The 144179-nt window shown below is 43.3% G+C and overlaps 1 long non-coding RNA gene across 2 annotated transcripts; it reads left to right on the plus strand.

Annotated features, from left to right (window-relative positions):
• Positions 1-9792: 9792 nt before the first annotated feature.
• Positions 9793-114362, plus strand: LOC141084605 (uncharacterized). Of its 2 annotated transcripts, XR_012231052.1 has the most exons (4): positions 9793-9988; positions 15977-16036; positions 63927-64085; positions 114029-114362. It is a non-coding gene; the product is annotated as an uncharacterized lncRNA (long non-coding RNA). The 2 variants fall into 2 exon arrangements; XR_012231053.1 differs by lacking the exon at positions 15977-16036 and having other exon boundaries at positions 9797-9988.
• Positions 114363-144179: the final 29817 nt, after the last annotated feature.

The following is a 144179-nucleotide window of genomic DNA, read 5'->3' on the forward strand; positions in this document are numbered from 1 at the left end:
GGAGGAATAGGAGTTGTGACCACTCTATTCCCACAAAAGACTCGAAGACACGGTGGCAACCTAAGTGTGAGTCGGGACATGACGGATGGAGTCCCCGAAGCAGGCTACAGTCACTTGTCATACGAGTGGAGTTTGAGTAACAACAAGCAGGAGGAACTTCAGTGTAACTCAGTACTGCAAGTACCTCAGATAAGCGCTAGAAAGGAGACGTTCCGAACAGGCACACGAAAGGGAGTGCTGGAAAGGTTAATTCCATCTGCCTGGGAGTTGGCTGAGCCCCTTGTCTGGAGACCGTGGCATTGAAGCGGACACCTGTCTGTGCCAAGAACGTGAGTAAAAGAACAAGAACTGCACTCAGCTGTCTCCTTGCCTTCTTCCTGCGCCAACCCACTCAGCACTGCTACATCCCTGTGCCTAACACTGCACCCTTTCCCTCAACACCTATTACTACTGCCCTGGGACTACAGCTCCACCTGTGGGGAGCTTCAACATCATTGCTGCACCACACCAGCGCTGGCCAAACTGACCAGAAACCACAGGTTTCATCACGAATCATCTCAACAACTTTATCCCCATCACTCTACCCCTTTTACATTGACTGCCTGAGGCCACGGACCGGGTCCCTGCCACTGTGACATCTCCCATTGAAATCAATGGGCCCGGCACCAAGTACCCCACGGCCTCTGGGGGCGAGTCACATGCCTCCAGAAACACGGGCTGGGAATATCATACTGGTGACTGCAACATACTGGCTACTACAGCATACTGGTCACTACAATGCCAGTTTGCAATTTTCACTCAGCAACATTCATTGCTGCTTGTTTCTGAAAAATATCCATGGAGTCAAAATCATCACTACACCTGTAGATACATTTCTTATGGGGTATAGTTTCCAAAATGGGGTCACTTGAGGGGGGATTCTGCTCTTCTAGCAATAAGGGGCTCTGTATATGGAGTCCACAAACTGTTCTAGGAACATCTGAGCTCCAGGAGGCAAATAGCGCTCTCTTCCTCCTGAGTGTCTCTGTATGGCTAAGTAGTACTGTACAGCCACATATGGGGTACTGCCACATTCAGTACAAATTGTGACACAAATTTTGGTGTAATTTTCACCCACTTCTTGTGTGAAAATGTAAAATCTGGGGCTAAAACAAAATTTTGGTGATAAAAATGTAGTTATTTTGTCTTCATTGTATAATGGTATAAAATTCTGTGACACACCTATGATGGCAAATTGATCACAGCACCCCCTAGATAAATTCATTGCAAGATGTAGTTTGTTACAGTAAATGGGGTCACTTAGGAAGGGTACTGCTGTTCTGGCACCTTATGGGCTCTCCCAGTGGGTCAAACCATAACAGTAAAATTGGGCACTCCTTGCCCTCTGAGCTTTGCACTGAAAAATATTTTCCGATTACATGTCGGATAATGGCGCACTCAGAAAAAAAATGGACCTTAGTTTGTTGTAAAAAAATCCTACTTGCCCTTAGAAAAATTAAAAACTTGGGTCTAAAACAACATTTTACTGGTAAAAATGTAATTTATTATTTCTTCACCGCTCAGTGATATAAAACTCTGAGAGACACATGTGGTGTCAATATCATCGCTGAACCTCAAGATGAATTCATTGGGGAGTGTAGTTTGTAAAATGAGTTCACATAAAGGGGTTTCTGCTGTTCTGGCACCTGAGGGGCTCAGCAAATGTGACATGATACCCTCAAACCATTCCAGCAAAATCTGAACTCCCATATACCGCCTCTTCCCTTCTGAGCTTTCCAATGTGTTAGGGTCGGCGGATTGCACTGAATAAAAATAAATAATAAAGTGCAATCGAAACCCGGAGTACAACATGCAGAGATGAATGACTGCTGCTAGTGTGCAATGGCGGAACAACAACGATTGATCACTCTAAATGCACTGTGTTCAACGTCACACAGTGTGAATAGAACTCAGAGTACCCAGCTCAGTTTCTGCACAGGGTGTTACTGCAAAAAGTAGACAATGCACCAAACCCTGTTAAACGTCACAGGGGAAGAAGCACGTGGGTTGGACTTGCTCTGTGACTCAACAATGCTAACCACACACAAGAAGGAGACAGACACTAAGCCAAGGAAAGAACTCATGTGACACTAGGTGCAAGACCCTGTCATTTTCAAGAGAGATATAGCCTGAGGGTTGGACTTTCTCTGTAAAGGGCCTGTCACACTAAGCGATATCGCTAGCAATATCGCTATAACGTCACTGGTTTTTGTGATGTTATAGCGATATCGCTAGCGATATCGCTATGTCTGATACTTACCTCCGACCACTCCCCCGCTGGTTATCGCTGATCGCGTGAGAACGTCCTGGAACGTTTCTCGTCATCAGCTTCCTGCTGGGCTTCCTGCTGTGGAAACGAGCGATGCGTGGACGCGGGCTGGAGGACGTCAGGATCGCCTCGTCTGACAGGTAAGTAACGACCCCCGACCCCTGCTATGTTGCTGGTGAGATCTGCCTGTTTGGCAGCTCACTAGCCACCACATAGCGATGTACCAGCGATCCTGACCACGTCATATCGCTGGTCAGGATCGCTGGTACATCGCTAAGTGTGACAGTACCTTTACTCAACTGTGCTAACCACACACATGAAGGAGACAGATGCTAAGCCAAGGAGAATTTACCCAGTCCTAACCCTACCTTCCTAGGACAATACTCTCAGTACATGGCACGACACATGCAAACAGAGTGGTAGAGTATCCACTCACATACACTACCATTCAAAAGTTTAGGGTCACTTAGAAATTTCCTTATTTTTGAAAGAAAAGCACAGATTGTTTTTTCTAATGAAACTAACATTAAATGATTCAGAAATACTTTGCTAATGTGGTAAATGACTATTCTAGCTGCAAACATCTGGTTTGTAATGCAATATCTAAATAGATGTATAGAGGCCCATTTCCAATAACCATCACTCCAGTGTCCTTATGGTACTTTGTGCTTGCTAACTGTGTAAGAAGGCTAAAGGATGGTTAGAATACCCTTGAAAACCCATGTGCAAGTATGTTAGCACAGCTGAAAACAGTTTGGCTGATTACAGAAGCTATAAACCTGACCTTCCTATGATTTAGTTGAGAATCTGGAGCATTATATTTGTTGGCTCCATTAAACTCTCAAAATGGCCAGAAAAAAAGAATTTTCATTTGAAACTCGACAGTCTATTCTTGTTCTTAGAAATGAAGGCTGTTCCTTGCGAGAAGTTGCCAAGAAACTTAAGATTTCCTACAACGATGTGTACTACTCCCTTCAGAGGAGGGCACAAACAGGCTCTAACCAGAGTAGAAAGAGAAGTGAGAGGCCCCGATGCACAACAGAGCAACAAGACAAGTACATTAGAGTCTGTAGTTTGAGAAATCGACACCTCACATGTCCTCAACTGGCAGCTTCATTAAATAGTACCTGCAAAACACCAGTGTCAATGTCTACAGTGAAGAGGTGACTCCGGGATGCTGGCCTTCAGAGCAGTGGCAAAGAAAAAGCCATATCTGAGACTGGCTAATAAAAAGAAAAGATTAATAAGGGCAAAAGAACACAGACATTGAACAGAGGAAGATTGGAAAAAAGTGTTATGGACAGACAAATCCAAGTTTGAGGTGTTTGGATCACACAGAAGAACATTTGTGAGACTCAGAACAACTGAAAAGATGCTGGAAGAGTGCCTGACACCATCTGTCAAGCATGGTGGAGGTAATGTGATAGTCTGGGGTTGCTTTGGTGATGGTAAAGTGGGAGACTTGCACAAGGTAGAAGGGATTTTGAGTAAGGAAGTCTATCATTACATTTTGCCACACCATGCCATACCCTGTGGACAGCAATTGATTGGAGCCAATTTCATCCTACAACAGGACAATGACCCAAAGCACACCGTCCAAATTATGCAAGAACTATTTAGGGAAGAAGCAGGCAGCTGGTATTCTATCTATAATGGAGTGGCCGGCGCAGTCACCAGATCTCAACCCCATTGAGCTGTTGTGGAAGCAGCTTGACCGTATGGTATGCAAAAAGTGCCCATCAAGCCAAACCAACTTGTGGGAGGAGCTTCTGGAAGCGTGGGGTGATATTTCTCCAGATTACCTCAGGAAATTAACTGCTAGAATGCCAAAGGTCTGCAATGCTGTAATTGCTGCAAAGGGAGTATTATTTGATGAAAGCAAAGTTTGAAGGAGAAAATTATTATTTATAAAAAATCTTTTTTCGAACCCTGTCAATGACTGGACTAGATTTTAAACTCATTTGATTAATAAAAGTATGAGTTTTCATGGAAAACACAAAATTGTCTGTGTGACCTCAAACTTTTGAATGGAAGTGTACACCACACATAAGTGATACTAGTGCACCGCTGGAAGCCTTTTATACACTAGGCTCCACCTCAAACACTTATGCCCAGTTGACCGAGACATTGCCCATGGGCCAATCCGAAGCTGCCACCTCACCGGAGCAGCCAACGTCTAACCACCAATGAGCAGATGCCAAAAAATTAGTCCTGACAAATTGTAAAATTATGCAGCATTCTTACGCGTTTCTCTCCGTAGCCCTTAGTCGTAGAATATTCATATTCCCTATACCCCCTGAGGGGTAAAGTTTTCAAAATGGTGTCACTTGTAGAGGATTTTCACTGTTTAGGCACATAAGAAGTTCTCCAAACACGACATGGCATCAGCCAATTGTTCCAGTAAATTTTACATTCAAAAAGTCAAATGGCATCCCTTCCCTTCTGAGCTCTGCGTGCTCCAAAACAGTGTTTTTCTCCCTCATATGGGGTATTGGTGCACTCAGGAGACATTGCACAACATATTTTGGGGTCCATTTTTTCCTATTACCCCTTTCAAAATAAAAAATTTGGGATCTGAATTAGTTTTTTGGGAAAGAAAACTTAAATGTTTATTTTTTTCCACATGTCAAAAATTCATGTGAAGCACCTGAAGGGTTAATAAATTTCTTGAATATGGGTTTGAGCACCTTGAGGGGTGCAATTTTTAGAATGGTGTCATTTTGGGTATCTTATATCATATAGACCCCTCAAAGTGACTTCAAATGTGATGTGGTCCCTAAAAAAATGGTGCTGTAAAAATGAGAATTCACTGGTCAACTTTTAACCCTTATAACTTCCTAACAAAAAAAAAGTTGGTTCCAAAATTGTGCTGATGTAAAGAAGATGTGTGGAAAATGTTATGTATTAAGTATTTTGTGTAACATATCTCTGTGATTTAAGGGCGTGAAAATTCAAAGTTGGAAAATTGCAAAATTTTTAAAATTATCACCAAGTTTCCATTTTTCCACAAATTAACGCAAGTAATATCAAATAAATTTTACCACAATCATAAAATACAATATGTCATGAAAAAACAGTCTCAAAATCATCGGTATCCATTGAATCGCTCCATAGTTCATAAAGGCACAGTGGTCAGAATTGTAAAACTACCCTCGGGAGTAAAGGGGATAATCATCATATTCATTTTCAGCACCACAAAATTGGTTCGGTTCAACTTTTTTTTGTCTCAACCTATTTGGCTACAGAACAATGTTATCAGACATGGCTAGAGAGTGGTCTTGTGATATTTCCTTTTGGAAGAATGTGATTACCTTCACTGTACAGTACTCTCACATTATTATTTTTCTTCTCCATATCCCACCTTTGGACAACACTATTAGGAGCTAGAAATGTCTTAGATTCCCATATTCCCTTACTATTCCTGGGATCAGAGATCAACAGATCCCAGAGGAGGGCAGCCATGCACATGAATCACAGTTTATGTAGCGAACTTGAATTCCTTCTCCAGATTCAGGCAAAGTCATTTCAGGAAGTTGATTGTACCCATCTCTCAATATCTTGCTTTTCAGTATTGCGATTCATGACAAATATTATTCAATGACAATTTTTTTGTGGGATAATTTGTCGAACTTGGTGAATTCAAATTTCAATTTCAAAATATTAGTGTCATGCCACCACTGTATACTCACCTGGCCTCCGCTCCCGCGCTGCAGCCCTCCACCGTCCGACATCCACGGCGGTCCCTTCTGACAGGTCTGCGGCCGACGGCGTCTCTACATGCAATGCGCATGCGTCATAGGCCGCAGCCGCGCCTCCCTCCTGTCACTTATGCTCCGGCAATGCCCTGACCCGGAAGCACCACCGGACCAATGGCAGTTCATACAGGGTCATAGCAGGCCGTCCTCCTTTGAGGGAGGTGCCTGATCATTGTGTTTGCTAGCACACTAGGTCCTGCTTCCTCATGTTCCTGCCGCAGTCTCTCAGTCCTGTGCTCCGTGGTTCCTGCTGCAGTCTCACAGTCCTGTACTCCCGTGTTCCTGCTCTGTCCTGCTATCTATGCTCCAGCCCTGCAGTCCTACTCCAGTCCTGCCTCCCGTGTTCCTGCTCCGTCCTGCTATCTAAGCTCCAGCCCTGCAGTCCTACTACAGTCCTGTCTCCAGTTATCCTGCTCCGTCCTGCTGTCTATACTCCAGTCCCGCAACCCCACTCTGGTCCTACCTCCTACAGTCTCGTGCTCCTACTCAAGTCCATTCTGAGCCGCCCCTCTTGGTACCAGCTATCGTGGTACCCGAACCCCTTTGCCTGCTCCTAACGATCCCTGTATAGGGGTCGGCTCCACCTGGCAGCTCGCCCAGGGCCCCTCGGTGCCACGATCCAGAGGGTCCACTGCTGGAGATTATCCTCACCCGACCAGCCGTGGTAACAATTAGCACATGTCTAAGAATGACTAATATACTGTAATATGATAATATATCAAATAATATGAAATATGAATTATATTAGTGTAGGGAAGGTGACCTGACGGACGGACAGACGTGTCAGAACAGAGAAAGGAAGGTTTGCACAGTTTAGACAGGTGTCAGTGAGGAAACAGCTGAGAAAGTGTAGTGGACGTGCAGTACCTGGGGTTGACCATTAGAGGGCAGGGAAGAGTGTGAGCAAAGGACCTGACATCAGCTTAAGGCTTAGGAAACCGTTGGTCATGGGGGGCAGAGTTACAGGGAACCGGGAACGATATAAATTTGACAGGAGGGTTCCAGAAAGTTCCAGTCCCCAGGGGGAGCTCCAGTGACAGGAGGACTATGACAGTTTGTGCACTGTGAGGAAAACCAGACCAGGGGGATTGAGGTGAAAGGAAGTCAGGGGGGCGGTCCTGACAGGAAGAACCGCAGTATAGACGAGGCTCTGGGTGTAGGACACCATATTTGGAATGACGAAACTGACCAGTAAAGTGCTGATGGTGTACAGGCCTAAGGCGGCCACAGTGACTGAGCTGACAGGATCGTCACAGAGTGAAAAAGGGGCGGTACGTATAAATACGTCCCTGGTGTAAAGTTCGGTGTGTGAAGCGGCCCTGGACACGGAGGGCCATGAGAAAGATATTGCGGTGTGCTGTGAGGGCCGTTTGTCGGACGGTGGAAAATAAACTTGGACCTGTTGCACCTGAAACTTGCCTCTATCTTGTGTCTGTACGTCACTGCGCGGTATACAGAGGGACCACCCCCCAGCCCAGCCCACGACCCTACATTAGTAATATATTTCTAGGCTGTAAGTCTTAAATGAAGGAAGCTTTATTTAAGAAAAATGTTTGAAAATTAATTGCCAAACTAAATATTCATTTCAATATGTTCAGAGGTTGTATTTTTATCTTCGTTCTGGATTTCTAATAATACTTTTCATGATTAACAGGAGAAAAAAAAACAAAATTTGCATAATGACTGATTTGACATTTTCAAATTGCTTTAGTTTATATTTTCACAACATGCTTCCTAAAATATATGTTTAAAATATCTAAAAAAGCTAAAAATGTAAAATTAAATATAAATAATGAAATTACGTTATCATTGTTTTCAGTATTTTCAGGCAAACCAAATAGGCTGGCTGGGTTTAATTATGCAACTGGGTTAAAACTTCATGAACAATTTAGCCCCATCCCAACATGTAATCTACTATTACATCACAGGTCGGATCCCCATGTGTGGAGCTAGTCAGACCTGTGGTCTACAGACGTCCGCTCTGCAGAACCTTCACCTTTTATGGAACACAGCTAATGCAGGTGATACACCAATTAGGACTCCCTATCAGAAAACAGCCAAAATTCCTCTATTTTACATTTATTTCTATGATCAAAAAGCATGACTATTGATAAGTCTTAAATTGACTTAACACTAACAATAAACATAACATCCTACAAGCATCCAGTATACAGCTTGCGTGCTCCTTAGCATGACTGATGGCCCCGTGAATTCACTTTCATCACTTTACTGGGCCAAATCATATACAGAGCGCTATTGAGGAGTTTTACCCAACCCCAAAAATCGTTAACATTTTTGAGAGAAATTGGGATTTTTTTTTAAATAAAACTGCAGTTACAAATTCCAAGTATATTTTTTTAGATAAATTGCAACAATTGCACCTTGTGTTCCCTGCCCTGCTAAGGGAGACAATCTTGTATGGGTGCTGCCAGGGAATTGGACCCTAAATGCAGGCACAAAACATTTAATTTCACATAAATTTGAAAGAAGGTGAGACATGTCAAATATTTTATGGATGAATCACAATAAGTTTTGTTTTTTTTTAAAAATAAGTATTTTGAGCCTAAACCTGGCATTGATTACTTTTTCAATAAATAATTGTGCCTGGATAATGTCAGTGCAGGTGGTCTGGCATCGACTGGGTTAAATTTTGACATGTGGGATTTCAGAATCCATACAAATTGAGGAGAAAAAATTGACAACTAAATGCATGTTTTTGGGCACACAAAAGACCAATGATATAATAGTGGCTTTTGACAAAGAGTGCAAAAGGAAGAGATGAGGATGATGATGGTGCTGGTGACAGCAAAAAGGCATAACTTACTTGTGAAAACTGGATACCAAAGACAATCATGAGTAGAATAAGAAAGACACATTGAGCCTTGCTTATCTTGCTATTTAGTTTCTGAGTAAATCCATATCATGAGCTGGTGGAGTGATGTAGTTCCTAGCTGTTGTGTGCCAGGATGTGCATGGCTTAAAGAGAAGGTGCCACAATTTGTCTTTTGTATTAAAAATGATTGTATATATAAATAATTGTTTAATACAAAATAATTTTTTTAACTTTAATTTTTTTTTATTATTTTTGCAGCCGCTGGGTGCTGCCATTTTGCTTTGCAGGAGTATAAGAGTATAAGACACTCTGCAAATATGGCTGCCATGGGCATAGGAGACAGCAGTCACCTGCCAACTCTATAAGGGTGGTTTCACATTAGCGCTTTTTAAGCGCATGCACGGCCAGGGGTAGCTCCGCCCCCGAGCTGGCTCTCTGCCCGGCGTGCCCGCCCCTTGCTTGTAGTGCCGCCTCCTAGCGCACAGCGGCGCCTGCAATCGGCGCACCCTATCTTTAGCATAGGGTGCGCAGATCGTGCGCAGGCCATGCGCTAGTTGCGCTTTGACCTGCGCTGCGCACTTTTGACGGTGCGCCGTGCGCGCCAAAATCAAACTTTTCGGATTTTGGCGTGCACGGCGCACCGTCAAAAGTGCGCAGCGCAGGTCAAAGCGCAACTAGCGCACGGCCTGCGCACGATCTGCGCACCCTATGCTAAAGATAGGGTGCGCCGATCGCAGGCGCCGCTGTGCGCTAGGAGGCGGCGCTACAGGCAAGGGGCGGGCACGCCGGGCAGAGAGCCGGCTCGGGGGCGGAGCTACCCCCGGCCGTGCGTGCGCTTAAAAAGCGCTAATGTGAAACCAGCCTAACTTGCATTGAGCAGCTGCTACCTGCTGTGATCTGGGCATGCCCCCTGGGCTGTCCAGATCCCAGCAAAGAGAGGAGATCGGTGCCGTCTTTCTGGAGCCCACAGTGTATACTGTGAGCTCCACTTTCCCCCTATAACTTCTGGGCTCATTATGAGCCACGCTGTTATAGGAGAAAGAAGAGAGAGACCAGGACTGGAGGCAGGAGAGGAGCAGTGCTGAAGGAAAGGTGAGGTAGTCCTTGTGTTACAATGTATCAGCAGCTCTCTGCATAGTCGAGGTCTCACATTACAGGTGGTGAGATCCTCTGCTCTGACAGCTGCACAGACTGCTGAGCTGTGTATCTAATCCTCTCCTGTATGATACTGACTGCTGAGCTGTGTATCTAATCCTATCCTGTGTGATACTGACTGCTGTGCTGTGTATCTAATCCTCTCCTGTGTGATACTGACTGCTGAGCTGTGTATCTAATCCTCTCCTGTGTGATACTGACTGCTGAGCTGTGTATCTAATCCTTTCCTGTGTGATACTGACTGCTGAGCCGTGTATCTAATGCTATCCTGTGTGATACTGACTGCTGAGCCGTGTATCTAATCCTCTCCTGTGTGATACTGACTGCTGAGCTGTGTATCTAATCCTCTCCTGTGTGATACTGACTGCTGAGCTGTGTATCTAATCCTCTCCTGTGTGATACTGACTGCTGAGCCGTGTATCTAATGCTATCCTGTGTGATACTGACTGCTGAGCTGTGTATCTAATCCTATCCTGTGTGATACTGACTGCTGAGCCGTGTATCTAATCCCATCCTGTGTGATACTGACTGCTGAGCTGTGTATCTAATCCTCTCCTGTGTGATACTGACTGCTGAGCTGTGTATCTAATCCTATCCTGTGTGATACTGACTGCTGAGCTGTGTATCTAATCCTATCCTGTGTGATACTGACTGCTGAGCTGTGTATCTAATCCTTTCCTGTGTGATACTGACTGCTGAGCTGTGTATCTAATCCTCTCCTGTGTGATACTGACTGCTGAGCTGTGTATCTAATCCTCTCCTGTGTGATACTGACTGCTGAGCTGTGTATCTAATCCTCTCCTGTGTGATACTGACTGCTGAGCTGTGTATCTAATCCTCTCCTGTGTGATACTGACTGCTGAGCTGTGTATCTAATCCTATCCTGTGTGATACTGACTGCTGAGCCGTGTATCTAATCCTTTCCTGTGTGATACTGACTGCTGAGCCGTGAATCTAATCCTTTCCTGTGTGATACTGACTGCTGAGCTGTGTATCTAATCCTCTCCTGTGTGATACTGACTGCTGAGCTGTGTATCTAATCCTATCCTGTGATACTGACTGCTGAGCCGTGTATCTAATCCTATCCTGTGTGATACTGACTGCTGAGCCGTGTATCTAATCCTATCCTGTGTGATACTGACTGCTGAGCCGTGAATCTAATACTATCCTGTGTGATACTGACTGCTGAGCCGTGAATCTAATACTATCCTGTGTGATACTGACAGCTGAGCCATGTGTCTAATCCTATCCTGTGAAAAATGAGGATGATTGACCTCATGGAGATCAACATCCAACACTGCGGAGACACCATCACGTGTTTCTCAACGCCGTGATTCTAGAGCACTGCCCCCATTCCTTATGGGAAATATGCAAAACAGAAGCCGCGGAGACACCATCACATGTTTCTCAATGCAAGCAATGACTAGCCAGGTCTTTCACCGGGAAGGAACAACCACGGGAAGGGCAGTCTCCAATGAAGGAAACCACCTATGCCAAAACATGCTATCCATCCACAGACAGCTGTTACGGGGTATTTGCCCCTCATCAGTGTGGAGTAGGAAACTGGCTAGTAGGAGCAGTGAATATTTCCCATAAGGGATGGGGGCAGTGCTCTAGAATCACTGCTTTGAGAAACACATGATGGTGTCTCTGCAGTGTTGGATGTTGATCTCCATGAGGTCACTCATCCTCATTTTTCACAGTCTTCTACTAGGCATTGCTCCTACTAGCCAGTTTCCTACTCCACACTGATGAGGGGCAAATACCCCGAAACAGCTGTCTGTGGATGGATACCATGTTTTGGCATAGGTGGTTTCCTTCATTGGAGACTGCCCTTCCCGTGGTTGTTCCTTCCCGGTGAAAGACCAGGCTTCCCTACATGGCGATTGAATCTCTAAAGACCGCCAAAAATGCAGGGAGGAGACCCGAGTTTCTGCCGAGTATTCTCGGAAATGCTCGGTGCTCGCCGAGTACACAGAGTACAGTGAAAATCAGGCAAGTAACGAGTAGTGGCGAGCACAATCGCTCATCGCTAATAGTAATCCTTTTCTACACAATATTCATTTTTGGGACATTTTATAGACGACCTGATCTTCATTTGGAAGAGTGATACTTTGGAGATTACAAATTTTGTCGAATATCCCAATAATAATGACTTTAATTTATCCTTCACATCTACTTTTTCTAAGGCTAGTTTCACACTAGCGCTTTGGAGCGCAGCAACGGCCTGCGCACGGCCACCGCTAAGCCCCGCCTCCGCCGGTAGCTCCGCCTATACGCTGCATGCGTCCTGGGGGCGCAGGCCATGCGCAATATGCGTTTGGCGGCGCATGCGCCTTTTTGATGGTGCGCCGGCGCAACCAAACTGCAGCAGGTTGCGTATGGCGCAGGTCGGCGCACCGTCAAAAAGGAGCATGTGCCACCAAACGCATACTGCGCACGGCCTGCACCCCCAGTGATAAAGATAGGGGACGAAGGACGCATGCAGCGTCATGCGCCGGTAGGCGGAGCTACCGGCGGAGGTGCGGCAGGGGGCGGGGCTTAGCGGCGGCTGTGCGCAGGCCGTCGCTGCGCTCCAAAGCGCTAGTGTGAAACTAGCCTAAGATGGCAGTCAATTTTCTTGACATCACCTTGTCCGTGAATACTGTTACGACTAAAATATTTTATTTCCCCTTATAGAAAGTCCACAGATAGTAACACCATTCTAGAAGCATATCTGTGTCATCTCAAACATGTCATTAATAATATTCCTTTGCTGGAATTAATCAGACTTAAGAGAAATTGCAGTTCTACTTTATTTCAACTTATCATGTGGAAGCAGAGGCAACCTTATTGAGACTTAAAGAGAGGGGGTTCTCCAAATTGGACATTGATGAAAGCGAAAAATATTGTGGATAGTATTAACAGATTCTTGAAGATTGTTATACAGACTCAGTATCTTCTTTACAGGTGGTTCCCAGAAATAACAATAAAAAAAATAAAACCAGAGCATAGAAATAATGTTAGTTTTTTTGTTAATTTCTCTACTGAATATAGCTCACAGTACCATAAGATTGTTAATATTATGAAAAAATATGTTCCTCTTCTTTATAACGATTAACGACTCTAAACTTGCACACATTTCAAACAACTCTCATATTCGTTACATAGCTTGAAAAGCTCCTTCTTTAAGTGATATTCTGTCACCCAGTCTTTTTTGCAGCAATGTTCACACTGCGAATAATAGAAAGCTGGTTGAAGTACAAGTTTTTTTTTAAATGTGGACATCGTCCCTGCAAGGTGTGCAATTTTGTTCATAAAACCGATAGGCTTGTTTCTAGAGTCACGGGCATTTCTTATCCTATCCAGACCTATATATATTGCATTTCAGAAGGGGTCATTTATTTGGTTGAATGTGTTTCTTGCAAACTACAGTATGTGGGTTGCCATACTGGTCTCCTGAAAAAGAGGATTAGAAAACATTTATTGGAAACCTCTAGTGTGACTAGTCATATCTCAGGCTAGTTTCACACTAGAATTCTCGGGCTCAGGGCCGCCGCTAAGCCCTGGCCACGCCCCCTCCAGTCAGTTCTTCCTCTGATCGCATGACGCTGCATGCGATCAGTGTACCCTATATTTAGCATTGGGTATGCTGACCGTGCTTTGGTCGTGCGCTGTTATGATTTTGCTGGTGCTGCACCCTTTTGGCACTGCGCCCAGTGCACAAAAACACTGTGTTGCATTTTTGTGTGCTGGGTGCAGCACAACCAAAATCATACCAGAGCACGGTCAGTGTACCCAATGCTATATATATGGTACACTGATCGCATGCAGCGTCATGCGATCAGAGGAGGAACTGACTGGAGGGGGCGTGGCCAGGGCTTAGCGGTGGCCCTGCACCCGAGAATTCTAGTGTGAAACCAGCCTGAGATATGACTAGTCGCACTAGAGGTTTCCAATAAATGTTTTCTAATCCTCTTTTTCAGGAGATCAGTATTGCAACTGGGGGGCACAGCCGGGGGCGGGGCTTAGCAGCAGCCCTGCGCTGCGCCCGAGAACGCTAGTGTGAAACTAGCCTCAGCAGTGTCGCATCACTGCAAAATTATCCATGCAGGCAATACAAATACTTTCAAACTTACTGCAATTGAGAGAGTTTTTAAACCTTCTAGGGGAGGGGATTTCAGAAGGAAAATCCTGAATAGAGAGTCCTTTTGGATTTTCAAACTTAATACACGTGTAACGTTATGCCTGAATAAGCAGTTAGACTTAGTCCTGCAATTAAACTAATTTATGCAGTGTTTGTATCTTTGTAAGGCCGGTTTCACATTAGCGCATTTTATGCGCAAGCACGGCCGGGGGTAGCTCCGCCCCTGAGCCGGCTCTCTGCCCGGCGTGCCCGCCCCTTCCTTGTAGCGCCACCTCCTAGCGGACAGCGGCGCCTGCGATCGGCGCACCCTATCTTTAGCATAGGGTGCGCCGATCGTGCGCAGGCCGTGCGCTAGTTGCGCTTTGACCTGCGCTGCGCACTTTTGACGGTGCGCCGTGCGCGCCAAAATCAAACTTTTCGGATTTTGGCGCGCACGGCGCACCGTCAAAAGTGCGCAGCGCAGGTCAAAGCGCAACTAGCGCACGGCCTGCGCACGATCGGCGCACCCTATGCTAAAGATAGGGTGCGCCGATCGCAGGCGCCGCTGTCCGCTAGGAGGCGGCGCTACAAGGAAGGGGCGGGCACGCCGGGCAGAGAGCCGGATCGGGGGCGGAGCTACCCCCGGCCGTGCGCGCGTTGAAAATGCGCTAGTGTGAAACCGGCCTTAGAATTAGTTCCTTATAATTTTTTTTTTTTTTTTTCATCAGTATTATTTTATTCCAGATTTCCTCATGGATTATCATACAAAAAAATTTACCACAGTCATCATGTTATTAAATTGCAATATCTGTGTTTTTGCATTCTGTTTTTTTTTTTGTTTTTTTTGGCACGTCAGTGTGTTCAATGGTATAATCATTGTATCAATCTTGCAGATTCTAGCATTTTTTTTTTATTAATTTTATTCATTTATTATACTAGGAAACTCATTATTAGTGTATTACATACTATGGTGATTGCATTTTTAATATTGTGGGGGTTTTTTTGACCGCATTAATCTGTATAATGTTTTTATTACTATGCATGCCTGAAAAAGAGCTAAAAGGAAAATCCTAAATAGAGAGTACTTACAGATTTTCAAACTAAACGCACGTGTACCATCAAATCTGAATAAGCGGTTGGACTTAGACCTGCAATTTAACTAATTTATGCAGTGATTGTTCCTTTTGTAAGAATCACTTCTTTATTTTATTTTTTTGTCAGTACTAATTAATTCTAGATTTTTCCATTTATTGTCACACGAGAAAATTTATCACAGTCACCATGTTACCTATTACATTATTTGTTGTTTTGTATTTTGTTTTTTTATGATCGCGCTAGTGTGTTCAATGGTATGATCATTGTATCAACCTTGCAGACTCTAGTATTGCTTTATTTTTTTTATCTTTATTTATTTTTTATTATTATGCTGGGAAATTCATTATCAGCACATCACATGCTCGGATTGCGTTTTTTATGGGTTTTTTTACCGCAATCTGTGCCATGGTTCCATCACTGTATGTCTGCGAAAGAGTTAAATGTGGGAGTCTCCTTCCCTTGCTTTTTCCACATGTTTTTAATTAGTGCACCTGTGTATTGTATGTCTTTTTCAATATAAGGTTGACATTCTAGGTCTCTTTTATGCCATGAGTAAGACCCGAAAGGTCGAAATGCGTCGGTTTCAGGCCACCAGAGATCCCATTTATCATCATGTCTTTCCATGTTTGATGCTGGATTTTTAAATGTGTTTTCAATAAAATATTGGAATTTTTTTCTGAAATGGAGTTTCACGTTGAAGATTTCTTTTCCTGCATTTGCTACAGACAACGCCCTTGATCAAGGTGGCTCCGTGCATGCATGAACAGAGGATTATTCAGAGACTGGTGAGCTGAATTTGTTCCCCTTTTTCCCTTTCTCCTCCACATGCAGCAAGAGGCATAGTTGCACCTGCCCCACGTCCTCAGCGGCTGCGTGAACCATCATCAGAACTTCCAGTTCCTAGTCTCTTGCAGCACGACTTATGCATTTAATAACTGCTGGCTCTCTAGAAACTGTTTCCTTTATTAATTTAAACTACATTTTTTAATGAACCCAAAGATGTGGTCAACTGTAGCAGGCTAAGCAGTTTTTAAAAATTAAAAAAAATGTAATTTTACAAAAATCAGTTTGAAATGTATGTAGACAATAGTCAATTTCTTTATCGCCTTATTGGGGGACACAGATGACCATGGGGTGTATGTTGCTGCTGCTGCTAGGAAGCTGACACTATGCAAAACAAGAAACTTAGCTCCTCCCTGGCAGTATACAGTACTATACACCCACCGACAGGCACCAAGCACCTCAGTTTGTGCTTAGTGTCTGTAGGAGGCGGACCGGGATCTCCCCAGATCCGCATATAATCCTTTTCTTTTCAGGTTTTAGTTGTGTTTTTTAATGATTTCCCCTTTCTTTTTCAGATACAGCTCAGGAAACGGGATGTGAGTTCATCCTGCTTTTCCTATTAATGCGGCTGAGCGAGCAATGTGGTATCGCCCACATCGCAACTCTCAGGCCCGCAGGCAGGACCTTTCCCTATCACTTTCAAGTGCTAGGGTCCATGGATAGGTGTCCGGTCCTTGCCGATTCCCCTCCTCATCCCTCTCCCAGGACAGGGCTGAGAGGAAGACGGCGGTCGCCAGCGGTGACGTTTCCCCTGACATGGGGATTGGTGCCGTCTTCTGCACCATACGGCGGTGCGGGTACTGAGGATCACCTCTCCCAGCGGCCTGCGCTCTATCATGGGCCCCTGTGGTCAGCCTCTTCAGGGACATCAGGTAAGCTTGTCTGAATGTTCCCTGCAGCCCTGCGCTCACAGACCAATCTAGGACCACATTCAGCAATCACGCAGCAGAGTACCTCTCCTCCTTTTTGAATTTCCCGCTCTCCACAGTTGCGTTGAGAAACACGTGATGGTGTCTCCGCGGCTTCTGTTTTGCATGTTTTACATATTTCCCATAAGGGATGGGGGCAGTGCTCTAGAATCACTGCGTTGAGAAACATGTGATGGTGTCTCCGCAGTGTCGGATGTTGATCTCCATGAGTTCATTCATCCTCCTCTTCATAGTCTTTTTACTAGACATTGCTCCTACCAGCCAGTTTCCTACTCCACACTGATGAGGGGCAATACCCCGAAACAGCTGTATGTGGATGGATACAATGTTTTGGCATAGGTGGTTTCCTTCATTGGAGACTGCCCTTCCCGTGGTTGTTCCTTCCCGGGCAAAGACCTGGCTGGTCATTGCTTGCGTTGAGAAACACGTGATGGAGTCTCCGCGGCTTCTGTTTTGCATGCTCCACAGGGAGGGAGTGCTTTCGAACCCGGGGCGCCGTCGCTAGTGAAAGCTGAGGGAGCGCTTTCACTTTCATTTTCAAAAGTGGTCCTCCCTCTCCCTGCGCGCGCTTTCCCCGTGCGCTTTTACAGCCTATCTCAGGGCTGCTTTCATTTCAGCCCTGTCAGTGTCTTTAGCCGTCCCCCTCCCCTCTGGGGTCTCAGCCAATCGCGCGGTGCGGTGGCTTAGCCCCGCCCACCGCCAGCGTTCCTTCCTGGATTGCCAAGCTTCTTCCTCCTTCTCTCCGGACCTCGCCTGGGGGACACATCGCTTCTGATCCTCGGTAGGCTAGACGTTGACTATCCCTGACGCCTAACTTAGCTCCCCCCCTGCAGTTTCCTCAGGCTGTGTTTTTTCTGCACTGAGACTTATGCACAACCCTGCAAGGGCCTTCTGCTCCAGACCCACCGCTACTCACTACGCCTGCGCGCGCTGTAAAAATTAGTGGGCTTCGGGTCAGTCGTCTCCCCTCTGCCTGTCCTGCAGCCCTTCCACCATGTCGGCCCCTCAGGAGCACTCCGAACCCCGGGCGGAGACCACCCCACCCCCGGAGTGGGCCGTGGCGATGTTTCTGAGCTGACCAAGGTGTCTCAATCGCTGGTCCAGGTCTTAGAGCGGTTACCTCAGTTATCTGCAGTCACCTGTGCACCGACCGCCTCGCATAGTGAGTCGCCAGCACCGGACCGTGGCCCTCAGACGGATAGACCAAGTAGGGGCTCTAGGAAGCGGGTCCTGTCTGGCTCTTCTTCCGGTTCGCAGGGTCCCTCCGCTTCTCTCAGGCTACGCTCCTCGTCTCCCTCTTCGGCAGACGATCTGGGGTCAGACGACATAGCTAGAACTCGGGAGATGGTAGATAGTCTCATATCGGCTATATACCAAACACTCAAGATAAAGGAGGATAAGGCCCCCCTCAGGAATTCTCTGTTTCCCTTAAGAAGGCGAGGCCTCCATCTCGAACCTTCCCTAATAGGGATTTCGACACTTCCTTAGCCAATCACTGGCAATATCCTGAGAAACGTTTCTCAGGCCGCAAGTACTTAGATGTACTTTATCCCTTTGATGCGAATCTAGTCACGAAATGGACCAAAGCTCCCGAGGTAGATCCACCAGTTTCTCGTATTTCCTCTAAGACGGTCCTTTCCCTTCTGGACGGAGCTTCTCTTAAGGACCCATCAGACAGGCAAATAGAGTTGTTGGCTAAGTCTATCTTTGAGGCATCCGGTGCATCCCTCTGCCCTATCTTCGCATCCGCTTGGGTGGCGAAAGCCATTTCGGCTTGGGCGAAAATTCTGCGCAGGGGCGTTTCAGCGGCAGCTCCTCAGGACGAGCTGGCAGATTTAGCAGACCAAATTAATCACGCAGGCAAGTACCTTCTGGCCGCCTCCTTGGACGCGGCAGGGTGCGTTGCTAGAGCTAACAGCAACATTGTGGCAGTATGCCGCATTCTTTGGTTGAAGTCTTGGAATGCGGACACCACCTCAAAGAAGTCTCTCACCAATCTAGCCTTTCACGGCACTAGGCTCTTTGGCGCCAAGCTGGATCAGTTAATCTCGGATGCCACTGGTGGAAAGAGCACTTCCCTTCCCCAGTCCCGCCCTAAGAGGTTCTTTAACAAGAAGGCTTCTCGGCCTTTTAGGTCCTTTCGCCCCTTCTCTCCCACAGACGGTTCGTCCCAGCAGGACCGTAACACTGCTTCCAATGACCGGAGAAAGCCATCGTATAAGCCGGCCCCTCGCTGGAGATCCAGGGGTCAGCCTTCCAGGTCCTCAGGCTCTCGATCCAGAAGGTTTTCATCTAAGTGACGGGTCACCCCCACCTGGAAAGCTTTCCAGGGTGGGAGGCAGACTTTCCTTTTTGAAGGACGCGTGGCTATCCGTTGTCAACGACACTTGGGTCAGGGAAATCATCACATCCGGATACAAAATCGAGTTTTCTTCCCTCCCAAACAGTCGTTTCTGTCTGTCCCGAACCCCAAAACAGCGATCACAGGTTCCAGGGTTCCTTCAGGCCGTCTCCTCTCTCCTTTCCGCCGGGGTCATCGTTCCCGTTCCTACAAACGAGCGTTTTTTAGGGTTCTACTCGAATCTCTTTGTAGTCCCAAAAAAGGACGGCTCACTTCGCCCAATTTTGGACCTCAAGCTGCTCAATCGCCACGTGAAGATCCGCCACTTCAAGATGGAGTCTCTGCGTTCGGTAATAGCCTCAATGGAGCCCCAGAGTTTCTCTGCTCGGTGGATATACAGGATGCAGATTCAGAACAACCATTATCAGTTCGCGGCCCTTCCCTTCGGCCTAGCCTCCGCCCCTCGTGTCTTCACGAAGGTTATGGCAACAGTCATGGCCATCCTTCGATCCAGAGGGATTCTTATCATCCCTTACCTGGACGATCTCCTGATCAAGGGCTCGTCCCGCCAAGACTGTCTTCACAGCCTTCACATAACCTTGGATGCCCTCAGATGCCTGGGATGGATAGTCAACAAGGACAAGTCCACTCTGTGCCCTACTCAGCGTCTGACCTTTTTGGGCATGGAGTTCGATACGAATCTGGCCCGAGTGTTCTTACCGAGGGACAAGTTTTCAACCCTTCGCAAGGGGATCCAGTCCCTTCGGCGCTCGAGGGTCATGTCCCTTCGGTCCTGCATGAGAGTCCTGGGGAAGATGATAGCCTCTATGGAAGCAGTGCCATTTGCACAATTCCACTCTCGCCCTCTCCAACTGTTCCTCCTTTCAGTCTGGGACAAGACCTCGTTTTCTCTGGATCGCCCCATTCTTCTTCCGCTCAGAGTCAAACAATCACTGACTTGGTGGACGTTGTCGGCGTCAGTTCTCCGCGGAAGATCCTTTCTCCCGCCTCGTTGGCAGGTCATCACCACCGATGCCAGTCTCCCTGGATGGGGGGCGGTCTACTATCAGAGAACGGCCCAAGGACGTTGGAACGCCCAGGAGACTCTTCTGCCCATCAACCTTCTGGAGATCAGGGCAATCTTCCTCGCTCTCCTTCGTTGGCAGCATCTTCTAGTAGGCAAGCCGGTCCGCATTCAGTCAGACAACGCCACGGCCGTGGCGTACATAAACCACCAGGGCGGTACTTGCAGCAGGCAGGTGATGTCAGAAGTGGCAAGGATACTTCGTTGGGCAGAGCGTCACGTGCCAGCGATTTCCGCCGTTCACATTCCAGGGGTGGAAAACTGGGCAGCCGACTTCTTGAGTCGCCAAGGGCTAGCGTCAGGCGAATGGTCCCTTCATCCCACAGTCTTCAGTCAGATATGCCAGCGCTGGGGCACCCCGGACGTCGATCTCATGGCCTCTCGGATGAACAACAAGGTTCCTCACTTTGTAGCCAGGTCCAGGGATCCATTAGCCGTCGGTTACGACGCCCTAGTAATCCCGTGGTCCCAGTTCCACCTACCTTACCTGTTTCCTCTGCTTGCCCTGATCCCAAGAATGGTCAAAAAGATAAAGTCAGAGGGCATCCCGGTCATCTTAGTGGCTCCAGACTGGCCGAGACGCCCTTGGTACGCGGAGCTGGTGAACATGCTCACGGACGTCCCCTGGAGGCTTCCAGACCGTCCAGATCTTCTCTCGCAAGGCCCCCTTTACCACCAGAGTTCTCAGTCTCTGAGTTTAACGGCATGGTCGTTGAGGCCGCGATTCTGAAGGAATCAGGGTTTTCCAACCGGGTCATTCAGACCTTGATTAAGGCTCGGAAGCTTGCTTCTTCCCGCATTTACCATAGGTACTGGAAGGCCTTTTTTCGTTGGTGTGATGAAAACGATGTTTTTCCACTATCGTTCTCAATTTCTCCCATTCTTGGTTTCCTCCAATCCGGCTTGGATGCGGGCCTATCCCTCAGTACTCTCAAAGGCCAGGTATCTGCCCTAGCAATCCTCTTCCAGACGGATCTAGCTTCCTTACTGCAAGTGAAGACTTTTCTCCAAGGAGTCGCCCATGTGACTCCTCCTCATCGTTCTCCGATAGATCCATGGGATGTCAATCTTGTTCTTGGCGCTCTCCAGAAGGCGCTGTTCGAGCCGATTCAGGATATCCCTCTGTCTCTTCTTTCATGGAAGGTGGCTTTTCTAATCGCCATTACATCCATCATGAGAGTTTCTGAGCTGGCGGCCTTATCCTGTCGTTCTCCTTACCTTATCCTCCACCAAGATAAGGTTGTTCTCAGGCCAGTTCCTTCTTTCCTTCCGAAAGTGGTATCCCCCTTTCACATTAACGAAGATATCGTCCTTCCATCATTTTGTCCTGCGCCTGCTCATTCTCTGGAAAAGTCGTTCCACAAACTGGATGTAGTGAGAGCCTTGCGTGTTTACCTTGCCAGGACCGCTTCCTTTCGCCAATCTGATTCCTTGCTGGTCATTTCTGAGGGTCGCCGGAAAGGTCATCCGGCTTACAAGTCCACAATTGCTCGTTGGATTCGGTCTACCATCCTGGAAGCCTACCGTCTTCAGGAGAAACGGCCCCCTCCGGGGGTGAAAGCCCACTCCACCCGAGCTGTAGGGGCTTCTTGGGCTGTGCGACACCAGGCTTCGGCTTTACAACTTTGCAGAGCCACGACCTGGTAATCTTTGCACACCTTTGCGAGGTTCTACAGGGTTCATACCCAGGCCTCGTCTGATGCAGCTCTTGGTAGGAAGGTTCTGCTGTTGGCGGTGGCGCATCGACCGACCTAAGCCCTTCCTTATTTTGTTCCTTTATTGCTGTTCCCACCCTCGGGACTGCTTTGGAACGTCCCATGGTCATCTGTGTCCCCCAATAAGGCGATAAAGAAAGAGGGATTTTGGGTTCTTGCCGTAAAATCTCTTTCTTGGAGCCTTCATTGGGGGACAGAGCACCCTCCCTGTTTAAGTAGTACCGTGTTGGGTCTGAGAGTCCCTTGTTGAGTTGGTACATATGTTTATGGTTTTGGTTGCTTCTCCTACTGCTTTTTCACCAACTGAGGTGCTTGGTGCCTGTCGGTGGGTGTATACTGCCGGGGAGGAGCTAAGTTTCTTGTTTTGCATAGTGTCAGCCTCCTAGCAGCAGCAGCAGCATACACCCCATGGTCATCTGTGTTCCCCAATGAAGGCTCCAAGAAAGAGATTTTACGGTAAGAACTCAAAATCCCTCTTTTTGGAACCTAAAAATGTGGTAAATTGTAGCAAACCAAATTTTAAACCACTGTAATATTGCCCAGAGCGTGTTAAACTGTATAGATGACTAATTGAATCCATAAAACATTTTTGAAACTTTTATTTTAGTTTAATATACCACCGTTATATAACATTAACCATGTTAAACTGCAGTGATTACTTATTAAATCCAGAATAAAAGTGAGTTTTTGGGGGGCAGTTTTATACACCACCGCAGTGTAAGGCCGGGCTCACACTGGGGAGGAATACGGCCGAGTGAGAGGCGCTAAAAGCACGCATTACACACGGGCAAATGATTCTCTATGGGTTAGCTCCCATCAGCCGTATATTTCTCATCCATATTCTACGGTCCGTGCCAATCGCAGCATGCTGCGATTGTCAGCGTACTACGACCGTAGTACGCCAATGCAAGTCTATGGGAGCGCAAAAAATATGTATTACACACGGACCACACATGTGACTTGCGAGAAATACGCACCCGGTGTCTTTTAGCAAAGCCGGCAATTCAGTGCGCTGTACAGTAAACTCACACTGACAGGTTTAATAAAGAAACGAAAGAATAGATATAGACACATAGAATGTGTGTATATATATATATATATATATCTCCTTTCTTTTGTGTTATAAAACCTGTCATAGGGCTCCATTATATGTCCATTTTGCAAGCCTGCGAGAAAATCTCGCCATACGGATGCTTACATGCGCAAAATACGCGACCACATCTTGATTACGGATGACATACGGAGCACTGTTTAGGGGCCATTCATCTGTATTACGCATGTAAAATACTGACCGTATTTTGCGTTGGTTAGTGTGACCCCGGCCTAACAGTAACCACATTTAACTGTATGGATGAGTGATTGAATCCCCCAAAAACTTTTGAACTTTTTTTTAGTTTTATATACCACCTTAATACAACACTAACTTCATTAAACTCTCTGGATAACAAATTCATTCCAGAAAATCATTTTCAACATTTTTTAGAAATTTTACATAGTATTGTAATGTAACAATTAGAGATTGGCAAACCCCTGGATGTTCGGGTCCGGCAGATTTGGCCAAACAGTTAAAAAAAAAAGCTTGGGTTCGAATACCAGAACATTACCTGGATCCGAACTCAAACCCGGATCCCATTCACTTGAATAGGGGGCCCAAACATCCAATGTTTGCCATGCTGTCTTGTGCATGACAGATGTGCCTTTTCTGGGTGGCTGCAGGCTGCTTTTTTTAGGCTGGTGGGTGCCAAGGTCCATGGCCCCTTACCAGCCTGAGAATATCAGCCCCCAGCTGTCTGCTTTAGCTTAGTTGGTTGTCAAAAATGTGGGGGACCCCACCTGATTTTTTTTAAATTATTTATTTAAATAATTATAAAAATCGGAGTGAGGACCTATCTATTTTTGATAGCCTGCCTTGCTGAAGCTGAAAGCTGAGAGTTGCAGCCCCAGCTGTGAGTTTTGCCTAGCTGGTTATCTAAAAACAGGCAAACGCACACCATTTTTTTAAATTATTTATTTAGAATGCAGGCTCTGGCTGATGAATATTCCCATCTGTTGCCGCCTGCTTGCAATGTTAATAGAGGCAGCAGGCGGAGGCTGATGGAAAAACTTGTCCCATTAGCTGATGCAAGTGACCAGGGGAAATCTTTTCACCTCCATTTATAGCTGCAGGTTCACGCTGTCAAGATTTTACTGCCGATCAGAACCATTGTTTGCCATGCGGTCAAGCACATAACAGAGCAACAAACATTCGGTGTTTGGAGTGCTGAACCCAAAGAGTGACATAGATTTTTCTGGTGAAGTCCGTGTTCAGTGTCTTTGCACTAACAGTAGTTGTTCAATATGGACGTCAAACTTTACTGTTTGGGTTCACTCACCTCTAGTAACACTAACCATAATAAACTCTATGAATAAATAATTGAATCCAGAAAAAAAAAATGTTTTTTTTAGTTTTATATACCACAGTAAGGTAACACTAACCACTTTAAACTCATTTGACTAATTCAATCCAGAAAAACATTTAGAACCTTTTTTGGAGTTTCATATATCACTGTAATGCAACACTAACCATAATAAACTGTATGGATGAATAATTGAATCTAGAAAAAATATTTAGAATTTTTTTAAGTTTTATATTTCAGCGTAATGTAAAACTAAGCACGTTAAACTGTATGGATAACAATATAGTCAATATTTTCACCTCCCAAAAAAGTGCTATATATTTAGCAACAGACTATAAAGCCCTAAGATTTGCCTAGAGGCTGTATTCTGCCTCTCTCCCTGCTCCTGCAACTGTCCCTAGGTTAAATGCTGAATGTATCTGATACAAGATGAAAACAAACCGAAAAAAGCAAAAGCCAATAAGGAGGGAAGCCACCCAAAAGTACAATCATAGTGGGAAATCAGTAAAGCTCCCTGAAGGACACTCCCAAATATGATTTATGATTAGAAACCAAGAGAAACACACAGGAGTACAAAGTCCATAATTATAAAAAATTATGAAATTTATTATAATTTAAAATGACAACAATGAGTCCGCAAAAATACAATAGAGTACAAAGATCAGGCAATCCTGGCTGAGGTCAGATAATAAGATTGGTGCAAATTTGCATAAGGTGCAGACAACATATGGGGAAAGATAGGCTCACACCTTCTCACAATAGAGATCATTATATAAGTATACAGACAATAATCTGAGGTGTAAAAAAATGCTCAAGCAAAGTGCTTACCCATAGTAAAGCTGCACGGGACCACAGACCGCCGCAACCTTGGAGGTAGGTATCAGACATAGCAATATCGCTATAACATCACAAAAACCAGTGACGTTATAGCGATATTGCTAGCGATATCGCTTAGTGTGACAGGCCCTTTAGTAAACTCATACATGAGTGGTCTTATGTTTTCTTCTCCAAACAATCTTTTTTTTTTTTTTTTTTTTTTTTCAGTTCTTCCAAAAAGATTGAATGGAACTTCATCAGAAAACCCCCTTAAAGCAATTAGAAGTTACTGCCATGATGTACAATAAAGGTTTCTAGCAATGCAGTCATTTTACACATATAGCTTTAAAGGAAAAATGTTTTTTACAGAGATTATCATACTTTTTTTTTGGCAGCAAAAAAACAACCATAGCACCCAGATGTTTGCTCAAAGTTAATAGGGTAATATAAACTACAATCACACATACAAACGCAATACAATTAGTTTTTTGGACCTTACTTATTACTTTTGTGTGCTTTGCTGTTTAATTTGTTTTATTTTTTCAAGCATGGCATTATTTTCATACCATTTTTCATGTCTTATTCTATATACTTATTTTCATAAGAAAACTATATAAATTAAAATGTGTTCAAAAATCTTCCCTCTGCTCACCTTTTTACAGTTTCAAAATAACAATGAATACAATAAATTGATTAATTCTTTTTAGCTACTGAAAAAACTGTGTGTGAAGGCATCCTAAATAAATAACAGTAGGTAATTAGTCCATAATTCTAGGTACTTGCAGATAAGCAAGGCACGGAATAGTTATAATTATAGTAGTAACTCAAACAACCTTCACCTTTTCATCTCGCTATATCTCAATGATTTTGTCTGTGAATTTGATGATATCATGCTAATCTGATAATTTTTAAGGAACTGTAGGTTTAATTGAATGAAACCAACTCTTTATAAATACTTTTTGTTCATGCTAATAGAAGTAGACATTTTTAGACAAGTACATTTCATGGAGAATTGGATGTATTTTCAACTGTAAAATCCCAATCATCCATGAAATTAAAAAGTATAAAAAAAGTTGCTTATGAAAAAAGTTTGGCAATTACATTATTTATATCTAGCTACTTACTAATATATATACGCACATAAAAGCAGAAATATGTCTAAATCATTAAATTATCATTAAATGCTAAATATACTAATAAAATATTGCAAAATAAAATGATTACAAAACAAGGAAAATCTTAGGAATGCTCGAGTTTGTTTTTTGATAGTATGAATATATGTGTACATGACTGGCCTTGATTTTTTTCTTATCCACAGTCTTTGGTAATCAAAAATTCCAAACTTTCGAATATCAAACTTGACTTATTGTGCTAGCTAGAGCAGTATAAAACAAAAGCATAACTCTTCATAGGGTTGTATGATAACAAAGAATTGACTGACACTAAATAGCAAAATTGATCATCTTATCTGGTACAGAATTTCTTGAAACATACTTTGATAATGCAAAGGACGTATGTGTTCCCGTCAAGTTTGTAAAATTTTTACGCGTTGTTGGGTTCAATCTCTTACTCATATGGAAATATAAGAGAGTAATAAATATTTCTTCTTCACTACAAATATGTTGACATTATGCCTTTTTACTCCTTGAGTGGTTCCCCACTACAAGTAAAATAATTTTTTACCTTTTTAATCCACACTAGGATTTAGTCGTGTGTTCCACAACTAATGTATGTGATTGTCTCTTGTTCGCGCAAATGAAGCCTGTCGGAAAATTATGCAAGCAAGAGGAAAAAATGTGCTGTACGTTTTTGGTATACCGATGGTGCAGCCACAGCAGATGCACATATGCCATCAGCAGAGGGTGTGAACTAGAGTTGAGCGACTTTTGGTTTTTTAGGGTCGCGTTTCGTTTCGTGAAACCAGACTTTTCCAAAAGTCGGGTCGAGCAAGATCGTCCGATTATAGGGAAAAGTCGGGGTCGTCCCGAAACACGAAACCCAATGTAAGTCAATGGGGAATAAAAGTCGGCAGTGAGAGGAGGACAGGAAACACACCTACAGTGCCCATTTGAATGCCAAAAGCATCAATTCTTCTTACTTAAGCTTGTCAACCTTAATTAACTTCATAATACAAGTTACGCACAGAAAAATGGGGGTTATTTGGCTAAATTTGTGGGGGGGGAGGGCTGGCTGCAGGTTTTCATGTGCCCTGGGCGAAAGAGCGCCCCTTTAACACATACCACAACTCATCATGCTCCGATACGGCAGAGAAATAGCGGTATAGTACAATGAAAAATACCTCACTTTTTACATCTCATGACGAGGCCCATCTATTTCTCCATACAAAATCATTGGTCCCATATAATGTTTGAAACAGTATATGATGAGCTCCACATAATGCTACAGTATATGTTGGTCCCCATGGATGAAGCTCCACTGTCTTATGGGCCCAAATAATGCTCCAAACATAATGGGCCCCATTTCTAAAGCTCTAGTGTATAATGGGCCCTGTAAATGCTGCTCCAGTGTCTGATGTCCACCTTTGGAATGTTCCAGTGTATGGTGGGCCCCATCTATCATTCTCCAGAGTATAGTGCTCCCCAAAAATTGCTGTCCCAACATTGAAAACAATCAAATAAGTCTCCTCGCTAGGGAATCCCTGTACTTGTCTGGACAGGTGCTGTAGCTTGCTTAACAGCTCGCCAGCCGTTCTCACGCCCAGTATGGATTGCACGTGATTGCACAAAGGTTAGAAAGGGTACCGTATCCCTGGATAACATGTATGGATAGCGTACACATTCAAAATATATGTCTATACAGCATGAGGCAGGCTCAGACGGTGTTAGGCCCAGTATGGATTGCACGTCATTGCACAAAGGTTAGAAGGGGTACCGTATCCCCGGATAACATGTATGGATAGCGTACACATTCAAAATATATGTCTATACAGCATGAGGCAGGCTCAGACGGTGTTAGGCCCAGTATGGATTGCACGTCATTGCACAAAGGTTAGAAAGGGTACCGTATCCCCGGATAACATGTATGGATAGCGTACACATTCAAAATATATGTCTGTACAGCATGAGGCAGGCTCAGACGGTGTTAGGCCCAGTATGGATTGCACGTCATTGCACAAAGGTTAGAAAGGGTACCGTATCCCCGGATAACATGTATGGATAGCGTACACATTCAAAATATATGTCTATACAGCATGAGGCAGGCTCAGACGGTGTTAGTCCCAGTATGGATTGCACGTCATTGCACAAAGGTTAGAAGGGGTACCGTATCCCCGGATAACATGTATGGATAGCGTACACATTCAAAATATATGTCTATACAGCATGAGGCAGGCTCAGACGGTGTTAGGCCCAGTATGGATTGCACGTCATTGCACAAAGGTTAGAAAGGGTACCGTATCCCCGGATAACATGTGTGGATAGCGTACACATTCAAAATATATGTCTATACAGCATGAGGCAGGCTCAGACGGTGTTAGGCCCAGTATGGATTGCACGTCATTGCACAAAGGTTAGAAAGGGTACCGTATCCCCGGATAACATGTATGGATAGCGTACACATTCAAAATATATGTCTATACAGCATGAGGCAGGCTCAGACGGTGTTAGGCCCAGTATGGATTGCACGTCATTGCACAAAGGTTAGAAAGGGTACCGTATCCCCGGATAACATGTATGGATAGCGTACACATTCAAAATATATGTCTATACAGCATGAGGCAGGCTCAGACGGTGTTAGGCCCAGTATAGATTGCACGTCATTGCACAAAGGTTAGAAAGGGTACCGTATCCCCGGATAACATGTATGGATAGCGTACACATTCAAAATATATGTCTATACAGCATGAGGCAGGCTCAGACGGTGTTAGGCCCAGTATGGATTGCACGTCATTGCACAAAGGTTAGAAAGGGTACCGTATCCCCGGATAACATGTATGGATAGCGTACACATTCAAAATATATGTCTATACAGCATGAGGCAGGCTCAGACGGTGTTAGGCCCAGTATGGATTGCACGTCATTGCACAAAGGTTAGAAAGGGTACCGTATCCCCGGATAACATGTATGGATAGCGTACACATTCAAAATATATGTCTCAGGAGGCAGGCTCAGACGGTGTCAGGCACAGTATGGATTTGACGGCCCAGATTACACAGCGGAGGAGCAGGGAGAGGTAAAGATTGCAAATGCTGGGGCCCTGGCCAAGCAAGGGGGGCCCCACTCGTGGGCGTCAGTACTGGCACTGGGCCCCTCATAGTACAGCGGTGTGTCTGACGGTGGGTGTGCACCACCACCGTCAGAGACACTTGATTGCACTATGAGGGACCCTGTGCCAGTGCCCGCGCCCAAGAGTCGGCCTACCCACCTGTCCAGGGCAATGGCACTCGCATGGTGTCGTGCGGTAGGTGGTGACCCCGGCCATGGGGGGAGGCAGCACAGTTATGGAGTTTTAGAAAGTGGCATATGTTGATGTTGGACATTCAGCTGATGCAAAAGGCGAAATAGGTGAAGTACCAGGAAGAGGTGGACCAAAGCAAGCCATTTTTCTGTCACCCTATGTGTCATCAGGGGAAGGTGGGACAAAATCCTTGGAAACCCATGCGTGGTTCATTTTAATGAAGGTTAGATCATCCACATTTTGGGTTGACAGACGGGTCCTTTTTTCTGTCAGGATTGATCCAGCTGCACTGAAGACTCTTTCCGATAGCACACTTGCAGCTGGGCAAGCGAGCTCCTGTAAGGCATATTGGGCCAATTCAGGCCAGGTGTCCAGTTTAGCGGCCCAATAGTCAAAGGGGAATGACCTGTGTGGGAGAACATCGATATGGGAGGAAAAGTAGTTTGTAACCATAGTTGACAACTGCTGTCTCCTGTCACTTTCCATCGATGCAGTATTACCAGTTGTGTGAGCGGTATTTGAAAAATCAGTCCACAACATTGTCATGAAACCCCTGTCTCCAACGCCACTTCTGCTGTGTGCACCACGAACACCTCTGCCAAGCTGCCCCCGGCCCGTACGGCTCTTGTGAGAACCATCACCGCTGCTGTGTGCTGGGAATGCCTCAAGCAACCGATTTACCGGAGTTGCTTGTTTATTAGCCAATATTAGGTCAAGGTTCTCCTGTGGCATGATGTTTTGTAATTTGCCTTTATAGCGTGGATCCAGGATGCTGGCCAAACAGTAGTCGTCATCGTTCATCATTTTGGCAATGCGGGGGTCCCTTTTTAGGATCCGCAAGGCATAATCTGACATGTGGGCCAATGTTCCCGGTGTCAATGATGCACTGCGAGTGCTGGGTGGAGGAGCACTTTCTGGCAAATCCACATCCCTCCAGTCACGCACAAACCCTGTACCAGACCTTGCCACGCCAACATTTTCACTTGCCCCACGAGATGCATCCTCCTCCCCTAAGTAATCATCCCCATCATCCTCCTCCTCCTCCTCCTCTTCTTCCTCCACCTCGTCCAGGAGAGGTCCCTGAGCAGACAATGGCTGAATGTCATCAAGGATTCCCTCCTCCTCTTCCTCCTCATCAACATTGGCTGCAGACGCCTGCTCCTTAAGGTGCGTCAAAGTTTGCATGAGCAGACGCATAAGTGGGATGCTCATGCTTAGGATGGCGTCGTCTGCGCTTACCAGCCGTGTGCATTCCTCAAAACACTGAAGGACTTTACAGAGGTCTTTCAGCTTCGACCACTGCACGCCTGTCAACTCCATGTCTGCTCTCAAAGTGCCTGGCCGTGTATCCTCCCACAAATGCATTATGGCCTGCCTCTGCTCGCACAGCCGCTCCACCATGTGCAGGGTGGAGTTCCACCTTGTTGCAATGTCGATAATGAGGCGGTGGTTGGGAAGGTGGAGCAATCGCTGCAGCTTCTGCATACGAACGGAGTGTACAGGCGACCGGTGGATGTGCGCGCACAGTCTTCGCATCTTCTGGAGCAGGGCTGTTAACTCCGGATAATTTTTGAGGAAGCACTGCACCACCAGGTTCAAGGTGTGAGCCAAGCAAGGTATGTGGCTGAGTTTTGAAAGGGCTATGGCTGCCACAAAATTACGGCCGTTATCACTAACTACCTTGCCTGCCTCAAGATGTACACTGCCCAGCCATGACTCAGTTTGTCGCTTCAAGTACTCGGCCAGCACCTCGGCGGTGTGTCTGTCGCCCAAACACATCATCTGCAACACAGCCTGCTGACGCTTTCCACTAGCTGCTCGATAGGGGGACACATCGTGTGCAACAGTGGCAGCTGCAGATGGAGTGCTCGTACGACTGCGCTCTGTGGACGAGCTTTCGCTTCTGGAGGAGGAGGAGGAGGAGGAGGAGGGTCGAACGCCTACAGCCAACTGTTTCCTATACCGTGGGCTAGGCAGCACTGTCCCACCACCGCTGTCCCCTGTGGACCCTGCATCCACCACATTAACCCAGTGCGCAGTGATGGACACGTAATGGCCCTGGCCATGCCGACTGGACCATGCATCAGTTGTGAGGTGCACCTTTCCGCTCACTGACTGCTTGAGTGCATGGACAATGCGGTCTTTCACATGATGGTGGAGGGCTGGGATGGCTTTGCGAGAGAAGAAGTGGCGACTGGGTAGGTCATAGCGTGGTACTGCATAGGCCATGAGTTCGCGGAAAGCTGTGCTTTCCACCAACCGAAAGGGCATCATCTCAAACGAGATTAGTTTGGCAATGTGGGCGTTCAAACCCAGTGTACGCGGATGAGAGACTGAGTACTTTCTTGACCTACTCATAGTGTCTGGGAGGGTGAGCTGGACTTGAGAGCTGCATATGGTGGAAGTAGCGGTGGACAGGGCGGACTGAGAGAGGGTTGATGATGGTGATGGAGTTGGTGTTCTTACTGATGGCCTAGAATCAGTATTTCGTTGATATAACAGTGGGATTCCCTGACTGCTGTGGCCTTGCAACGACACCTCAACATTTGCTGCTGTGCTAACCGGTGGGCTTACAGTGGGGGAAACAATGTAGCGTTGCTGACTACCTTCGTTGTGATCAGTTGCACATGTGGCACTTGAGGTTTGGTGTTGTGTCCACGCTTGCAAGTGCATGCTGGTTAAATGTCTAAGCATGCAACTGGTATTCAAATTTTTCAGATTTTTCCCTCGGCTAAAGGTCTTTGCGCACTTCTTACAGATAACCTTGGCCTGATCATGAGGATTTTGTTCAAAAAAGTGCCACACTGCACTCTTCCTACTTTGGCAGACATTTTGCGGCCTAGCACGCTGTGATCTTTTGACCCTCTGGACAAGCTGTCCAGCAACTCTTTTGATGTTTGGAACCTGTCTTTGGAGTGCTCCGGGCCTGCCAGATAACAGCTGTTGCGATGTCGATGTCTGCTGTGGATGCTCCTCATCTGAGCTATTGGAAGCAGCACCCTCTTCCCCCAATGGATGCCAATCTGGGTCAACAACTGGGTCATCCATCACCTCCTCTTCTATGTCATGTGCACCTTCCTCTGTGTCACCGTGTATGGTGGTATAGTGTGCGGGAAGGGGCACCTGAGTCTCATCAGGGTCAGAATCTGGCTCTGTACACTGCGAGGACAATGTAGTGCTCTGAGTGAATGTACCAGCAGAATCATCCATCAGCGGCTGTGCATCAGTGCACTCCATGTCAGATTCATCTTGGCCTGGGTAATTCACCATTTGACTTGATAATCCAGGCATGGTATATGAAAACAGCTCCATGGAGTAATCAGTAGTATGGCCTGCGTCATCCTTCAATCTTGGATGGGGTGAAGGACACAAGGAAAGGTGTGGTTCATGAACATGAGCCTCCAATGACGACTCAGTGCTTTTACTTTTTACAACTGAAGAAGAGGAGGCGATAGAGCTGGAGGCTGAGTCAGCAATGTAAGACAAAACTTTTTCCTGATGCTCTGCCTTTAAAAGCGGTTTGCCAACTCCTAGAAAACTAAGCGTTCGAGGCCTTATGTAGCCAGACGATGACGCAGGGTCAGCACCTCCTGCATTCGGTCCTATTTTGCTCTTGCCACTACCATCAGATCCACCACCAACACCATCATTACCAGCTGCCAACCCCCGCCCAATTCCACGGCCTCTTCCACCAGCCTTCCTCATTTTTGGTAGAAATGTAGACAAAATCCAACAAACTATATAGTAATGTAAAACAAGGTACAAGGTGTCTATAGGACAGGGGAGTTTTAGAATTTCTGCACACACTTGTGGACAGTGGACACTTGTGGATTGTGTGAGGCCCACTGATATCTGAGCGCTATGTGACACGCTCGATGGCACAGCTGCCTGTGACCAAAGTGACGAGAGGATAATGGAGATTTTGAATCTCTGCGTACACTTGTGGATTGTGTGAGGCCCACTGATATCTGAGCGCTATGTGACACGCTCAATGGCACAGCTGCCTGTGACCAAAGTGACGAGAGGATAATGGAGATTTTGAATCTCTGCGTACACTTTTGGACACTGGACACTTGTGGATTGTGTGAGGCCCACTGATATCTGAGCGCTATGTGACATGCTCGATGGCACAGCTGCCTGTGACCAAAGTGACGAGAGGATAATGGAGATTTTGAATCTCTGCGTACACTTTTGGACACTGGACACTTGTGGATGGTGTGAGGCCCACTGATATCTGAGCGCTATGTGACACGCTCGATGGCACAGCTGCCTGTGACCAAAGTGACGAGAGGATAATGGAGATTTTGAATCTCTGCGTACACTTTTGGACACTGGACTCTTGTGGATGGTGTGAGGCCCACTGATATCTGAGCGCTATGTGACACGCTCGATGGCACAGCTGCCTGTGACCAAAGTGACGAGAGGATAATGGAGATTTTGAATCTCTGCGTACACTTTTGGACACTGGACACTTGTGGATGGTGTGAGGCCCACTGATATCTGAGCGCTATGTGACACGCTCGATGGCACAGCTGCCTGTGACCAAAGTGACGAGAGGATAATGGAGATTTTGAATCTCTGCGTACACTTTTGGACACTGGACACTTGTGGATTGTGTGAGGCCCACTGATATCTGAGCGCTATGTGACATGCTCGATGGCACAGCTGCCTGTGACCAAAGTGACGAGAGGATAATGGAGATTTTGAATCTCTGCGTACACTTTTGGACACTGGACACTTGTGGATGGTGTGAGGCCCACTGATATCTGAGCGCTATGTGACACGCTCGATGGCACAGCTGCCTGTGACCAAAGTGACGAGAGGATAAGGGAGATTGGATTGCTTTTAAAAAAGCAGTTTGCGGAGCAGTGGGTAAACAGCAATGCCAGCGTGTCAGGAAGCCTTAAAAGGCAGCCCAACAACCAACACCACTGATACACCACAATATAGCCTCCCCTTGCACTGCACACACAGTGACTTGTGTGTTGTGCAGGCCAAATCGCTAGCAGCAGAAGCAGTTTTTTTGTCTTCTTCCCTGCCTAACGCTCTCCCTACAGAATCAGCAGCAACCTCTCCCTATAATAAGATCGGCAGAAGTAAGATGGATGTCGGCGTGCACGCCCTTTTATACCCCCTGTGACGCCCACCAAAGCAAGCCAATCACTTGCATGCCCTTCTGAAAGATGGTGGTGACCCGTGCTTATGTCATCACGTTGCCCACAGTGTCCGTGGATCCTGATTGGCTGAAAAAGAGCGCAAAACAAACTTTTGAAACGCGACTTTGGCGCGTAAGTCGCCGACCTCGTGGCCGACCTCATCCTAGGGTCGGGTTTCGTTTCATGAAACCCGACTTTGCCAAAAGTCGGCGACTTTTGAATTTTTTCGACCCGTTTCGCTCAACTCTAGTGTGAACTGTTCCATACAGCTGACCCTCTGCTACAATAACTAGGCTTCAAACTAACTTTGTACTAGTAGGATCATTATTTAAAAGCTGTAGTTGATTGCAACAATGCCATCTAAGAAGTTTGCCAGTAACATGCCTTCTGCATCAGTCCCTCAGTGTTCCCACAATACAATAATGGGGTACAGAAGGGTTGCTATGCCCAAACCATAGGCTTGACAAATGTGCTCAAGGATTACTTACTGTATATTTGACTAAAACTATATGAATTTTGTATCTAAATAATGAGACCTCCAAAATTAATGTAACATTATTTACGTTCCAGAGTGAGAAATTTAATGTAAAATGTTTTGAAAACAATGTCAAAAATTTCTCCACCCAAGAAGGAGTCAATAAAGTTAAACAATAAGTTATACAAGTATGTAACTGAGAGTAGTAACATTTGAAATTACATAAAATTAAGTTCTCAAAAAAAATTGAAAACATTTATGATACATTAACCAAGACATGTTTTGATAGCTAAAAATAGTTATTTTGCAATATAATTTAAATATATTATCTACAAAAAGTGGATGTAACTTAAAATGACTATTCAAAATTTCATTGACTAAAGGTACTGTCACACTTAGCGATGCACAAGCGATCCCGACCAGCGATATGACGCGGTCAGGATCGCTGGTGCATCGCTAAGTGGTCGCTAGTGAGCTGCCACACAGGCAGATCTCACCAGCGACATCGTAGCGTTTGGGGGTCGCTACTTACCTGTCACACTAGGCGATCCTGACGTCCTCCCGCCCGGCTCCACGCTTGTTGCTCGTATCTCCATAGGAAGCGCCGTAGGAAGCTGACGACGAGAAACAGTCCTGGACGTTCTCGCGCAATCAGCGATAACCAGCGGGGGGAGCAGGTCGTAGGTAAGTATCACACACAGCGATATCGCTATAACGTCACAAGTTATAGCGATATTGCTAGCGATATCACTAAGTGTGACAGTACCTTAAGAGATGTCAATGCAACATTCATTATTTTACCAAATAAATAACCAAAAATAAAATATAAAAGAGGGCACTAAATATTCAAGTCCTGATCATTAGAGTTGAGCGATACCGTCCGATACTTCAAAGTATCGGATCGGAATGGATCGGCCGATCTTAAAAAAAAAAAGTATCGGTATCGCCGATTCCGATACCGGAAGTCCCATTCAAGTCTATGGGACTTCCGGTATCGGAATAAGAAAAACCCTGTTTTTGCCTTGTACAGCCTCTCTGGGGTCTGTACGGGCCTTTCGGGGGGCTGTGCCGGCCTGCCAGGGGGTCTGTGCAGGCTCCGGTGGTCTGTGCCGGCCTGCCGGGGGGCTGTGCCGGCCTGCCGGTGGTCTGTGCAGGCTCCGGTGGGCTGTGCCGGCCTGCCGGGGGGCTGTGCCGGCCTGCCGGTGGTCTGTGCAGGCTTCGGGGGTCTGTGCAGGCATCGTCCGATGGGACTACAAGTCCCATCAGGCGATGCCTGCTACCATGACAGTGATTGACACATTAGCCAATGATGGGACAGTAGTAGTCCCATCATCCGGCTAATGTGTTGAATGTAAAAAAAAAATAAAATAAAAAAAAATAAATTACATGCTACATACATGCTACATACATACAACATGCATACTACATACATGCTACATTCATACTACATACTACATACATGCTACATTCATACTACATATATACTACATGCAACATACATACTACATATACTACATGCATGCAACATGCATACTACATATATACTACATGCAACATACATACTACATATATACTACATGCATGCAACATGCATACTACATATATACTACATGCTACATACATACTACATATATGCTACATACATACTACATGCATGCTACATACATACTGCATGCTACATACTTACTACATGCTACATACATACCACATATATACTACATGCATGCTACATACTACATACATACTACATGCATGCTACATGCTACATACATAACACATATATACTACATGCATGCTACATACATACTACATGCTACATACATAGCATATACATACTACATACATACTACATACATACTGCATGCTACATACATACTACATGCTACATACATACTACATATATACTACATGCATGCTACATACATACTACATGCTACATACATACTACATACATACTACATGCATGCTACATACATGCTACATACATACTACGTACATACTACATGCTACATGCTACATACATACTACATATATACTACATGCATGCTACATACATACTGCATGCTACATGCATGCTACATACATACTACATACATACTACATGCTACATACATACCACATATATACTACATACAATACATTCATACAATACATACATAGACAAACAGTACATATAACATAGAGTAACATACTTACCAATACTTGTCACATTGTTCCCCGAAGCCATTGTCTTTTACGGAATAAATATTAACATAACAAACCACAAAAATACTCACCCACGATCCGAAGCAGTCCACGAGTGTGTCCCACGACGATCTTGGGTAGAGAACTGCAGCATCAGCTGATGCTGCCGTTCTCTACGGGCTCCAGGAATCCAATGACGGAAGGTAGGTATCCTTCCGCACTGTATTCCTCCACCACTTAAAAAAAAGTCCCTAGTCTCACTTTATGCCATTGCTGCGTGGGAAATTCCCACGCAGCAATGGCATAAAGTGAGACTAGGGACTTTTTTTTTTTTAAGTGGCAGAGGAATACAGTGCGGAAGGATACCTACCTTCCGTCATTGGATTCCTGCAGCCCGTAGAGAACGGCAGCATCAGCTGATGCTGCAGTTCTCTACCCAAGATCGTCGTGGGACACACTCGTGGACTGCTTCGGATCGTGGGTGAGTATTTTTGTGGTTTGTTATGTTAATATTTATTCCGTAAAAGACAATGGCTTCGGGGAACAATGTGACAAGTATTGGTAAGTATGTTACTCTATGTTATATGTACTGTTTGTCTATGTATGTATTGTATGAATGTATTGTATGTAGTATATATGTGGTATGTATGTAGCATGTAGTATGTATGTAGTATGTATGTAGCATGCATGTAGCATGCAGTATGTATGTAGCATGCATGTAGTATATATGTAGTATGTATGTAGCATGTAGTATGTATGTAGTATGTATGTGGCATGTAACATGCATGTAGTATGTATGTAGTATGTATGTAGTATGTATGTAGCATGTAGTATGTATGTAGCATGCATGTAGTATATATGTAGCATGTAGTATGTATGTAGCATGCATGTAGTATGTATGTAGTATGTATGTAGTATGTATGTGGTATGTATGTAGCATGTAGTATGTATGTAACATGCATGTAGTATATATGTGTTATGTATGTAGTATGTATGTAGCATGCATGTAGTATGTATGTAGTATGTATGCAGTATGTATGTAGTATGTATGTGGTATGTATGTAGCATGCATGTAGTATGTATGTGGTATATATGTGGTATGTATGTAGTATGTATGTAGTATGTATGTAGCATGCAGTATGTATGTAGCATGTATGTAGTATGTATGTAGTATGTATGTAGCATGTAGTATGTATGTAGCATGCATGTAGTATATATGTAGTATGTATGTAGCATGTAGTATGTATGTAGCATGTAGTATGTATGTAGCATGCATGTAGTATGTATGTAGTATGTATGTAGCATGTATGTAGCATGTAGTATGTATGTAGCATGCATGTAGTAAGTATGTAGCATGCATGTAGTATGTATGTGGTATATATGTGGTATGTATGTGGTATGTATGTAGTATGTATGTAGTATGTATGTAGTATGTATGTAGCATGCATGTAGTATATATGTGGTATGTAGTATGTAGCATGCAGTATGTATGTAGCATGCATGTAGTATATATGTAGTATGTAGTATGTATGTAGCATGTTGTATGTATGTAGCATGCATGTAGTATATATGTAGTATGTATGTAGCATGTAGTATGCATGTAGCATGCATGTAGTATGTATGTAGTATTTTTTTTTTTTAACATTTAACACATTAGCCGGATGATGGGACTACTACTGTCCCATCATTGGCTAATGTGTCAATCACTGTCATGGTAGCAGGCATCGCCAGATGGGACTTATAGTCCCATCGGACGATGCTTGCACAGACCCCCGGACATCAGCACAGCCCCCCGGCAGGCCGGCACAGCCCCCCGGCAGGCCGGCACAGCCCCCCGGCAGGCCGGTACAGACCACCGGCAGGCCGGCACAGCCCCCCGGCAGGCCGGTACAGACCCCCACAGGGTGCACAGACCACCGGCAGGCCGGTACAGCCCCCCGGCAGGCCGGTACAGATCCCGGGCAGTCCACACAGCCCCCCGGCAGGCCGGCAGAGACCCCCGGAAGGCCCGAAATGACGGCGCATCATGATGCGCACACACCGCGCATCATGATGACGTCATTTCGGCTGTCAATCAACTTTGAACTTCCGATTCCGATGCCGACTTCCGATATTGAAAAAATATCGGAAGTCGGTATCGGAATTCCGATACAGCAAGTATCGGCCGATACCAGATACTTGCGGTATCGGAATGCTCAACACTACTGATCATAGATTAGGAAATGACTAAAATTACAGTAGGGCAACATATACCCTGCGTCTCATTCATTGCTTTTAGGGATATTGTTTGCAGTCTCTTTTAATAAAGGTACAGGTCATTCATCATAGAAGTTTCCTGAAGGGTTATCTATGCATGGGACAGTGAAACGTGTAGAAACAGAAATATATGACCTTTAGGGAGATAGTACTTTTTTACACATAACATACTATTTAAGAGTCGAATGGTATATGTTATCCTATTGTATTTAATTTCCTGGTCTATCATCAGAACGTGAATATTTATGGCATTATGTGGTATTTTATTTTTGGTTATTTATTTACTAATATAAAAAATGTTAGGTTTTTATCCCTTTGTAAGTGAGTTTCCAAATAATACAGATATATCCAATAATATTTTAGTGCTTTTATGCAGAATCTGAAGCATTTTTGAAAGGAAGAGTAGGCAAACACTGTCAATTAGAGATGAGTGACTTTGCCTTTTTTAGGGTCAAGTCGGGTTTCATGAAACAGACTTTCCCAAAAGTGGGGTTGAACGAAATTGGCCGACTATAGCGAAAAGTCGGAGGCCGACTGAAACACGAAACCCAATGCAAGTCAATGGGGAAGCAAAGTCGGCAGTGAGTGGAGGACAGTAAACACACCTACAGTGCCCATTTCAATGCCAAATACATCAATTCTTATTACTGAAGCTTGCCAACCTTAATTTACTTCATAATAATAATTACGCATTGAAAACTAGGGGTTATTTGGCAAAAGTTGTGGGGGGGGTAGGGCTGGCTCCAGGTTTCCGTGTGCCTTGGGCCAAAGAGTGTCAGTGCGCCCCTTTAAAAAATAATTGCTGCCCTGATGAAGTGGCCAGGAGGCCATGAAACGCGTTGGCTTGAATGTGAATAAAGGTTTGCTTGCATCTTCGGTTGGTTTCTTGTGGTCTATTGCGAACAAATCCCGGCTTTTCTCTTCTCTATTGTTTTAGTGCGCCCCTTTAACACATACCACAACTCATGATGCTCCGATACAGCACAGAAATACAGGTATAGTACAATGACAAATACTTCACTGCTTACATGACATGACTGATCCATTTTAAATTGTGCAATAGCTCAAAAACAGTACAGTATATTACTCCAAAGAGTATTATGGCCACTACATTGTGCGCCGTACAGAATAATGAGCCCTTTATATTTCTCCATACCAAATAATTAGTCACATATAATGTTCCATACAGTATATGATGAGCTCCACATAATGCTACAGTATATGATGGACCCCATGGACAATGCTCCAGTGTGTTGTGGGCCCAAATAATTCTCCATATATAATGGGCCCCATTTTTAATGCTACAGTGAATAATGTGCCCCATAGATACTGCTCCAGTGTCTGATTTCCCATTTACAATGCTCCAGTATATGATGGGCCCCATGGATGATGCTCCAGTGTCTTATGGACCCAAATAATGCTCCATATATAGTGGGCCCCATTTCTAATGCTCCAGTGTAACATGTGCCCCATAGATGCTACTCCAGTGTCTGATCTGACCCATTTAGAATGCTCCAGTATATGATGGGCCCCATGGATGATGCTCCAGTGTATAATGAGCCCTGTAAATGCTGCTCCAGTGTCTGATGTCCCCCGATTTGGAATGCTCCAGTATATGATGGGCCCCATTTTTAATTAACCCAGGCATGGTATGTGAAAAGAGCTCCATGGAGAAATCTGAAGTGTGTGCTGCCGCATCCTTCACTTTTGGTGTGGGTGAAGGACACAAGGAAAGGGGTTGCTCCTGACCAGAAGCCTGCACTGATGACTCAGTGCTTGCATTTTATAAACTTCAGTAGAGGAGGCAATAGAGCTGGAGGCTGTTTCAGCAATGTAAGCCAAAAACAGTTCCTGATGCTCCGGCTTTAAAAGCAGTCTACCTACTCCCTGAAAAGGGAGCCTTACAGGCCTTCCAGAACTACACCATGATGCAGACTCAACACCTCCTGCCTTAGCTGCTTTTGTGTTTTTGGCACTACCTGCAGATGCACCAACACCTCCATCAGTACCAGGTGGCCCGCCATGCCCACGTCCACATCCTCTTCCACCATACTTCCTCATGTTTTGGAAAATGGACCCAAAATACCAGCAGATATATGGTACTGTATCAGAAGCATACAGCTCTATACAGTCTAGGGATAACAGTAAATCTGCATATATATTTCATACACAGATGCTCACAGGCTCAGTATGGAGTACACAATAAAATAAAAAGTTAAGGGTACTGTATCACCAGATACAAGGTATACAGTTGTTGCCAAAAGTATTGATACCCCTGCAATTCTGTCAGATAATACTCAGTTTCTTCCTGAAAATGATTGCAAACACAAATTCTTTGGTATTATTATCTTCATTTAATTTGTCTTAAATGAAAAAACACAAAAAGAATTGTCCGAGAGCCAAATTGGATATAATTCCACACCAAACATAAAAAAGAGGGTGGACAAAAGTATTGGCACTGTTCCAAAAATCATGTGATGCTTCTCTAATTTGTGTAATTAACAGCACCTGTAACTTACCTGTGTCACCTAACAGGTGTTGGCAATAACTAAACACACTTGCAGCCAGTTGACATGGATTAAAGTTGACTCAACCTCTGTCCTGTGTCCTTGTGTGTACCACATTGAGCATGGAGAAAAGAAAGGAGACCAAAGAACTGTGTGAGGACTTGAGAAATCTCAAGGCTACAAGTCCATCTCCAAAGACCTGAATGTTCCTGTGTCTACCGTGCGCAGTGTCATCAAGAAGTTTAAAGCCCATGGCACTGTGGCTAACCTCCCTAGATGTGGACGGAAAAGAAAAATTGACAAGAGATTTCAACGCAAGATTGTGCGGATGTTGGATAAAGAACTTCGACTAACATCCAAACAAGTTCAAGCTGCCCTGCAGTCTGAGGGTACAACAGTGTCAACCCGTACTATCCGTCGGGATCTGAATGAAAAGGGACTATGGTAGGAGACCCAGGAAGACCCCACTTCTTACCCCGAGACATAAAAAAGCCAGGCTGGAGTTTGCCAAAACTTACCTGAAAAAGCCTAAAACGTTTTGGAAGAATGTTCTCTGGTCAGATGAGACAAAAGTAGAGCTTTTTGAGCAAAGGCATCAACCTAGAGTTTACAGTAGAAAAAAAGAGGAATTCAAAGAAAAAAAACACGGTCCCTACAGTCAAACATGGCGGAGGTTCCCTGATGTTTTGGGGTTGCTTTGCTGCCTCTGGCACTGGACTGCTTGACCGTATGCATGGCATTATGAAGTCTGAAGACTACCAACACATTTTGCAGCATAATGTAGGGCCCAGTGTGAGAAAGCTGGGTCTCCCTCTGAGGTTATGGGTCTTCCAGCAGGACAATGACCCAAAACATACTTCAAAAAGCACTAGAAAATGGTTTGAGAGAAAGCACTGGAGACTTCTAAGGTGGCCAGCAATGAGTCCAGACCTGAATCCCATAGAACACCTGTGGAGAGATCTAAAAATGGCAGTTTGGAGAAGGCACCCTTCAAATATCAGGGACCTGGAGCAGTTTGCCAAAGAAGAATGGTCTAAAATTCCGCAGAGCATTGTAAGAAACTCATTGATGATTACCGGAAGCGGTTGGTCGCAGTTATTTTGGCTAAAGGTTGTGCAACCAAGTATTAGGCTGAGGGTGCCAATACTTTTGTCTGGCTCATTTTTGGAGTTTTGTGTGAAATGATTAATGTTTTGCTTTTTGCTTCATTCTCTTTTGTGTTTTTTCATTTAAGGCAAATTAAATGAAGATAATAATACTAAAGAATTTGTGTTTGCAATCATTTTCAGAAAGAAACAGTATTATCTGACAGAATTGCAGGGATGTCAATACTTTTGGCCACAACTGTATATAGTATAGTGTAAACATTAGGAATCTTCGTATATCAGGAGGCAGACACAAACGCTCTCAGGCCCAGTATGGATTACACAAGAATATGAAAAGCTGTGAATGGGTAATGTAACACAAGCATACAGCTGTATACAGTGTTAGGGTAATCTTAAATCTCCAAATATATTTCTGGAGTAACGTACAGACGTTCACAGGCTCATTATGGATTACACCAGAATCTAAATAGCAAAAAAGGTTACTGTATCAGAAGCGTACAGCTGTATACAGTGTTGGCCAAATTTGAAATATTGGTATATATTTCCGGAGTCACTCACTCAGTCTGGTTTTGACCATAATAAAAAATGTTGTAAAAAATGTACTGGATAACAAGATAGCAAGTGTATATATATTATAGGGTACAATTGAAATCTCCATATACATAGTCCCGTAGTCACTCTCAGACGCTTACTCAGTATGGATTTGACCTTAATACTAAATGTCGTACAAAGGTACTGTATAACAAGATACAAGCAGTATCGAGTATAAGGAGAAAATTGGTATCTCTGATTCACCGTATATTTAGAAGGCATAAACCACACACGCTCACTCCCAATGGATGATACCATAATAACAAATTTTTAACAAAGGTACTGTATCAGCACATACCAGGAGTATCCAGTCTAGTGTTAATTGTAAATTTCTGTCTATATTTCCAGAGTCAGACACAGACACTCACAGGCTCACTATGTATTACACCAGAATTTAAAAAGTAGAAAAAGGGAAAGCTAAGTGTACAACAGTATACAGTGTTGTGGTACTTTTAAATCTTCGCTTATATTTCAATCTCAGCAAGCCAGTCCAATCTCTCTGCTACTGGAAACTACATGGATACAAGTACAGATGGAAAGTTGAGTGTTAGCAGAAATTTGGGAATTACTCATCGCGGGAAAACCTCCCAGTAGATGTTGCAGAGGCGATGCAGACCCTCAATTACTGTGTCTGTGGAGACAGCGAAAATTGTTCTTTGTGAAAAAAGGATTGCTTTATCATATTAGCATGGATCACATCATCGTTGCTCGTCTCCATCAAATTGTGATCACAGGGAGAGATGTAGACATGGTCCTCACTGCCTATCATGATGTGTCTGGTCATTTTGGAGTGCAAAAGACAGAAGCCACAGGCCGTAGGCGATTCTATTGGATTGGCATGAGAGGAGACATTGAAAAATGCTGGCAGGAATGTCACACGTCTGTGACTATCACAACTGTGAAAGGTGACCATAAAGCACCACTGCATCCGCTTGTAAGTTGACGTCCAATACAAATGGTAGCCATTGATCATCTGAAGGTAGAGGCCAGCAGGACAGGCCATAGCTACATCTTAACCATCATCGATCAATACACCAAATTTCTAGTGGCCATCCCTGTGAAGAATTTAACTGCCCAGACTACACAGCGGTGGATCAGGGAGAAGTAAGTATTGCAATTTGCAAGTGCTGTAGCCATGACCAAGCAGGGGGGCACACTCATGGTCGACGGTAATAATAATAATAATAATTTTTATTTATATAGCGCCAACATATTCCGCAGCACTTTACAATTAAGCGGGGACATGTACAGACAATAAATTCAATACAAGTTAAGACAATTCAAACAGTGATATTAGGAGTGAGGTCCCTGCTCGCAAGCTTACAATCTACAAGGAAATGGGGGGACACAGTAGGTGAGAAATGCTTGTTAATTCAGGTCTGGCAATTATAATAGGGATTTTCATATAAAGCTGCATGATCCGGTCATCAGCCCGTGTGTTTAAGTGCAATAGACAAGTATCAAGTGCAGTTATCATGTGCATGAAGGGTGTAGAGACAGATGAATAGTAGGGTGCAGATTCAGAATAATATTTGGAAGGAGGGAACAGGGCAAAGTTAGCTTGCTGAGTAGTTGATGTGGTAGGCTTGTTTGAAGAGATGGGTTTTCAAAGCGCGCTTGAATAGGTCAGGGCTAGGTATCAGTCTGATCATCTGGGGAAGTGCATTCCAGAGAGCTGGAGCAGCACAAGAGAAGTCTTGGAGATGGAGGTGCGAGGTTCGGATTACGGGGGATGTTAGTCTTAGGTCATTTGTAGAACAGAGGGCACGTGTAGGGCGATAGACCGAGATGAGAGAATAGATATAAGGCGGTGCAGAACAGTGGAGAGCTTTGTGGGTGAGAGAGATGAGTTTAAACTGGACCCTGTAGCGAATAGGTAGCCAGTGTAATGACTGGCACAAGATGGAGGCATCGGTGAAGCGGCTGGACAGAAATATGACCCTGGCTGCCGCATTCAAGATGGATTGGAGAGGAGAAAGTTTGGTAAGAGGGAGACCGATCAGAAGAGAGTTGCAGTAGTCCAGACGAGAATGAATAAGAGCGACAGTAAGAGTCTTAGCAGTTTCAAAGGTGAGAAAAGGTCGGATTCTGGAGATGTTTTTAAGATGCAGGTGACAAGAGCGACTGAGTGATCGGATGTACGGAGTAAAGGAAAGTTCAGTGTCGAATATGACCCCAAGACAGCGGGCATGCTGCTTGGGAGTTATGGTTGAACCCTCCAGGGTTATTTTGATGTTAGGTAGAGTGAGGTTAGTAGAGGGGAGAAACACAAGAAGTTCAGTTTTAGAGAGATTTAGTTTCAGATAGAGGGAGGACATGATGCTAGAGACAGCAGACAGACAATCCTTGGTATTTTGAATTAGGGTAGGGGTGATGTCAGGGGAAGAAGTGTATAATTGGGTGTCATCAGCATAGAGATGATACTGGAACCCAAATCTGCTGATTGTTTGTCCAATAGGGGCAGTGTATAAAGAGAAGAGGAGGGGGCCTAGGACTGAGCCCTGCGGGACCCCGATAGTAAGGGGATGAGAAGAGGAAGAGGAGCCGGAAAAAGATACAGTGAAGGAGCGGTCAGAGAGGTAGAAGGAGAACCAGGAGAGGGCTGTGTCCTTGAGGCCTATAGAGCGGAGCATAGTGAGGAGGAGCTGGTGATCCACAGTGTCAAATGCGGCAGAGAGATCCAGGAGAATCAGCAGGGAGCAATGACCTTTCGATTTAGCTGTTATTAAATCATTAGAGACTTTAGTGAGGGCAGTTTCAGTAGAGTGTAAAGAGCGGAAACCAGATTGTAAGGGGTCGAGAAGAGAGTTATCCGAGAGATAGCGGATTAGACGGGAGTGGACCAGGCGTTCCAGGAGTTTAGAGATGAAGGGAAGGTTAGAGACAGGTCTGTAGTTAGCAGTGCAGTTCTGGTCCAGGGATGGCTTTTTAAGTAAAGGGGTTATGATGGCATGTTTAAATGAGGAGGGAAATATACCTGAAGAAAGAGAGAGGTTAAATATTTTAGTCAGGTGAGTGGTGACCACTGGTGAGAGAGACTGCAGGAGCTGTGAAGGAATAGGGTCACTGTTGCAGGTTGTAGGCCGAGCAGAAGCGAGGAGCTTGGAAACTTCTTCTGAAACAGGCTCAAAGATGTCTAGTGAGCTTGAGGTGCGGCAGGGAAGGGGATCCAGGCACTGAGGAGATAGGGCTGAGATATCCTGATGGATGTGGTTGATTTTTTTCTAGGAAATAAGTGGCCAGATCCTCACCGCTGAGGTTGGTGATGGGGGCCTGTACTTTAGGTTTCAGGAGGGAGTTTAAGGTTTCAAAAAGTCGTCTTGGGTTGTTGGATAGTGAGGTGATGAGGGTGGTGAAGTAGGATTGTTTGGCCAGATGAAGGGCAGAGTTATAGGTTTTGAGCATGAACTTATAGTGGATGAAGTCTTCTGCTAAGAGAGATTTTCTCCACTGCCGCTCTGCACACCTCGAGCAGCGCTGAAGAAAGCGTGTTTGCGTTGTGTGCCAGGGCTGCCGTTGTCTGTGTCAGGTCTTTCTGCGTATAGAAGGTGCTGCTTCATCTAGGGCATTCTTCAGTGTATTATTGAAGTGTGACAATGCTATGTCTGGACAGGAGAGGGTGGAGATGGGGGCTAAAGATGTGTGGAGATTGTCCCTAAGCTGTTGGGTATTAATGGTACGTGTATTCCGATAAGTGTGGTAAGTGGGGGTGTCCCGGGTGAGGAGACAATTCTTGACAGAGAAGGAAAGAAGGTTGTGGTCCGAGAGCGGGAGAGGTGAATTAGTAAAGTCGTGCAGCGAGCCGGGACTGGAGAAAACCAGGTCCAGAGTATTCCCGTCCCCATATGTAGGAGAATTAGTAAACTGTGAGAGGCCGAATGAAGAAGATAGAGAAAGAAGATGAGAGGCAGACTGGGAGAGAGGATCATTGATGGGGATGTTAAAGTCTCCCATGATGAGGGTGGGGATGTCACAGGATAGAAAGTGAGTAAGCCAGGTGGTGAAGTGGTCTAGAAACTGGCGGGAGGAGCCTGGAGGGCGATAAACGACCGCCACTCGTAAGGAGAAGGGCTTAAAGAGTCTGACGGCATGGACTTCAAAGGAAGGAAATGTAAGTGAGGGAACCGGGGGGGGATGACCTGGAAAGCACATTGTGATGAAAGGAGCAAACCAACACCTCCACCCTGTCTGTTCTCAGGTCTGGGGGTATGTGAAAATTTCAGCCCACCAAACGAGAGAGTGGCAGCAGCGGTGGTGTCTGAATGCTGGATCCAGGTTTCTGTAATAGCCAGAAGGTTAAGGGAATTAGAGAGAAAAAGATCGTGAATGTAAGTCAGTTTGTTACACACAGACCATGCATTCCAGAGAGCACATTGGAAAGTGAGAGGAGAAGGCATGCACTGAATGTTAATAAGATTAGCAGGGTTTCTATATGCAGATGGAGGAGAGTAACGTATGCTGGTGGAGGGAGGCCCAGGGTTGGGGGAGATGTCACCTGCAACTATTAAAAGGAGAAAAAACAGAAAAAGCAGGTGGTGGGATGATTTGTATGAACGTTTTGAGTGCTGCATGGAGGTTTTGGATGGTTTGGTGTGGGTAAGAAATGTCAATAGAGCCTCAGAGTTAAACATGGGAGAGGGGAAAAGGGAGGGGTGGATATGCAGAGAGTGCACAGAATGTGTAAAAGGGCAGGCGAGTTGTTAAAAAGCAGAAGTGAAGACAAATAAGCAGCAGGTTGATATGATCAATGCATATGTAGTACGACTGACCAAGAAGCAAGCGTGCATGAAAAACTTATGCACCTTACCTGTCTCCTGCCCTGTCCAACTGCATTGTCTAACTGCAAAACACTTGATCCTGTTGCACTTAATATCTGTTGCACGCGTGCTATCCCAGCCAGAGCTAAATATATATGAAATGAAATGTCTGCTAGCTTCAGCCACCAAAAGGCCACAATCAGTAATTAACCTATTAGCACAAGGCCAGAGCAGGCATTACTATGCAGGGTAAATAACTAACGCTGGACAAGGCCATCAAACAGAGAAAGGGAAAAAAAAAAAACCTTTCTACACTTCAAAGTAGAAACCAAATAGATAAAAAATAAAGACCCACCACAGGAGAGATGGAATGAAATACCATAAAAATATCTGGCAATATATGATGCAGTTCACACTTGTCAGACAGCATACATGGATGATGGAATGAAATACCATGAAAATATCTGGCAATATATGATGCAGTTCACACTTGTCAGACAGCATACATGGATGATGGAATGAAATACCATAAAAATATCTGGCAATATATGATGCAGTTCACACTTGTCAGACCGTACACATGGATGATGGAATGAAATACCATGAAAATATCTGGCAATATATGATGCAGTTCACACTTGTCAGACAGCATACATGGATGATGGAATGAAATACCATAAAAATATCTGGCAATATATGATGCAGTTCACACTTGTCAGACAGCACACATGGATGATGGAATGAAATACCATGAAAATATCTGGCAATATATGATGCAGTTCACACTTGTCAGACAGCACACATGGATGATGGAATGAAATACCATGAAAATATCTGGCAATATATGATGCAGTTCACACTTGTCAGACAGCACACATGGATGATGGAATGAATTACCATAAAAATATCTGGCAACATATGATGCAGTTCACACTTGTCAGACAGCACACATGGATGATGGAATGAAATACCATGAAAATATCTGGCAATATATGATGCAGTTCACACTTGTCAGACAGCATACATGGATGATGGAATGAAATACCATAAAAATATCTGGCAATATATGATGCAGTTCACACTTGTCAGACAGCACACATGGATGATGGAATGAAATACCATGAAAATATCTGGCAATATATGATGCAGTTCACACTTGTCAGACAGCACACATGGATGATGGAATGAATTACCATAAAAATATCTGGCAACATATGATGCAGTTCACACTTGTCAGACAGCATACATGGATGATGGAATGAAATACCATGAAAATATCTGGCAATATATGATGCAGTTCACACTTGTCAGACAGCACACATGGATGATGGAATGAAATACCATAAAAATATCTGGCAATATATGATGCAGTTCACACTTGTCAGACAGCATACATGGATGATGGAATGAAATACCATAAAAATATCTGGCAATATATGATGCAGTTCACACTTGTCAGACAGCACACATGGATGATGGAATGAAATACCATGAAAATATCTGGCAATATATGATGCAGTTCACACTTGTCAAACAGCATACATGGATGATGGAATGAAATACCATAAAAATATCTGGCAATATATGATGCAGTTCACACTTGTCAGACCGTACACATGGATGATGGAATGAAATACCATGAAAATATCTGGCAATATATGATGCAGTTCACACTTGTCAGACAGCATACATGGATGATGGAATGAAATACCATAAAAATATCTGGCAATATATGATGCAGTTCACACTTGTCAGACAGCACACATGGATGATGGAATGAATTACCATAAAAATATCTGGCAATATATGATGCAGTTCACACTTGTCAGACAGCACACATGGATGATGGAATGAAATACCATGAAAATATCTGGCAATATATGATGCAGTTCACACTTGTCAGACAGCACACATGGATGATGGAATGAAATACCATGAAAATATCTGGCAATATATGATGCAGTTCACACTTGTCAGACAGCACACATGGATGATGGAATGAATTACCATAAAAATATCTGGCAATATATGATGCAGTTCACACTTGTCAGACAGCACACATGGATGATGGAATGAATTACCATAAAAATATCTGGCAATATATGATGCAGTTCACACTTGTCAGACAGCACACATGGATGATGGAATGAAATACCATGAAAATATCTGGCAATATATGATGCAGTTCACACTTGTCAGACAGCACACATGGATGATGGAATGAAATACCATGAAAATATCTGGCAATATATGATGCAGTTCACACTTGTCAGACAGCACACATGGATGATGGAATGAATTACCATAAAAATATCTGGCAATATATGATGCAGTTCACACTTGTCAGACAGCACACATGGATGATGGAATGAATTACCATAAAAATATCTGGCAATATATGATGCAGTTCACACTTGTCAGACAGCACACATGGATGATGGAATGAAATACCATGAAAATATCTGGCAATATATGATGCAGTTCACACTTGTCAGACAGCACACATGGATGATGGAATGAAATACCATGAAAATATCTGGCAATATATGATGCAGTTCACACTTGTCAGACAGCACACATGGATGATGGAATGAATTACCATAAAAATATCTGGCAATATATGATGCAGTTCACACTTGTCAGACAGCACACATGGATGATGGAATGAATTACCTGTGTGAAGAAGAGAAGAGAGGAACATCAGCTTCAATGCATTGTCTAACTGCAAAACACTTGATCCTGTTGCACTTAATATCTGTTGCACGCGTGAGCCCGCACGCGTGCTATCCCAGCCAGAGCTAAATATATATACTGTACTGTACTGGCACAGGGCCCCTCAGTACGCTGGTGTGTCTGAAGGAGAGTGGGCCCCCCACCATCAGAAACACTGTATTGTATTATGAGGGGCCCTGTGCCATTGTCGTCGGCCATCAATGGGCCCATCCACCTGTTCAGAGCAACGGCACTTGCCCGAGTGGACACGTGTTTATCCTAGCCCTTGGGGGGGTAGGCAGCCCAGTTATGGAGCTTTAAAAAATGGCATATGTTGATGTGTTGGCTGGACATTCAGCTGCTGCAAATGGCGGAATTGGGCAAGTCCAAGGAAGAGGAGGACAAAAGCAAGGCAGTTTTCTGGCAACCTATGTGTCATCAGGGGAATGTGGGACAAAATCCTATGAAACCCATGCATGGTTCATTTTAATGAAGGTTAGATCATCAACATTTTGGGTCGACAGATGGGTCCTTTTTTCTGTTAGGATTGATCCAGCAGCACTGAAGACTCTTTCAGATAACACACTAGCAGCAGGGCAAGCGAGCTCCTGTAAGGCATAGTGTGCAAATTCAGGCCAGGTGTCCAGTTTAGAGGCCCAATAGTCAAAGGGGAATGACCTGTGAGGGAGAACATTGATATGGGAGGAGAAGTAGTTTGTAACCATAGTTGACAACTGCTGCCTCCTGTCACTTTTAGTCGATGCAGTATTAGCAGTCGTGTGAGCGGTACTTGAGAAATCATTCCACAACATGGTCATTAAACCCCTGTCTCCAACGCCACTTCGGCTCTGTGGACCAAGAACACCTCTTCCATTGTGCCCACTACTGCTCGTGGGAGAACCAGCACCACTGCTGTGTGCTGGGAAAGCCTCAAACGGTTTACCAGAGTTGCTTGTTTGTTAGCCAATATTATCTCTAGGTTCTCCTGTGGCATGATGTTTTGTAATTTGCCTTTGTAGCATGAATCGAGGATGCTGGCCCGCCAGTAGTCGTCATCCTTCATCATTTTGGCAATGCGGGGGTCCCTTTTTAGGATCCGCAAGGCATAATTGCACATGTGGGCCAATGTTCCAGGTTTCAATAATGCACTGCCACTGCTGGGTGGAGGAGCACTTTCTGGCAAATCCACTTCCCTACAGTCATGCACAAACACTGTACCTGACCTTGGAACGCCAACATTTTCTCTTGCCCCCTGAGAAGCATCCTCCTGCCCAAAATAATCATCCCCCTCATCCTCCTCCTCCTCTTCCTCTTCTTCCACCATCTCATCCAGGACAGTTCCCTGACCAGACAATGGCTGACTGTCAGCAAGACTTCCCCCCCTCCTCCTGTTCCTCCTCTGCTGCAGACGCCAGATGCTTAATGTGCGTCAAACTTTGCATGAGCAGATACATAAGTGAGATGCTCATGCTTATGATGGCGTCGTCTGCGCTTACCAGTCGTGTGCATTCCTCAAAACACTGAAGGACTTTACAGAGGTCTTTCAGCTTTGACCACTGCACACCCAACAATTCCATGTCTTCCCTCAAACTGCCTGCCTGTGTATCCTCCCACAAATGCATTACAGCCTGCCTCTGTTCGCACAGCCTCTCAACCATGTGCAGGGTGGAGTTCCACCTTGTTGCATCGTCTTTGATTAGGCAGTGCTTGGGGAGGTGGAGCAATCGCTGCAGCTTCTGCATACGACTGGAGTGAAAATACCAGCAGAGAGATGGTACTGAATGAGGAGCGTCCAGCTGTGTAAGGTGTTTAAAAAAATTAAATCTACGTATATATTTTGTTAGTCACAGATGCTCTCCCAGTATATATTTGACCATAATCCAACAAGCAGATATACGGAACTGTATCAGAAGTGTACAGCTGTATGCGTTTTTTGTGTAACTAACAAACTCGGTATATGTATTTACAGAGTGTAACACACACGCTGACTCTGTATATATGTGACTGTAATGCGAATGGCAGATATACAGTCATATGTGAAAGTTTGGGCACCCCTATTAATGTTAACCTTTTTTCTTTATAACAATTTTGGTTTTTGCAACAGCTATTTCAGTTTCATATATCTAATAACTGATGGACTCAGTTATATTTCTGGATTCAAATGAGGTTTATTGTACTAACAGAAAATGTGCAATCTGCATTTAAACAAAATTTGATCTGTGCAAAAGTATGGGCACCTCAACATAAAAGTGACATTAATATTTCGTAGAGCCTCCTTTTGCAAAAATAACAGCCTCTAGTCGCTTCCTGTAGCTCTTAATGAGTTCCTGGATCCTGGATGAAGGTATTTGTGACCATTCCTGTTTACAAAACAATTACAGTTCAGTTAAGTTTGATGGTCGCCGAGCATGGACAGCCCGCTTCAAATCATCCCACAGATGTTCAATGATATTCAGGTCTGGGGACTGGGATGGCCATTCCAGAACACTGTAATTGTTCCTCTGCATGAATGCCTGAGCAGATTTGGAGCGGTGTTTTGGATCATTGTCTTTCTGAAATATCCATCCCCTGCGTAACTTCAACTTCGTCACTGATTCTTGCACATTATTGTCAAGAATCTGCTGATACTGAGTTGAATCCATGCGACCCTCAACTTTAACAAGATTCCCGGTGCCAGCATTGGCCACACAGCCCCAAAGCATGATGGAACCTCCACCAAATTTTACTGTGGGTAGCAAGTGTTTTTCTTGGAATGCTGTGTTTTTTAGCCTCCATGCTTAACCCCTTTTTGTATGACCAAACAACTCAATCTTTGTTTCATCAGTCCACAGGACCTTCTTCCAAAATGTAACTGGCTTGTCCAAATGTGCTTTTGCATACCTCAGGCGACTCTGTTTGTGGCGTGCTTGCAGAAACGGCTTCTTTCCCATCACTCTCCCATACAGCTTCTCCTTGTGCAAAGTGCGCTGTATTGTTGACCGATGCACAGTGACACCATCTGCAGCAAGATGATGCTGCAGGTCTTTGGAGGTGGTCTGTGGATTGTCCTGGACTGTTCTCACCATTCTTCTTCTCTGCCTTTCTGATATTTTTCTTGGCCTGCCACTTCTGGGCTTAACAAGAACTGTACCTGTGTTCTTCCATTTCCTTACTATGTTCCTCACAGTGGAAACTGACAGGTTAAATCTCTGAGACAACTTTTTGTATCCTTCCCCTTAAAAGCTATGTTGAATAATCTTTGTTTTCAGATAATTTGAGAGTTGTTTTGAGGAGCCCATGATGCCACTCTTCATAGGAGAATCAAATAGGAGAACTACTTGCAAGTGGCCACCTTAAATACCTTTTCTCATGATTTGATACACCTGGCTACGAAGTTCAAAGCTCAATGAGGTTACAAAACCAATTTAGTGCTTCAGGAAGTCAGTAAAAAGTAGTTAGGAGTGTTCAAATCAAGAAAATGATAAGGGTGCCCATACTTTCGCACCGGTCAAATTTTGTTTAAATGCAGATTGCACATTTTCTGTTAGTACAATAAACCTCATTTGAATCCAGAAATATAACTGAGTCCATCAGTTATTAGATATATGAAACTGAAATAGCTGTTGCAAAAACCAAAATTGTTATAAAGGAAAAAAGTTAACATTAATAGGGGTGCCCAAACGTTTACATATGACTGTACAATACTGTTTGAGAATCGGACAGCTCTATACGGTGTCTGTATGGAAAATTGTCAATCTCCGTCTATTTGTATATGCACTGACACAAACTGTCTGTCTAGTTTTGACCATAACAAACAGCAGATATATGAAACTATTTGAAAACTGGACAGCTCTATAAGTTGTAGGTCTAGAAAATTGGAAAATCTCCTCGGCTTGTTTTTCCAGAGTCACACCCAGATAGCTGCTATTTCTCCGTGATACCAGTCGGTACACGGTAGTGTGTGAGGAGAGTACACCACAATACGGTGTGTGAAAAAGAGCGCTTGGTAACTCACCAGAACAAAATAATAAAAGTTGGAGTGCTTTGAAAAAAGAAGTTTGAACAGCAGTGTGCACACAGCAATGCAGCTATCAGGTAGCCTTAAAAGGCAGCCTAATCACCACCAGCGCTGCTGCACACAACAAAAATCCTACCCTTTTACTGCACACTAACTGTACAGTGAAAAGCGCTATCAGCAGAAGCAATTTCTTTTTCTTCTTCCCTGCCTAATGCTCTCCCTATTCAGAATCAGCAGCAGCACCTCTCCCTATTCTAAGATCGGCAGAAGTAAGATGGCGATCGGTGGTCACAGCCTTTTAAAGCCACTGTGACGCCACACAAAGCCAGCCAATCACTTCAATGCCCTTCTCTAAGATGGTGGTGGCCGCTGCCCATGTCATCGCGTTGAACACAATGTGCGTCCACCTTCATAGCCTGAGAAATGACTGGAAGCAATATTTGAAAAGCAACTTTGGCGCTCGGCGACCTCATGGCCGACCTCACGCTATGGTCAGGTTTCGAGCGGCGAAACCCGACTTTAGCTAAAGGCAGCGTTTTTTGAATTTGACCGACCCGTTTCGCTCAACTCTACTGACAATTCTAGATGTGCCATGGACCCTACCCAAAAAGACTAAATGCTGTTATATATTCAAAAAGTAGTTTAACCAATCATTAGTTTAACCCCTTTCTGCCATGAGACGTATTATCCCGTCCATGCGCCCTGGGAGTTAATTCCCAGGAACGGGATAGTACGTCACAGCGATCAGCGGCACCCACTTGGTGAGCGCCGCTGATTGCGGCCGGGTGTCAGCTGATTTTCACAGCTGACACCTGGCACAATGTGTCAGGGGCAGTCACGGACCTCCCCCGACACTTTAATCCCTTGCACACCGCGATCAAACATGATCGCGGTGTACCGGGGGTTAAAGGGAAGCATTGGCAGGGAGGGGGCTCCCTCTGTGCTTCCCTGAGCCCCCCACAGCAGCGCAATGTGCAGCGCTGCTGCGAGGGACTCCGTCCCTGCAGGTCCCCGGATCCCAGATGCCGACGGGGACTTTCGGGGGCCTGCAGGGAGCAGGTTTCCTCAGTGCCTGCAAAGCGCAGGCACGAGGAAGCCTTGTGCAGTGCCTGTGACAGATCGCTGATCTGTCACAGTGATCTGTGATGTGACAGATCAGTGATCTGTCACAGGACAGTGATGTCCCACCTGGGACAATGTAATAAAGTAAAAAAAAAAGTGTAAAAATAATTTTAAAAAAATCGCTAAATAAAAAAAAAAAAAAAATATTCCCTAATAAATTCATCTTTTGGAAATAAAAAAAAAATAAAAGTACACATATTTGGTATCGCAGCGTCCGTAACGATCCGCCCTATAAGACTGTCCCATTTAGTTAGCCTCTTTAGCGAACCCCTTAAAAAATAAAAATAAAAAACGAAGCAAAAAATAATGATTTATTATCATACCGTCGAACAAACAGTGCAATAACGCGCGATCAAAAGGACGCATATAAATATGCATGGTACCGCTGAAAACGTCATCTTGTTCTGCAAAAAACGAGCTGCACACAGCGTCATCAGTGAAAACATAAAAAAGTTATATAACTGTCCACAAATTGAGAAAATAGATATCCGGCACCGTTGTGTGGAAAAATACCCTGGATGTCTGCACATATATTTTTCACAGTAATAAAAAAAACACCTTAATCCCACTGGGAACGGGTGATCAATCCCATGTTGAAAAAACAGAACATTTCATTGTGAAGAGAAAGAAAAAATAGGATGGCACTCACCGTTCATGTGAATCAAATCACGTTATTTCACATACACAAGGCATCGGCATAGGCACAGGAGCAATGTGCTGGAAAACGGACCGTCTGTCCGTTTTCCAGCACATTGCTCCCGTGCCTATGCCAATGCCTTGTGTATGTGAAATAAAGTGATTTGATTCACATGAACGGTGAGTGCCATCCTATTTTTTCTTTCTCTTCACAATAAAAAAGTTATAGTTCGCAGAATAAAGCGATGCAAAAATAATAATTTTTTATATAAAATTGTTTTCATTGCATAAAAGCGCCAAAACATAAAAAAAACCTTAATGAGGTATCGCTGTAACCGTACTGACCCGAAGAATAAAAGGGCTTTATCAATTTTACCGCACGCGGAACGGTGTAAACGCACCCCCAAAAGAAATTCATGAAACGCTGGTTTTTGTTCATTCTGTGTCTCAAAAATCGGAATAAAAAGCGATCAAAAGATGTCACATGCCCAAGCATGATACCAATAAAAGCGTCAACTCGTCCCGCAAAAAATAAGACCTCACATGACTCAGTGGGTCAAAATATGGAAAAATTATAGCTCTCAATATGTGGTGATGCAAAAACTATTTTTACAATAAAAAGCGTCTTTTAGCGTGTGACAGCTGCCAAACATAAAAACCGCCATAAATAGTAAATCAAACCACCTGTTATCACCCCCTTAGTTAGGGAAAAATAATAAAATAAAAAAAATGTTTATTTCCATTTTCCCTTTAGGGTTAGGGCTAGGGTTAGGTTTTGGGCTGAGGTTAGGGTTAGGGGTATGTTGGGGTTAGGGTTGGAGTTAGAATTGGGGGGTTTCCACTGTTTGGGCACATCACGTGCTCTTCAAATGCAACATGCCGTCTGATCTCAATTACAGCCAATTCTGCGTTGAAAAAGTCAAATAGTGCTCCTTCCCTTCCAAGCTCTGCCATGCGCCCAAACAGTGTTTTACCCCCACATATAGGGTATCAGCGTACTCAGGACAAATTGCAAAACAACTTTTGGGGTCCAATTTCTCCTGTCACCCTTAGGAAAATAAAAAATTGGGGCAAAAATATATTTTTTGTGGAAAAAAATGTTTTTTTTATTTTCATGTCCTGGTGTTATAAACTTCTGTGAAGCACTTGGGGGTTCAAAGATCTCACCACACATCTAGATAAGTTCCTTAGGGGGTCTAGTTTCCAAAATGGTGTCACTTATGGGGGGTTTCCGCTGTTTCGGTACATTTGGGGCTCTCCAAAGGCAACATGACACCCGCAGAGCATTCCATCATAGTCTGCATTCCAAAACGTCACTACTTCCCTTCCGAGCCCCGACGTGTGCCCATACAGTAGTTTTCTCCCACATTTGGGGTATCAGCGTACTCAGGACAAATTGGACAACAACTTTTGGGGTCCAATTTCTCCTGGTACCCTTGGGAAAATAAAAAAATTGGTGACTAAAGATCATGTTTGTGGAAAAAGTACGATTTTTTTTATTTTCACTCCCGGGCGTTATAAACTTCTGTGAAGCACTGGGGGGTTCAAGGTGCTCACCCCACATCTAGATAAGTTCTTAAAGGGGTCTAGTTTCCAAAATGGTGTAATTTGTGGTTTTTTTTTACTGTTTTGGTACATCAGGGGCTTTCCAAACGCGACATGGTGTCCGATCTCAATTCCAGCCAAAAACGTCAAATGGCGCTGCTTCCCTTCCGCGCTCTGCCATGCGCCCAAATAGGGGTTTACCCCCACATGTGGAGTATCAGCGTACTCAGGACAAATTGCACAATAACTTTTAGGGTCCTGTTACCCTTGGAAAAATAAGAATTGAGGGTGAAAAGATCATTTTTGTGGAAAAAATATGATTTTTTAATTGTACGGCTGTACATTATAAACTTCTGTGAAGCCCTTGAGAGTTCAAAGTTTGCACCACACATCTAGATAAGTTCCTTGGGGGGTCTAGTTTCCAAAATGGTGTCATTTTTGGGGGGTTTCCACTGTTTTGGTGCATCAGGGGTTTTCCAATCGCGACATGGTGTCCGATCTCCATTCCATCCAAAAAATTCAAATGGTGCTGCTTCCCTTCTGAGCTCTGCCATGCGCCCAAATAGTCATTTACACCAACATATGTGGTATCAGCGTACTCAGGACAAATTGCACAATAACTTTTAGGGTCCTATTACCCTTGGGAAAATAAAAATTGGGGGTGAAAAGATCATTTTTGTGGAAAAAATATGATTTTTTAATTGTACAGCTGTACGTTATAAAGTTCTGTGAAGCCATTGTTGGTTCAAAGTTCTCACCACATATCTATATAAGTTCCTTCGGGGGTCTAGTTTCCAAAATGAGGTCAATTGTGGGGGGTTTCCATAGGTACATCAGGGGCTCTCCAAATGTGACATGGCGTCCGATCTGAATTCTAGCCAATTTTGCATTGGAAAAAGTCAAACGGAGCTCCTTCCCTTCTGAGCTCTACCATGCGCCGAAACAGTAGTTCCCCCCACATATCAGGTATCACCGTACTCAGGACAAACTGCACAATAACTTTTGCAGTCCAACTTCTGTTACCCTTGGTAAAATAAAAAAATTGAACCTGAAGTTTTTATTGTGAAAAAAAGTTAAATGTTCATTTTTTTTTAAATATTCAAAAAATTCCTGTGAAACATCTGAAGTGTTAATAAACTTCTTGAATGTGGTTTTGAGCACCTTAAGGGGAGCAGTATTTAGAATGGTGTTACTTTTGGGTATTTTCTATCATATAGACCCCTCAAAGTGGCTTCAAATATGATGTGGTCCGTAAAAATAAAATGGTGTTGCAAAAATGAGAAATCGCTGGTCAACTTTTAACCCTTATAACTTCCTAAAAAAAAAAAAATTGGGTTCCAAAATTGTGCTGATCTAAAGTAAACATGTGGGAAATGTTACTTAAGTTTTTTGTGTGCCGTATCTCTGTGATTTAAGGGCATAAAAATTCAAAGTTGTAAAATTGCGAAATTTTCAAAATTTTCGCCAAATTTCCGTTTTTTTTCACAAACGCAAGTTATATGAATGAAATTTTACCACTAGCATGAAGTACAATATGTCACGAGAAAACAATGTCAGAATCACCAGGATCCATGGAAGCGTTCCAGAGTTATTACCTCATAAAGGGACAGTGGTCAGAATTGTAAAAATTGCCTGCTCATGAACGTGCAAACCACCCTTGGGGGTTAAGGGTGTAGATTTTTATACAACATTGTTTTAGTCCTTTATTTTTCTTTTTCCACCTGAAAAGATTTCAGTTTCTTTTTCAATTGAACTGTACAGATTATCAATGACTAAGTCTAGGTGCAGGCAAGCGTATATTCTCTCATCCAAGAGAATCGAGTCGATTATGCAAATCACACTCTCATCAAACTCTGGTCAGAGTTTGATCAGAGTGTTAACATAGTTTTATCCCATTCTCTCAGTTCAAGAGAAGGTGGAGGAAAAAAAAATTTCTATCTTCTCCATTCTGTCAGTCCGTGGAAAATATTTATACCGCACTTAAAAGTTATGTGAGTGTAGTCCGATAGTTTATATAGACTTCTTTACTGGCATGCCCAAGTGATATGGGAATATTGGATCAAACTTTTAGCATGCTGCAATGAAAATATGTGAAATGTGCGCAGCCCCATAGAATAATATTGGTCCGGGTGCAATCCAATGTTTTGTCTGATGGCACTCATATCGATAATACGGCCATCTGCACAAGCTGGGAAAGGTTCTAAAATTATTCTTCTAGGTGTGATTTTTTTTTTGCTTGACAACATCTAGACACTTTAACCCTCCATCAGGAACAATATTCGCACTAACTCGTAATGGAACAATGTGCCTGTCAAGCGCAGGCTAGAGAAATGCCTAGAATATCTAATTTTCTCAATTTCAGTGATCTAAAAGTGATCAGAGACCTTCATAGGGATGTAATAAAAGAGACTACACATTATCAGGTGCAAAACAAACCCATTTACTCAACATAAAAGTAATAACTTTGATATACACAAATTTCAAAACTCCTGAGAAGCACACTTTCATTTGTAAGAAAATCTGCCTTATTTATATGAAATATCCACAAACCTTTCTCTATCCATTCATAAAACAAGCTAAATAAACAATAGTAATGACAAAAAACATTACATACAGTGGGGCAAAAAAGTATTTAGTCAGTCAGCAATAGTGCAAGTTCCACCACTTAAAAAGATGAGAGGCGTCTGTAATTTACATCATAGGTAGACCTCAACTATGGGAGACAAACTGAGAAAAAAAAATCCAGAAAATCACATTGTCTGTTTTTTTTTTTCATTTTATTTGCATATTATGGTGGAAAATAAGTATTTGGTCAGAAACAAAATTTCATCTCAATACTTTGTGATATATCCTTTGTTGGCAATGACAGAGGTCAAACGTTTTCTGTAAGTCTTCACAAGGTTGCCACACACTGTTGTTGGTATGTTGGCCCATTCCTCCATGCAGATCTCCTCTAGAGCAGTGATGTTTTTGGCTTTTCGCTTGGCAACACGGACTTTCAACTCCCTCCAAAGGTTTTCTATAGGGTTGAGATCTGGAGACTGGCTAGGCCACTCCAGGACCTTGAAATGCTTCTTACGAAGCCACTCCTTCGTTGCCCTGGCGGTGTGCTTTGGATCATTGTCATGTTGAAAGACCCAGCCACGTTTCATCATCAATGCCCTTGCTGATGGAAGGAGGTTTGCACTTAAAATCTCACGATACATAGCCCCATTCATTCTTTCATGTACCCGGATCAGTCGTCCTGGCCCCTTTGCAGAGAAACAGCCCCAAAGCATGATGTTTCCACCACCATGCTTTACAGTACGTATGGTGCTTGATGGATGCAACTCAGTATTCTTTTTCCTCCAAACACGACAAGTTGTGTTTCTACCAAACAGTTCCAGTTTGGTTTCATCAGACCATAGGACATTCTCCCAAAACTCCTCTGGATCATCCAAATGCTCTCTAGCAAACTTCAGACGGGCCCGGACATGTACAGGCTTAAGCAGTGGGACACGTCTGGCACTGCAGGATCTGAGTCCATGGTGGCGTATTGTGTTACTTATGGTAGGCCATTTTACATTGGTCCCAGCTCTCTGCAGTTCATTCACTAGGTCCCCCCGCGTGGTTCTGGGATTTTTGCTCACCGTTCTTGTGATCATTCTGACCCCACGGGGTGGGATTTTGCGTGAAGCACCAGATCGAGGGAGATTATCAGTGGTCTTGTATGTCTTCCATTTTCTAATTATTGCTCCCACAGTTGATTTCTTCACTCCAAGCTGGTTGGCTATTGCAGATTCAGTCTTCCCAGCCTGGTGCAGGGCTACAATTCTGTTTCTGGTGTCCTTTGACAGCTCTTTGGTCTTCACCATAGTGGAGTTTGGAGTCAGACTGTTTGAGGGTGTGCACAGGTGTCTTTTTATACTGATAACAAGTTTAAACAGGTGCCATTACTACAGGTAATGAGTGGAGGAAAGAGGAGAATCTTAAAGAAGAAGTTACAGGTCTGTGAGAGCCAGAAATCTTGATTGCTTGTTTCTGACCAAATACTTATTTTCCACCATAATATGCAAATAAAATGAAAAAAAAACAGACAATGTGATTTTCTGGATTTTTTTTTCTCAGTTTGTCTCCCATAGTTGAGGTCTACCTATGATGTAAATTACAGACGCCTCTCATCTGTTTAAGTGGTGGAACTTGCACTATTTCTGACTGACTAAATACTTTTTTGCCCCACTGTACCAACCTTATAAAGTGTGATGTGTTCGGGACCAATGAGCCTGAGAATCCAGCACAGCTATATCTTCCTTCCTGAAGCTCTGCAGACCAACTGTGGTATCAGGTTTCACACAGCAGCTAGAGCCAGGAGACTATCTAGAGGGAGGGGGTTTCCTGAAAATCTGGTGAGAAGGGAGAAATGAAAGTAGAAGAGCTGCGCCTGTCAGATCCATTGTTCCTGACGGAGGGTTAATTGGGGTGTAGACTTTTTATATCTACTGTAATAAATAGCCACATAATGATCTCTGCTTGTATTGAATTTTACATTAAAATTTTAAAGGAAAATTGACTAATTTCAATTGTATATGATTGAAAAGCTTATTGTGTGTTTTTGTATGACAGTGGTTTACATTTTTGTGAATTATAACAGTAATTTTTTTTTTCATTTCTTCAGTATGTCGAAATTCTGAAAGCTATTAGCATCGTGTCTAGGAAAACAATTTCTTGTGATCTTTAAAAGCAATTTACTTTAGGAAAAACAATCCAATGTGCATTGTCCAAGAGAAAAATCAATTAGGATAGATTTTTTTTTCAACAGAAGAGATTGTAAGTCTGAATTCCAGTACCTACATTTGAATGAAAATGCATACAGGAATTTACTAATTGCAATAGTATAGCAGTTCTCCATCATTGCTAGATACTGTAAAAAGGTACATGTAAAACAATTATGTCCCAAATTGTTGAAAAATTAGCTGTTATGTAGTAAAATTTCAAAATCCAATAGAAGTTGATGATTCAATGTTTTTGTTTAGACACTGGTTTGTGTTGTAGAAATGCCAAGTCATGTTGACAATGCCTATTTATTTTTGTACTGTTTTCCTTTACATGCAGTATTTAAATGAAATTAGGTTTAAATCAAGAAAACAAAGCAATGGAAATCAACACCTTCCTGACTGAAAAACTCCCTTTGAAAAAGCTGACTAAAGTAGTGAAACATGTTTTGGGGACTTCACTTTTTCTGGTGACAAGCACAGCTAACCTTTTTAATGGGTAAGGTGGTTTGTCCCTTAATTTGTTAATGAAACTATATGATGCGTATTATGGATATTTCCCTACTTTGACAATTGTGTCACCACTTTTGGAGAATTCACTCATGCCCAGTAGCATATTACTTTACAAATGTTCCTATACTGTATAATACATCAGAATTTAAAGTTTACATATTTTTAACCTTAAAACTCCAAGTTATCCTCTTATTTATATACAAAGCTATTTTTAGTGGTTTACACCTCTTTGTGGGTTCTTCCTCTGACCACAATTGGTGGTAGTATCTACTTTTATCATGCAATTAGGTATATGTTTATATCTAATGGTTTCCAGTTGAGTAATGATGGGCAGACCTGTGCATGTTCGGGTCCGTGAGGTTCGGCTGAACTAGGAAAAAAAATTGACATCAGAACGGTATCCAAACTCAAACCCGAACCTAGACCCCATTTAAATTAATGGGGAGGAAAACATCCAGCATTTCCCACACTTTCATCTGTGTCACAAAGCGAGAACCACTGGCTCTGATCGGCGGTAATGTTAGATGTTACCGCCGATCACAGAGATGCAGTCCCCACACTGGCACACAAATGGCAGCATGTAAGAAAGCAGCTGAGACCATCAGTGAAAAGGCTACCACTGGTCACAGGTGTTTGCTGATGAGAGTACTATTCTCATCATAGTATACTTGGTCTTGCTTATAGCAGCAAGTGCAGACGTATGATGATGAGTATATTTACTACCCAGTACCTGTTCATTTAGCTAATAAATAAATAAAAGAAAAAAAATGGCTTGGGATTCCCTCTAGTCTTGATAAACTGCACATCTAATGCTGGCAGAGGGGTTCCCACGCTGTTTTTTTGTAATTATTTAAATAGCTAATTTTAAAAAATGGAGTGACCCCATCATTTGTGATAACCAGCCAAGCTAAAGCAGTTGGCTGGTGCTCTCATGGATATTGGCCCTCAACAGCATAAAAATAGAAGCCCGCAGCCACCCAAGAAAAGGTACATCCATTGGATGCAGCAATTCTGGTGGTTTGCCCAGCTCTTCCCATGTGCGTTGGTATGGTGGCTAGTGGGGTGATAGTTTTGGGGTTGATATCAGCTTTGTAGTGAAAGCTGACATCAAGTCCAGGGGTTAGTAATGCAGAGGTGTTATGAGTGAGTCACCGAGGAGGAAAAAACAAAAAGCAAGCTAAGACCAGAAAACCGGAGAGGTTGGTAACTAGCAGATTGCAGACCCCTGATCCTATCCACAACAACTGGAAGTAGCCGTGGAGCATGCCTACGGTGGTCCTAGACGCCTCGTCACGGCTGGAGAACTAAATAAGCCTAAAGAAAGAAATGGAAAATCTAAACTGCCCCAGAGCAGACACCAAAGCAATAGACAGCCCCCAACATGTATTGTCGGTGAAACAAGATGAAAACACAGACACAGGTAGAAAGATAGGCTGAGCAAATGATGGGGCCCTCGCTAACTAGAAAGGACAGGAAAGAAAGCTGCTGTCTGCAATCACGCAAAAAACCCTGCCAAAAAGAATGTCCAACACGTCTGATAGAAAAAGGCCCTGAAGTCGCTAGACTTCAAATCACTATATCAGCACTCAGGTATATTCTGAAGAAAGAGCAAAAGAGATCAACTGATCAGAGACAAAATGGGGATTCAGCCCAGTCCCAACCAGGGCTGGCTGAACACAAAAACTAAGTAAACCAGACAAAAACTCATATGAACAATAGCAGAGAAAACTTAGCTTTAGGAAGGCAGGAACCAAACTGGAAACCAGGAGCCACAGTCAGGAAAAATCACCAGCAAGAAACTAGGGAGTCGGCTGCCTTAAATCCAATCAGAAACTCCTGATGTCCAATCACAGTCCTCTTCCTCAGGTGGCCAGTCTCTGCCATTTAGATCAGCTTCATTACCTAGGCAGACCCATCAGTTAGTACTTGGATATGTGTGGAAACGCTGCCTCCTGCTGATAAGGGCAGTATCACATGATGGTGTTGTCTGTTGTGATATGCGCATGAAGTTTTGCCAAATAGCAGCCGTGCTAATCCTGCCTTTCGAGGTCTACTCTGGTCCATATCCCTTCCAGTAGATGAGGTTTTGAAGGGAATTTTGGACACTACGAGAATCTGCAACCCTCTGAACCTCATACTCCAAGCTACCGTTGACTGAAACCAGAAGAGGTAGGGATGAAGGAGACAAACTCCTTTAATAGGGATTTGCCTAACACATCAGGAATGCAAAGAGAGTAAGCTTTAATCTGAATGCCACCAGTTTAACCATTTCTAGGATCTCATATGGACAAAGAAACTTTGGACCCAACTTTGCTGATGGCACTCTAAGTTTAATGTTTCTAGATGCCAACCACACCTCATCCTCAATCTTAAAAACAGGACCCACTGCATATCTTCTATCGCCCTTCCATTTTTGGCCAATCTGAGAAGTCCCAATATTCTTTTACACCTCCCATCAAATTTCCCCAAGTCACTGTATGGTTACCTTTACCCCCGGACATTCATAAGTGATCCTAGAAAATTCACCAATATGAGGATGAAAACCATAGTTACACCATAGTTACAGAAAAATGATGAGGTTCGAGTAGACTGATTTACTCAACTATTAAAAGTAAACTCAGCAAGAGGTTAAAACGAAGATCAGTCCTCCTGCTGAGTCAATACAAAGCACCTTAGAATTTTTTCCAAAGATTGATTTGTCATCTCAGTTTGAGAGTTGGTTTTAGGGTGGTAAACAGATTAAAATGCCAAGTTAATCCTGAGTTTACTACAAAAAGTTCTCCAGAATTTAGAGACATATTGTACTCCTCTATCAGACACAATGTTGAGAGAGATCACATGTGACCTTACAATATGAGAAATAAACAACCTGTAGAGTGTCTCTTCATTAGGTAATACTGACAAAAGAACAAAATTAGCTTGTTTGCTGAATGGGTGAACTACACCCAGATAACAGTTTTCCCATCAGACAAAGGCAAATTTGTGATGAAATGCACAAATGAGTACTTAGACTTTCTGGAATTGGCAATCGAGCCAATTCGCAGGCAGGCCGGCTAGGACTTACTTCAGCATGGGCGCAGAATTCACATAGGATACAAAATCTTTAATATTATTATGAATGGATGGCCACCGAAAAAGCCTAGCAATGGCTTTTCATGTAGCAGTAACCCCAGGAAGACCACCCAAGATGGAAGCATGAAATTCCTGTATCACACCAAATCTTAAATACACAGGCACATATACAGTGGGGAGAAAAAGTATTTAGTGAGTCACCAATTGTGCAAGTTCTCCCACTTAAAAAGATGAGAGAGGCCTGTTACTGACATCATAGGCAGACCACAACTATGAGAGTCAAAATGAGAAAACAAATCCAGAATATCACCTTGACTGATTTGGCAAAAATTTATTTTTCAAACTATGCGGAAAAATAGGTATTTGGTCATTTAAAAACATGCAAGATTTTTGGCTCTCATAGACCTGTAACTTCTTCTTTAAGAGGCTCCTCTGTCTTCCACTCATTAATTTTACCAATGGCACCTGTTTGAACTTGTTATCAGTATAAGACACCTGTCCACAACCTCAAACAGTTACACTCTAAACTCCACTAAGGTGAAGACCAAAGAGTTGTCGAAGGACACTAGAAACAAAATTGTAGCCCTGCACCAGGCTGGGAAGACTGAATCTGCAATAGGCAAGCAGCTTGGTGTGATGAAATCAACTGTGGGAGCAATAATAAGAAAATGGAAGACATACAAGGCAACTGATAATCTCCCTCGATCTGGGGCTCCATGCAAGATCTCACCACGTGGGGTCAAAATGATCACAAGAATGATGAGCAAAATTCCCAGAACCACATGGGGGACCTAGTGAATGACCTGCATAGAGCTGGGACCACCATAACAAAGGTTACCATGAGTAACACACTACACCGTCAGGGACTCAGATCCTGCAGTGCCAGACATGTCCCCCTGCTAAAGCCCGTACATGTCCACGCCTATCTGAAGTTTGCTAGAGAGCATTTGGATTATCTAGAGCATTGGGAGAGTGTCATATGGCCTAATACAACCAAAGTAGAACTGTTTGGTAGAAATAAAACTCATCGTGTTTGAAGGAGACAGAATGCTGAGTTGTATCCAAAGAATACCATACCTACTGTGAATCATGGGGGTGGCAACATCATGCTTTGGGGCTGTTTCTCTGCAAATGTACCAGGATGACTTATCCGTGTACATGAAAGAATAAATGGGGCCATATTTCGTGAGATTTTGGGTACAAACCTCCTTCCATCAGCAAGGGCAGTGAAGATGAAATGGGGATGGGTCTTTCAGCATAATGATCCCAAGCACACTGCAAGGGCAACGAAGGAGTGGCTTTGTAAGAAGCATATGAAGGTCCTGTAGTGGCCTAGCAAGTCTCCAGATCTCAACCCCATAGAAAACATTTGGAGGGATTTGAAAGTCCGACAAGCCCAGCGACAGGCCCAAATCATCACTATTCTAGAGGAGATCTGCATGGAGGTATGGGCCAATATACCACCAACAGTGTGTGCTAACCTTGTGAAGACTTACAGAAAACGTTTGACCTCTGCCATTGCTGACAAAGGATATATAACAAAATATTGAGATGAACTTTTGTTAATGAACAAATACTGATTTTCCATAATAAATTGAAAAATTTTGCCAAATCAGACAAGGTAATTTTCTGGATTTATCTTCTCATTTTGACGGTCATAGCTGTGGTCTACCTATGATGTCAATTACAGGCCTCTCAATTGGTGACTGACTAAATACTTTATTTCTCACTGTAATTTGGACCCTGGAAGAGCGGCAGGAACCAATGACTGGAATTTTTGGATCTCCTCTTACTCTTCTGAAGTTGCCATAGCTACCGCAATACTCTGAGGAATAATGGAGAATGGAGGTACTGGAGTATAAACTGGAATGACACTACGAGATTGTCCCTGGTCTGAATATAATTAAAAAATTAAACTTATAGAAAAACAAGGACCATCAGAATATTCCTTAAACTTTCATTAATATATTCTTTCATGTCGGTCCGTTCAAGCCCAGACAAATTGTAAAGGTGAGCTTTAGGCAATTTGACATTATGATTGTGCTATTGATCTTATTAATAAAGACGATGGGGAGTAGTATATCCGCCTATTTTTTCCGAGAACACATCTCCGAAGTCCTTCACGTACCCCAGAAGACCATTAAAAATATAGGAGCATATTTGTCCAGTTTTTAGACATTTCTGGCACCAATTGAGGCTCCATGTAACAATCTCCTTCTGACACCAATCAATAACAGGATAGTGAAGCTGCACCCATGGAAGCCTGAGTACCAACCAAGCAGGTAAATTATCCAAAACAAAATAGGAGATGGATTCAGAGTGGAGTGCTACCACTTGAAGCGTGAAATACACTGTTACTCTCTTGACCAAATTCCAGGCTAATGATATCTTGTCAAGGACAAATAGTCAAATGGATCTTTCTAAACTAACTCTCCCTAGCCCCAACTTTAGAACCATTCTCATAGCCAATGAATGCCAATGTTGATAACATCTGACTCTTGAATGATAACACCGTGTTTGTCAGTTTGTTATCAGAGAACAAAAAGGTACATGAAAGTCTGGGTAAGCTGCTCGGCCATCAGCCAGATTCAGTCTTTCTCCCGATGGTGTGCTAGCCTCAGAACGAGTTGGGCAATTCTTGAGAAAATGTCCAGAGAGGGTACAATATAGACAGTTGAATATCTTGTCTATATCTTTTCTCCACAGCTCAGAGACTGGCAACTCTAACCTCCAATGGCTCCACCTCCAGTAAATGGACCTGTTACAGGGAAGTATAATGGGCAATTTGCTGTTAACCATGTCTCTCATGGATTCTGTGGTACATTTGTATAGCCAGGGTCATGGCCTCCACTAGAGAACCAGGGGCGTCATGAAGAACTAGAGCATCCTTAAATTTTGGTAAGGCCTTTGTGCAACTGGCACTTGAAAGCAGCATTGTTGCATAAAACTTCAGTGGATCACTGCTGGAACTCAGTACAGTAGTCCTCAGCTGTGTGACCCCCCCTGTGTCAGGTTCATGATCAGCTTCAGCAACCTGGATCCTGTCGGGTTTGTCAAATATCAGACCTAAACTGTCAAAGACTTCAACAGAAAATTGTTCTGGGCTTGTGGGGAAAAGTATAATGACTAGGTCTGAGGACCCCCTGAGCTCTCCCTATCAGTAGGGACATGATTTTTCCCACCTGTTTGAACTCATCCCCTGATGACCAGGGATGGAGGATAAAACAAATCTGCAGGTCTTCCTGAACACTCTAAACTGGTCGTTCTCTCAAAAATTTAACAGGGAGGGTCACTTCAAGTTTAGGAGAGAAAACCTGTACATCAGTGGGAACTGGTGTTTAAGCCACTGCTGACAGTGGCAGGCCATAGGAGGTATTCATAACATTAATTATCTGATCCTGCAACTGATATTGTGAGGATTCCAGACTTCACCAGATCCTAAATCATCCAAGTCAAATTTGCCACCTGGTCACAGAGAGCATGAACAGGCTCCATACTGGTTAAAAAGAAAAATGTCCTGGCCAGACGTGATATGGCGCTGAGTCACCTCGCATGGGCAAATCATGAGATGGGATAGTCAAGGAGTCAGAAGCCAGGAGAGTATGTCATTATCAGAAGGAATGGACAAAGGCATAGTCAGGTAACGTTCGGAGGTCAGGATGCCAGGAGATAGAGCATCAGAGCAGAAGGAGTTAAGAAAAGGCGAATAGTCAGAATGAGGTCCAAGGTCAGGCAACAAAAGCTCAACAAACAGAATGCAAGGCACAAAGAAGCAAACCACACCAAACCTGAATGTGTATCTTGCAGAGGTCTGGGAGTAACAGCTGAGTTAAGTAGCCTGGAAATCACCTTGGATAGCGAACAATTAGAGACAGCCAGTGCCTCCCAGTCTCAGATTGGATGGCCGAGCTGTCAATCAATACACTGAAAGCTCCGTACACCCCTGTACTTGACTGGACAATTGAGCTGTCAATTAAAGTACTAACGCTTCAGAATGCCCCTGTACAAGATTGGATGATGAACTGTCAGTAACTGCATCCCAGTAGGGTCTGAGCTGAATCCTGACCATTGTCACCAGACATTAACCACCAGGAGTGGATGTGAGCCTAATGAGACTCAGACACCAGTGGTGCATACGGGCTGCACTGTGGTGTCAGGGCAGGAAGAGGAGGAGGGTGACATTCAAGGTAATGAGTGTGAGAACAGAGAGGATGATGATGAAGTTGTAGATCCCACTTGGTGGGAACCCAGAGGTACGCAGTGAGTAGCTCAGCAGAGGAGGTGGAGGAGGAGGAAGATGAGGTTAACTTGTGGCTTCCCACTCAGATATGACGTGACGCAACCATGACAAGCACTGCATCATCTGAGTGTGGCTGGAAAAAAAATTGGACTCGTTTCATGAGGTATCAGGGCTCCCAGCTAAAGAGGCTTACACCAGTCAATTAATCGCCAGGTCCTTACTGCTACTGTGCCATTTGCAAATTTCTATTGTGTGTCAATTGATGCCACTTTTCATGGTGTCTGCCCCTAATTTTAGATGTTTGGGAAGCTTTTTGTCACCTCTTAAGGTGTTGTATATACATTTGGATTGGCCTCTCATTGACTCTAATGTAGTTTGGGTATGTTCATTGACCTGTTCGGCGAATGTCTAAATGGTCGGCGAATCAAATCGAACCTTGAAAGTTTCGCTCATTGCTAATGAGAATGCTGAAAGAGCGGGCACAATGTCCACACATTCACCAGCAGATTGGACATACAGTTGTGCTCAAAAGTTTACAAACCCCGTGTTAGGCGTCAAGTTCCCTCCACTGCACAAGGGGAATCCCAAGCCATGTTCTCTTCAGTCTCCCACTCTTCTGCAGACGCAGAGGTTCCTGCTCAGCAGAGACGTCAATCCCAGCAACTTGCTCAGGCTAATGCTATGCGTCTGGTTGCTGCTGCCACCCCAGATTCAGCTGTAGCATCCAGCATTAGTCAGTGGTGAGCAGATGCTCCTGGGACTAAGTCCTGCTTTTCTCCATCTGAGCATGCCCATGAGATGACAGCTCATGGTGGTCGGAGGTCACATGCTCAGGTCCTCAAGCAGCTCGGATTGGGCCATCAGCAAGGTCCCGAAGGCTGTGGTTATAAAAGGATCGCACGGCACAAAACAAGTATAGACAATGTGGAGTGAGTGTTGTATGAATGTCTCTGGTGACTGACTCATTATGAAACCCCTACCCTTGGTACGCATATGTTGATCAGCCTTGCCAGTTAGTGCCTAGGCTGATAGTGCAGGTAGGAGGCAGAGTCAGGGCCTAACTTCAGCGCCAAGTAGTGGCTTTTCCTGTACACCATTGTGCACTTAGTCTGCACTCCACAGTAGCCAGCATCTATTAGTGGCATTTGCAGGTGTGACACCATGTGCCTAGTGGGTCTAGAGAGGCTCTTACTCCATGTCCTTGGGGCAGAGTCTTGTGACCGTACACTAGCGCTGACTCAGCTGTGCCCTGTGACAGTCAACAGGGTATGGCATCTGTGTTATGCAGTACCGTGGCTCTGTGAAGCGACAGAGCCCGTCGCTACTACATACTGGGTGGCGTTAAACCCACGTGTGTCCAGTGCGATACTGCCATTTAGTGTCTGCCATTACCGAGCAGCAGTTGACATCTCTGCACGGTGGACCCTAGCCTGCGAACGCACCTTATTACCATCTCTATATTATTTGGTGTGTTCCGACAGCCCTAACGCACCAGCGGAATTGTTGCTTGCTTGGCCTTTATTCAGAGAATATGAATGATAATACCAAAACTTTCTCTACTCATGGTTAGAGGTTGAGTTAAGTCACTGATTGTTAAACTACTGTGTTTTCTCTTTTTAAATTATAATGACAACCCAAAACATCCAAATGACCCTGATCAAAACGTTACATACCCTGGTGATTTTGGCATGATAATATGCACAGAAGTTGACACACATGGGTTTGAATGGCTACTAAAGGTAACATCCTCACCTGTGACCTGTGACAAATGCCAGGAAAATTGTTCGGGATGCAAAGAAACACCCACAAATAACTTTAGCTGAAATACTGGACTCTCTGTAAACTAGCGGTGTAGCTGTTTCAAGATGCACAATAAGGAGGCACTTGAAGAAAAATGGGCTGCATGGTCGAATCGCCAGAAGAAAGCCATTACTGCGCAAATGCTACAAAGTATCTCACCTTTTGATCAGGGTCACTTGGATGTTTTGGGTTGTCATTATGATTTAAAAAAAGAAAACACAGTAGCTTGGTAATAAATGGCTTCAACCTACCACTAACCATGAGTGGAGAAAAAGTTTTGGTTTTATCATTCATATTATCTGAAAAAAGGTCAAGAAAGCAACAATTCTGACGGGGTATGTAAACTTTTGAGCACAACCGTATCTCGGTAATTTTTGAGAAAAGCTCTACAAGACTTAAGCACATTCACCAGGCAAGATAAACTGGCTATGTCCAGAGCTGCTACAAGATTTTTCCCATTATCACACACCACACTGTGTTCTGGGTCTGTACACAGACATTAGAAGTCCAGTATGGACCCTTAACTTTTATATTTGGGGTCTCCCATCTCTGCAGTTGAGTGAAAAAAACATAGCAAATTGATGTGGTAGCAAACCAAGGCAAAATTGGGGAGCAAAAACCTGTACGTCCAGCAAGAGAAAAATGTTTTTTTTTTTAAATTATTAATAATAATAATTTTTTATTATTATTATTATTATTATTATTATTATTATTATTATTATTATTATTATTATCATCAAGACTACTAGCTTTTACAAGTAATGTAGGACCTAATGAGAGAGGATGCAGTTTAAGATGTAATTTTAACCAATATAAAGGACAAAATATAAAATGTTCACTTTTTCCGAGTTTTGGGCAGCTTGGGTATTAGTAATCACAATATCAAAAGTTTGTAATTTGCCTTCAATAATTTATTTAGTAAACAATCAAAAGAAATCAACCTCAGAAAGGCTAAATTAAATTGGCTAAGAGATAATCATAAGGGGGTTCCCAATGAGGAAAGTACAATGAAACAGTTGATCTTTTTATACAGGCACAGCATCTGTCTGCAGAAAGTCTCTGCGGTTGGATTTGCTTACACATTCCTAGTCCTTCTGACTCTTAGACCCAGTGGCAACCCTCCCCTTAGCTATAATTAATACACCTGGACCTGGGTGTTTATAGACTTCCTGTCTGCTTCTGTGAATCGCCGGTGATATTTCCATTTCCCCCTGTTGAGGCTTGGAGCTATAGCAGTCGGCTAGCTTCCTCTTTGATGCTGTTGGAGGACGTCTGTGTTATCTCTCTGAGTCTATTCAAAATAAGTGTCCCCCCTTGTTTGCTATTCCTTCTGTCTTTAGTTATAGTGGGGATTGACTAATGCTCACCCAGTCCTTTCCTAAGCTTATTGCCAGGGTCAGGCAGGTATTAAGTTAATGCTTGGCGATAGGTGCAAAACCTATATAGGGATGTTTAAGGCAGACAGGGTGACTTTAGATCTGCCTAGGAGCCCCAATTCCTCTCTTCCCTAGTTTTGGGCTCCCTTCCCCTCATCCCTTCATGTTGCACTTTGTCTTCCCCACACTGTGGGTGACATTATCATCAACTGTGCATATTTTAGGAAAAAAAAATATTTGTGTATGTTTGTTTTCCCCTTCGGTGTGTTTTTTTTTCCTTTTCTCCCTTGGTACTGATCTGGTTGCAGGGCTGACAAAGCAGCCATGCTGTCTGTCTCTGGAGGTGAATGACCTCCGATATGAGGTTCAGCAGGAGCAACAGTGGCTGCAGGTTTCTGATGTTATGGCCTCTGCAGGTAGGCCGGTCCAGCCTGAACCCAAGGTTGCCCTCCCAGACAGGTTTTCTGGAGGAAAAGACAAGTTTTTTGTGTTGTTTAAGGAAGCTTGCCAACTTTATTTTAAACTTCATACTCACTCCTCCGAAAATGAAGAGCAGCAAGTCGGTATTGTGACTCTCTACTACAGGGAGATCCGCAGTTCTGGGCTTTCGTTTTGCCACAGGATTTGGATGTATCCACTCTGTGGAGGGATTTTTTTTGGACTCAAGCCCTTATCGATGATGACCCTGACTGAGTCGCCTTAGCTGAGTCCAGTTGGTGTCACCTTCAGAGGGGGAATTGGTCAATGTAGATGTACAGCTCTGAATTCTGTTGGTGGGCAACTGATACTAAATGGAATGACCTGGCTCTCATAAGCCAATTTCTTCAGTGTCTCACAGAAAGGTTGAAGGATGCTTTAGCTGTATATGAAACTCGTGAGTCCTTGGAGGCTTCTATATCATTGGCTATATGTGTTGACAGTTGCCTTTGAGATAGGTGGGCAAGACCAATTTCTTAGCCTTTTTTGGGGGGTACTGCCCCTTTTTCAGGGGAGTAGTATAGCAGTGAACCTTTACTGGGGATGGGGGGAACCCATAGATTGAGGGGGTGCCTCTGCATCATACATTTCCCAGGAGGTTTGCAAAAAGAAAAAGTTTTTTTGTGGAAAAAAGGGACATTTTATTGGGCCCTATAAGAGTCAGTGATAAGCGGTCATAGAGGAGCGCTTAGGAAGCAACCCAGGGGCAGACAAAAATGTCAGGTCTCCACCGCAGCTCCAGCCGAAAACCTCCAATGGAGGATAGGAGCAATGAGAAAAGGAAACGGTCTTAGGAGCGCAGGAAAGAGACTCAGACAAGAGATGGGGTTAAACCACAACGCGTTTCGACGGAGAATCCGTCTTCATCAGGTGGAAGTTTATTAATGACATAGGGGATGGGGTATTTAAATGGGAGGCAGCCAATCACAACAGTCAAAACAGTCACATGTTATGATAGTCACATGTTACGACTAGATTACATCATATACTATAAAAAAAAAGAAGGAATAAAAACAACTTGCATAAAACATGAGATAAAACAGCATTAGGTAAACAAGATTTAAATGTATAAAATGTGCAAAAAGGAGCAATAAAATAATACAGATAAAAATGAATAAAATTATTAACAGGTTAGTAGACCAGTAAAAAGACCAATAAAAAAGCGAGAACCCATATTAATAATAAAAGCATGTAAACAATAGCATCTAGGTAAAACGCACTGATGCTAAAAAGGCAGATAAAGTTATCTGGTCACTTTATCTATAGTTAAATTCAGGCCTTCAGGGGCAAGTGTGCCAAGCTTGAATATCCAAAAGCTTTCTCTATTGATTAAACTGTTGAAGCGATATGTGGTCAATAATCGTTAGTTTCACAGTTTTTGGATTTTTTTGATGCACAGTTAAAAAATATTTGGAAATGCTTTGCAGGAGAAAGCCATTTCGGATATTCTGTCGATGTTTGTTCAATCTAGCATGCATCGTTTGTATGGTTCGACCTACGTACTGTAGGCCGCAACCACATTCAATCAAGTATACCACAAAAATAGATTGACAGTTAGCATGAAAATTAATTTTATATGAGGTACCTGTAGTGTTGGATTTAAATTCATGTACCCCATTTAAAATGGAGGTGCAGCAAAGACATTTGGGGGTTCTACATGCATGGCAACCAGGGTTCAGAGAAATTGGAAGAGAGGATAGGGAGCCTGAAATCAAGGTGATGCTGCTTGGTGCAACAAGGTTCCGTAACGTGCGGTTTCTGCGGAATACCATTCTAGGTCGGGGGGGAATGTGCTTGGCCAAAACTGGGTCCCCTTTCAGGATGAACCAGTACTTGGTAAGGAGCTTCTTAATCAACCCATAGGATTGGTTGAAAGTGGTAACGAAACTCCATCTACCTAGCTCCGTACCAGAAGAACAAGCGGTTTTATTACTCATAATCTTGCTTATACAGTCTTTCTGTGTGAAAGTTTTGGCTCTCAAGAATGCATCCTGGACCAATTTTTTAGGGTACCCTTTCTGCTGAAACCGCTGTTTTAGAACTTTTGCCTCCTCTATGAAGTCAGTATCCTCTGTACAATTTTTTCGAATACGCCAATATTTCCCGTATGGAATGTTCTGAATCCACTTGGGTAGATGACCACTGCTGAAACTAAGGTAGCTGTTCACATCTACTTCTTTAAAATGTGTGGTGGTGAAAAACCGTCCCAATTTATCAACATGTACCAACAGGTCCAGGAATTGGATGGACGTAGTAGAGGTGTTAGCTGTGAAGCGGAGGCCCCAGGCATTCAAATTTCGATTGCGGATGAATTCAAGTGCTTCCTCCTCTGTGCCAGTCCAGATGATGAACTGATCATCTGTAAAGCGTCTATAAAAGGCTATTTTGCCCAATGCCAGGTCGGACTGCGCGATGAAGAGAGATTCAAATGCCCCCATGAAGAGATTTGCAGAACTGGGGGCGAATCTCGTCCCCATCGCGCAGCCCTTGACCTGGCAAAAGAAGGAATGTTCAAAAGAAAATACATTATTATTAAGCACAAAATGAATAGCATTTTTTAGGAATTCCCTTTGAAGGGGGGGCAAAAATGCATCAGTGGAAAGGCATTGGTCTACAGCCTCTATGCCTCGATCATGAGATATATTCGTATAGAGTGCTTGAACATCCATTGTGACAAGAAGGCAATTAGGAATAGGTGGTATTCTTTGAAGGGAATCAATGAGGTGGGAGGAATCTTTAAGATACGAGTCTAAACCCATAACATACTTCTGAAGAAAGAGATCTACATAATGGGATAGATTACTCGTAATTGAGCCAATGCCGGAAATGATAGGGCGTCCAGGAGGGTTAAGCGGGTTCTTATGGATTTTTGGTAGAAAATAAAAGAATGGAGTTTTGAAATGGGGGATTTTGAGGAATTTAAATTCTTTTTTATTCAAGATACCTAAAGAGTGGGCTCCCTTAATGAATGCACTGTATTCAAGAAAAATATCGATAGAGGTGTCATGGTCCAGCCTAGAATAGAAATCTGGATCATTGAGTAATCTGAACCCTTCCTGGATATAGGATCCCCTATTCATTATAACCACCCCACCACCTTTATCCGCATTTTTTATGATAATATTGCTGTTCTCACGAAGGGACTTGATGTCTGCCTTTTCACCAGTGCTCAGGTTAGTAATTAACTTCTTACCAGGGGATAGCGAGCGAACCTCTTTAAAGATGAGCTGTTGGAATGTTTCTATATGTGACCCTTTGTGGTGAAGAGGATAGAACTGACTATGGGCATTTCTTGGGGCCACATGCAAAAATGGATCTGTTTGGGTGGAGGGAATATCCGCTGCAGAACCATTGTCAACCTTATTGCTTTCAATTAAAAAGTGACGTCGTATAGTAAGTTTCTGAATGAAATCATTCAGATCAAGGTAGAGGTTAAAAACATTGAGTGGTGAATCTGGACAAAACGATAGGCCCCGTTCTAAAAGTGACCTTTCATCATCATTAAGATTATATTCCAAAAAATTGAAGATGCTGGAACGTGCATCTAAATTGTCAGGGTTGTTGCTGGTTCTCTCACTGGAGGGTCCGCAGGTTGCCCAAAGGCTTATTTTGTGTTTGCCAGTTGTGCAAATCTCTTCATGGGGGCATTTGAATCTCTCTTCATCGTGCAGTCCGACCTGGCATTGGGCAAAATAGCCTTTTCTAGATGCTTTATAGATGATCTGTTCATCATCTGGACTGGCACAGAGGAGGAAGCACTTGAATTCATCCGCAATCTAAATTTGAATGCCTGGGGCCTCAGCTTTACAGCTAATACCTCCACTACGTCCATCCAATTCCTGGACCTGTTGGTACATGTTGATAAATTGGGACGGTTTTTCACTACCACACATTTTAAAGAAGTAGATGTGAACAGCTACCTTAGTTTCAGCAGTGGTCATCTACCCAAGTGGATTCAGAACATTCCATACGGGCAATATTGGCGTATACGAAAAAATTGTACAGAGGATACTGACTTCATTGAGGAGGCAAAAGTTCTGAAACAGCGGTTTCAGCAGAAAGGGTACCCTAAAAAATTGGTCCAGGATCCATTCCTGAGAGCCAAAACTTTCACACAGAAAGACTGTATAAGCAAGATTATGAGTAATAAAACCGCTTGTTCTTCTGGTACGGAGCTAGGTAGATGGAGTTTCATTACCACTTTTAACCAATCCTATGGGTTGATTAAGAAGCTCCTTACCAAGTACTGGTTCATCCTGAAAGGGGACCCAGTTTTGACCAAGCATATCCCCCCCCCGACCTAGAACGGTATTCCGCAGAAACCGCACGTTATGGAACCTTGTTGCACCAAGCAACACCACCTTGAGTTCAGACTCCCTATCCTCTCTTCCAATTTCTCTGAACCCTGGTTGCTATGCATGTAGAGCCCCCAAATGTCTTTGCTGCACCTCCATTTTAAATGGGGGTACATGAATTTAAATCCAACACTACAGGTACCTCATATAAAATTAATTTTCATGTTAACTGTCAATCTATTTTTGTGGTATACTTGATAGAATGTGGTTGCGGCTTACAGTACGTAGGTCGAACCATACAAACGATGCATGCTAGATTGAACAAGCATCGACACAATATCCGAAATGGCTTTCTCCTGCACAGCCTTTCCAAATATTTTTTAACTGTGCATCAAAAAAATCTAAAAACTGTGAAACTAACGATTATTGACCACATACCTGATACCGTGGCTGATCGCTTCAACAGTTTAATCAATAGAGAAAGCTTTTGGATATTCAAGCTTGGCACACTTGCCCCTGAAGGCCTGAATTTAACTATAGATAAAGTGACCAGATAACTTTATCTGCCTTTTTAGCATCAGTGCATTTTACCTAGATGCTATTGTTTACATGCTTTTATTATTAATATGGGTTCTCGCTTTTTTATTGGTCTTTTTACTGGTCTACTAACCTGATAATAATTTTATTCATTTTCATCTATATTTTATTGCTCCTTTTTGCACATTTTATACATTTAAAACTTGTTTACCTAATGCTGTTTTATCTCGCGTTTTATGCAAGTTGTTTTTATTCCTTTTTTTTTTATAATATATGATGTCTTCTTGTCGTAACATGTGACTATCATAACATGTGACTGTTTTGACTGTTGTGATTGGCTGCCTCCCATTTAAATACCCCATCCCCTATGTCATTAATAAACTTCCACCTGATGAAGGCGGATTCTCCGTCGAAACGCTTTGTGGTTTAACCCCATCTCTTGTCTGAGTCTCTTTCCTGCGCTCCTAAGACCGTTTCCATTTTCTCATCATTTTATTGGGCCCTGACCTTTGATGCCTTAAACAAAAGGAGACTCTTTTAACTTTTAGTTGTCTGAAATATGCAAGGGAGCATCTTTCATCAACCTGCTGTACCCGGTTTGTCCTGACAGAAGAGGTGGTGCTGGAGAGCAAAACCGAGGAGATTTCTGTGTTTGTTGACAGTGGATCTGGAGTCAGCATTGTTGATGCTAAATTTGCCAGAACTCACGGACTGATTTGCTATGCTTTAGCTAAGCTCATTCCCATATTGGCTATCAACTAAGTGCCATTTGCACAGAAAGCTCACACAAATTGTGCAGAATGTAAGACTGAGGATGGGATAAATTAATTCTGAGAATTTTTTGCTATGTCCTGGACTGTCTTCCCACCCCAATTTTAGTAGGTCCTCCCTGGTTGGTAAAACATAATCTGTTGGTGGAAAAGTAAGCCAAGGAGACCATCTCTACAGAAACCTTACCTCCTTACCTACATTTTTGTCGAGGTTTGAGGATGATTTCTCTGAGAGGTGGTATCAAGATTTGCCTCCTTATTGTTAATATGATTGTCCTATTAATCTGACCCCGGGAGCTAAGGCCTGTTTCACACATCCGTTTTTTCCGTCAGTTAAAATCCGCTAAAATGGCGGACAACGGATTCGTTCCCGCACTGACCACAACGTTTGCCACCGGACCGTTGTTTTCACGGATCCAGCGAAGGAAGAATTTTAAAGAGAGAGAGAGAGAGAGAGACATGCACAATAGAAAATGTGGATCCGGCTTGGGAAAAAAACGTTTCACTGTCCGTCCTGTCCGCTCAGCGGACGGCAAAATCTTGGCGGATCCATAAAAGAAGGATCGAACGGATGACCATCCGTCAAGATCCACCATTAATACAAGTCAATGGGGAAAAAACGGATCCGCCAAGAGAAATGGCGGATCCGTTTTTTTTGCAAAACGGCGGATTTTGACTGGGAAAAACGGATGTGTGAAACAGGCCTAAGCTGCCAAAGTCCACTCTGTATAATCTTTCTGGTTCTGAGAGACAAGCCATGAAGGATTTCATTGTGCAAAGTGTGGAGAAGGGACACAATAGACTCTCATCATTGCCCGTGGCAGCAGGGTTCTTTTTCGTGAATAAAAATAATGGCGGTCTAAGTCACTGTTTATATTTCTGGGAATTAAATCAATTTACCATCCAATATCCATATCCTATTCCTCTGATTCCTGATCTGTTCAGCCAGGTTGTGGGAGTACAATGTTCTCCAAGTTGGATTTAAGGGGGCTTACCACCTCATTAGAATCAGAGAAGGGGATGAATGGAAGATGGCGTTCATTACCCCTGAGGGTTATTTTGAGAGTCTGGTCATGCTTTTTGGTCTGACCAATGCACCTGTGGTATTTAAGCAATTCATTAATGATATTTTCCATCATTTGGGGGGTAGATTGGTGGTGGTCTCTCTAGAAGATATTTTGGTTTGCTCTCCTGATTTGGAGACACATCAGGGGCATGTTGAACAGGTGCTGCAAATATTAGGAGATAAATTATATTCCAAACTAGAAAAATGTGTTTTCATCGTCCAAGAGGTGCAGTTTTTGGGGTACCTGTTGTCATCTTCAGGTTTTCGGATGGATGTGGAGAAGATCTGTGATGTCCTTGACTGGGACTGTCCCGAGAACGTGAAAGTCCTACAATGTTTTTTGGGCTTTACTAATTTTTATTGGAAATTTATCTGGAATTATTCAGTAATTGTGAAACCACTTACTGACATGACAAAGTGATCACACTTTTCCAAACTGTCGGATGATGCCCGGAGGGGTTTTTCCTCCCTTAAGAGCTGTTTTGCCATTGCTCCTATACATAGTCAACCCAATGTTTCCCAACCCTTTGTTGTGGAGGTTAATGAGTCGGAGGTGGGGGTTGGGGCTGTTTTGTGTCAGGGTCCATCCCCTAGTAAATGGCATCCATGCAACTTCTTTTCTAAAAAAAAAATTTCTTCGGCTGAGAGAAATTATGACGTGGGTAATGGGGAGCTTTTGACAATTAAATTGGCATTTGAAGAATGGTGACATTGGTTGGATGGGGCTATCCATCCTATTACTGTTATCACTGACCATTAGAACTTGTCATATCTTCAATCAGATAAAACGTCTCAACCCTAAGCAAGCTATATGGTCCCTGTTTTTCACTAGGATCAATTTTGTGGTCACTTTCTGTCCAGGGGTCAAAAATGTCAAGGCTAATGCTTTGTTCTGGAGCTTCCCTGGTGGTGGTGACCATGAGGACCCTGCCCCTATTTTGCAGAAGGGGGTAGTCATTTTGGCATTGCACCCTAAGCTGGGTTAGGTGTTGGAGGCCAGGCTATTTGTGCCACCAAATCTGTGCCACAAAGTAATTGGGGAACATCACAACTCTGTGCTTGCTGGTCATCGTGATCGTGAAACTTCAAGGGGTTCCCTCCGATGATGTGGTGTCAGATCGGGGTACCCAGTTTGTTTCCAAGTTCTGGAGGGCATTCTGTTCTGGCCTGGAGGTGCAGTTGTCCTTTTCCTCTGCCTTCCATCCCAACTTGAATGGACAGACTGAGTGCGTTAACCAGGATTTAAACATTTCAAAACATCACCAATCCCCACACAGTCTGCCTGTGAACCAGCGGTGGACACCGCATTCCAAACCGGCAGACGATGCTACCACCCACCACCGGTAAGACATACTGCTAATTCCTCATACATAAAATCTGTAGATCTCCCCACCGACGCCGATACGGCCATCCACTTTCTCACCCCTTTTTTTTCTTTTCCATATAGATAGTCATTCATAACTGTCAGCTCCTCTGCAGGTCTCATATGGCCACAATATATTATGCGGTAGGTCTCAAAAGTATACACATACATAGAAAAAATAAGTCCAGTGCTGTAAGTCCATAAAATCCATTTCCTTTTATTCCATAACTTCAAGACGTGCGTCTTAATCATTGACGCGATTGGTCAATGATTAAGACGCACGTTTTTGCGTTGAAATGCGTTTGTTTTTCATGTCTGGACTAAGACTTAATTGTTTTTGTGCTATTTGAAGTTATGAAATAAAAGAAAATGGATTTTATGGACTTACAACACTGGACTTATTTTTTCTAAGTTCTGACAACTTGCCGCACAGCAGGATCCATGCGCTCCTGGAGGAGATGAGCAGACATTAAACTTTTTTGTATATACACATACTTATTACACATCCAGTATGGATTTTTTATATACTGTATGATTTCATTCTCCATCATAGATTTAATAAATCACCATACCCTTGGTCATGTGAAATGCTTGCTCAGCATCCTTTAATAAAGTTTCTTCAGAGTTTGGCATATACCAGGTTAGTCACTCAGCATGACTCACTACTGGATTAACCCCGTTCTTTGCCTGATGTGACGCCATTTCGTTACCCCTAGAGAGTGACGTGACGTACATTACGTGAGCGCAGGACCCCTTTAGGGTCTAATACTGTTTTCATATAAGGACCTGGTCCTGGGAAAATCTACCTAGTGTAAGTTACCTTATTTCATAGATTTACTAGCTCACACCCCATAGCGTAAATCCTCTAAATATTAACAAAAAATTATTATTATAGGCTCTGCTTATACAGACACCCCAGGAGCAGTTGGGTATGTGTTATTCCCTTCCCTCCACTCCTTACCCTTGTTCCTCACCATATGTGCACTGTTGGTTGCATTATATCAACTAATATCATTATCTTGATATGCTTATATGTGAATTTGTTGTAGTTATTATTTTTGTTAATATTTATTTTTTCACTTTGTGATACCTTGATCATTGCAGTGTATTGATGAAGGTCATTTGAAGACTGAAAAGTTTACCTTGACTGCAATAAAAAATCATTCATCATACATCCAGAAGTTGAGTGCCATATCGTATTTACTTTTATTCTTGTGGGGGAACCTATTTGAGCTCCAACATGGCTGTGCCACAATATACTTTATATAACCAGGATTTGGAGACCTACCTCAGATGTTTTGTCTCCGAAAATCAGGAGTATTGGGCATCCTATTTACCACTGACAGAATTTACTATCAATCACCATCAAGAATCTGCTGGCAGGTCATTGTTGTTTGGTGCACATAGTTATCATCCACAGTTTGGTATCTTTAGCGGCAGAAGGGCTTCGTGAGTTCCAGAAGAGGAACATTTTGCTTCATCACTTTCCTCAATTGTGGCGAGGGTTTCTGAGCAATTTGAAGATTATTGGAGACAGATACACACGTATTACTGACAGAAAATGCTTGCCAGGTCTGGACCTGAATGTGAATAACTTTGCGCGGTTGTCTGCCAGGAATATCAGGTCGAAGGTTCCTTCCTGGATGATGGGACCTAGATTTATTGGTCACTATAAAATAACCAACGTCATTAATACTGCAGCATTTTGTCTTGAGCTACCTCAGGCTTTTAATATCCACAAGGACTTTAATAGATCTTTGCTCAAGAAATATGTAGAACCTCTTGAGCCCTCACCCTTACCGTTACCCCAAATAATGATTGATGAAAACCTAGGGTTTCAGATTTCAAGGATTGTAGATTCTCACCTCCAATGTCGTTCCCTACAATACTTGGTGCACTGGAAGGGTTATAGCCCAGAGGAAAGGATATGGGTCTCGGCATAAGAGGTGAATGCCCCCAGACTGGTTCGTTCATTTTACACCTCTTGCCCCAAGAAGCCTGGTCCTTAGTGTCCGTAAGCCACTTGTAGAAGGGGAGTACTGTCACGAGTGTGTCAGAGGCTGCAGACAGTCGCATAGCATCTGGCTGCAGAAGGTCTCTGCAGTTGGCTTTTCAGATGCCTTCCTAGAACTTCTGACTCTTGCACCCAGTGGCAACCTCCCCTCAGCTCTAATTGACACACCTGAACCTGCAGAATTATAGACTTCATGTCTGCTTCAGGTACTCACCTGTAACATTTCCATTTTCCCCTGTTAAGGCTGTTGGAGGACATCTGCTTTATCTCTGAGTCTACTCAAGATAATGTTCCCCCTTGTTTGTCTATCCCATCTGTATTTAGTTGTAGTGGTGATTGACGAGTGCTTACTCTGTCATTCCCTAAGCAGGGCTTATTGTCAGGGTCGGGTGGGGATTAGATTCCTGCTCGGCGATAGGTGCAGAAAGTATATAGGGACGTTTAGGGAAAACAGGGTGACTTTAGATCTGTCTAGAGGTCCCCACTCCCCTCTTGCCTAGTATCAGGCTCCTTTCCTCTCATCCCTTAGTCTTTCCCGCACTGTGTGTGTCAGGCAGAGAAGTATTTACCTAACAGAAATCAGCAGCTGCAATTCCATGTTGTCCTGTTTGTAAACTCTCTTTTGCATCCTCCCATGCTCAGTAGCTGATTGGTTAGACCATGTCCCTTCACAGCCATACACAGCCATTACACAGTACATTGCAGGGGCACATCTATAACATCTCAGCACAGAAACTTTTTTTAACAGGTCCATTGTTAGGCGTCGGGTTTCTTGCCTGACACAGGAGGAATCCCGAGCCTTGCCTTCTGCGGTCTCCCATTCTTTCCCGACCGCAGAGGAGGCTGCTCAGCAGAGACATCAATCCCGGCATCTTGCCCAGGCTAGTACTGTCGGTTTAGTTGCTGCTGCTACCCCCAGTCCAGCTATAGCAATACACACTATCCAGCAGCGAGCAGCTCCTGGGACTAAGTCCCTCTTTCGGTTCACTGAGCATGCCGTGGGACAACCTCTCATTGGAGGTCGGAGGTCACATGCGCAGGTCCTTTTGCTGCTCCAATTAGACCACTAGGAAGGTAGGTCCTAGAAGGCTGCAACTATAAAAGCCTCACATGGCCGGGCGGCCATGCGCTAGTATAGAATTATGTTCTTGTGTGTGATGATGGATGTATTTGTGGCGCCCCTGAGGCTCAGTCGCCACAGAGGTACTGCACCTTCTCCTAAGGTGTAGTGCCCCACCACCTAGGTAAGTTGGGAACTCCTTTCCCCGCTCCAACACCTGCACCCCACAAACAGGATAGTTCAGCACTGACCACATTCGGCTTCATGCTTAGAGGGTAGTGTTATGAATGAGTCACCGAGGAGGAAAAAACAAAAAGCAAGCTAAGCCCAGAAAACCAGAGAGGTTGGTAACTAGCGGATTGCAGACCCCTGATCCTATCCACAACAACTAGCAGTAGCCGTGGAGCGTGCCTACGGTGGTCCTAGACGCCTCATCACGGCCAGAGAACTAAGTAAGTCTAAAGAAAGAAAGGGAAAATCTAAACTTCCCCAGAGCAGACCCCAAAGCAATAGACAGCCGTCAGCATGTATTGTCGGTGAAACAAGATGAAAGCACAAACACAGATAGATAGGCTGAGCAAACGATGGGGCCCTCACTAACTAGAAAGGACAGGAAAGAAAAGCTCCTGTCTGCAATCACGCAAAAAACCCTGCCAAAAAATGTACAAAATGTCTGATAGAAAAAGGCCCTGAAGTCGCTAGACTTCAATTCCCTATATCAGCTCTCAGGTATATTCTGAAGACAGAGCAAAAGAGATCAACTGATCAGAGACAAAATGGGGATTCAGCCCAGTCCCAGCCAGGGCTGGCTGAACACAAAAACTAAGTAAACCAGATGAAACCTCATATGAACAAAAGCAGAGAAATCACCAGCAAGAAACTAGGGAGTCGGCTGCCTTAAATCCAATCAGAAATTCCTGATGTCCAATCACAGTCCTCTTCCTCAGGTGGCCGGTCTCTGCCATTTAGATCAGCTTCATTACCTCCCTTCACCAACAGAGGGAGTCCAGATAGAGAACTTACTACTCCTCTGTCAGCACAGCCAGCTCCATAACCCTCACCAGAAGCCAGAGGCAAACCCAAAAATGAGCTCACAACAGGGTAGCATAGCACCTTTCATGGTTCCTAGCTTCGTAACACGAGATGTGCTGGGAGGTGGGTGGAGTGTATATAAAAGAGTGGGAAAGTTTATCATTAGAGAGCAGATCAGTCTGGAGGTTCAGTCTGAGGGTCAGTCAGTCAGGAGATACTGATGACATATCTCTGGAAGGAGGGATGAAGTAAGGAGTGCTGCAGCTGCCTCAGTGACCTGAGCCAGCTGGCATGGGAAAGGAACAGAAGGAGAAAAACGTAGAACTGCAACCTAAGCTTCCATAAGAGAGAGAAGGAACAGCACGGAATGAAGGAGTAGGAGAACAGAGAGGAGTTGTGGGTTGGAGGAGGAACCCTGCCTATAGGTTCTCAGCGCAAGGCCGGGGCCCAGTCCCCAAGGTTGTATGTACACTTATGGTTCTGCAGCAGACACCAGTGGAGTAGTTGGCTGCACTACTCCCATCCAAGACTTGGGGCACAACAGCAACTGAATAGAGAGCCAGGACCCTGGAGAAAGGAGTCCCCGATAGAGGCTACAGCTGTCTGTCATACAAGTAGAGTTGTTAGGAACATCTGACAGGAGGAACTTCAGAGTACCACGGTACTGGAGCTCTTCACACTAAAAGGCGCAAAAGAGGAGTCGTTCAAGAATGGTACATGTTGGCGGAGTGTTGGAGAGGAGAATTCTGACTTGCCCGGGAGGTTGATTGAGTCTCTGCCCCAGAGGACACGGCATGGAGGCAGGCACCAGTGTGTACCATAAACTGTGAGTAAAGCTTCGGAACTACAAGCCCTGGTGTCTTCCATTCATTTGTGCGCCAACACCGTCAGCACCGCTACATCTGGGTACCAACATTCCTCACACTGCCTGCGCCTATACACTGCCCTGGGGTTACAGCTTCACCTGTGGGGAGCTACACCATCTATGCTGCAGCACACCATCAGCCCCAGAGGATCTGCACGCAGCGTTGGCTTAACATCTTGCTTAATTATTTTTGCATCACTTTATTCTGCGAGCTATAACTTTTTTATTTTTTCGCTGATGATGCTGTATGGTGGCTCCTTTTTTTGCGGGAAAAGATGATGCTTTCAGCGGTACCATGGATATTTATATGCGTCTTTTTGATCGCGCGTTATTGCACTTTTTGTTCGGCGGTATGATAATAAATCATTATTTTTTGCTTCGTTATTTATTTTTTAAGGGGTTAGCTTAAGGGGTTAACTATTGGGACAGTTTTATAGGGCCGGTCGTTACGGACGCAGCGATACCAAATATGTGTACTTTTATTGTTTTGTTTTTTTTATTTCCAAAAAATGAATTTATTGGGGAATATTTTATTTATTTTTTTTTATTTATTTGGCGATTTTTTTTTTTAAATTATTTTTACACTTTTTTTTTATTTTTTTTTTACTTTATTACAATGTCCCAGGGGGGACATCACTGTCCTGTGACAGATCGCTGATCTGTCACATCACAGATCACTGTGACAGATCAGCAATCTCACAGGCACTGCACAGGCTTCCTCATGCCTGCGCTTTGCAGGCACTGAGGAAGCCAGCTTCCTGCAGGCCCCCGGAGGTCCCCGTCGCCATCTTGGATCCGGGGACCTGCAGGAAAAGAGGCCCCCGCAGCAGCGCTGCACATTGCGCTGCTGTGGGGGGCTCAGGGAAGCACGGAGGGAGCCCCCTCCCTGCCGATGCTTCCCTTTAACCCCCGGTACACCGCGATCGTGTTTGATCGCGGTGTGCAAGGGGTTAACGTGTCGGGGGCGGTCCGTGACCGCCCCTGACACATTGTGCCGGGTGTCAGCTGTGATAATTAGCTGACACTCGGCCGCGATCAGCGGCGCTCACCACGTGGGCGCCGCTGATCGCGATGACGTAATATTCCGTCCATGGTAATTAGGTCCATGGTCACATGGACGGAATATTATGTCATTTGTAGGTAAGGGGTTAATGCCTCATCAATACCTACTTGCTTTAAATCTCTAAATGCTTTCTTTTTGTCACTTATCGCGCCCCTTACAACATGAAAACTTATTATTTTGTAATCACTATTACCCAAGTGACCGCCAACCCTTATAATTGATATGCAGACTGGCCTGTTGGGTAATATTAGGTCTAGCAGTGCCCCCCCTCTTTTTGGGTATTGAACCAGTTGTGAATGGTAGCTGTCTCTCATAGTTGTCTAAAACCTATTACCTTTGCTGGAACTGCAGATCTCTGTTCCCCAATGTATTTCAGGGTAGTTGAAGTCCCCCATAATAATGACTTCTCCTTGAGTTGCAGCTTCATCTATTTGCTTTACGAGGATAATCTCCATTGTTTCCATTATTTTTGGACACATAACAAACCCCATCAGTAATTTATTATTTTCCCCCTCCCCTTATCTCCACCCACAGAGATTCTACATTTTCATTAGATTCACATATATTAACACGCAGGATGAGTTTTAAGGATGATTTTACATATAGACACACACATCCTTCGCTTATTTGTACGGTCATTTCTGAACAGACTGTAGCCCTGTAAATTAACAGCCCAGTCAGCCCAAATTAGAATCTTGCGTTCAAAGAAACTGGCCAAGGAGCTCAGAGACAGAATTGTTGCAAGGCATAGATCTGGCCAAGGTTACAAAAGAATTTCTGCAGTACTAAAGGTTTTTAAGAGCACAATGGCCTCCATAATCCTTAAATGGAAGAAGTTTGGAACCACCAGCAGTCTTCCTAGACCTTGCCTTCCAGCTAAACTGATCAATTGTGGGAGAAGAGCCTTGGTGAGAGAGGTAAAGAAGAACTGCAAGATCACTGTGGCTGAGCTCCACAGGTGCAGTAGGGAGATGGGAGAAAGTTCCACAAAGTAAACTATTACTGCAGCCCTCCGCCAGTCAGGCCTTTATGGCAGAGTGGCCTGACAGAAGCCTCTCCTCAGTGCAAAGAAAACACATGACGAGCTCCCAGACTAAGATTCTCTGGTCTTATGAGATGAAGATAGAACTTTTTGGTGATAATTCTAAGCAGTGTGTGTAGGAAACCAGGCACTGCTCATCACCTGCCCAATACAATCCCAACAGTGAAACATGGTGGTGGCAGCATCATGCTGTGGGGGTGTTTTTCTGCTGCAGGGACAGGATGACTGGTTGCAATTGAAGGAAACATGAATGTGGCCAAGTACAGAGATATCCTGGATGAAAACCTCTTATAGAGTCCTCTGGATCTCAAAGTTGGTCGAAGGCTCACCTTCCAACAAGACAATGACCCTAAGCACACAGCTAAAATAACAAAGGAGTGGCTTCAGATCCATTCTTGACTGGCCCAGTCAGAGTCCTGACCTAAACCCAATTGAGCATCTCTGGAGAGACCTGAAAATGGCTGTGCACCAATGTTAACCATCTAACCTGATGGAATTGGGGAGGATCTGCAAGGAAGAATGGCAGACGATCCCCAAATCCAGGTGTGATAAACTTGTTGCATCATTCCCAAGAAGACTTATGGCTGTACTAGCTCAGAACAGTGCTCCTACTCAATACTGAGCAAAGGATCTGAATACTTATGACCATGTGATGTTTCAGTTTTTCTTTTTAATTTGGATACATTTTTACATTTCTGTTTTTTCAGTCAAGATGGGGTGCAGAGTGTACATTAATGAGAAAAAAATTAGCAAATCAACTATACAGTTGTGGCCAAAAGTATTGACACCCCTGCAATTCTGTTAGATAATTCTCAGTTTCTTCCTGAAAATGATTGCAAACACAAATTCTTTGGTATTATTATCTTCATTTAATTTGTCTTAAATGAAAAAACACAAAAGAGAATGAATGAAAAAGCAAAACATTGATCATTTCACACAAAACTCCAAAAATGGGCCAGACAAAAGTATTGGCACCCTCAGCCTAATACTTGGTTGCACAACCTTTAGCCAAAATAACTGTGACCAACCACTTCCGGTAACCATCAATGAGTTTCTTACAATGCTCTGCTGGAATTTTAGACCATTCTTCTTTGGCAAACTGCTCCAGGTCCCTGATATTTGAAGGGTGCCTTCTCCAAACTGCCATTTTTAGATCTCTCCACAGGTGTTCTATGGGATTTAGGTCTGGACTCATTGCTAGCCACCTTAGAAGTCTCCAGTGCTTTCTCTCAAACCATTTTCTAGTGCTTTTTGAAGTGTGTTTTGGGTCATTGTCCTGCTGGAAGACCCATGACCTCTGAGGGAGACCCAGCTTTCTCACACTAGACCCTACATTATGCTGCAAAATTTGTTGGTAGTCTTCAGACTTCATAATGCCATGCACATGGTCAAGCAGTCCAGTGCCAGAGGCAGCAAAGCAACCCCAAAACATCAGAGAACCTCTGCCATGTTTGACTGTAGGGACCGTGTTTTTTTCTTTGAATGCCTCTTTTTTCTCCTGTAAACTATGTTGATGCCTTTGCCCAAAAAGCTCTACTTTTGTCTCAGCTGACCAGAGAACATTCTTCCAAAACGTTTTAGGCTTTTTCAGGTAAGTTTTGGCAAACTCCAGCCTGGCTTTTTTATGTCTCGGGGTAAGAAGTGGGGTCTTCCTGGGTCTCCTACCATACAGTCCCTTTTCATTCAGATGCCGACGGATAGTACGGGTTGACACTGTTGTACCCTCGGACTGCAGGGCAGCTTGAACTTGTTTGGATGTTAGTTGAGGTTCTTTATCCAACATTCGCACAATCTTGCGTTGAAATCTCTTGTCAATTTTTCTTTTCCGTCCACATCTAGGGAGGTCAGCCACAGTGCCATGGGCTTTAAACTTCTTGATGACACTGCGCATGGTAGACACAGGAACATTGAGGTCTTTGGAGATGGACTTGTAGCCTTGAGATTGCTCATGCTTCCTCGCAATTTGGTTTCTCAAGTCCTCAGACCGTTCTTTGGTCTTCTTTCTTTTCTCCATGGCCAATGTGGTACACACAAGGACACAGGACAGAGGTTGAGTCAACTTTAATCCATGTCAACTGGCTGCAAGTGTGATTTAGTTATTGCCAACACCTGTTAGGTGCCACAGGTAAGTTACAGGTGCTGTTAATTACACAAATTAAAGAAGCATCACATGATTTTTAGAACAGTGCCAATACTTTTGTCAACCCTCTTTTTTATGTTTGGTGTGGAATTATATCCAATTTGGCTTTAGGACAATTATTTTTGTGTTTTTTCATTTAAGACAAATTAAATGAAGATAATAATACCAAAGAATTTGTGTTTGCAATCATTTTCAGGAAGAAACTGAGTATTATCTGACAGAATTGCAGGGGTGTCAATACTTTTGGCCACAACTGTATATGTATGTACCTTATTTGTGTGTGTGTATATGTATGTATATATATATATATATATATGTGTGTATATATATATATATATATATATATATATATATATAGTATATGTATGCATATACAGTATATACATATATTTGTTTGGTTAAAAATAGAGCTTTCTTTAGTCATAGAAACATCAATAGTACTCAACAAAACTTTTTCTTTTCTTTTGTCTTACATATTTATTTTTCTGGTGTGTCATTAGACATTTCATTACTCAAGCTCTAAAAGCCATTACAGGTCTTTGGATATTGCATGAACTCCCAAAAGCATATACTCTATATGGTTTAAAAAGTCATTTACTGGTATACTCAACAAACATCATTGACTGAATTCTTGGAAGTGCTAGATAACAATGTTATAATTTTAAATATTCAACAAAGATTGCAATTAATGTGAATACATACACAATAAGACATACGCAGGCATACACACAGAGTTCCTTTTTGCTATAAAGTTTAAACACAGTAAGACATAACTGCATTAAATTATGCATATCTATGCAAAAAAATATAAAAAAGGAAATAAAGTTATATTAAAGAGAAAATAATGAAAGATGTTTTGGTAAATTAACCCCTTCCCGACCATTGACGCCACACAGGCGTCATGAATACCTGTGTCATTATGATCAGTGATGCCTATGTGGCGTCATGACTCATGAGTTTAAAGCCCCCCTGCGGGTCGGGTGACCGGGGTCACTGAAAGGGCACCCGACCCGCAGATTCAGAGGGCTTTGTACTTTACCACAGGGGGGTGGCTTTGCCCCCACATGGCTATGATTGCTCTGATTGGCTGTTTCACTTTTAACAGCCAATCAGAGCGATAGTAATATTTCATCAATGAAATTTGATGAAATATTACTATCCAGCCATGGCCGATGCTGCAGTAGCATTGGACATGGCTGGAGACCATGATCCGACCCCCCCACCGACTGACAGCGGCGATGTGCTGCCGCCACCCACTGACGGCGGCGATCGGTAGCCGTCGCAATAATCTGCTCCCCCTCCGCTTCCCCCTTCTTCCCCCGCTTCCCCCTGCCTTCCGATCGCCCCCTATAGCCCCCCGATACCTCATGAGCTATGGTACCTCCCGGTATCCCACCGTCTTCTCTCCATGGGCGCCACCATCTTACAAAATGGCGGGCGCATGCGCAGTGTGCCCGCAAATCTGCTGTTCAGCAGATTCATTCATTCTTTTTACAGGTACACTTTGATCACTGTGATAAACTATCACAGTGATCAAAATACAAAAAAAGTAAATAAAGCCCCCCTTTATCACCCCCTTAGCTAGGGACACATAATAAAATAAAGAAAATATATTTATTTTTATTTTTCCTTTAGGGTTAGAATTAGGGTTGCAATCAGGGTTAGGGTTAGGGTTGCAATCAGGGTTAGGGTTAGGGTTGCAATCAGGGTTAGGGTTGCAATTAGTGTTAGAGTTGCAATTAGGGTTAGGGTTAGAATTAGGGTTAGGGTTGCAATTAGGGTTAGGGTTAGAATTAGGGCTAGGGTTGGAATTAGTGTTAAGATTAGGGTTAGGGGTGTGTTGGTGTTGGGATTAGGGTTAGGCTTGTGGTTAGGGTTATGGTTGGGAAAAGGGTTAGGGTGTGTTGGCGTTAGGGTTGAGTTAGAATTGAGAGGGTTTCCACTATTTAGGCACACCAGGGGTTTCCAAATGCAACATGGCGCCAACATTGATTCCAGCCAATTTTGCGTCCAAAAAGTCAAACAGTGCTCTCTCCCTTCCGAGCCCCGACATGTATCCAAACAGTGGTTTACCCCAACATATGGGGTATCAGCGTAATCAGGAAAAATTGCACAATAATTTTGAGGGTCTAATTTCTCCTGATACCCTTGGGAAAATAAAAAAATTGGGTGTTAAAATATGATATTTGTGGGAAAAAAAGATTTTTTATTTTCATGGCTCTGCGTTATAAACTTCTGTGAAGCACTTGGTGGTTCAAAGAGCTCACCACTCTCTAGATAAGTTCCTTAGGGGGTCTAGTTTACAAAATGTTGTCACTTGTGGGGGGTTTCCACTGTTTTGGCACATCAGGGGCTATGCAAACACAACATGGTGTCCGATCTTAACTCCAGCCAATTCTGCATTGAAAAAGTCAAACTGCGCTCTTTCCCTTCCGAGCTCTACCGTGTACCCAAACAGAGGTTTACCCCAACACATGGGGTACCAGCGTACTCAGGACAAACTGTAGAACTTTTGGGGTCCAATTTCTCCTGTTATATTTGTGAAAATAAAATATTGCGGGCTAAAAAATCATTTTTTGAGAAAAAAAATGATTTTCTATTTTCACGGCTCTGCGTTATAAACTTCTGTGAAGCACTTTTGGAGTTCAAAGAGCTCACCACCTATGTAGATAAGGTCCTTAGGGGGTCTAGTTTTCAAAATGATGTCACTTGTGGGGGTTTCCACTGTTTAGGCACATGAGAGGCTCTGCAAATGTAACTTGACGCCCGCAGACCATTCCATCAAAGTCTGCATTTCAAAACACCACTACTTCCCTTCCGAGCCCCGACGTGTGCCCAAACAGTGATTCTCCCCCACATATGGGGTACCAGCGTACTCAGGACAAACTGGACAACAACTTTTGGGGTCCAATTTCTCCTGTTACATTTGTAAAAATAAAAAATTGCGGGCTAAAAAATCATTTTATGAGGAAAAAAATGTTTTTTTTATTTTCACGGCTGTGTTATAAACTTCTGTGAAGCACTTTGGGGTTCAAAGTGCTCACCACACATCTAGATAAGTTCCTTAGGGGGTCTAGTTTCCAAAATGGTGTCAATTGTGGGAGGTTTCCACTGTTTAGGCACATCAGGGGTTCTGCAAGGGTAACATGGTGTCCGATCTCAATTCCAGCCAATTCTGCGTTGAAAAAGTCAAACGGTGCTCTTTCCCTTCCGAGCTCTACCGTGCACACAAACAGAGGTTTATCCCCACATATGGGGTATCAGCATACTCAGGACAAATTGCACAACAACTTTTGGGGTCCATTTTCTCTTGCTACCCTTGGTAAAATAAAAAAATTTGGCAAAAAGTTCATTTTTGTGAAAAAAAAAAATGATTTTTTATTTTTACGACTCTACGTTATAAACTTCTGTGAAGCACTTGGGGGTTCAAAGTGCTCACCACACATCTAGATAAGTTCCTTGGGGGGTCTAGTTTCCAAAATGGGGTCACTTGGGGGGGTTATACTGTTTAGACTCATCAGGGGCTCTGCAAACGTAACATGATGCCTGCAGACCATTCCATCAATTCGACATTAAAAAATGTCACTACTTCCCTTACGAGCCCCGACGTGTGCCCATACAGTGATTCCTCCCCACATATAGGGTACCAGCGTACTCAGGACAAACTGGACAACAATTCTTAGGGTCCAATTTTTCCTGCTACCCTTGTGAAAATAAAAAATTGCGGGCTGAAATCATTTTTTGAGGAAAAAAATGATTTTTTATTTTCACGGCTCGGCGTTATAAACTTCTGTGAAGCTCTTGGGGGTTCAAAGTGCTCACCACACATCTAGATAAGTAACTTGGGGGGTCTAGTTTCCAAAATGGGGTCACTTATGGGGGAGCTCCAATGTTTAGGCTCACAGGGGCTCTCCAAATGCGACATGGCAACTGCTAACGAATGGAGCTAATTTTCCATTCAAAAAGTCAAATGGTGGTCATTCCCTTCCACGCCCTGCCGTGCGCCCAAACAGTGGTTTATGACCACATATGAGGTATCAGTGTACTCAGGAGAAATTGCCCAACAAATGTAGTGTCCATTTTATCCTGTTGCCCATGTGAAATTGAAAAAATTGATGCTAAAAAAAAATTTTTGTTGGAAAAATTAAAATGTCCATTTTTTCCTTCCACATTGCTTTAGTCCCTGTGAAGCACCTTGAAGGGTTAATAATCTTCTTGAATGTAGTTTTGAGTAGCTTGAGGGGTGCAGTTTTTAGAATGGTGTCACTTTTGAGTATTTTCTGCCATATAGACCCCTCAAAGTGACTTCAAATGTGAGGTGGTCCCTAAAAAAAAAATAGTTTTGTAAATTTTGTTGTAAAATAAGAAATAGCTGGTCAACTTTTAACCCTTATAACTTCCTAACAAAAAAAAATTTTGTTTCCAAAATTGTGCTGATGTAAAGTAGGAAATGTTATTTATGAACTATTTTTGTCACATAACTCTCTGGTTTAACAGAATAAAAATTCAAAATGTGAAAATCGTGAGATTTGCAAAATAAATTTTTGCCAAATATCCATTTTTTCACAAATAAACGCAAAAATTATCGACCTAAATTTACCACTATCACGAAGCCCAATATGTCACGAAAAAACAGTCTCAGAATTGCTAGGATGCGTTGAAGCGTTCCAGAGTTATTACCTTATAAAGGGACACTGGTTAGAATTACAAAAAGTGGCCTGGTCATTAAGGTCAAAATGGCTTGGTCATAAACGGGTTAATAATTCAAATTTTTACATTGGATGTTTTTTTTTTTTGGTATTATTACACAATTGTTGTTTTTAAAGAAATAGTAATATAGTAATTAAGGTCAGAGATAAGTATACTGATTTTAAAGTTAACTGTATATGAAATTCAAAGGTAATAATGATGTGTCAGCTGTATAACATTTAGGTCAACTTTGTATAATCTGTCCATTAAGAAAGTTTTATCATTGGAAAGCAATTGCAGAAAGCTCTTCAAAAATGTCAGTCTATGTGCACATAGATGTTGGCATAAGCTTGCCAAAGGTATCTTCCAATGAAGAGTAACAAACAAATTCTCACTCTGCACCATAATCAGAAAAATAAAAATGTTACTGGTCTAAATTTTTTTTTCATCGCCTAAATCATTTATGTATTGTATGCTTGGTATAGCCATAATCAGACTGACAGTCATAGTTACAAGTCATTTTTACCAGACAGTAATTTTTGTTAAAAAACAAAATACAATAATGGAATACCATTTTTTCACCATGTCATCCCATGTGGATTTTTTTTCCATTTTTCAGTACATTGTATGGAAAGATTAATGGCATCACTCAAAACTCTCAAAACTGCAGCTTGTTCTTTCATTATCAATACCTTCTATGTCAATCAAAAAATTAAAGAAAAAAATTGTTTCTGAAAAAAGGTGAGCAAAAGATTGAAGCACAAAAACAAAATATTCCCTAGTGCTTTAGTGGATAGTAAAGCTGTGCATGCATTAGATCGCTCAAAAGGGGTTCAATAAACTTCTAGGAGGTATCTGAGTGTTAAAGACAAGTTTTATTTTCAAGCAATTAGGGACTGTGCATTAACACGTTTGGCATATGATAAAGTGCTTATTAAGCTCACCAGCTCACCTGGTGGGGTTAATTCTCAAAAACCAAGGTCCGTGTGGGCTTACAGGCTATGGACATCCATGCAGCAGGCAGCTGTGGAACGTGAGAAGCAGCAGTGATATGAGAGATCACAGACAGGAGTCTGGGAACAGGTAGCAGAGGGCCTGGAGAATGCAGACAGATAGCACAGGTTCTGGAGACTGCATGCAGTTAACAGAGTTCCTGGAGACTGCAGTCAGGTAACATAGGTCCTGGAGACCGTAGAAGGATAGCTGAGGTCCTGGAGACCACAGACAGGTAGGAGTTCGGGGACAGGTACTGAACAGGTCATGGTGCACAGACAATCTAATAGTTTTAATACCAAGACACAGGTCTGTGTCTAGATAGGCCTTGTATAGGCCTAGGTAGATGATATGGGAGCCTGCTGGGCTACTTGCAAAGCTCCATATGGAGCAAAAGATAGTCTAGTGTACCGTGATGAAGTGAGCAGAGCTCGAAACTGGGGCAGGTGTGTAATAGTGCCTCATATGAACATCTTGAAAAAGTGTTTAATAGAGATGAATTAGACTAAAATCGCTACTTATCTTAAACACACAGGACTTGGGAATATTTTGTCTTACTGGATTTGTGTGGATTTGTGATTTGGAGATTTATTTTTTAGAAAGACTCACTTGTTTGAACTAATTGATTTAATCTTCTGCATTGTAAAATATGTAACTGGGGCCAGGGTGTCAGTAGTGGTGAGGGGTTTTGGTGTAATTTTCACTCCCTGACGCTCCGCTACAGATATATATGGATGGTCGTTTTGTGGTGTGCTGTGTGTGTCAAGTGCTTCACCCATCTCTGGGTTAGGAACCTTCCCAGCATACAGAGCTCCAGTCCTTTTCAGACCCAAAATATAGTCAGAGTTCTTGTTCTTTTCCAATAAAAGTTTACTCAACTTAGATTCATAACAGTTACAGTCCAGCCATCTTCAAACATCAAGAGAACTCCATCCCCTGCTCTTTCCCTTGTCTTTTCCTTCAGCTTATTTTGCAGCACCGTGGCTTCCAGACCCACAGTTCCCTGAGTAATCCAGCTATCTGATACTGAGTGCTCCCCATTCACTTTCCTCATCCTGGGCGAAAAATCAGGTTGCCTCTGCAAATCCTGTTCGGACCGTGAGTGAGGTAACCCATAGACTAGCCACTGTTTCTATTAGGCTGCCTCGCTTCCCACATGCTTCCCATGTGCTCCAAGATCTAGAATCTCCAGACCTGCTTCTTTCAGTTCTTCTGTCTCTCAACTGCAACTCACTGCTCAAACTCTGCACTGTTGCTCTAGTCAACTCTCTGCAACTACTGACTACCTTCTAGAAGAAATCCTGCTTACCCTCCGCTAACTCCTCCCACCAACTATTCTATTGGTCTAACTAGTACCAACATTTAGCAATCACTATTTTGGCTGAAACCAGTTAACTATTTCGATCTTATCTAAATCTAAATCTCCATATCTAAATCTAACATCTTACTTTCTAATTCCATAGTGCCCTCTACTGCCCCAAGCACTACATAACCCCACACTACACTAAGTACTCCACATGACATCATGCTACACTAAACACTAGGAATAACAAGACTACTCACTGTTCGTATCTTAGTCCCTGTCACAATACAGGTACATAGACATTATATAACATGGGACATTACCACTTAAAGACATCACATTAATCAATACACTAAGGTGAAACACACAAACGTACCCGGTTTCACTAGGCAGGCATGCACAGGAGTGCAGGGCCAAAAATAGCCACCTGCACACCCCCCTACAAATACATTAATTGTTTCCAGACTTATTAATGAGCAATTTGATCGTAAGGGACATTTTTTGTTTTTTTTTTCTCTGAAAAATGTAGGTATTGTCTACAGGAAAGATGTATATCTTTGTACCATGTTAGCCAGTAGATAGAAAAATATTCAGGATTGAGAGTCCTCAGTAGTTGATACCTTTAAATGGCTAACTGAAAAGATGGTAACACATTGCAAGCTTTCGAGACTAGTCAGGTCTCTTCATCAGGCTAGACTAATACAAAATCTGAAGTCACATATTTATGCACAATACAGCCTAGAAAAAATGCAATAGATAAGACAAGTGACGTGAAGCAGAACTATCAATATGTGAGAGGGAGAAACATAAATATAAACATTGGACCAGTTCATAGATAAGGAGTCCGGATGTTTTATGGTCCTCTGATTGGGGTCTAGTTCTGTGTTGTAATGCCCCCACAAGGTTTTAAAAGGAAATTCCTTAATTGATATAAAAAGACATAAATCCATGCGACACATTCATTCCAGCACTGAGAGTGTCAAAGTTCGTCATAAATTTGTACTCCCAAACTCGTCTCTCTCTCTGAGAATTGAAGTTACCTTTCAATACCAGTAATTTCATATCCACGCTGCTGTGATCAGGGATACAGAAATGTTTTGTCACAGGTAGATCCATTCTTTTTTCTCTTATTGTGTGACGATGAGCATTCATCCTTGTTCTAAGCTTTTGCCCTGTCTCCCCCACATACAGACCCCCAGTTGGACATTTAGTACAAATAATTAAGTACACCACATTAGATGTAATGCAGGTGAAAGTACCTGGGATCTTGTAGTCCTGATGTGAGTTGGGGATCTTTATCTTGTCCGTGGTCATTATAAATGGACAGGTTTTACATTTTTTCTGGTTGCAAGGAAAGGTTTCTGCAGCTGTTGGAGAGGACAGGGAGCTTCTGATAATGATTCTTCTTAAATTTGGGGGCTGCCTAAAACACAGCAGTGGGGGGTCTGGAAAAATGAATTTTAATCGGGCATCTTTTTGTAGTAAAGGTTGTAATTTCCGTGCAGCTCCCCTTAGCACCTCCAGATTTGGGTTGTAGGTGACTACTAGAGGCACTCGGTTATTTTCTTCTTTAGCTTTGTAATGTAGCAGGTGATTCCTTGACAATCTGGTGGCTCTTGTAATTTGGTTTTCAATGTGGAATCTTTGTACTCTAATATCCCACACCAAGATGGTTTAAATGCCTGAAAATTCTTCATGGAAAACACAGGGACTGATGCTGATGCTGTGGTGAAACTTATAAAATTCATCCTCACCCACAATTACTTTGAATTTGACAACAGGATCTATCTACAGGAGACTGGCACAGCTATGGGAAGTAAAATGGCTCCACAGTATGCAAATCTTTTCATGGCCAAGCTTGAAAGCGACTTTTTGTCCTCATGCCCCAACAGGCCCCTGGCCTACTACCGCTTCATTGATGATATTTTAATCATCTGGATGGAGCCTGAGCAACAGCTAAAGACGTTCCACGAACAGTTTAATCAATTTCTTCCCACCATCAATTTAACACTCAACTACTCCAGTACTGAGATTAATTTTTTGAACACCATCATTAAGCTAAAAAACAATGAAATAGAGACATCCCTATATCAGAAGCCAAGCGACCGTCCAACATACCTTAAATGGGACAGTTTCCATCCAAAGCACATAAAGAACTCTATTATCTATAGCCAAGCCATCAGATACAATCGTATATGTTCCAACCCCATGGATAGAGAAAAACACCTTGGTCGCCTCAAAAAGACCCTTTTGAATCAGGGTTACCATCCAAGAACAATTGAAAACCAAATTACAAGAGCCACCAGATTGTCAAGGAATCACCTGCTACATTACAAAGCTAAAGAAGAAAATAACTGAGTGCCTCTAGTAGTCACCTACAACCCAAATCTGGAGGTGCTAAGGGGAGCTGCACGGAAATTACAACCTTTACTGCAAAAAGATGCCCGATTGAAATCCATTTTTCCAGACCCCCCACTGCTGTGTTTTAGGCAGCCCCCAAATTTAAGAAGCATCATTGTCAGAAGCTCCCTGTCCTCGTCAACAGCTGCAGGAACCTTTCCTTGCAACCAGAAAAAATGTAAAACCTGTCCATTTATAATGACCATGGACAAGATAAAGATCACCAACTCACATCAGGACTACAAGATCCCAGGTACTTTCACCTGCATTACATCTAATGTGGTGTACTTAATTATTTGTACTAAATGTCCAACTGGGGGTCTGTATGTGGGGGAGACAGGGCAAAAGCTTAGAACAAGGATGAATGCTCATCGTCACACAATAAGAGAAAAAAGAATGGATCTACCTGTGGCAAAACATTTCTGTATCCCTGATCACAGCAACGTGGATAAGAAATTACTGGTATTGAAAGGTAACTTCAATTCTCAGAGAGAGAGATGATTTGGGAGTACAAATTTATGATGAACTTTGACACTCTCAGTGCTGGAATGAATGTGTCGCATGGATTTATGTCTTTTTACATCAATTAAGGAATTTCCTTTTAAAACCTTGTGGGGGCAACACAGAACTAGACCCCAATCAGAGGACCATAAAACATCCAGACTCCTTATCTATGAACTGGTCCAATGTTTATATTTATGTTTCTCCCTCTCTCATATTGATAGTTCTGCTTCACGTCACTTGTCTTATCTATTGCTTTTTTTCTAGGCTGTATTGTGCATAAATATGTGACTTCAGATTTTGTATTAGTCTAGCCTGAGGAAGAGACATGAGTAGTCTCGAAAGCTTGCAATGTGTTACCATCTTTTCAGTTAGCCATTAAAAGGTATCAACTACTGAGGACTCTCAATCCTGAATATTTTTCTAGGTATTGTCTAGAATTCTTGAGTTTTAGTCTAGATTATAGTCTCAAAGAAATCTGCATGAAGAGTAGAATTTAAGAAATATTAACTTCCAATTCATCATTTTGTGTGGTTACAGTATATTGTGCTTCAGAATAGGCTTGTCTTGAAGAGTTTCTCTGTACCACAAGATCTGATGCAGCACAAAAAGATAACTTTGTGTCCATAATATAGTCAGGTGAGAATTGAAGAGATTTAAGATGGAGCCATTGAGCCATAAGCAAGCTGCAGTTGCTTTCAAGAGCTGTTGTTGCCTGACTAAGCTTTTCTACTTGTAGTAGAAATCCCCAGCTTATTTAACCAATTCTTTTGATATTTATGCCATATTTTGCTTTCCCCAGTTTCTATGGGGCTAGCAATTCTGGCCTTTAAACCTTTGGAGAGTATGACTAGATTGATAAAGTACTCAAAGGCTGTCTCATAAGAGTTTTGTGTGGCTGGTTCTAAGTTTTCAATAAAGTTTGGATTATCTGAAAGGTTACTGTTTGCTGGACTATTTGACATATTTGTACTAATCAGTTCATTGCTGTTTGGTCACTCTTTGGAAGAGAGCCAAATTTCGATGAAGCCATGTCTGGTCCTGTTCAGCCACAACACATCCCCATTACTGTGAATAGACTAATTTTATTTCCTTAGGATTTAAATTTAGAGGAAGTAGTGTGGTTTGTAAATACAATACGATGTCCTGTTTGTACTTTCGATCCAAGGCTGAGTGGATCAACTGTATCTATTTACTTCATCTATTGGCAACTGACAGTAAAGGAAGCAAACTGTTCTTCTCCTGCCACAACACTTTTACTTAGAATTTGTTGCCAGATTTCACATTGCAGTCTGTAATCTTTATTAAATAAATCTCTTAGACCTGTTGCTGCAGGTGTACTTACATTGAAAAATCCAATATAAAGAACTGTATAATTCAGATTTAAAATGTAATTTCAATCCCTGACCTCCTCTTCTGATTGACAAACTCTTTAGTGTTCCTCCTCCCTGCTGGTCCTGAAATTTAACATTGCTCAATACAAGTTTTTAATGTCAAGCAGACTCGGAGACTGACATTGAATACTTTTGAACTCATGAATTCTTTCAATATTTAGATGAACCCATAAAATGTTTACTTTCAAATCATGATTATTTAGCCATTGTGACATGAATTTACAAAGTATGCAAGCCAGCCACATTGGATTTGCAATCTATTTAATAAAGTATGCATTTTACACTGTGAAATCTGATGATAGTTCAGGTCTAAATGTTTACGATCTAAATTATCATCATAATTTCAACATCAATAAGTAAAGATCCACAGAAAACTGAGTTTGAATGGAACTTTTTGAATATTGTGGTTTTATGTGAATTCAAACACTTAAAAAAAAAACTTGCCCTGTACTATTTACAGCCCTTATGAAGCTTCAGAGTGTGGGATAATGTCTTTTGCATGGCCATGCACAGTAGCTATGACATCTACTGGATTATCATAATTTGTAGAGTGGTACTCAGTACCTGGGCCATCACTGGCCATCATCATTGTGGTATCAGGTATGAAGCAGCAACAACATCTTTGAAAGCATCAGTTATACCTCCTGATGAACCGCCACAGAGGGAAATGCGTTGAGGGTTCCCCATAGACATGATAAGTGACCACTCATTATCTGATTATTGTATCTGACTGTGTTTATCTCTCTAAGTGACAATAGCTGCTGATCCTGCCTTTTTGAGGTTATTATATCATATAGGTCACATGATATCATGATATGGTTGAAATGCATCTTTTATGGTTGTATTTTTTGATTTTTTTGTCTGGTCTGCACGAGTACTAGGGCATTCTGATTTTTTTATCTCTGTACTAGAGTTGAGCGACTTTTGTTTTTTTAGGGTCGAGTTTCGTTTCGTGAAACCCAACTTTTCCAAAAGTCGGGTCGAGCAAGATCGTCCGATTATAGGGAAAAGTCGGGGTCGTCCCGAAACACGAAACCCAATGTAAGTCAATGGGGAATAAAAGTCGGCAGTGAGAGGAGGACAGGAAACACACCTACAGTGCCCATTTGAATGCCAAAGGCATCAATTCTTCTTACTTAAGCTTGTCAACCTTAATTAACTTCATTATACAAGTTACGCACTGAAAAATGGGGGTTATTTGGCTAAAGTTGTGGGGGGGGAGGGCTGGCTCCAGGTTTTCATGTGCCCTGGGCGAAAGAGCGCCCCTTTAACACATACCACAGCTCATCATGCTCCGATACGGCAGAGAAATAGCGGTATAGTACAATGAAAAATACTTCACTTTTTACATCTCATGACGAGGCCCATCTATTTCTCCATACAGAATCATTGGTCCCATATAATGTTTGAAACAGTATATGATGAGCTCCACATAATGCTACAGTATATGTTGGTCCCCATGAATGAAGCTCCACTGTGTTATGGGCCCAAATAATGCTTCAAACATAATGGGCCCCATTTCTAATGCTCTAGTGTATAATGGGCCCTGTAAATGCTGCTCCAGTGTCTGATGTCCACCTTTGGAATGTTCCAGTGTATGGTGGGCCCCATCTATCATTCTCCAGAGTATAGTGCTCCCCAAAAATTGTTGTCCCAACATTGAAAACAATCAAATAAGTCTCCTCGCTAGGGAATCCCTGTACTAGTCTGGACTCCTCGTCATCCCCATCTTCCATCTCACTGCACAGTATTTCAACCTTGCAAGTGCTGTGATCCTGAGCAAGCAGGGGGGGCCCACTCGTTGGCGATGGCACTGGCACAGGGCCCCTGATAGTACGGTGGTGTGTCTGATGGCGGGTGGGCCGAACCTGCACTTTCATCTGCAGCTTCCTCTTTGTCACCGTGTAAGATGGAACTGTATATGGGAAGGGTAACCTGAGTTTCATCAGGGTCAGATTCAGGCCGTGTAGCGTGCGAGGTGAATGTAGTGGTCTGGGTCAATGTACCAGCAGATTCATCGAGCAGTGGCTGGGCATCAGTGCACTTGTGTCGCCCCCAGGAGTACGGTCGCCACAGTGGCATTACCTTCCTCCTAGGGAGTGTGATGTCATGCTTGGGAGCAACGAAGGATCTCTCTAGCAGGTTAACTGATTGGGCGGCGTTATTCCCACGAGTCATGACCCTCCAAACAGCGTTCATGAAGGCAAAGTGTTTGTTTTACGTGGGCAGTATGGTTGCAAAGCTGAACCTTAAAGGAATGTCCAGAAGGGCACCACCAGGAGTGGAGCCTACGGTTTAATTTTACTCCACCTGGGAAACCTCAACCATGCAAGCTACAGAAAAGATGCACAGATTGCAAGCTTAATTCCGTTAACGAACGAGACTCCGTCATGCCCCGCTGTCCGAGTCCGGCTTACTAGAGGGACACGTGAGGCTCTGGCACATGAGATTGGCCAATAACTGGTGTGTCATGCCCTTACATGTCCGTGGCTGCATGTGCGCTACACTGAAAAGGCCAGCATTTGTCGCTTACAGGTGAAGATAACCCGCTGAACAACGTTAGTGATGGGGATCTGTGATTACAATTATTACCTGCGAACGCTGATTTCCCAGTAAGTGCAGGTCAACCGCAGTTCCGGAATTAGGCCTAACCGTCATTCCTGAAAAAATGAAAAACTTACGTGTGCAAACCACAGGTGCTGTAGCTTGCTTAATAGCTCGCCAGCCGTTCTCTGGCCCAGTATGGCTTGCAGGTGATTGCACAAAGGTGAGAAAGGGTACCGTATCCCCGGATAACATGTATGGATAGCGTACACATTCAAAATATATGTCTATACATCAGGAGGCAGGCTCAGACGGTGTTAGGCCCAGTATGGCTTGCAGGTGATTTCTCACAAAGGTGAGAAAGGGTACCGTATCCCCGGATAACATGTATGGATAGCGTACACATTCAAAATATATGTCTATACATCAGGAGGCAGGCTCAGACGGTGTCAGGCACAGTATGGATTTGACGGCCCAGATTACACAGCGGAGGAGCAGGGAGAGGTAAAGATTGCAAATGCTGGGGCCCTGCCCAAGCAAGGGGGGCCCACTCGTGGGCGTCGGTACTGGCACTGGGCCCCTCATAGTACAGCGGTGTGTCTGACGGCGGGTGTGCACCACCACCGTCAGAGACACTTGATTGCACTATGAGGGACCCTGTGCCAGTGCCCGCGCCCAAGAGTCGGCCTACCCACCTGTCCAGGGCAACGGCATTCGCACGGTGTCGTGCGCTAGGTGGTGACCCCGGCCATGGGGGGGGGAGGCAGCACAGTTAGGGAGTTTTAGAAAGTGGCATATGTTGATGTTGGACATTCAGCTGATGCAAAAGGCGAAATAGGTGAAGTCCCAGGAAGAGGTGGACCAAAGCAAGCCATTTTTCTGTCACCCTATGTGTCAACAGGGGAAGGTGGGACAAAATCCTTGGAAACCCATGCATGGTTCATTTTAATGAAGGTTAGATCATCCACATTTTGGGTTGACAGACGGGTCCTTTTTTCTGTCAGGATTGATCCAGCTGCACTGAAGACTCTTTCCGATAGCACACTTGCAGCTGGGCAAGTGAGCTCCTGTAAGGCATATTGGGCCAATTCAGGCCAGGTGTCCAGTTTAGCGGCCCAATAGTCAAAGGGGAATGACCTGTGTGGAGAACATCGATATGGGAGGAAAAGTAGTTTGTAACCATAGTTGACAACTGCTGTCTCCTGTCACTTTCCATCGATGCAGTATTACCAGTTGTGTGAGCGGTATTTGAAAAATCAGTCCACAACATTGTCATGAAACCCCTGTCTCCAACGCCACTTCTGCTGTGTGCACCACGAACACCTCTGCCAAGCTGCCCCCGGCCCGTACGGCTCGTGTGAGAACCATAACCGCTGCTGTGTGCTGGGAATGCCTCAAGCAACCGATTTACCAGAGTTGCTTGTTTATTAGCCAATATTAGGTCAAGGTTCTCCTGTGGCATGATATTTTGTAATTTGCGTTTATAGCGTGGAACCAGGATGCTGGCCAACCAGTAGTCGTCATCGTTCATCATTTTGGCAATGCGGGGGTCCCTTTTTAGGATCTGCAAGGCATAATCTGACATGTGGGCCAATGTTCCCGGTGTCAATGATGCACTGCGAGTGCTGGTTGGAGGAGCACTTTCTGGCAAATCCACATCCCTCCAGTCACGCACAAACCCTGTACCAGACCTTGCCACGCCAACATTTTCACTTGCCACACGAGATGCATCCTCCCCTAAGCAATCATTCCCATCATCCTCCTCCTCCTCTTCTTCCTCCACCTCGTCCAGCAGAGGTCCCTGAGCAGACAATGGCTGAATGTCATCAAGGATTCCCTCCTCCTCTTCCTCCTCATCAACATTGGCTGCAGACGCCTGCTCCTTAAGGTGCATCAAAGTTTGCATGAGCAGACGCATAAGTGGGATGCTCATGCTTAGGATGGCGTCGTCTGCGCTTACCAGCCGTGTGCATTCCTCAAAACACTGAAGGACTTTACAGAGGTCTTTCAGCTTCGACCACTGCACACCTGTCAACTCCATGTCTGCTCTCAAAGTGCCTGGCCGTGTATCCTCCCACAAATGCATTATGGCCTGCCTCTGCTCGCACAGCCACTCCACCATGTGCAGGGTGGAGTTCCACCTTGTTGCAATGTCGATAATGAGGCGGTGGTTGGGAAGGTGGAGCAATCGCTGCAGCTTCTGCATACGAACGGAGTGTACAGGCAACCGGCGGATGTGCGCGCACAGTCTTCGCACCTTCTGGAGCAGGGCTGTTAACTCCGGATAATTTTTGAGGAAGCACTGCACCACCAGGTTCAAGGTGTGAGCCAAGCAAGGTATGTGGCTGAGTTTTGAAAGGGCTATGGCTGCCACAAAATTACGGCCGTTATCACTAACTACCTTGCCTGCCTCAAGATGTACACTGCCCAGCCATGACTCAGTTTGTCGCTTCAAGTACTCGGCCAGCACCTCGGCGGTGTGTCTGTTGCCCAAACACATCATCTGCAACACAGTCTGCTGACGCTTTCCACTAGCTGCTCGATAGGGGGACACATCGTGTGCAACAGTGGCAGCTGCAGATGGAGTGCTCGTACGACTGCGCTCTGTGGACGAGCTTTCGCTTCTGGAGGAGGAGGAGGGTTGAACGCCTACAGCCAACTGTTTCCTATACCGTGAGCTAGGCAGCACTGTCCCACCACCGCTGTCCCCTGTGGACCCTGCATCCACCACATTAACCCAGTGCGCAGTGATGGACACGTAACGGCCCTGGCCATGCCGACTGGACCATGCATCAGTTGTGAGGTGCACCTTTACGCTCACTGACTGCTTGAGTGCATGGACAATGCGGTCTTTCACATGATGGTGGAGGGCTGGGATGGCTTTGCGAGAGAAGAAGTGGCGACTGGGTAGGTCATAGCATGGTACTGCATAGGCCATGAGTTCGCGGAAAGCTGTGCTTTCCACCAACCGAAAGGTCATCATCTCAAACGAGATTAGTTTGGCAATGTGGGCGTTCAAACCCAGTGTACGCGGATGAGAGACTGAGTACTTTCTTGACCTACTCATAGTGTCTGGGAGGGTGAGCTTGACTTGAGAGCTGCATATGGTGGAAGTAGCGGTGGACAGAGCGGACTGAGAGAGGGTTGATGATGGTGATGGAGTTGTTGTTCTTTCTGATGGCCTAGAATCAGTCTTTCGTTGATATAACAGCGGGATTCCCTGACTGCTGTGGCCTTGCAACGACACCTCAACATTTGCTGCTGTGCTAACTGGTGGGCTTACAGTGGGGGAAACAATGTAGCGTTGCTGACTACTTTCGTTGTGATCAGTTGCACATGTGGCACTTGAGGTTTGGTGTTGTGTCCACGCTTGCAAGTGCATGCTGGTTAAATGTCTAAGCATGCAACTGGTATTCAAATTTTTCAGATTTTTCCCTCGGCTAAAGGTCTTTGCGCACTTCTTACAGATAACCTTGGCCTGATCATGAGGATTTTGTTCAAAAAAGTGCCACACTGCACTCTTCCTACTTTGGCAGACATTTTGCGGCCTAGCACGCTGTGATCTTTTGACCCTCTGGACAAGCTGTCCAGCAACTATTTTGATGTTTGGAACCTGTCTTTGGAGTGCTCCGGGCCTGCCAGATAACAGCTGTTGCGATGTCGATGTCTGCTGTGGATGCTCCTCATCTGAGCTATTGGAAGCAGCACCCTCTTCCCCCAATGGTTGCCAATCTGGGTCAACAACTGGGTCATCCATCACCTCCTCTTCTATGTCATGTGCACCTTCCTCTGTGTCACCGTGTATGGTGGTATAGTGTGCGGGAAGGGGCACCTGAGTCTCATCAGGGTCAGAATCTGGCTCTGTACACTGCGAGGACAATGTAGTGCTCTGAGTGAATGTACCAGCAGAATCATCCATCAGCGGCTGTGCATCAGTGCACTCCATGTCAGATTCATCTTGGCCTGGGTAATACACCATTTGACTTGATAATCCAGGCATGGTATGTGAAAACAGCTCCATGGAGTAATCAGTAGTATGGCCTGCGTCATCCTTCAATCTTGGTTGGGGTGAAGGACACAAGGAAAGGTGTGGTTCATGAACATGAGCCTCCAATGACGACTCAGTGCTTTTACTTTTTACAACTGAAGAAGAGGAGGCGATAGAGCTGGCGGCTGAGTCAGCAATGTAAGACAAAACTTTTTCCTGATGCTCTGGCTTTAAAAGCGGTTTGCCAACTCCTAGAAAACTAAGCGTTCGAGGCCTTATGTAGCCAGACGATGACGCAGGCTCAACACCTCCTGCATTTGGTCCTATTTTGCTCTTGCCACTACCATCAGATCCACCACCAACACCATCATTACCAGCTGCCAACCCCCGCCCAATTCCATGGCCTCTTCCACCAGACTTCCTCATTTTTGGTAGAAATGTAGACAAAATCCAACAAACTATATAGTAATGTAAAACAAGGTACAAGGTGTCTATAGGACAGGGGAGATTTTGAATTTCTGCAGACACTTGTGGACACTGGACACTTATGGATTGTGTGAGGCCCACTGAATATCTGAGCGCTCTGTCACAGGCTCGATGGCAGAGCTGTGACCAAAGTCACTAGAGGATAAGGGAGATTTTGAATTTCTGCACACACTTGTGGACACTGGACACTTATGGATTGTGTGAGGCCCACTGAATATCTGAGCGCTCTGTCACAGGCTCGATGGCAGAGCTGTGACCAAAGTCACTAGAGGATAAGGGAGATTTTGAATTTCTGCACACACTTGTGGACACTGGACACTTATGGATTGTGTGAGGCCCACTGAATATCTGAGCGCTCTGTCACAGGCTCGATGGCAGAGCTGTGACCAAAGTCACTAGAGGATAAGGGAGATTTTGAATTTCTGCACACACTTGTGGACACTGGACACTTATGGATTGTGTGAGGCCCACTGAATATCTGAGCGCTCTGTCACAGGCTCGATGGCAGAGCTGTGACCAAAGTCACTAGAGGATAAGGGAGATTTTTAATTTCTGCACACACTTGTGGACACTGGACACTTATGGATTGTGTGAGGTCCACTGAATATCTGAGCGCTCTGTCACAGGCTCGATGGCAGAGCTGTGACCAAAGTGACTAGAGGATAAGGGAGATTTTGATTTTCTGCAGACACTTGTGGACACTGGACACTTATGGATTGTGTGAGGCCCACTGAATATCTGAGCGCTCTGTCACAGGCTCGATGGCAGAGCTGTGACCAAAGTCACTAGATGATAAGGGAGATTTTTAATTTCTGCACACACTTGTGGACACTGGACACTTATGGATTGTGTGAGGCCCACTGAATATCTGAGCGCTCTTTCACAGGCTCGATGGCAGAGCTGTGACCAAAGTGACTAGAGGATAAGGGAGATTTTTAATTTCTGCACACACTTGTGGACACTGGACACTTATGGATTGTGTGAGGCCCACTGAATATCTGAGCGCTCTGTGTCAGGCTCGATGGCAGAGCTGTGACCAAAGTCACTAGAGGATAAGGGAGATTTTGAATTTGTGCACACACTTGTGGACACTGGACACTTATGGATTGTGTGAGGCCTACTGAATATCTGAGCGCTCTGTCACAGGCTCGATGGCAGAGCTGTGACCAAAGTCACTAGAGGATAAGGGAGATTTTGAATTTGTGCACACACTTGTGGACAAATGACACTTATGGATTGTGTGAGGCCCACTGAATATCTGAGGGCTATGTCACAGGCAGAAATTGGCTAGTGTATCACAAACTACAAGGTGTATGTAGAATTGGGCAGAATAGGAATCTCCCTAGAGTGCAGGTCTGTAAGAACGGAACATGTCCTCGACTTATTCTCACAGAGTGACACACTGATAGCTTCACTGTGGCTGTGATAACAGCCGTTACACGGTACTGTGTGAGGAGCGTACACCGCTGTATGGTGTGAAAAAATGCACGCTCAGTACCTCAGCAGGACAAAAAAAAAAAATTGGGATTGCTTTTAAAAAAGCAGTTTGCGGAGCAGTGGGTAAACAGCAATGCAGGAATGTCAGGAAGCCTTAGAAGGCATCCCAACAACCAACACCACTGATAGACCACTATATAGCCTCCCCTTGCACTGCACAGTGACTGGTGTGTTGTACAGGCAAAATCGCTAGCAGCAGAAGCAGTTTTTTTTTCTTCTCAGCAGGACAAAAAAAAAAAATTGGGATTGCTTTTAAAAAAGCAGTTTGCGGAGCAGTGGGTAAACAGCAATGCAGGAATGTCAGGAAGCCTTAGAAGGCAGCCCAACAACCAACACCACTGATACACCACTACATAGCCTCCCCTTGCACTGCACACACAGTGACTGGTGTGTTGTACAGGCAAAATCGCTAGCAGCAGAAGCAGGTTTTGGTGTCTTCTTCCCTGCCTAACGCTCTCCCTACAAAATCAGCAGCAGCTCTCTCTATTCTGAGATCAGCATGAGTAACATGGCGGTCGGCGTGCACGCCCTTTTATACCCCCTGTGACGCCCACCAAAGCAAGCCAATCACTTGCATGCCCTTCTGAAAGATGGTGGTGACCCGTGCCTATGTCATCACGTTGCCCACAGTGTCCGTGGATACCGATTGGCTGAAAAAGAGCGCAAAACAAACTTTTGAAACGCGACTTTGGCGCGTAAGTCGCCGACCTCGTGGCCGACCTCATCCTAGGGTCGGGTTTCGTTTCCTGAAACCCGACTTTTGAAATTTTTCGACCCGTTTCGCTCAACTCTACTCTGTACTATTTGAATATTGTTTTCCCCTCTGTGATAACAGGGATCACTAGGGAAGCGAGGGATAGTCCTCATTGAGTGGGGGCGCCAATATATCGTACTATTAGGGTGCCAACCTCCACGGTCAGGAAGGTATCAGCTAGGCCTTAGTACAGGGTTGTGCAGCACTTTAGACTAGGTCTTTTTCTATTTTTGACATTTGTCATTTTTTCACTGGGAAGGTGTTTTAATGACTATTGTAATAAATTGCATATTTTAAGGGGATTTGTCTGTACACAGTTTTTTTTCAAATTTCCTTGAATTAGTAAAAAATTTTTCCTGCCATCACTGGATCACAATGGAGCACAGTTTATATGGCAGAGTCGTTTTCCATCATCAAAATCACTAGGCAAGTCTTTCTCTTCTGTACTGTATGCGCTCTTAGGCCATGTGCACACATTGAGTATTTGGTGAGTTTTTTACCCCAGTATTTGTAAGCCAAAACCATGAGTGGAACAGTCAGAGGAAACGCATAATAGAAACATTTGCACCACTTATACATTTTTCATCCACTCCTGGTTTTGGCTTACAAATACATAGGCAAAAAATTCACCAAATACTGAATGTGTGCATGTGGCCTTATGGTCAACAAGGTCATCTTTCTCCTATAAAGTGTAAGCTCTTAAGGTCAGCTGAGTCCTCTCTTTCACCTGTACAATTAAGCTCTTATGATCAGCAGCATTCTCGCTCTCTCACCAGTAGAGTGTAAGCTCTTATGATTAGTGGGATCCTCTCTCTATTCTGTAGTGTGTAATCTCTTATGGTTAGGGGTTCTCTCTCTGATCATGTAATTTCTGAGCAATTACAATCTACCCAGTGTTGATAATCGCACAAAATTATTCACTGCAATTAGAATCTTTTTTGGAAGATTTGAGGAAGCCAGCAAATAAGAAGTTAAAAGGATCTGCTCATTTCAACAAATAAATCATTTTCTGCAAACATTGCATTTTTAAACCTGACACTAGGCAGATTAAGTTATAAAACACTATAACAAGTACCAACAATCCTTCTGTTGAATCTTAAACATGTCTATATTTTTCATGCATTAACTTACTGAAATAAAGCTGTCTAATTATATATTTGTATTTAAGGCAAGGTACAGAGTAAGAAGATCCTTATGAATTATAGTCTACAAAATGAATTACATCAATCAATACCAGGAAAGATCTACGTTTTACCTAGGAGGATGGACAGTGAGAAGGAATAATGTCTCTATTATTACATTACTGATAGTAAAAACACTAATAACGTTAATAAATAAAAGCTTAATTTGTTTAAAATAGTTTTATTGCACCTTTACTGTATTTAAATTATTCAAAATTGATTTTCTATATTTTTTTTATATATTACACATCAGCAGTTTTTAATTAGATGTATTTTTCCCTGAAAAACAAGTCCATAATAAATTTTATGGTAAAGACTAAATCTTGTTTTTATTGTATTCTCTCGAGAAGTAGATTTCTGGGATAAAAACAATTAAAAAAATATTCAATAATCCACTGTACTGTATTAAATGACCATAGCAATTTAGCAACCTAAATAAAAGAAACTCCATACCTAAATATCAAATACCGTAATTATCTAGACAGTAAAATTGAAGGCACTTACTGGGAGCATGCCAAGTTGTTTTGTGCCCAAACCATAGGCAGCATGAATCATGGAGAGACTGCCCCATTGCAAACATCTACGTTTTACTCTGAAGTGTCTTTAATTTATGTTGCTTGTGCTTCAGACAACATGAATTACCTGACAGATTCACTTTAAATTAAATAGTATTCTGAATTCCAGTATTTTCATATTTTAATTTTGTATTCCAAATTTAGTAATGAAGACGGATTTAAGTATTTTTTTTAAAAAAAGGTTGTGCGCATTATTACTAAAAAGAGAATCTTCTGAAATGTGAATTTGTTAAGTTTACTGGGACTTCTGAAGATCCCCAGGGACAATATCAAATGTAAAAGTATGTAGAAAAGGAGAAACACCATCACCATGTGGCTATTGTGGGTCATTAAGATAACCAAGGCACAGGCAGTGGATGAGCCAGACACAGTGAGATTGATGATGATGATGATAATAATGATGATACTATAACAACAAACCATATAAGATGGTAAAAAGTGAAGCAATATGGTCCTCAGTCATGCTGGCTAATCTGGCAAGCGGATTTTACAGGAAAGGTTAAGCAACATCCCTTCATGCATAATGACTAGTGATGAGAGAACATGCTCGGTGCTACTCCTTTATCACTCAAGTATCAAGGTGCTCAGATGGGCTTATTACTCTGCCAATCCCTGTCCCGCATCTTTGGTGCCTGTTACACAGTCAATAAGCATGCAGGGATTGCCTGTCAGTCACTGTAATGCTGATGCCATCTTGGTTGTGGCATTACTGTGATTGTCTGGCAGTCTGATATCACCAGGGCATATAAATGACAGGCCCATCCCATTTTGACACACTAACACCATTGCACAGTTCTGTTTCACTTTGAATTCGAGGGAGAGAGTGCTTGTCTATGCCTGTGTGCACAGTATAATGAATCAGAAGCCTGTACACAGTGTGCAGAATTAATAGGCAAATGAGTATTTTGATCACATCATCCTTTTTATACATGTCCTACTGCAAGCTGTATAGGCTTGAAAGCCAACTGCCAATTATGTAAATCAGGTGATTTGCATCTCTGTAATGAGGAGGGGTGTGGTCTAGTGACATCAACACCCTATATAAGGTGTGCCTAATTATTAGGCAACTTCCTTTCCATTGGCAAAATTAGTCAGAAGAAAGATTTGACAGACTCTGAAAAGTCAAAAATAGTGAGATGTCTTGCAGAGGGATGCAGCAGTCTTGAACTTGCCAAACTTTTGAAGTGTCATCACTAGAGTTGAGCGATACCGTCCGATACTTCAAAGTATCGGATCGGAATGGATCGGCCGATCTTAAAAAAAAGTATCGGTATCGCCGATTCCGATACTGGAAGTCCCATTCAAGTCTATGGGACTTCCGGTATCGGAATAAGAAAAACCCTGTTTTTGCCTTGTACAGCCTCTCTGGGGTCTGTACGGGCCTTTCGGGGGGCTGTGCCGGCCTGCCAGGGGGTCTGTGCAGGCTCCGGTGGTCTGTGCCGGCCTGCCGGGGGGCTGTGCAGGCTCCGGTGGGCTGTGCCGGCCTGCCGGGGGGCTGTGCCGGCCTGCCGGTGGTCTGTGCAGGCTCCGGTGGGCTGTGCCGGCCTGCCGGTGGTCTGTGCAGGCTCTGTGGGCTGTGCCGGCCTGCCGGGGGTCTGTGCTGGCTTCGGGGGTCTGTGCAGGCATCGTCCGATGGGACTACAAGTCCCATCGGGCGATGCCTGCTACCATGACAGTGATTGACACATTAGCCAATGATGGGACAGTAGTAGTCCCATCATCCGGCTAATGTGTTGAATGTAAAAAAAAAAAAAAAAAAATTACATGCTACATACATACTACATTCATACTACATACATACTACATTCATACTACATGCTACATTCATACTACATATATACTACATGCAACATACATACTACATATATACTACATGCATGCAACATGCATACTACATATATACTACATGCAACATACATACTACATATATACTACATGCATGCAACATGCATACTACATATATACTACATGCTACATACATACTACATATATGCTACATATATAGTACATGCATGCTACATACATACTGCATGCTACATACATACTGCATGCTACGTACATACTGCATGCTACATACATACTACATATATGCTACATACATACTACATATATACTACATGCATGCTACATACATACTGCATGCTACATACATACTACATGCTACATACATACCACATATATACTACATACATACTACATGCATGCTACATGCTACATACATACCACATACATACTACATACATACTACATACATACTACATGCATGCTACATACATACTACATGCTACATACATACTACATATATACTACATGCATGCTACATACATACTACATACATACTACATGCATGCTACATACATACTACATGCTACATACATACCACATACTACATACATACTACATGCATGCTACATACATACTGCATGTTACATGCATGCTACATACATACTACATACATACTACATGCTACATACATACCACATACATACTACATACATACTACATATATACTACATGCATGCTACATACATACTGCATGCTACATGCATGCTACATACATACTACATACATACTACATGCTACATACATACCACATATATACTACATACATACTACATACAATACATTCATACAATACATACATAGACATACAGTACATATAACATAGAGTAACATACTTACCAATACTTGTCACATTGTTCCCCGAAGCCATTGTCTTTTACGGAATAAATATTAACATAACAAACCACAAAAATACTCACCCACGATCCGAAGCAGTCCACGAGTGTGTCCCACGACGATCTTGGGTAGAGAACGGAAGCATCAGCTGATGCTGCCGTTCTCTACGGGCTGCAGGAATCCAATGACGGAAGGTAGGTATCCTTCCGCACTGTATTCCTCCGCCACTTAAAAAAAAAAAAAGTCCCTAGTCTCACTTTATGCCATTGCTGTGTGGGAATTTCCCACACAGCAATGGCATAAAGTGAGACTAGGGACTTTTTTTTTTAAGTGGCGGAGGAATACAGTGCGGAAGGATACCTACCTTCCGTCATTGGATTCCTGCAGCCCGTAGAGAACGGCAGCATCAGCTGATGCTGCAGTTCTCTACCCAAGATCGTCGTGGGACACACTCGTGGACTGCTTCGGATCGTGGGTGAGTATTTTTGTGGTTTGTTATGTTAATATTTATTCCGTAAAAGACAATGGCTTCGGGGAACAATGTGACAAGTATTGGTAAGTATGTTACTCTATGTTATATGTACTGTATGTCTATGTACGTATTGTATGAATGTATTGTATGTAGTATGTATGTAGTATATATGTGGTATGTATGTAGCATGTAGTATGTATGTAGTATGTATGTAGCATGCATGTAGCATGCAGTATGTATGTAGCATGCATGTAGTATATATGTAGTATGTATGTAGCATGTAGTATGTATGTAGCATGTAGTATGTATGTAGCATGTAGTATATATGTAGTATGTATGTAGCATGTAGTATGTATGTAGCATGTAGTATGTATGTAGCATGTAGTATGTATGTAGCATGCATGTAGTATGTATGTAGTATGTATGTGGTATGTATGTAGCATGTAGTATGTATGTAGCATGCATGTAGTATATATGTGTTATGTATGTAGCATGCATGTAGTATATATGTGTTATGTATGTAGCATGCATGTAGTATGTATGTAGTATGTATGTAGCATGCATGTAGTATGTATGTAGCATGCATGTAGTATGTATGTAGTATGTATGTAGTATATATGTAGTATGTATGTAGCATGTAGTATGTATGTAGCATGCATGTAGTATATATGTAGTATGTATGTAGCATGTAGTATGTATGTAGCATGTAGTATGTATGTAGCATGTAGCATGCATGTAGCATGCATGTAGTATGTATGTAGTATGTATGTAGTATGTATGTGGTATGTAGTATGTATGTAGCATGCATGTAGTATATATGTGTTATGTATGTAGCATGTATGTAGTATATATGTGGTATGTATGTAGTATGTATGTAGCATGCAGTATGTATGTAGCATGCATGTAGTATATATGTAGTATGTATGTAGTATATATGTGGTATGTATGTAGTATGTATGTAGCATGCAGTATGTAGCATGCATGTAGTATATATGTAGTATGTATGTAGCATGTAGTATGTATGTAGCATGCATGTAGTATATATGTAGTATGTAGCATGCATGTAGTATGTATGTAGTATATATGTGGTATGTATGTAGTATGTATGTAGCATGCAGTATGTAGCATGCATGTAGTATATATGTAGTATGTATGTAGCATGTAGTATGTATGTAGCATGCATGTAGTATGTATGTAGTATGTATGTAGTATTTTTTTTTTTTTTTTTTTTTTTTAACATTTAACACATAGCCGGATGATGGGACTACTACTGTCCCATCATTGGCTAATGTGTCAATCACTGTCATGGTAGGAGGCATCGCCAGATGGGACTTATAGTCCCATCGGACGATGCTTGCACAGACCCCCGGACATCAGCACAGCCCCCCGGCAGGCCGGCACAGCCCCCCGGCAGGCCGGTACAGACCCCCACAGGGTGCACAGCCCCCCGGCAGGCCGGTACAGACCCCCACAGGGTGCACAGACCACCGGCAGGCCGGCACAGCCCCCCGGCAGGCCGGTACAGACCCCAGGCAGTCCACACAGCCCCCCGGCAGGCCGGCACAGCCCCCCGGCAGGCCGGTACAGACCCCGGGCAGTCCACACAGCCCCCCGGCAGGCCGGCAGAGACCCCCGGAAGGCCCGAAATGACGGCGCATCATGATGCGCACACACCGCGCATCATGATGACGTCAGGCTGTCAATCAACTTTGAACTTCCGATTCCGATGCCGACTTCCGATATTGAAAAAATATCGGAAGTCGGTATCGGAATTCCGATACAGCAAGTATCGGCCGATACCCGATACTTGCGGTATCGGAATGCTCAACACTAGTCATCACTGAACAATCAAGCGTTTCATGGCAAATATCCAACAGGGTCGCAGGAAACATATTAATGCACGCAATGTTGATTGTAACCAGATCAAGCAACTGACAGAATATATGGATGGAAGGGTTTTGAGTGTCATCGTAAAGAAAGGTGGCTATATTGGTCACTGATATTTTTTTCTTGAATGTCAGGAATGTTTATTTCTAAATTTTGTGCTGCTATATTGGTTTACTTGGTGAAAATAAACAAGTGAGATGGGTATATATTTGGCTTCTATTAAGTTGCCTAATAATTCTGCACTGTAATAGTTACATGAAAAAACAGATATCCTCCTAAGATAGCCAAATTTAAAAATAAACCACTCCAACTTCCAAAATTATTAAGTTTTGATATTTATGAGTCTTTTGGGTTGATTGAGAACATAGTTGCTGTTCAATAATAAAAAGAATCCTCTCAAATACAACTTGCCTAATAATTCTGCACGCAGTGTAGTGTTGATACTGATGCTGAAGCTGAGCCATAATACTAAAAGCCATTTTTAAGGGCTAATCATCTGCAGCACATACAATCTGTATTTAGCCTAGGGGGAGAGAGAGAGTTGCAGAAGCAGAAAGAGTGACAGAATCCAGCCTGTAGGCAGTGATTAAGCTTGTGCAGTCCATTGGCAAATATAAAGTTAGTTTTTTTGTGAGGGCTGAAACAATTGAATATATTTTCATCAATTAAGTGATTTGAGATCCTTTTTTGCGTAATATGACAAACCCAAAAATTACTAAAACATTTTCCTGGGCTACTTTTCCCAGCCATACACTATTCTCTAGTGTAAAGTAAATTTCTGTGATCTCTAAAACTGTTAAAAAGCTTTTAAAAATGCTGCAGGCTTACATTTCTTAGACATACAGTATTGCATGGTCTGTGAACATTTCTGTGATCTCTAAAATTTAACAAAAGCTTTTAAAAATGTTGTAGGCTTCCATTTCTCTGAAATACTGTGTTATGTGGTCAGGGAACATATCTGTGATCCTTAAAACTGCTAAAAAGCTTTTCATAGAATCATAGAATCATAGAATCGTAGAGTTGGAAGGGACCTCCTGGGCCATCTGGTCCAACCCCCTGCTCAAAGCAGGATTCGCTAAATCATCCCAGTCAGATGTCTGTCCAGCCTCTGTTTGAAGACTTCCATTGAAGGAGAACTCACCACTTCTCGTGGCAGCCTGTTCCACTCATTGATCACTCTAACTGTCAAAAAGTTTTTTCTAATATCTAATCTGTGTCTCCTCCCATTCAGTTTCATCCCATTGCTTCTAGTCTTTCCTTGTGCAAATGAGAATAAAGTTGATCCTTCTACAATGTGACAGCCCTTTAGATATTTGTAGACAGCTATTAAGTCTCCTCTCAGTCTTCTCTTTTGCAAACTAAACATTCCCAAATCCTGCAACCTTTCCTCATAAGACAGGGTTTGCAGACCGGTCACCATTCTGGTCGCTCTTTTCTGAACTTGCTCCAGTTTGTTGATGTCTTTTTTAAAATGTGGTGCCCAAAATTGGACACAATATTCCAGATGAGGTCTGACCAAAGAGGAGTAGAGGGAAATAATGACTTCACGTGATCTAGACTGTATGCTTCTGTTAATACATCCTAGAATTGCATTTGCCTTTTTTGCTGCTGCATCACACTGTTGACTCATATTCAGTCTGTGATCTATTAGTATACCCAAGTCTTTTTCACATGTGCTGTCACTTAGCCCTATTCCTCCCATTCTGTATATGCTTTTTCCATTTTTATTGCCCAGATGTAGTACTTTGCATTTCTCCCTGTTAAAAACCATTCTGTTAGTTTTAAATAATTAGTTATTTTAAAATAATGTAGGCTTCCATTTCTCAGACATACAGTGTTAAGTGGTCTGTGAACATTTCTGTAATCTTTAATCCCTTTCCTACATTGGACGTAATATTCCGTTCATGTGACCTGGGACCTAAGTCCAAAGGACGGAATATTACATCACACGCGATCAGCGGCGCTCATGGGGGAGCGCAGCTGATCGCGGCCGGGTGTCAGCTGATTATCACAGCTGACACCCAGCACTATGTGTCAGGGGTTGTCACGGACCGCCCCTGGCACATTAACCCCTGGCACACGGCGATCAAACATGACTGCAGTGTACCGGGGGCATAGGAGAGAAGTGCTTCCCTGCGACCCACGGAGCGACACGATGTGATGCGTCGCTCCGAGAGTCCTCCTCCCTGCAGGCCCCCGGATCCAATATGGCCGCGGGGCCTTCGGGGTCCTGCAGGGAGGCGTCTTCCTCACTGCCTGCTGAGAGCAGGCAGGAGGAAGCCTGCAGCAGCGCTTGTCAGATCGCAGATCTGATACAGCGCTGTTATAAGTGTCAGATCAGTGATCTGACAAAAGACAGTAATGTGTCCCCTGGGACAATATAGTAAAGTAAAAAAAAAAAGTGTAAAAATAATTTTAAAAAAAATCACAAAATAAATTAAATAAAAAAAAATATTCCCTAACAAATTCATTTTTTCTAAATAAAAAAACAATAAAAGCACACATATTTAGTATCGCCACATCCATAGCAACCCGCCCTATAAAACTATCCCACTAGTTAACCCCTTTAGTGAACCTCTTAAAAAAAAAAAAAAACAAAGCAAAAAACAATGCTTTATTTCATACCGCCGAGCAAAAAGTGCAATAACGCAAGATCAAAAAGACGGATAGGAATAAACATGGTACCGCTGAAAACGTCATCTTGCTCTGCCAAAAAAGAGCCATGATACATCATCATCAGAGAAAAAATAAAAAAGTTATAGCTCGCAGAATAAACCGATGCAAAAATAATTATTTTTTATATAATATTATTTTTGCTGCATAAAAGCGACAAAACGTAAAAAAACTACATAAATGAGGTATCGCTGTAATCGTACTGACCCGAAGAATAAAACCCATTTATCAATTTTACCACACATGGAACGGTGTAAAATCACCCCCCCAAAAGAAATTCATGAAATGCAGGTTTTTGTTCATTCTGCGTCCCAAAAATCGGAATAAAATGTGATTAAAAAAGTCACATGCCCGAAAATAGTACCAATAAAAATGTCAACTCGTCCCGCAAAAAAAGAGACCTCACATGACTCTGTAGTTCAAAATAGGGAAAAATTATAGCTTTCAAAATGTGGTGATGCAAAAACTATTTTTACAATAAAAAGCATCTTTTAGCATGTGACAGCTGCCAAACATAAAAACAGCTATAAATAGTAAATCAAACCCCCCTTTATCACCTCCTTAGTTAGGGAAAAATAATAAAATAAAAAAAAGTATTTATTTCCATTATCCCATTAGGGTTAGGGCTAGGGTTAGGGTTAGATCTAGGGCTGAGATTAGGGTTAGGGGTGTGTTGGGGTTAGGGCTGGAGTTTGAATTGGGTGTTTCCACTGTTTGGGCACATCAGGGGCTCTCCAAACGCAACATTGCGTTTGATCACAATTCCAGCCAAATAAGTCAAATGGCGCTGCTTCCCTTCCGAGCTCTGCCATGCATCCAAATAGTGGTTTACCCCTACATATGGGGTATCAGCGTACTCAAGACAAATTGCACAATAACTTTTGGGGTCCTGTTTCCCTGGGAAAAATAAAAGTTGGGGGTGAAAAGATCATTTTTGTGGAAAAAATATGATTTTTTAATTGTACGACTGTGCGTTATAAATTTCTGTGAATCCCTTGGGGGTTCAAAGTTCTCACCACACATCTAGATAAGTTCCTGGGGGGTCTAGTTTCCAAAATGGGGTCACTTGTGGAGGGTTTCCACTGTTTAGGCACATCAGGGGCTCTCCAAACGGGACATGGCGCCCGATCTCAATTCCAGCCAATTTTGCGTTGAAAAAGTCAAACTTCGCTCGTTCCCTTCTGAGCTCTGCTATGCGCCGAAACAGTGGTTCCCCCCACATATCAGGTATCAGCATACTCAGGATAAATTGCACAATAACTTTTGCCATCTAATTTCTCCTGTTACCCTTGGTAAAATAGAAAAATTGGACCTGAAGTAATTTTTTTTGTGAAAAAAAGTTAAATGTTCATTTTTTTAAACATTCAAAAAATTCCTGTGAAGCCCCTGAAGGGTTAATAAACTTCTTGAATGTGGTTTTGAGCACCTTGAGGGGTGCAGTTTTTAGAATGGTGTCACTTTTGGGTATTTTCTATCACATAGACCCCTCAAATTGACTTCAAATGTGATGTGGTCCCTAAAAATAAAATGGTGTTGTGAAAAGGAGAAATCTCTGGTCAACTTTTAACCCTTATAACTTCTTAACAAAAAAATTTTGGTTACAAAATTGTGCTGATGTAAAGTAAACATATGGGAAATGTTATTTATTTAGTTTGTGTGCCATATCTTTGTGATTTAAGGGCATAAAAATTCAAAGTTAGAAAATTGCGAAAAATTTCACATTTTTTGCCAAATTTCCATTTTTTTTCAAAAATAAACGCAAATTATATCAATGAAATTTTACTACTACCATGAAGTACAATATGTCACGAGAAAACAGTGTCAGAATCACCTTTATCCATGGAAGCGTTCCAGAGTTATTACCTCATAAAGGGACAGTGGTCAGAATTGTAAAAATTAGCCTGGGCATTAACGTGCAAACCACCCTTGGGAGTAAAGGGGTTAAAGCTATTTAAAACTATTATAAATTTTGTAGGCTTCTCTTTCTCAAACATGCAGAGTCATGTGGTATGTGAACATTAGGCTCTTTAAAACTTAGAAAAAGCATTGAAAAACCTTTTTCTGGATTGAATTTGATTGTCATCCATACACTTCTGCACTCTTTCTGTGACATAATGGTGGAGTAATCTCCCAAAAACTGCTTTCATTTCTGCAGGTGACCATTTTTTTTCTTTTATTAAAAATAAACTTTACAAAATGCATACGGCTTTTGCTAAGTGACAGGGAAGTGGAAGTGCTGATGATGGTGCACGCAGATGCTGAGGACGTGGGACAGGTGTGACTAAGTTTGTTGTTGAAGCACAAGAAACACCTCAATTCACATCATATTTGTTTCTGTCCCACTTTGCAAGGAGATATGATACACCACTTCTAAAGCCAGATCTGTTCCTAACAGATGGTTAGTTGGATAGCAGATAATGCTTCCATCATACTTGGCAGTACCACACAGTCTTCCACATGGTCCAGTCTCACCGGCCTAAAGTCTGGGTCACTTTATCCTCAACCTGATCCTCCTTCCTACCATCATGTTAAGTCCCAGAAAATTAGTGATCACAATCTAAGACACTCTGAGGAGCTCTTTACCGCTGCATTTCTTGATTGTGGTCTCTCAGCCTGCATGCTCCAAGAGGGACAGGAGGACAGTGATGCAAAAAACTTAGAGCAGCCATGGACACAAGAACATAATGGTGGGAAATGGTAAATTTGGGATAAAGAGGAAGATGTGATGAGAGACAGTTGCTGTTAAATCTTCTTGTTGTTATGTCTTGAAGTCATGAGGACCAGGGTGCGGTGGTGGAAGATGAAGTGATGGATGATGAAGTCACTGACCCTAACTGGGAAGCTGGCATGCAGAACAAGGCCAGCAGTGCTAAGAGGGAGAGATTGGCAGCAACAAAACAGACAGGAAGAGGCAGTGGGGTGACCAGTGTGAGAAGGTGGGCAACTGTTTCGCAGAGCACCAACACTCCTCAATTTCTCTGTCAAAGAGTAAAGTGTTCCCTAGTCCAGGACTTTCTTAAAGAGAGTTCTGAGACACAAAATGGCCATTTGCAACCTGTGCCATGCCAAGATCAGCAGAAACCTGACCACTAAGAACCTAATCACCATCAGCATGATGAACATCATGAAACGTGGTTGAGACACTTAAATGAAGCTCCACGGACTTTATTTGCATCAGCATGATCAGGCACATGTCATCTAAGCACTTGACTCAGTGGGCAGAATGCCTGTGTACACAATTGGTGCCATCATTGACACCACTACTTCTTTCCTTTGCTAGTTGCTTCCCAATCCCCTGTCCAAAACACTGGTGCAGATGCCTTCTGCCCTACACCAATCCTTGCACATTCTGAGTTACCATCATCTGGCACTTCCAAATCCTTGTCCCAGCCCAGCGTTCAACTACTCTACCCAAAACTTTGGAAAGAAAAAAAAAGTTGTTAGCCACCCACATGCTAAATTGCCAGGCATGGTCGTGTGTGATAATGGGCATACAGTCATGGCCAAAAGTATTGACACCCCTGAAATTCTGCCAGATAATATTCAGTTTCTTCCTGAAAATGATTGCAAACACAAATTCTTTGGTATTATTATCTTCATTTAATTTGTCTTAAGTGAAAAAACACAAAAGAGAATGAAGCAAAACATTGATCATTTCACACAAAACTCCAAAAATGGGCCGGACAAAAGTATTGGCACCCTCAGCCTAATACTTGGTTGCACAACCTTTAGCCAAAATAACTGCGACCAACCGCTTCCGGTAACCATCAATGAGTTTCTTACAATGCTCTGCTGGAATTTTAGACCATTCTTCTTTGGCAAACTACTCCAGGTCCCTGATATTTGAAGGGTGCCTTCTCCAAAGTGCCATTTTTAGATCTCTCCACAGGTGTTCTATGGGATTCAGGTCTGGACTCATTGCTGGCCACCTTAGAAGTCTCCAGTGCTTTCTCTCAAACCATTTTCTAGTGCTTTTTGAAGTGTGTTTTGGGTCATTGTCCTGCTGGAAGACCCATGACCTCTGAGGGAGACCCAGCTTTCTCACACTGGGCCCTAAATTATGCTGCAAAATTTGTTGGTAGTCTTCTGACTTCATAATGCCATGCACATGGTAAAGCACTCCAGTGCCAGAGGCAGCAAAGCAACCCCAAAACATCAGGGAACCTCCGCCATGTTTGACTGTAGGGACCGTGTACTTTTCTTTGAATGCCTCTTTTTTCTCCTGTAAACTCTCTGTTGATGCTTTTGCCCTAAAAGCTCTACTTTTGTCTCATCTGACAAAGAACATTCTTCCAAAATGTTTTAGGCTTTTTCAGGTAAGTTTTGGCAAACTCCAGCCTGGCTTTTTCATGTCTCGGGGTAAGAAGTGGAGTCTTCCTGGGTCTCCTACCATACAGTCCCTTTTCATTCAGATGCCGACGGATAGTACGGGTTGACACCGTTGTACCCTCGGACTGCAGGGCAGCTTGAACTTGTTTGGATGTTAGTCGAGGTTCTTTATCCAACATCCGCACAATCTTGCGTTGAAATCTCTTGTCAATTTTTATTTTCCGGCCACATCTAGGGAGGTTAGCCACAGTGCCATGGGCTTTAAACTTCTTGATGACACTGCGCACGGTAGACACAGGAACATTCAGGTCTTTGGAGATGGACTTGTAGCCTTGAGATTGCTCATGCTTCCTCACAATTTGGTTTCTCAATTCCTCAGACAGTTCTTTGGTCTTCTTTCTTTTCTCCATGCTCAATGTGGTACACACAAGGACACAGGACAGAGGTTGAGTCTACTTTAATCCATGTCAACTGGCTGCAAGTGTTATTTAGTTATTGCCAACACCTGTTAGGTGCCACAGGTAAGTTACAGGTGCTGTTAATTACACAAATTAGAGAAGCATCACATGATTTTTCGCACAGTGCCAATACTTTTGTCCACCCTCTTTTTTGTTTGGTGTGGAATTATATCCAATTTGGCTTTAGGACAATTCTTTTTGTGTTTTTTCATTTAAGACAAATTAAATGAAGATAATATTACCAAAGAATTTGTGTTTGCAATCATTTTCAGGAAGAAACTGAGTATTATCTGACAGAATTGCAGGGGTGTCAATACTTTTGGCCATGACTGTAACCTGGTAGTGGCTGTGAAGCTTGGAAAGCTCACACAGGTACCATGCTTGACACATGTGCTCATCTTGGTGGTTCAGCAGTTTCTGGAAACAAACCCAGATTTGCCAGAGATTCTGATCAATGTGCGCTGTGTCAACGTCTATTTCCACCAGTCAGCTACAGCTACTCTGGAAGTGCTGCAGCAGAGCATGCAAGTGACAGCTCACTAATTGGTGTGTGATGTAGCCAAATGCAGGAATTCAAGACTACACATGCTGGTAAGTTTTTGACAGCAGAACAAGCCAATGGTTGAGTGCCAGATCCAACATGCCCGTATGTATTCTGGTCAGCCTCAGCACATAACAACTGAAGAGTGGACGTGGATATCTGATATTTGTTTAGTTCTCTAACAGTTTGAGGACTCCACAAAGATGGAGAGCAGCAATGACACCATAGTCTGTGCAACTATCCTTCTGCTGTGCCTACTTTAACAGTCGCTGCTCACAATGAAATATTACTCTTTGCATGCGGACCAGGTGGGGATGAAGGATAACATAAACAGAGTTTGTAGCCAGCCCAGCCTCATCTCATCTGCTCAGCACTGATTGGGTATCAATAAGGAAGTGGACACAGAGGAGGAGGAAGAGGAGGAATAGGAGCTGGTGGCTGAAGGTGGGCTGATCATGAGCTGTGGATGGGAATGAGGATGAAGAGAGGGAGGAGGAGATGAAGTGTTGTTATGTTGGAGGGAAATGTTGGCTGTAGGTTGTATGGAGCTTGGCACATATGGCCAACATTATGAACAGCTGCCTTTCTCATGACCCTTGCGTTACTTTCATCTTGGCAAAAAAAGTACTGGTTGATCACCCTGCTAGACACACACAACAAGGAGAACTTTGCATCTCTTCTTCCTGAGGTGGAGATGTATTTTATAATGGTGCTACACCAGAAAGCCATTGTGGAAAATATGTTGAAAAAATTCCCATCAGACAATGCTAGCGGCAGGGGGCAAACTTCCTTGCCCAACCAAGGAGGAGAGGCCAGGGAGACACACAGCAGAGGTAGGGGTTCACTATTGAAGGTGTTGGCCAATTTCCACCACACCAGCCCAGGATTTGATGACCCGGTGTTTTTGACAAGGCGGGAAAACGTTTTAAAGATGGTCAAGCAATACCTGGCTAACCAAACCAGTGTATTCCCTAATTTCACTGAGTCTTTCAACTATTGAATCTTATTGTGGCATTACTGTGGTATTTAAAATGGACAAAAAGCATTGAAAAATAGTTCAGGATTAGATTACTCATCCATACAGTATTACATGCTTTATGTCATATATTTGTGGTATATAAAAGTAGATAAAAGCATTTGAAAATGTTATTTGTTCCTCACATTTCTTTCCAATACACTATTCCGTGTTCTGGGGTGCTTTTTTGTGATGTATAAGACTAAAAAAAGTTAAAACATTTTGCTGGGTACATTTCTCAGCCATACATTATTATGTGTTCTTGGATACATTTTGTTGCTGTATATATACCTCCAAAAAACATTTTTAAAAGATTATTGTTATTATATTGATCACCCATAGACTATTTCTTGGTCTGAAGAACATTTTGTTGCTATATAAGCCTCCAAAAACTTGTTCCAAATTTATCGGTATCATATTGCTCACCCACAGGGTATTACATCATCTTGGGTGCATTTAGTTGCTAAATAAGCCTTCAAAAACTTGTACCAAATTTATCGGCATCATATTACTCACCCATAGGGTATGACATCTTCTTGAGCACATTTACTCACTGTATAAACCTCCAAAACTTGTACAAATTTATCGGTATCATAGTGCTCACCCATAGGGTATGACATCTTCTTGAGCACATTTACTTACTGTATAAGCCTCCAAAAACTTGTACAAATTTATCGGTATCCTATTGCTCACCCATAGGGTATTACATCTTGCTGAGTACATTTCATTGCTATGAAAGCATCAAAAAACTTGCTCAAAATGTATCGGTATTATTTTCCTCACCCATAGACTATTCCGTGGTCTGCAGTCCACTTTGTTGGTTTGTAACCTTCAAAAAACTTGTTCAAAATGTATCAGTATTATATTGCTCATCCATATGGTATTATATATTCTCGGGTACATTTTGTTTCTATGTAACGCTCAGAAAATATGATCAAAGTTTATTGGTAATATATTGCTCACCCATAGACTATTCCATGGTCTGGAGTTCATTTAATTGCTATAAAAGCCTCAAAAAGCTTGTTCAAAATGGCTTCGGTATTATATTACTCATCCATACACTAATACGTGATCTGGAGTACATTTTGCTGCCATATAAGCCTCAAAAAAATTGTTCAACATTTTATTGTTATTATATTGCTCACCCATATGGTATCTTGTTATCTGGTTTACACATAGGGTATTAAATCTTCTTGGGTACATTTTGTTGCTATATTAGGCTCAAAAAACTTGATCAAATTTTTTGGTGTATTATTTTCTTCATCCGTGGACTTTTCCGTGGTCTGGAGTCCATTTCGTTGCTATAAAAGCCTCAAAAAAACTTATTAAAAAATGTATTGTTATTTTAGGCTGTTGGCATACGTTGCAGATTTGGTGCGCTTTTGTCTCATTTTTTTGCAAGGATTTGTGACAGTGTAAAGTAACAAGCAGGAATGCGGGATGCAGTGACGGGACGCAGGCAGAGCAAAGGTTATCAGGTTTATTTACAGGGGAATGTACTCCACGCAGAGAGGGAGGGATTGCAGGGTGAGGGTAAGGAATGGGGCAGAACTGGGAGAGGGGCAGGGTAGGTCAGGGATGAATGAAAGTTCAGTAATAAAGAGGTGAAACTTATCCGTCTGTAGTCTTCTTGGGTGCAGCTACTCGGAGTTCCAACGGTGGCACCAACAACAGCGGCACGTGACGTCTTGATGAGGTCTGTAACAGGCGGGATCCAACGGTGGCACAGAAAACAGGGGAGCGGGACATCTCAGCGAAGTCTCTGGGAGGCAGGAAGATTTCCCATGCTCAAATGTATCTAGCACGGTGCTGAGTCTAGTGTGGGGACCACCGGAATGGGACTTCACTCCGCAATGAACACAAGTCCTTGGTAGCCAGGATCTGTCCTAGCCTTTTATCTCTCTGCATCGCACTCACAGTGCAGTCTCTGCCTTCACTAGAGTCACCTCCTAGCATGGAGGGTAGCAGGGAGCTGACAGTCGGTCGTCCACAAACGGTGCACCTGTATGCAGGGGTCTGTCGAGTATGTGGTCACTCTTGGGCAGAGCATATGCGGTACTATCACGCCGGGTACGGCACTCAGCTTAGCTCTGCTGACACGGCTATGCACGGCTCCGCTCTGTTTCACTCTGCTAGCACAGCTCTGCTCTACTGGCACGGCTCCACTCTGCATGTGTCGGAGGCTTCTTCTATACAGCCCATCGCCACACTGGTGCTTTCTGGTGGGGGAAGCAGAAGGCACTGTTCTCTGCTCTGCGTGCTGCTCTCTGCGCTGTCCTCCACACTGCTCTGTGCCAGCATGCAAGTACCCATGGTCCGGCCATCTTTCTTAAGAATTGCAGTGTGTAACTCCTGTGGCACGTTTATGTACTGTCATAGTCTCCACCTCTCTTTGAATACACCTACATAAGCACGTGCGTAACTCCCCTACGTCCGTGGAGTCTCCATCTGTCTCTTCAAGTATTTGCAGTACTTTGTCAAAGGTGTCTCACTCATGGGGAGGTCATAGCATGATGGAATTCCTGGCCTCTCTGTATAAAGCCATCAGGGTAACCTCAACCGCTAATGCAGGAGTCATGGGGTACATCCTCGTCATCCCCCTGACCCGCTCAGACCAGCTCCATAACAGAATGTTACTCCCTCTAAACTTGGGGAGATTACTCAAAATTGTCCCCAGCGGTATACTGGCATTTGGAGCTCCCCAACCGCTTGGTCTGCCCCTCCTTCACCTATACAATTCATCCTGCCGACTACACCAAGTGTAAAGTAACAAGCAGGAATGCGGGATGCAGTGATGGGACGCAGGCAGAGCAAGGGTTAGCAGGTTTATTTACAGGGGAATGTACTCCACGCAGGGAGTGAGGGATTGTAGGGTGATGGTAAGGACTGGGTCAGAACTGGGAGAGTGGCAGGGTATGTCAGGGACGAACAAAAGTTCAGTAATAAAGTGGTCTGTAGTCTGTAGTCTTCTTGGGTGCAGCTCCTTGGGGTTCCAACCGTGGCACCGACAACAGCGGCACGTGATGTCTCGGTGAGGTCTGTAACAGGCGGGGATCCAACGTTGGCACCGACAACAGTGGCGGGACATCTCGACAAACTCTCTTGAAGGAAGGAAGATTTCCCCTGCTTAAATGTAACTAGCTTGGTAGTGATTCTAGGGTGGGAAACCACCGGAACGGGACTTCGCTCCGCGATGTACACAAGTCCTTTGTAGTGAGGCTCTGTTCTAGCCGTCTAGCTTTCTCTCTCTGCGTTGCACTCACAGTGCAGTCTCTGCCTTCACTAAGGTCACCTCCTAACGTGGAGGGTAGCAGGGAGCTGAGAGTTGGTCATCCACAAACGGTGGACCTGTATGCAAGGGTATGTCAAGTATGCGGTCACTCTTGGGCAGAGCATGTGTGGTACTCACTATCACGCTGGGTGCGGCACTCGACTTAGCTCTGCTCTGCCTGCACTGCTCTGTATGGCTCCGCTCTGCTGGCATGGCTCCGCTCTGCAGGCGACGGGGCTCCTTCTATACAGCCCATCGCCACACCGGTACTTTCTGGTTGGGGAAGCAGAGCACGCTGTTCTCTGCTCTTCACGCTGCTCTCTGCACTGTCCTCCACACTGCTCTGCACCAGCACCAGACTGTCATTTTTGGCGCTCTTCTCGCTTTTATCCCCCGCTACTACGCACACTTTCCAAACTCTCCTGGGTCAGCAGGAAGCTCACTCTCTCTCCTCCTTCCCTCCTGCAGCAGGGGAAGGTCCACCTCCTCCAGAATTTTTCCCTGGAAACAGAGGATGCAGCCTTTTTAGTTCCGGACCCCGCATGCAGGTACTCGTGGTCCGGTCAACCTCCTTGCAACAGAACCAGAACTAAAACCTGATGCCAGCACAGTGAATAAGAAAGCTAAAGACTCATGCACATGTTGAGTATTTTTGACTTTCAGATTTGGTGCAGAAAATATTCTGGCGCATGTCAATTCTCTCTGCGTTTTTGCCCTGCATTTTTCACCATTGACTTCACTCCAATCAATCAAAATCGAAAACAAAAATGCATCAAAATTGCATGTTTTGCTGCTTTATTTTTCTTGCCAAGAGATGCAGAAATGGTGCAGAAATTTTACTCAACATGTGCACATACCCTTATCAGCAGTGCTTTTTTTGCGCTAGTACAGCGTACCGGAAATCTGAAGGTGCTTCAGCGGGGAAGGGGGAGCGGTGGCAGGAGCCGGTGGCTGGGAAGACATACTCACCCCTCTCGTGCCTCCCTGAACGTCCCTGAATCCTCCGTTGTCCAGCGCTGGCAGCTTCTTCTGCCTTCAGCGGTCACATGGTACCGCTCATTAAGCTCATGAATATGGACACCCATGGGAATGAAAGCATATTCACAAGCTTAATAAGCGGTACCATGTGACCGCTGAAGGCAGGAAGCTGTCAGCGCTGGACAACGGAGGATTCAGGGATGTTCAACGACAGCACAGCAGGGTGAGTATGAAGGAGGAGGTCGGGGGCTGCACAGAGGAGGTTGGGGGCTGCACAGAGGAGGTCGGGGGCAAATATTCCGTGCCGGCAAATATTTTTTTACAAAAAAAGCCCTGCTTATCAGTATTATATTGCTCACCCATAGACTATTCCATTATCTGTAGTACATTTTCTTGGTATATAACACTCAAAAGTGCATAGCCTTTATGAGTCTAGGAGCACCAATACATGACAATTTGAACAGAATGTGTATCAGGACCTCTTTTATGTCTAATACAGGGTGTATCTGAGTTCCTCTGAGTCTTGATTTTTGACAGTTCTTGTTTCCTTCATAAATATAACTGAAATTTGCTATTTTTTAATTAAAAAAAACAGTTTTGGTTTGCCAAAATTATATTTTATCTTAAATCCTTTCAAAATTTTGCCTTATACACAAGTCATTATACAGGAAAAAATGTTTCTTAACTTTTTTCCTGTAAAATGCAATTACTCTTTGGTTTTGAATGTTTTATTGTCAGGCCCTAAAATGGAGTAAAAGTGTGACATCTTTGTTCTCACCAGCGATATGGGAGTCAGAAATGCTTCCAGGGATCTTCTCTGAAGAGAATATAGTATCTACAGTGCATATGCAGCAAACAGAGATTATCCATTTAACTTGAACCATCATGCAAAAATTATTAATGTGTTAATTAATAATTATTATTATTAGGACTTTTGCTCTCAGTTGCCAAAGAGAAGATGATTATGAAGATTAAGTGATAATTAAAACTGGCAGGGAAGTTTGTGTCTCACAGCTGGACTTGTTCTATAATGAAAATAATATTTATTTTGTTGTATGCTGTGGATATTTTCATCACACATGATAAAAATGTCAGTATCATCTAAAGCTCAATATCATCTAAGGATATTTTAAAAGATCATAACTTAAAAACTTGATTTTATGTCAGAACAATGTAGTCTCTTGATAATCTTTCTGTTAGAGCTTATATTATGCTTTTTTTTGTAGATCAAATTTCACCAAAGATTCCCGCTGTTAGAATTTCTGTAGTCTCAAATACTTGCTCCTAAGGCATGGTGACTTTGATCTAATGATATACTATGAGCAGTTCATTGCGCACTGTGGGACATCAAGTAAATACTATGCATGTTCATGCCTCAAGTGATAAAAAATATAATATCAAAAGAAAGATATAGTTTACAAAAATGTATTAAACACTGAGTAGGCAAGACACTGTGCAAATTCAAATTTGCAATTGTGATTTCATATTCACTATTCCTGTTATAGAACACTATTACATACATATGATGAAATGGAGGCTAAGAATGTATTCACGTTTTTTATTTTTGTTACATTGTTGTAAATAATAATATATATTTTTTAAGGAGATCTTAATTTTATTTTTATGATTCTGTACATGCTAAGACGCCTTTCAAATGTCTGTTTTTCCTGTGCACGTGACATCCGTTTTCACATGTAGCTGAGACACTTACACAGGCACAACCATTAGAATTGATGGTGCTGCTTACATGTTTGTGTTTTTACACGGACCGTGCATCCGTGTGAACCACATGGAGACTTGTCTGTTTTTTACAAGCCTATGGGCTTATTGATTTTTAAGCGCTAAAGATGTGCAAACATAATAGATATGAGATAGATAGATAAGGATATCAGTAGTGACGGGCGAGCATGCTCGCCACTGCTCGATACTTTATCGAGAATTTGGGTGCACGATTGAGTACTGAGCAGTGCTCAGAAATGTAAAGAAATGGCTAAATTTCAGTGAGATAGCAAATGTCACAGAGTGAAATAATGACATTATGACTCTGAAGTAAGGGTTTATCATATCTGGACAAATAGTTGTCCTATTAATAGTAAATATGTATAGTTTAAAGAGAAAAAATACATTGTCTACATATAGTCATCACTGTACACAATTAAATCCATCATAATATTTAATTCATCATTTTCTGTTTTCTTCCATTAATCCACAATATACAGGGTGGGCCACTTATATGGATATGCCTAAATAAAATGGGAATGGTTGGTGATATCAGCTTTCTGTTTGTGACACATTAGTATATGGGAGGGGGGAAAGATTTCAAGATGGGTGGTGACCATGGTGGCCATTTTGAAGTTAGCCATTTTGGATCCAACTTTATTTTTTTCAATGGGAAGAGGGTCATGTGACACATCAAACTTATTGAGAATTTTACAAGAAAAACAATGGTGTGCTTGGTTTTTATGTAACTTTATTCTTTCATGAGTTATTCACAAGTTTATGACCACTTATAAAATGTGTTCAAAGTGCTGCCCATTGTGTTGGATTGTCAATGTAACCCTCTTCTCCCACTCTTGACACACTGAATAGAAGAAGGCTTTTTATAGCTGCGGGAGGCTTGCATTCTTGTCAGTTATACTCCTGCCCTTGGCTGAGTTAAGTGACCCCTGTACGCTTGTGTGCTTGTGTCTTGTGCCTGTCTTGCGACTTTACACCCTGTTGTTGACCTGGTCTATCCCCCATGTCACTCTGCCTGTCGATTAGGTTCTGTCTGTGGATTATCTGGTTTTCTGACCCCGGCTTGGTTTCTGACTTCCCTTCCTGTTGTTCCCTCTGCTCTGGTAGTACCCATTAGGTTTTCCTGACACCCGCTTTTACTAGGTTACTCTTCTGTTTATACGTCTGTCAGCTCCCCATTCAGTCAACCACCCGTGTCACCCTCGGTGCTCTGCTGTGCATTCTGGGAGCTCCAGTGGCTGGCCCTGCCTTGGCCCCTCCTCCTGCGGTCATGTGTCGCATGTCCTGCATGCCTGCGGCCGTGCCATTCTGTGTCTGCTGGAGCTGTCAACCTGTCTCATTCTGTGTAGTATGGGATTCGTGTCCGGACCTGGACAGGTCAGTCATGGGGTCACTTACATTACAACTGACTGCAACAGTAGCCTTCTGTGGTTAGGGTACAGCATGGACTCGATGTGAACCTTGTCTGAGCAGGTGAAGCACCTGTCTCAGATGATGGACACGGTTCATGGGGCTCTGTCCTTGAGAGTTCAGGGGGCAAGGGAAGTTGCTCTGCTTCCTCCCAAACCCCCGGTTAAGTTACCTCATTAGTTTTCAGGTAACAAAAAGAATTTAGAATCTTAAAGGAGGGCTGCAAGCTCTTCTCTTTAAAACCCCTCTCCTCTGGAGATGAAATTTAGAGGGTGGGCGTTGTTATGTCTTTGCTAAGAGGGGCTCCGCCAGCCTGAGTGTTTTCTCTTCCCTCTTTGGCCCCTGAGAGATTGTCTGTAGATGCATTTTTTGAGGCCACAGGCCACATTTATGATGAGCCTGATCGAGTGCGTCTGGCGGAGGATATGGTGATGAGTGTTTCTCAGGGGAAGCACTCAGCCGAGTGGTTTTGCTCGGAATTCAGATGTTCGGCTGCAGAGGTTTTGTGGGATGATGCCGCCCTCTAGGGATTGCTCCACAGAGGCCTGTCCGATCATCTGAAGGATGCTTTGGCGCTTCATCCTCCACCTGGTTCGCTGGAAGTTGCCATAACCCAAGCGGTTCACATGGATCGCAGATTACAGGCAAGAGGTGTTATGCAACTGGAAACATCACTGTTCCCCAGTGGAGACAAAGCCGTGGCTACTTATAAGGCTGTGGAGGAGGGCACCATCACTTTGAAAGAGAGAAGACGTCGTCGTGACAAGCATCTGTGCTTCAATTATGGAGAGTCGGGACACTGGAAGAGGGATTGTCCTTCCTGCCCTTCACCATTCAAGATGGCGGGAAACAACTAGGTCTGGGTGGTGGTCAAGGAGGCCATCCAGCCCCTCAGGTACACTTTTCCTCATTTGCTAAAGTTTTCCTACCAGTGGAACTGTTGGTGGACGGTTGTCCTTATTTTTCTACAGCTTTTGTGGACTGCGGTTCATCCATCAACATGGTCAGCCCTCACTTGATTTCCCAATGCAAGATAGGTACAGTTAGACTCCAGACTTCAATGAAAATGGTGGCCATTGACTCCTCTCCCCTCACTAAAGATGGAATTCGTTATATCTCTGAGGTCTTTTTCTTCAAAGTAAGCTCTGATCATATTGAAGAGATAAGTTGTTTTGTTTTGGGGAATTGGCCTGCTGGGTTGGTGTTGGGAAAGCCCTGGTTGCAAAGCCATAACCCTATCATCAATTGGGTGACAAGGAAGATTGTTCAATGGGGCTCTAATTGTGTAAACCATGGTTGTGAATCTAAATTATTATCTGAACCTGTGAAATCTGTCTCTAAGTCGTCTGTCGGTCTGGAGGGTATTCCGGAGCACCTGAAGGACTTCGAAGATGTGTTCTCTGAAAGCGAAGCAGAGATTTAACTGCCACATAGACCGCTTGAGTGTAACATTGAGCTAGTCCCAGGGGCTAAGCTACCTAATGCACGACTATTCAATTTGTCCGGTCCTGATCGTTTGGCCATGAAGGAGTATATTGCTGAACGTCTTTGGATGGGGCATATATGGCCTTCCGTCTCTCCTGTGGCTGCAGGGTATTTTTGTTAAAAAAAGATGGCGGTTTGCGTCCTTACCTCGACTTTCTGGAACTCAACAAAATAACTGTGAGAAACACATACCCTCTTCCCCTTATGCCAGACCTGTGTAAGCAATTATCAGAGGCCAAATGGTTCTCCAAATTAGATCTCGGGGGGGGGGCTTATAATCTGAAAATGGTGCAGGATGGGGATGGGTGGAAGACTGAGTTCCTCACATCTGAAGGACTTTTTGGAAACCTGGTCATGCCGATTGGACTTACTTATAACTTACTTATGGCAGATGTGGCTCACCCGATTACTGTGAACACTGATCATAAAAATTTGGCATATATTGAGTCGGCAAAAAGATTGACCCATAGACAAGCTCGTTGTTCACTTTTTTTTTTCCCAGTTTCAGTTTTCTTTTACTTTTCGTCCTGGTTCTAAGAATGTTAAAGCCGATGCCTTGTCCCGAAGTTTTGAGTCTGTGTCTCCCCCGAGCCGCCATCCTCCATTCTTTGCCCCGGGGTGGTGGTAGTGGGGATCTCGTTTGAGTTGTAACAAGAGATTGTGGGAGCTCCGTTTTTGGCCCCTGCTTCCAAGACAAAGAGTTAAGTTGTCCCGGATCAATTTTGGGCTAAGCTACTTCAGGAATTTCATGAGTCTAGATTGAGTGCACATCCTGGGATCGCAGACACGTGTGAGGCGGTGTCAAGGGTTTTTTGCTGGGCCTCACTGGGTTCTGATGTCAAAAAATTTATATCTGCATGTGGGGTTTGTGCACGTTCAAAAAGCTCTCATAGTCGGCCGGCTGGGGAACTGGTGCCTTTACCGGTTTCTGAGAGGCCATGGACTCACCTGTCCATGGACTTCATTACCAATCTCCCTCTGTCCAGGGGTAATACTGTGATATGGGTGGTGGTGGACACGTTTTCTAAGCAAGCCCATTTTGTTCCTTTGGCATCATTAACCTCAGCTGAGACTTTGTCCAGATTGTTTGTTCAGCATGTGGTCTGTTTGCATGGGGTACCCCTGAATGTTAGGTCAGACAGAATTCTGCAGTTTGTGGCTAAATTTTGGAGGGCGTTCTGTAAGAAATTGGGTATTTCTTTGTCTTTCTCTTACGCATATCACCCGCAGAGTAATGGGCAGACAGGACTCATCAGTCAATCCTTGGAACATATTCTTAGGTGTTTGACCTCTGTTAGGCAAGATGACTGGTGCAACACTTTACCTTTGGCTGAATTCGCCTTCAACAACCGGGTATGTCAGTCCACTAGTATGTCCCCATTTTTGGTCAATTATGGTTTTAGTCCTCATTTTTGGGAATTCTCACTGTTGGATTCCGGTGGTCCTGGGGCGGAGGGGTTAAGGGATCTGTGGCTGAGGTATGGCATAATATTTCCAGGGCTCAAGAGAGATATAAACTGTTTGCTGATAGAAAGAGAACTCCAGGTCACATGTTTCAGGTGGTGAAGGTTTGGCTTTCCACATGGAATATCAACCTGAAGGTTCCATCAGCCAAATTACGCCCTAAGTTCATCGGATCGTACGAGATTGGAAATAGTCAATCCGGTAGCCTATAGGTTGTGTCTTCGTGTCTTCCAGCCTCATTTAAATTGTATAATGTGTTCCATAAATCTCTGTATAAAACCATTAGGGTCAGTTAAGGAAGATTCGGGGTCGACAGCCCCTCCAGTAATGGTGGAGGGTCACAGGGAATATGAAGTTGGGCACAATGTGGACTCTCGGGTGGTACGCTGCTCTTTGCAGTATCTGGTGCACTAGAAACGGTATGGCCTGGAGGATCGCTTGTGGGTTCTTGCTGACTTGGTGCATGCTGACCGTCTGGTTCGAGCATTTCATGCCAAACATCCGGGGAGGCCTGGGGGTCCAGTGGCCCTCGTTGAGAGGGGGTACTGTCATGATCCTATGGCAGGATTTGAGCAGGAGACTTGGGGGTTAATGCATGTGGCCTCCCTTTGAGTAGGGGAGGGCTTTTTATAGCCTCAGGAGGCTTGCATCCTTGTCAGTTATACTCCTGCCCTGGGCTGAGTTAAGTGACCCCTGTACGCTTGTGTGCTTGTGTCTTGTGCCTGTCTTGTGACTTTACACCCTGTTGTTGACACAGTCTGTCCCCCACGTCGCATTTGCCTGTCGATTAGTTTCTGTCTGTGGATTATCTGGTTTTCTGACCCTGGCTTGGTTTTTGACTTGCCTTCCAGTTGTTCCTTCTGCTCTGGTATTAACCTCTTGGTTTTCCTGACACCCGCTTGTACCTGGTTACTCTTCTGCTTATATGTCTGTCAGCTCCCCGCTCGGTCAACCCCCAATGTCACCCTCAGTGCTCCGCTGTGCGCTCCGGAAGCTTAAGCGGCTGGCACTGCCTCGGCCCCTCCTCCTATGGTCACGTGTCATGGGTCCTGCATGCCTGGGGCCGTGCCGTTCTGTGTCTGTGGGAGCTGTCAACCTGACCCGTTCTGCATAGTATGCGACTCATGTCCGGACCTGGACAGGTCAGTCACAGGGTCTCTTACAGATTCATTTTCTTTTCCCACGCACATTGTATCTATTCTGGAACTGTTCGGTAATTATCCTTGTGATAGTGTTATTAATGTGGAAATTGTCATTACAAAAGACAATAACTACTGTGTTTTCAGGATACAACAAGCCTCCTACTGGTAATGTAATGATTTGCGTATTAAAATGTGAGCTATGGAGAAGCTATCTGCACAACATTTGCATATATGCTGTGACCATGCAACCCAGAAAAATTATTGAAAGATGGCCATAACACAGGAGGCGTAAGAATTAAAAAGCCTTTTTCTACATTCTTTGGGACTTGCTCCATTCCGTGCACCACCTGGCTCAATAGGCTGTGGATTTTTTTTTCTCCATAGAAGAGTGAGCTGGAATTGCATCTTGTTTTTACATTTTATACACATTTTCTTATACTTTTTTTTTGCTCAGTCCCAAAATATGACTTCAACTTTCACTGGTATAGTTGTGATTCTAATACATGGTAATAGAAAGGAAATGCAGAGTGTCAGACTTGTCTAATTGTCATGGACACATGGCATGCTAAAACCTGCTAGACTGGTGCCTAACTGGACACTATAGCTGACTGACCTATAGGTCATTACTCAGCCTGGGGTCATCATTAAAACCTTTGTCACCACCTGATTGTGCTTGCAGGGTAGTAATGGGGATAAAGAAGAAGTCCTTCCATGAAATAAGCATGTAGATGCCCTTGTCAATAATGACAGTGGCAGCAAAGAAGTTAAATGGCCATGATTGGTTCTACCACTAATTGCAGTCATTGCAGCAGGGTGTCAGCTATGATGCACAGCTAATACTTGCTGATAATGAAGATGGCCCTGCTTGTAAGCCAGAGAAGTCATTGCAACCTTTTGTACATGCACAATGGTTTGCGGGAAAACATTGGTAAGATGGCAAATTGCTATTTGTTTTCTTATTAACTTTTTTCTACGTTTACAATATTCATTAGTCCCACAAAGGATATTGAACATGCAATTCTTTGATTGCATTGAGAATACACTGTACAGCTTATGTTATAAAGTGTATTATTTAACCTGTCATTGTTTGTTGGAGTGTCAGGTAGCAACTTAAGCCTCACCTCCAGCTGGATCTAATAACCTGAGTTGTATAACATGGAGGCCATTGCTAGGCCTCTGACTGCCATAACAAATCCTCAGCAGTCAGTTCAAAGTGGTCAATATTGGGTCCCCTTTTGTTAAGAAATGTAACTAAAAAGGTCAGCTCCTTTATGTTCAGGAATATATTAGCATCACAACACTATGAATGAAATTACACGTGTCTCTTGCCTAAAACTTACTGTATGTTTCGGACTATAAGTCGCACCGGACCATAAGACGCACCCCAAATTTTAAGAAGGAAAATAGGGAAAAAAATGCGTAAAATGTGAGTCCATCTTACAGACTGAATTCAGCTTACAGGGGGAATATCAGCACAGTTGGAGGAGTGGCTACAGGGGAGCGTGGTCCCAAAGGGGTTGTTCAGTTGGCCAGGCTGGTGCAGTGGCCTCCGGTAAATCCCATCCCAGGCTTGTGCAGCAGTGGTGCTCTGGGGTTCCCAGTGGTTCTTCCGGTATTTTTCAACAAGTGCAGTGGTGGTACTCTGTGGTGCAGCGGGGCTCCTACGGCATTTTGAGAAAGCCCAGAGGCCCCCACAGATCTATTGCTGTGATGAGGTGACCTCCAGGAAAATGGCAGCAGGGGGCGGGGGGAGATTGAGATCTCGGCAACTAGAGCTCACCCCGAGATCTCGTTGCGGAGATCTGAATCTGAGCATGCACCGCCCCGGTGGCCATTTTCCTGGAGGTCACTGAATTGCAGTAATGGATCTTGTGGGGGGCCACTGGGCTTTCTCAAAATGCCGTAGGAGCCCCGCACCACAGAGCATCACTGTCGCACCTCAGATCACCACCGCCACACCACAGAGCATCACCGCCGCACCACAGAGCATGACCACTGCACCAGCCTGGGAATGGAGACTGCATCACCCTGCAGAGTTGGACCGGGACCACCGCCACAGTATTTTGTAAGTATATTCCATCTATAACGCACCCCAATTCTCCCCATAAATTTTTTGGGGAAAAAAGTGCGTCTTATAGCCTGAAAAATACGGTATGTAATAAATGTCATCACTTGTCAGATGATTCAATCTTTTTCTACTACATTACTCTCAATTATACATTTTCTATTTGCCAATCCATGAGATGTTCTACATACAGTATTGCTGTAGATGACTCAAAAAGGGTGAAAGCCATTCCTGCAATGCCAAGGTGTACCCTATCGGGATGGTTTTTATCCTCTATTAAAATTTTACTATATGTCAAAAATGACCTTAATGTGAATAAGAGTCGAGCAGGACCGGGCCTAGCTCTGTACACCCAGCAATGGGAAGCTATATAAACATAATGTCTATCTAAAAAAAAAATGGAGGCCACACCCTTACCTGCACTGAGTGCAAAAATGTAAAGCAATACCAAAAGAAATGAACTGAAGTATAAGCAAGGTGTTTTATATACTGGCCTGGAGTGATGTCATCTGGATAATCCAATGATTTCTGCTGATTTAAATACAATTGTGATGTACATATTCAGAGCAGTATGTTATTGTCTTGGTAAAACAATATAATTCTGTTTAGGGAAAATTTCGATGCTGAATCGTGTGATATTATCACCGTATGTTAATTCATTTTTTTATGATAAGTGAATCTGCTACTAGAATAGCTGACCCAATAAATCTCAGTCTACAAAATGAGTTAATCCTTACTCCAATTACTGCCAACAACTCATCACAGTAAAATATCTATTGCTGAAATAGATTGTACAGAGGCAGCATAACATATCATGTCAAGTAAAAATGAAAATTTGAATTATATGCATTCTTCACAGCCAAACTGTTCTATGCACAATGTTCTTAGCAATAAATAAGAAAAAGGCTCTGTAGATGCAGAAATATTTTACACTAACTCAGATCTAACATTAACAGGAATATGAACATGTTCATTCTCTTCTTTATTTACTATACCTGCTTTCTCTATACAAATAATTGAAATTTTTTCACTTATGAAAGTGTACATAATTTATTTACTTTTATTTTTTATTTGCAAAATTATTTATTTGAAAATTACTTAAATGGTGAATTCCTTTCACTTCCTTCTAAGTGCGGGACAAATGTTCATTTCAGTACTTTCATTTTTTCTCTCCTATTCTTCTAAGAGCAATAACCTTATAATTTTTAAGTTCACATAACCCTATGAGGTGTTGCTTTGGCAGAGAAGTTGTTGTTTTGAACGACATCATTTTTTTTTTTAGCGGATTATGTAATAAAAAATTAGAAAAAAAATTAAAGTTAGGTACGTTAGAATAAAGTTAGTAGTATTTCCTATCATGTAAGAAATGACTACATATTCATGTAGGCTATAAGTTAACGAGCACTTCAATATTCTTTACAGAGTTTTGGAAATCGCATGCCTGTGTATGTATTTGTTGTCACTTGGTGCTGACTGAATCAAAGAACTTTGTAAGTTGTAGTTAGAGCTGCTTTTACAATTTGGAGGTAATGCTGAAATTTCCAAACTACCTTCTGAGACCTCAAAATAGGCCTTTTTTGGAAAAGTAGACAAAAAAAACTAAGTAAACTTTTGCCTTACATGTGTTCTCTTCTTCTTAAGATAATTTACCCCCATCAGTATTGTGAGATTAGTGAGAATTTAAGCAACTTATGACATATTATGCTAAGTATGCTTATTTTGTTTGCGCTAATTGAACAATTGAATTTAGCACTATGTTATCACCTATTGGATAGTGAGAGTTAACACCAACCTTGTGGCCAGCAGCAGGCTTGACTTGCCAGCAGGGCCAGCGTTAGGGGCAGGCAGCCCAGGCAGCTGCCTAGGGCCCTCACTCCCCCAGGGGCCCCCAGTTAGCGGTACATCATGCAGTAGCTATGGGGCCCGTGAGGCAGGCACGCTCGCCTGCCCCCAGTGC

Source organism: Dendrobates tinctorius, unplaced genomic scaffold, assembly GCF_039654945.1.
Source record: "Dendrobates tinctorius isolate UK_male_01 unplaced genomic scaffold, ASM3965494v1 ptg000025l, whole genome shotgun sequence".
NCBI lineage: Eukaryota > Metazoa > Chordata > Amphibia > Anura > Dendrobatidae > Dendrobates > Dendrobates tinctorius.